The 143,737-nt window shown below is 38.1% G+C and overlaps 10 protein-coding genes across 22 annotated transcripts in view; 4 read left to right on the top strand and 6 right to left on the bottom strand.

Moving 5' to 3' along the window:
• Positions 1 to 2,922, bottom strand: part of LOC116246016 (calnexin homolog) — a 3,474-nt gene extending 552 nt beyond the window's left edge. The window contains exons 1-6 of the mRNA XM_031617687.1: positions 2,770 to 2,922; positions 2,028 to 2,131; positions 1,854 to 1,923; positions 627 to 1,756; positions 469 to 540; positions 44 to 160 (exon numbers count right to left, since the gene is read on the bottom strand). Of these exons, the coding sequence (XP_031473547.1) occupies positions 44 to 160; positions 469 to 540; positions 627 to 1,756; positions 1,854 to 1,923; positions 2,028 to 2,111 (1,473 nt within the window). The 5' untranslated portion in view covers positions 2,112 to 2,131; positions 2,770 to 2,922. The remainder of the gene's footprint in view (positions 1 to 43; positions 161 to 468; positions 541 to 626; positions 1,757 to 1,853; positions 1,924 to 2,027; positions 2,132 to 2,769) is intronic.
• A 9,137-nt stretch (positions 2,923 to 12,059) lies between these two features.
• On the top strand, positions 12,060 to 16,154 carry LOC116245730 (aluminum-activated malate transporter 10-like). The gene is made up of 6 exons (XM_031617243.2): positions 12,060 to 12,380; positions 13,309 to 13,449; positions 13,564 to 13,836; positions 14,891 to 15,009; positions 15,363 to 15,506; positions 15,661 to 16,154. Exons 1-6 carry the CDS (start codon positions 12,188 to 12,190, stop codon positions 16,120 to 16,122), a joined length of 1,332 nt encoding a protein of 443 aa, XP_031473103.1. The 5' UTR covers positions 12,060 to 12,187; the 3' UTR covers positions 16,123 to 16,154.
• Positions 16,155 to 20,076: 3,922 nt separating this feature from the next.
• On the bottom strand, positions 20,077 to 28,013 carry LOC116259581 (uncharacterized). 2 transcript variants are annotated; one of them, XM_031637440.2, is made up of 10 exons: positions 27,412 to 28,013; positions 26,305 to 26,505; positions 25,597 to 25,705; positions 24,767 to 24,808; positions 24,616 to 24,675; positions 22,184 to 24,094; positions 21,784 to 21,885; positions 21,551 to 21,691; positions 21,350 to 21,475; positions 20,077 to 20,697 (listed from the first exon to the last, which is right to left on the bottom strand). In XM_031637440.2, the coding sequence occupies exons 1-10, from the start codon at positions 27,504 to 27,506 to the stop codon at positions 20,530 to 20,532; spliced, it is 2,955 nt and encodes a 984-aa protein (XP_031493300.1). In that variant the 5' UTR covers positions 27,507 to 28,013; the 3' UTR covers positions 20,077 to 20,529. The 2 variants fall into 2 exon arrangements, with proteins under 2 accessions (XP_031493300.1, XP_031493308.1); XM_031637448.2 differs by having other exon boundaries at positions 21,605 to 21,691.
• A 23,406-nt stretch (positions 28,014 to 51,419) lies between these two features.
• Positions 51,420 to 58,424, top strand: LOC116248826 (BEL1-like homeodomain protein 1). Of its 3 annotated transcripts, XM_031621829.2 has the most exons (6): positions 51,425 to 51,487; positions 51,590 to 51,655; positions 52,131 to 53,346; positions 55,139 to 55,518; positions 56,023 to 56,083; positions 57,121 to 58,424. In XM_031621829.2, exons 3-6 carry the CDS (start codon positions 52,471 to 52,473, stop codon positions 58,012 to 58,014), a joined length of 2,211 nt encoding a protein of 736 aa, XP_031477689.1. In that variant the 5' UTR covers positions 51,425 to 51,487; positions 51,590 to 51,655; positions 52,131 to 52,470; the 3' UTR covers positions 58,015 to 58,424. The 3 variants fall into 3 exon arrangements, with proteins under 3 accessions (XP_031477680.1, XP_031477696.1, XP_031477689.1); XM_031621820.2 differs by having other exon boundaries at positions 51,420 to 51,655; XM_031621836.2 differs by having other exon boundaries at positions 51,420 to 51,765.
• Positions 58,425 to 66,134: 7,710 nt separating this feature from the next.
• LOC116250280 (E3 ubiquitin-protein ligase PUB23) lies at positions 66,135 to 67,968 on the top strand. The gene has a single exon (XM_031623901.2). It carries the CDS (start codon positions 66,471 to 66,473, stop codon positions 67,704 to 67,706), a length of 1,236 nt encoding a protein of 411 aa, XP_031479761.1. The 5' UTR covers positions 66,135 to 66,470; the 3' UTR covers positions 67,707 to 67,968.
• A 15,615-nt stretch (positions 67,969 to 83,583) lies between these two features.
• Positions 83,584 to 85,300, bottom strand: LOC116250738 (dof zinc finger protein DOF1.2-like). Of its 2 annotated transcripts, none has more exons than XM_031624629.2 (2): positions 85,144 to 85,300; positions 83,584 to 84,759 (listed from the first exon to the last, which is right to left on the bottom strand). In XM_031624629.2, the coding sequence occupies exons 1-2, from the start codon at positions 85,294 to 85,296 to the stop codon at positions 83,896 to 83,898; spliced, it is 1,017 nt and encodes a 338-aa protein (XP_031480489.2). In that variant the 5' UTR covers positions 85,297 to 85,300; the 3' UTR covers positions 83,584 to 83,895. The 2 variants fall into 2 exon arrangements, with proteins under 2 accessions (XP_031480489.2, XP_031480500.1); XM_031624640.2 differs by having other exon boundaries at positions 85,118 to 85,255.
• Positions 85,301 to 92,836: 7,536 nt separating this feature from the next.
• Positions 92,837 to 95,673, bottom strand: LOC116248542 (histone-lysine N-methyltransferase ATXR6-like). The gene is made up of 6 exons (XM_031621392.2): positions 95,063 to 95,673; positions 94,883 to 94,963; positions 94,539 to 94,768; positions 93,763 to 93,863; positions 93,426 to 93,638; positions 92,837 to 93,210 (listed from the first exon to the last, which is right to left on the bottom strand). Exons 1-6 carry the CDS (start codon positions 95,448 to 95,450, stop codon positions 93,051 to 93,053), a joined length of 1,173 nt encoding a protein of 390 aa, XP_031477252.1. The 5' UTR covers positions 95,451 to 95,673; the 3' UTR covers positions 92,837 to 93,050.
• A 1,178-nt stretch (positions 95,674 to 96,851) lies between these two features.
• On the bottom strand, positions 96,852 to 116,697 carry LOC116245921 (uncharacterized). Of its 8 annotated transcripts, XM_050077472.1 has the most exons (9): positions 116,129 to 116,697; positions 115,554 to 115,617; positions 110,647 to 110,859; positions 110,169 to 110,254; positions 101,332 to 101,415; positions 100,645 to 101,211; positions 99,328 to 99,546; positions 99,046 to 99,170; positions 96,852 to 97,870 (listed from the first exon to the last, which is right to left on the bottom strand). In XM_050077472.1, the coding sequence occupies exons 5-9, from the start codon at positions 101,361 to 101,363 to the stop codon at positions 97,155 to 97,157; spliced, it is 1,659 nt and encodes a 552-aa protein (XP_049933429.1). In that variant the 5' UTR covers positions 101,364 to 101,415; positions 110,169 to 110,254; positions 110,647 to 110,859; positions 115,554 to 115,617; positions 116,129 to 116,697; the 3' UTR covers positions 96,852 to 97,154. The 8 variants fall into 8 exon arrangements, with proteins under 8 accessions (XP_049933429.1, XP_049933430.1, XP_049933428.1 ...); XM_050077473.1 differs by lacking the exon at positions 110,647 to 110,859; XM_050077471.1 differs by lacking the exons at positions 101,332 to 101,415; positions 110,647 to 110,859 and having other exon boundaries at positions 96,852 to 97,022; positions 97,119 to 97,870.
• A 1,184-nt stretch (positions 116,698 to 117,881) lies between these two features.
• On the top strand, positions 117,882 to 121,579 carry LOC116267752 (glycine-rich RNA-binding protein RZ1A-like). 2 transcript variants are annotated; one of them, XR_004175666.2, is made up of 5 exons: positions 117,882 to 118,014; positions 119,047 to 119,196; positions 119,419 to 119,947; positions 120,040 to 120,226; positions 120,848 to 121,579. XR_004175666.2 is itself a non-coding variant. In XM_031649643.2 (4 exons), the coding sequence occupies exons 2-3, from the start codon at positions 119,083 to 119,085 to the stop codon at positions 119,932 to 119,934; spliced, it is 630 nt and encodes a 209-aa protein (XP_031505503.1). In that variant the 5' UTR covers positions 117,882 to 118,014; positions 119,047 to 119,082; the 3' UTR covers positions 119,935 to 119,947; positions 120,040 to 120,302. The 2 variants fall into 2 exon arrangements, 1 of the variants encoding a protein (XP_031505503.1); XM_031649643.2 differs by lacking the exon at positions 120,848 to 121,579 and having other exon boundaries at positions 120,040 to 120,302.
• Positions 121,580 to 138,022: 16,443 nt separating this feature from the next.
• On the bottom strand, positions 138,023 to 139,131 carry LOC116245663 (protein IDA-LIKE 2). The gene has a single exon (XM_031617159.2). The coding sequence runs from the start codon at positions 138,725 to 138,727 to the stop codon at positions 138,512 to 138,514; it is 216 nt and encodes a 71-aa protein (XP_031473019.1). The 5' UTR covers positions 138,728 to 139,131; the 3' UTR covers positions 138,023 to 138,511.
• Positions 139,132 to 143,737: the final 4,606 nt, after the last annotated feature.

The raw sequence follows: 143,737 nt of genomic DNA, 5'->3' as shown, positions 1-143,737 counted from the left end.
ATGCAACAGAAAAAATTGAACAGAAAAAGAACGAAGAACTTACGGATGGTTTATTCCCACCAAACAGAACCCTAAGGAAGAGAGTGATGATAACCACCAAAATAGAAACCAATATTCCAATCGTCAGATTAGGTTGCTTTTCACCTTTCTCAATGACATCCTGCATTTCAACCATTCAGGTTAATATTTCGCTACAACATGAAGATCATTCTTCATGTTTCTTTCACCCATCACAAGAACTGCACTTGGGATCTGCCCTAGTGGTGCCGAAGCAGGCCTGCTAGGCAGGCAGAGCGACTGCTTCCAACATGGGCAAGTCCACTGACGCAGCCCGTGACCATGAGGTCGAGGGTGAGGAGCAAGGTCCTGATGGCCTTGTCATGCTGTCACCCCGTAAATATCAGAAATTTGTCACCACGATATAGACTATGAAAGTAATAATGTTTGAATTGTAATGTGAATACTCACAATGATTTTGGGCTTATATGCTTCCAAGAATGGTATGCCAGCTATCTTGTAAAGGATATCGAACACTTTTTTCTGCAGAAAACGAGAACCAGATCAGCACAAGGCACAGGCACCACGAAAGAACATGAAATATCAAAATCTGGCAGGACGGTAGTCACCTGGAAGCCCGCAAGCCCTGTTGGCAGACCCGCAGCCTCTTCATCAGCCTTCTGCTTTTCTTTCTCGGCGTCATATTTGGGCTTCCATGTTTTCTCACGGTATGTCTCCGCGACTTTCTCATCACTTGCAATCAGAATATTATCAAATAGGATCCCATCCTGCATTGTCCAGATCTCAATGCCAATTGCAACAAGAGGCTCAAAGTTGGGTTTCTCAAGCTCAAAGAAGTCAGGGTTTGGAATTTGTTGCGGCTTCCAGTTGCCTTTGTAGTTGGGGTTATCAACCATGGGGGCATGCCATTTGCCCTTGTAAGCAGGGTTCCTCTTCATGGGCCTCTTCCATTCCCCACAGCCTGGAGCTTCTGAGCACTTGGGATTATCTATTTTTGGGGCCTCCCACTCTCCATCCTCCTCATCATCCCAATCTTCCGGCTTCGTAGCTTCTGGGTCATCAATCTCCTCAGGTTCATCATCCAACCAACTCTCAGGCTTTTCAGCCTCTTCATCTTCAATTTCCATCGGTGCATCTTCATCCCAGTCATCTGGCTTCACAGCATTAGGGTCTGGAATCTTGGCTCGCTCGTCCCAATCCTCCGGTTTCTTGTCATCCGGATCAGGAATTGTAGCAGGCGGCACAAAAGCTGGTTCAAAGTCATCTTGCGACAGAAAGTTCGCCTTCTTCTTCTCCTCCCCATCAACCAGGATCTTCAGTTCATTATCTGGCTTGATGATAGCAGTGTAAACGTGAGTGAGCTTGTCGTAAGGAACTGATGGAGGATACTTGAGGTGGTGCTCAACATATTCGCCAGATTTAGGGTTTTTGTGCTTCACAATGAAATGGACCTTGTTAGTGGAACCGCATTTATCTGGTCCAAACATAATCGAGTATGGCGATTCATTGTCGAACTGCTTGGGTGTCCATCCGGCATCCTGAGGTCGAAGATATTTCAAGTAAGCCCCTCCGCATTCCAGCCCATTCTGCAGCCTGGTTTCAAATTGCAGAATAATGGTTCCATCCTTGAACTCTACTGCATTTTCTAATTCCTTAACTATGCCGTATTTTTTTGCCTTTTCGCTCACAAGAAGACCGTAATCATCATGTCCCTCACTCTTAGCATGCTTCCATACACCTAGATCAAACGATGACAGATAACGGCATAAGCTATGAAAAAAAAAAACATATAAGACAAATTCAGAAGCGTGACGTTTACAAGTCGTGAAACCAACCTGTGTAATCATCCTTCTCAGTGACAATCCACCGACCTTCAAAGGCTTCGTCGAACGACTCATAGAACAACTAAAGAATAAAGGATGAATCAATACAAAACGACCAGAAGCCAAGACTAGATCGGATCTATAAAATCTACAGAGAAAAATCAAATGATTCGGAAAAAAACTCACCTCATCTGAAGCATTAACGGAAAAACATTGAATCAGCAGCAAAATCACAAAGGAAAAAATGCAGATTCGTTTGCGATCCATCATGACACCCTGACTGATTAAACCTGCAGAAAGAGATGATTACGGTCAAAGGAATTCCGTAAAACCATTCGCTAGTGAACCTTCACGGATTCACCTCCTCTAAACCTTAAATCAACCCAAAAAACTCGAAGTCTTCATGCCCGACAAAGAAACAACAAAACAAGTAAAGAAGAACATATAATAAAAACATGGTCCTCAACTCTGAAGACAATGTGTCAACTAGAAACAAGAATAAAGAGATCTAACCCTAGAACTTCACCGTCACCGAAATCTATCGATCAACAAAGAAACAAATGAAACAATGGCACAACTAATTGCAGGCATAGCATACACGCATCGACATTATACTTAACACTTTGGAATGATGTAGAAGTATCATTCCGAAGGGAAACAATCAAACGCACGGAACGAGAGAGGGGGTGCGGAAGGAGAAGAGGGAAAATGGAACAAGAAGAAGGGAAATCGAGTGGGCAGAAGAAAAACCCACTGGCTGATCTATGGCATATATCCACGGATCTGCAGTACCCAAAGCAAAAACCAAAAGAAAAATGGCGCCCACATTCGATTTAGTGAGTCCGATCGCTGTCGAACTCCAAACAGAGAGCAAACATACTCCATGGAACAACACAGGAGGAAAAAGAGAGAGAGAGAGAGAGAGAACCTGGTGATGTCGTCCCCTGGGGTGAACAGGGACCCTGCAAACAAGAAGGCAGCGATGCAGCAGCGTGGTGCCCTAAACGGGCCAAATTTTCCCCACTGGGATTTTAATGACACACCCGCTGTGGCCTGTCGGACTAAAATGTTTGGAAACAAATTCCGGATCCGAGTTTGTTATAGATCTAGGGGGATCCAGATTGGAGGTAGAGATCTTTACAAGCACTGGCATAAGTTTTTATTATCCAATGGCAAGAGAAGAAAGGGAACTGGATTTGGGTTGGATTCTATTATGTCTTGATCAAAACCGAAAATAGCGAACCCAGACCCGATCCTTTATTTTTAAAAAAAAAAAAAAGGAAAGGCTGTGCTCACTGTAATCAAATCAACATTGAGGTGATACTAATTTTAGAGCTCCTTATTTCTTTCCATTGCATGAGAGTACCACAACCAGTTCATTTTCCTAAAATAATGTACTTTAGTAACTCTTTACATGTACAATTGTATACCAAGGGAGAAAAATAACCCCTAGCAGCCTTATGGCCATCGGTCATCTTCCTCCAAAAATTCTAATGTAATTTAATTTGCTAGCATATATCATGTATTTATCTGGCTTTAGGGTTTATTGATGTGTCGTAAGGCTCACATGGTATAGCATAGTTGGTCAAGCCGATAAAAACCAAGAAATCCATTTGTGGCAAGCGCTATCTCAAGTTGGGGATAATCATAAGTTCACTTAGGTCCCGAAAGAATCTTAAACCAGAGGAGCAAGAGCAAAAAAGGAGGAGCTTCGACCTCTTCAAAGTATCCCTAGAATTAGATTAGGAGTCGTGTATGTGTAAGATTAATACAGGTTAAGAAAAAGTCAGCTCTGCTTTCTTTTATTTCTGTTGTCATTTTCTATCAGATTTTGGTCTATTGTGTGTTTTGGCATTTGTTATTTATGCAGTTCAGCCTACATTTTGATTGCTCATTATATAAATTACAATAACAAGTTTTGTGTTACAGCCTCTAGCTGGTGTCATGCATCTACAAGGAAACGTCAGAAGGCGCACAACTTACAGAACTCAAAAGGGTTGGTTAAGGGACTAATTATTATATGTATAATTCCCCAACAAACACATCATACACATATGTGAAAATGCACCCATACAAAGATACGACCTCTATCAAAGGGGTTTGAGAAAATTCAAAATTTTACAAGATATATTAGACGTTTGATGCATGAAGTGGAAACATGGTTGCTCCTTGGCGAGCTCATGACGGGTTTATAACGTAAGTTAAGTTGGTACTTTTTCTTTGTCTTAGTTTGTAATTTCACTTGAAGTTTTTTTGCTCTCTCATCCTTTTAGGGTGTTGCAATTAGCTGTTCCAGAAGAACTTCTACTTGTTCCAAGCTCTCTTGATAGAAAAATAAGCGTACGAGATCTGAGAAGGTACTTCAGTGTATATAGATTTCGTTTGTGCATTTACAGACTCACAAATATGGTTGACCTGCCCTCCTTCTAAATTGAAAGTTTAGCAGTGAACATGGCAGTCAAGGCAGGACAGTATCAAACACTTGCACATTGTACTCAACCTTCATCCCCTGGCAGTGATAGCTTCATGTCAGGTTCCGCTGCAGGTCAGTGTTCTGCTGCTTTTTTCTCATTTCACATTAAACCTACCTTGAAGTATCTGTAGCCTTTCTAATTAAGACTTAAGAGTGATGACAAGCATGATCATGGGATTGATCTTTTCAGCATCTCACACTCATTAAGTGATTGTTTATTCGTGGATTCTGCCATGGAAGATGCTGTTTGCAGAAGCAATGGAAGAAGTGGGACTTGTGGAGGTAAATTAAGGTGGGTCTTGATCATTTATGTGCAGAAGTCATATGCACTATGTGAAGGTTTAAGACGAGTGGGCTGAGTCCTGAACTAGGAGACCAGCATGGTGAACCCGGTGCATGAAGAGCCATAATTGATGAGTGATGTCTAAGAAAATTCACCAATATTAATTGAAAGCCCTGCCCATAACCTTTTTTTGCTGAATTAGTTTGTGCCTTGTGATGTTTGTCTGTTATTTTTAATTTATATTTTATTTTATTGCACCTTATTTTGTTATTATGTCTCTGTTTTTTGATAAAATGAAAGCAGGCTACAGATGTAGATTTGTTGCACCGGTAGACAATGTTTTAGCCGTGATTTCTTTCTCCGATATGTATGTTTACCGGCGACAAAACCCACTTTGTGTGGATATTTCTGGCAGCGGTCCCTTGCTGTAGCCAGTTCCGAGGGCCGGACCAACGGTGAGCATGGCAGCGGGACATCTCACTGCTGGGAAGTTTTACCGGTGACACAATCACCGGTATAGGCCTCTTGTACTATGCGTTCGAGGGCGGCCCAAGGATAGTAATACGTATTGGCCCAAAAAAATACAAAACTACTCCCTTTAGAAAAAACTAAAGAAGAAAACACAATTTTAGGAACTTTTTTCTTATAATTTAAAAGAGAGACTACTCTTCATAATTTTCTTAAATATACCATACCTTTTACGGAAACTGCCAATAAAATCTTGAGTGAATTCTATTCAACCTAAAAAGCTAAAAAACTTGGATAAAAATGTGGTTTAGCTATAGAAGGAAATATTAAAAAAAGGTGCTGGTAACGCTTTCTATTTTTTCAAATTCATGAAAAGCCACTTCAGGCTTTCATTTCATATATAGTTTTCATGACAAGTGTGAGACTAGATTAAAAAATCACATAAGGTGGTCTTCATTTAAAATTTATATAAAAAAATCAGTCTGAATTTCACGAAATTGACCTTTCAGTGAAATTTTACTATAACACATAGTCCCTTGTTAATAATTTTGTAAATTTTACTTTTGCCTTTATCGGGGAAGGATCTTTCAGTTAACTTAGTAGGGCCATTTTGAATTTATCCTGCAACACATAGTCCCTTGTTAAGGGCCATAAAATGTAACTTGCTCCCTCTATGCTCTTCCAGTTCCGATTCAGACGTCTCTCGTCCTCCCCAAAGTATATATAGACTCTTCCTGCCACCAAATTTGAAATGTAGAATGGCAGGCAACACTTCATCTAGGGTAGGGGTAGAGTCAAGAATTTTTAACTGAAGCCGAATTATAATTTTTTCAATCTTTTATATAAGATAAATAATATTTTTTAAATTTTGTATGTAAAATAAAAAAAATTGAGATGAGGTGAGGCCAGGCCTCTCCCGGCCTCCCCTTGGCTCCACCCCTGATGTAGGGCTTTTAACTTTAAGAGTTCCTCAATATCTTAACTTTGTCAAATTATTCCTAGGTCCTTAAATCAACCCTTTCAGAGCTGAGTAGCTATGCTCCATACACTGAGAAGGCGAATCCAACTGGGTTCAGTATGCGAATTTGAAATTTTTTACAAATATCGAAAACGAGAATGTAGGATTTTTGCGTTTATTCGTCTTTAAAAATGTTTTTTTTGGTTACCGAAAATAGATCAATTAAAGTATTGAAAGGTAATAAAAGAACATTAAAATGAATCTCTACATTTAAACTCATATCCGCATATCTGATAGAGATTTTGGGTTGTTGGGTTTATTAGATGTTCAACCCAAATTCAAATCTGTTAGCCAGTTCTGAGAAACAAGAAGATGGCATCTAGTTGCTAACTGTTTCAGATTCTGTATGCTGTTATACATCCAGATATAAAGAATATCGAAAAAAATTACAAAACTATGTCTACCCTTTTCTAACAAAAAAAATATCAATTTTTGATTTAAAATGACCGAAAGTATGCTCTTGCCAAGGCATTACCCTTCCTTCCCTTGACGGACGCAAGGTAGTTTTGTCTTCAAGAGGTACCGTGCCATTTTATGTCAAGAATTAACATTTTTTTTATTCTTTAGGAATTTCTCTCAATAAAAAGGTTGGGCACTCTGTGATATGCTATATGCCCAAATGCTTAAGTTTTTCTTTCTGCAACCAAGAGTTAATCATCCTTTCTAGCTGCATGCTGACATGCCTATAATCAGTTTTCCTTCTTGACGACAAAGTACTATTAGCTTTACATAGTTGGAGAGCAGGTTAAGTCTGACAGGCCATAACAAGCCTCTACCACTGGTTCCTCTGAGTACATTAGCTTTGACCATGTGACGAAAGGCAGTTCCATGTTGTTCCATGTTCATGAAATGCTTTAATCAAACAATAAAAGCAAAATCCTTGGTGATATAATACCATGTACTCAAGACAGCTTTTTCTCTGTCTTCACTTAAGAATTCCCTTCAACAGCTGCACAAAGGTATCAAAAGCCTGCTAAGATACTCTGTTCCCTTGTCATCTCCACACTAATCAAGGTCCAAGGCCCATTACTTGTTTGCTACTTCATATTTTTCCTTATATTTAACATGACAATCTCTTGTAGTTGGTAAGTTGCAAATGAAGAAGCATTTTTTCCTCTGCACATGATTCAAAGAATGAGGTTTCGTTTTTTTTTTTTTTTCCTTGTATCAAGCAATATGGTCGCGTTAGCAATCAGCAACACATCAGTTGCAGGACTAAGAGCCTTTCTGTTCTAAGTATCACCTGTCCTAATTCTCCACCGCCTGTGCATGCATGTGTGCATATGCATGTCTATGCATGTTTTTTGTCACTTAGCAGCCAGTAAGGAACTGGTGGTTGCCAATGATTGTAACAATATTTTTGTGTCAAAGACACTCAGCAGGCATGGAGACCTTCAGAAATTGAAATGGATTCCAGGGCACCAGCCAAAGCACACAGACCACTTCAACTCGAGAATCAAAGGTAAAGCAGCTGCAACTTGTACGACTTCTTTATATGGTTGTTTCGTGTTGATGACACTCATTAGAACTGATGCAGAAGAAATAAAATACGGCTGACTTCAATGTGTGCATCACATGTGCACCATTCACCAAATTTAAAATGGAGTAAGGCTCAGGATCCCATTAACCAGAAGACAGTACTTGTGGATGCAGCACAATCAAATAAAAAGCTTTCACCAAATGGTACCCACTGTCAACCATTCATCACCCTCCAACCCACATTCCTTTGTTTAGTTTGCATGTCTATAGGCTAGAAAGCCTCTTTATGCATGGTTGTGGTTAAGCAGAGTGGCAGTGGCTGTTGTTACACTCCGTCCAAAAGGCACTGAAGGGGAGACTTGATTTCTTGTCTTTATGCCAAAGACCTAGGCATCTAAAAGGATGGACTGATAAAGCAGCAGAATATAGATTTTATGCCAAAATTCCCTTCACCTGTTTTTTCATGCTCAGAAGATTGATGTAGTGTTCATCAATCATCTAAACACTTATAAAAACATGGTTGCTGTTTATTTATTTTATATTCTGATGAGGAATAAATGAGTATTTGGACCAACATCATCCAACTTTACAGTTTTGGTTGTCTAACAACCAAGTAGGGGTATATTGGAATAAAAATCTTCATCCTTCAAGATGCGAATAACCCAGTCCTAGAAATTGAAGATTTGATGTCGTTTCTTGGTCAAGAACTATTCTCTTCTTACTTTTAGGAAGGCCAGTATGGAACTCACAACCAGAAGCTGTTTACTGTCATTATTTTGTACCAGCGAAACTGGAGGGCAGGAGACTTGGACCAATATAATCTTCATTGAAGGCCATTAAAAAATATGAACAGAAACTGCTGAAAAGATCTCCAACAAGTGCTCCATCCAACTGCCAGTGGACTTGGTCTAAAGACTTGCAGAAAGAACAGGATTTGCTTTTGCTTTCGATCATAAACTTCTTTTGTACTCAATCCCATTCAAAATCGTTATTTCCTTTCATGCTTTAGGAGACTTTGAGAATTTCAGAGCCAAGAAAGATCCACTTAAGAATTTGAAACAAGAAGGTGAAAGAAAATTATCTTTCACAGGAGAGTTACTACTGAAGATGAGCTACAACTTCTCCTTCACAGGTTCTTTGGTTTCCATCTGCATCGAGTGCAGTAGAATTTCCAGAGAATTTCCGGCACAATTGATATCACTATGAACGTATCATCACCAATATCATGCTTCATAAATGCACAACAGAAGAATGGATCATTACTTACAAATATTTAGTAAAATACTACTCTTAATGCTCTGAGAATATCAAGCTAGTTAGATTAATCTAGTGGTGAATAGAAAACTATCCAAATGTTCCTTTTGATATAACCTTTTCTGTTCCATTTGCAGGACTATGCTAGAAAATCTGCCACTTCTGTAAACAGTGGATCGTAGCATTACTATGGACAACACCTGTTTAAAGTTTCAGAGAGATATAATGATCATGTCATTATTCAACGACAAACTGAATGGCTTGACAAATAATGTATATGATGGAATTATCCAAAATTTCTCGTCTTCTGCATTAGTCTGATGCTCCTGTGTTAACTAATCACCAATTAGCTTGTAATCATAACTAGTGATCAATCTTTCTATTAGAAAAAGAAATGGCAACAACAACAATCTCTTTTTAATTTTTTTTAAAACATGGGTCTTGAAGAGGAGGGATGGTTATCTCCATACCTTAGGGGAATAAATAGGGAATCGGATGGTTTAGAATATTGCCAACTTCTAGATCTACTTGAAATGACAAAGATTACTAAAAACTCTTTCAGTATAAATTTTTCTGTTGGCACTAAGTTGGCGGTAGTTTTAAAAGTCCTTTTTAACATTTTTTAAATATTTTAAAAAATAATAAACTGCATCTACCACCATTTTGAGGAGGAAACATAAATCTGTTAACAGTTTGCAGATGCCATGTATAAGATCTAAGCACTAGCTCAGCCACCTGGGAGAACCTATTGGGGGCTGATCCAACTTACCACCCAACCGAGTCAACTTCTATTTTTTTTTCATCCAACTTTGACCTCAGTGTCTGCCAACAAGAATACACCTATAGTGCAGTTAAACTGTTTAGCCTAAGGTGAAAAAGCATGTTACACCAGTCCACTTGAATGAAGCCATGGGAATGTCAACCTTGGAAAGTTGATCTAATGGCTTCTAGTCAAGTTGGTGCTTATTTAGTTCCTTTAGCTTAGTTAAAAATGTTGAGGTAGAAAGGAGAAGACATCTCGATATACAGGCTAGTCTACTAAGTGGCATCCCAAATTCTATATGCCAACTGTCGGAGCTATTGAAGCAATTAAAGAAAGCTTGTAGGAAAGCATGAGGGAGAAATAAATGGAAAGCGAAGTACAACCCAATACTCACCACCAAAAGGTAATAAAGGTACTACAATACCTATCTGGTCAAGAACATATATATATCACAAAAGAATATGCGATTTGGAATAGAGGCTGCAAGCCATGAAGAAGGAGGAGAGTTGGGAAATTTTCTGTAGCCACTTTCTGTTGGAGCAATGGGAAAAGAATTGAGACTAAAAAGAAAAGGAAAATGATGGATAACAATGGATGCTTCTAGGAAATGCAACTAATTAATCAAATTCCAAAACGACACGAAAAACAGGAATAGGTCTCCTATGCAGATCTTTAAACAATAATTTACTTAATTAACTTCTAAAGGATGACTGGATGAGAAAAACCATCGAGTCTTTTAGATGCCTCAAACTGGTCGATCCATGAGGACCATTTGTGCTATCCCCTGTTCTGTTCATTGTTGCATTCCAGTAAGAAAATGTCTTGGTACTAGTCCCTTGTCCATCGTCCATTGCTTCTGCCTTATTGTGAACTGTCTGTACTCCAAGATTGAAAGTATGGTTTCATCTTGGTTGCTTTAAGAGGCATTGGTCAAATAACAAAGTATCACCCAACTTTTAAAATTTACAGGGAGATTCTCAAAGACCCGTTTACCAACAAAAAAAAATATTAACTTTTTATATAAAACAGACAAAAACACCTTTCTTGAAGACAAAACTATCTTTTGTCAGCAAGTAAAGAATTGTTGTTTATGGAGGTATATTTTATTTTATATCAAAAAATAATTTTCTTCTCCCTACAGGCGGCTCTTTGGAAACATCTCTTAAAAGTTGAATGACTATTTGCTAACTTTTAAAAAGGTTTGTTATTTGCTTAAATATTCAGCAACTTCTTGTAATTTTTTCATGATCCTGGTTTCATGTTCGTGACCTAAATGTGAAAAAAATGTCTACTTGGTGCCTTCTCTTTATGTTCAAAGTTCAAGAAAATTGATATCAAACTCATCTTCAGTACCCCATACCATGTCAGCATCTATGTTTTTCTTTTAATCTTCAAAGGTGAAACAAGAAAATTATTTCAGGCTCATTTTTAGAATGGCTCGTTTTTGGCACTTTAAGATCATGTCATTCTGTCGATTTCAATTTTCTATATGGTGCGCTGTCTAAATTACCTCAAAAAATGGACTAACCTGGTTAGGGTGATGAGCTTGCCGTTAACGAAGGTAATGCTGAATTTGATAAGTGTATAGCTTCATGGGAACTCAATTTTTCTTTATCTTAGACCAACTTCATAAATAATGCATGGATCATGAATCTCTTGAATATTAGTCCTGCACCTCATCTAAAATTGAATCAATTGGACATTGGTTTTGGATCGTAAAATTGACTTTCCATGTTTCTGAAACAAGTATTCCTGCCTGCAGTTAAATATGAAAAAGCTTAGGTCGCAAGATCCATATGCAGCAGCATCCTTCACAAATTCTCCAGCTGAGTTAATGTCAGTAAGGTTTGAGATACAAGTTTGCTTGGATATATGATATAATACGTCAAAGCTGGGTACTTTTTCTACACTAGAAACTGAATGTATTTCTCAATCAATCCTTGTATTTTATCATCGCTTTGGTGTACAGTATTCAGTTTCATGCTGCAATAAGCCAAGAGAAGAAGAATATATATCTGAAAATGGCTGACTCAAGCTGATTTAATAGTAGAAATGCAGGTTGGTATCTGTAATATTGAAGAACAATACATCTCCCGAATTAACAACAAAGCTAGCTAGAAATTCATAAAGCAGAAAGAACCAGAAGAATTGGGCAACGAAGGGCCTAGATGGACCGCAAGAAGTACTGGAAAAAGTTCCTTGCTCAAAAAACTTTGGATGAGTCATCCCCACTTAAAAGGACTTGAATTTCTGCAAACACCAGTTTTCAAGCCGTACGGTGCATAAGAACACAAGCCAAAAGCATAAAGTATCCACAAAAGCGCTCAACCTTTTCTCCTATGTCCATTCCTTGAATGCACATACACACGTATATATATGGCTACTAGTAATGGCTACCTGCACATTCAGTCTCTTATATCACTTTGGCACCTAGGTGATAGCCAAACAACCTTTAGAGAGAGAGAGAGAGAGAGAGAGAGCCATGGTTTGGGGTGTGCCAATGAATGAAATATTTCCATTGAAGGGCGTTTGAGGGGAACAAAAGGCTGGAATCTTTGCATGCATCTTTAGAGGTGCTGCAAGCGCAAAAGCGACAGTTAGCACAAGTATGAAGACTGTATGGGAGAAGGTGCTGAAATTGGGTAGGGACGATCCTAGAAGGATCTGTCATGCCTTCAAGGTGGGACTCGCACTCACCATTGTCACGATCTTCTATTTCATGAGGCCTCTCTATGAAGGCATGGGAGGAAATGCCATGTGGGCTGTCATAACAGTAGCTGTCGTTTTTGAATATACTGTTGGTAAGCGAGTCCCTACTGCTTGTTTTCTATTACCTTTAATTGCTTGCATAATAGTCTGCTTTTGTAGCTAAGATATATACTTGCAATTCTTTGATCATTAATTTGCCACAACCAGAACAGATATTAACACTGTCAATAAGTAGTGGTTGTTTAGTTTAACAGTAAATTTTTTGTTTCTGATCTTACAAATAAGCTTTAAATTTCTTCGGTTTTTTTATATGGGCTACACTTTTTGTTTGAAATATGGTCAACATTCACCATTCCACATTACTTCTTAAATTGAAATTAAGCCAGATTGATTTGATTGAAATTGGTAGTGTTTTTCTTCTTTTATTAATGAAATGAGCGAGTTGATTTCAACTTGAAAGAACAGCATAAATTTTTATTTATTTTTCGAAATTCGTGGGCTTTTAACATGATTCCCTTTGCTCTACCATAAAGTAAAAATGGAAGGTCACCTAAAACCTTGTCTACGTTATTTCTTGCTGCCTTAGAAGAATAACTTTAAGGATTTTCCAAAATGAATTGGTAAGAATTTTGGGGCCTAACACAATGTCCTTATAATTGTAAGGATGACACATCTGTTGAATTTTTCGGAAAAGAAAATACACCAACAGTGTGCGATGTTGTAAAATGTAGCAATTTTTGTTATTAAGGTTTTGAGCATTACCCTATATGATTGCAGTGTTAAATTACATTTGATGATGCTATAATTCTTATCAAGCTGGTGATGTGTCAAAACTCCTTGTCTTGTGCGTTTCACATGAGCCCAAATGAGAGTGCGTTAATATATTAGGAATATGGAACTATTAATTTCCTTTTAAGATCATATGTACACCCTCTATAATGAACTACATAAACTTTTTGATATTGTTTAAGATTTTTTTTTATATAAATTGCTAATATCAAGCTTCTTTTAATGGCTAAGGTGGAACCTTGAGCAAAGGTCTCAACAGAGCATTTGGAACTCTGGTTGCTGGATCACTGGGTCTTGGCGTCCATTACATAGCCAGCCTTGCTGGGGACAAAGGCGAACCCATAATCCTTGGTGCCTCCATCTTCCTACTTGGTAATCAGAACGAAAAATTAGCAGAAATCACAAACTTGGTCTTTTGAATTTCTTTACATTTTCTTTGCTCTTGACCTGTTTGAATATTGAACATATTAACCAAACTGAGTGCAGCTTCAGCGTCTACATTTTCAAGATTCTTTCCAGGGATTAAAGCTAAATATGACTATGGAGTCTTGATCTTCATGCTGACATTCAGCCTGGTCTCAGTGTCTAGCTACCGAGAGGAGAAACTATTCAAGTTGGCACAAGAACGTGTCTCCACTGTAGCGGTTGGTGGCTCTCTGTGCCTGATTGTATCTATAGTGATATGTCCTGTGTGGGCAGGAGGAGATCTGCACAACTCAATTGTCAAGAACTTGCAGACGCTTGCTGATTCAATGGAAGGTCCATTTTCTGTCCTTCTTTGGGTTAAGTTCTCCTTTTTTTTTTTTCTTACTTGTTTGGCAAACTCATTCCATTTCATTTGATTCCAGTCTTGCGCCAACCAGGCCAATCAATCAATGAGGAGAATTGCTTGGGCTTAGACTCATTTCTTGCCCTGTGAGACTTGGTTTTTGTCCTCCAAGTTTTTAACTTGACCATTCACTCTTCCCAAATTGGCTCATGCATCAATAACTTGTCTTACTCTATGTATTCTTTCTAACAAATACATACCTATATATGTATATATATATATATATATATATATATATATAACTTGACCATTCACTCTTCCCAAATTGGCTCATGCATCAATAACTTGTCTTACTCTATGTATTCTTTCTAACAAATACATACCTATATATATATATATATATATATATATATATATATATATATATATATATATGTGTGTGTGCAGAAAAATGAAACATGTATAAAGAATGATGAAAACATTTTTGGGTACACGACTAAAGTAGATAGTGCAAGAAAATGCATCATAAAGTAAGGTTGAGAATAGAAGTTGTGAACTCAAAATTGTAGCTCTCATCCATCCTTCTGAGATAGTGCTTTACCTACAGCAAATTTGATTAGTTGTCTAATTGTATTAACCAAGTGCCTGATGGTGGTGGCCATATTTTCTTAGTATGCGGATTCCAGGAGTTCTATATGGAGTCTGAGAACATAAGCATTGAGAAATATATTCACCATGCATGCCAACTAAAAATATAAAATCTATATAATGACTTTCCTGTGGCCAACTTCTGAGCACCTTTCTTGGGCAGACAAGCTTGCTAGGAGTAAGCTGGCCTCTACCATATTATGCCGATTTGAGACGATAAAAAATCTGGAAGTTTTTCAATTCAAAAATTTTAAATTTATGCCCCAGACAGGTGGAGAAACTATAAACCGAGAAACCTTTAGGCCTGAACTTGCTTTTTCATCTTTATCTCTGCTTTATAATCAATTTTCAATCGAAGACCTATGAGGCTCTGAAGTATGAAATGTGGAATTTCAGGTTGTGTCGAGGAGTACTTTAATGAAGAGGAAGAAGGGGACGAACTCAAAACTAAAGATACCCCTGGTCTTCAAGGATACAGAACGGTGCTTGATTCGAAGGCCAAAGAGGAATTGCTGGTGAGTAACCAAATACATCAATACAAATGTTTAGATTTCCGGTGGACGTTATCCATTACTCATCCTGCAACTATAAGTAGTTTTTTTTTTTCAATTTGAAAAATTCATCACAGATCACTAAATTAATGGTACACCATCATCCGAGAACGAGCACCGCATAGATGTATCTCTCTTTTGTGTGTGCCAATGTGTGTGCGTGTGCATGCATGTGTATGCAAGTGTATGTTGTCCGTTAACTATACATGCAGGTGTGGCTCATTAGGTGAGAAACGCATTATTTCTATTTATTTGAGCTTTTTCTATGGAGTGAATGAACTTTTTATCTAACTAAAGAATGCCCATGTTTTTTCAAGGCAAACCTTGCTAGATGGGAACCTGCACATGGGCGGTTTAGGTTTCTTCATCCATGGAAGCAATACCTGAAGGTCGGGACAGCCACTCGGGCTTGTGCTTACTGTGTTGAAGCACTCAATGCAGCAACCAACTCAGAATATAAAGTAAAATCTCTCTCTGTCATCTGCGCTTTTGAAATTTATAATAATAAGAGAGGAAGAGGCATGTGCCTGTTGCTGCATATTCTTTGAAGTGACATATGCAGAAGAATAGTAACAACTGAAAATAGCGAGGATGAGTGTTTTTCTCCATATGTAGGCACCCAAAGCTCTTCGTCAACAACTAAAGGAGCCATGCTTAAAGGTAAGCTCATTGTCATCAATGGTCTTGAGGCAGCTCTCAATGGACATAGACAGCATGAACAGACCGTCCTCCATTGAGCCCCTGATCGACTCTGCCAATGATGCCGTCATGGAACTGTATACGGCCCTCAAGTCGCTACCTCAAGCTCATCCCAATTTTCGTACTGCACATGGAGACACTGTTACAGGCCCAGCTCTAATGGACCTACTCCCTCTTGCAAATGTGGCATCTATACTCATAGAGGTTTTGGGCCGAATCGACGCTATCGTCTCGAGTGTCGAAGAATTGTCAGTTCGTGCCACCTTCGAGAACCATATGCCAGCCAATGCCACAGCAAAATCTGAACACCTGGCTAATGTTAATTCAGATTATGGTAGTCAAGGTCCCCATGTTGTGGTAGAAATTAAAGGGTCATAGTTACCTGTCAAACTCATGAAAGAGAGGTACGATTCTAACCATGTAGTTTCATCAATAAGAACATGCTTAGGCATCTTGTTCTGTTAAATAAAAAAAGAAAAAACGAAAAGCAAGCAAAAGGGGGCCATTCTTTTGGAAGCATTTGAAACTGAGTCATGACATCTTTATTCTATTCATCCAAGCTTCTGGTGCATGCCGACCAGTTTAATTATCAATAACAAAAATGGTTAACAAGGAAAAGATAATGAATTTAGGGTTCCAAATGGGTTGGTCATGGTTTCTCCTGATTTCCATATCTTTTCTCTAAATGGAATGATTCTCTACACCCACCTAACCTCTCGTATAGCCTTTCCTGATAAACAAACTCTAGAGACTAGCCTTCACCTCCGGGAGTATGAGTAATGGAAGAACTAGAACATGTGCCATGTAGACCGTTTCAGCCATCGTCTCCATCAAACCATGACACTTATCTAATCCTCGAAAGCTGAGATGAACAATCACCGGACCCATTTGAAAGATCGGCCTTTCCAGCTGACTGAACCAGAGCTGCTAGAATCTCTGCTGCAAGCTCAAAATCCCCCATCTTGGGCAACCAAAAGCGAAGCCCACATTCTGAAACTTGCGGAAATTTGAAAAACACAAACGGGAATTAATTCCCGATCAATGACATGAAGGAAAAAATGGTTATATAATGTACAAGAAGCTTGTGAAACATGTTTTTTCTCTCCTACCCACTTGCCCAAAGGTTGACGCAAGATGACGTTAGAGGGCTAGCTCGGCCTTTCCTCTCTTCATGAAAATGACCATTGGCGATTCCGTTGCTTAATTTGGTACAAATTAATAGTCCAGCAGCAGTCCTCAACGCCTTTCTTTGCTGAAGATGGTGATGAGAAAAAAGCACGGAACATGTTATCAATCGTCTCAAAGGAGCAGCCGCTTGAGTATGGAATTTTCTTCCATTGAAGCTACAGGATCGTCAAACTATTTAAATTGCTCGTCTCCTCCTCTTTTCCCCTGCTTTTGAATAGCAAAGCCACTTTAAGAATGAATCAGTAGAAAGCAAAGCCTTATTGCTCTTCTGGTAACTCGATTCATGTGAGTTAGCTTAAAGCAACTACCAAGCATAAATTCGCCTTACCACCAAATCGATTGTACATAACTTCTTTGGTGGCCTTGGCATGATAAAGCATGAGCAAGTTTGACATATCCAGAAAACTTGGGGCTTCTCTCATCATTCCAAAGCACTAAGAAATATCACTGTGCTTGCTTTTACTATTCATGATTTATAGAGGCAACTAACTTATTCTTTCTTGGGTTTGTTGAAGTGGTATAAATCTTTTCTATCATCACCACGATCCAAACTAGAGCTATTTGTAGTTACTTTATGATTCTCTAGGGGGATCATGTCTAGATATCGATGGCCGCTTTTCTGAAGAGAATAAACATCATGAAAGTGTCTCCACAAAGCCATGTCGACGACTTCACACCACATTGTTAGAAGCATGAAAGGTTGTGAGCCATTCCTTTTGTACCACTTGAAAAAGCTTGCTTTGGAACTATGTGAATAAACAAGTAGAGTGAACGCAGGTTCCTGCTGAATGGATTGTTTTCTTCATTTCAAACAGAGAAGTTGCTTGATGACAAGAACTACCCACCAAAAGACAAAACTATAAAAGAAAAGCTAGCGAAGTGGTGAGTGACAAAAACTTAAGTTCTTTGGTATATCATTCTTGCGGAAAAGAAGCCTTTTTCAGGAGTGGCGACACAGCCGAAAAGCAAAAGTAACATGAATGGAGATTTAGTTGTAGTGACGGAGGTAAGGTTTTGCTGGCCGAGGGGCACTTGAGTCACAAGCCCACATCTGATGTGATATCCTTATATTTTTTTGACTTGTATTATGAGTCCTTTCAATGAAATTTTTTTGGAGACCCACATCAGGCCCCGTTTATCTTTGCCACTGGTATTGTGTTCAGAGTTCAATATTCATGGATTGGACTTCTCTTACGAAAGACTGCATCAATTATCATCCAGATGGGATAGTTGGTGGCAAACCAGTTCTATTTAGTGCTGATTCAAGGGTGCTATATATAATTTTTTAAATATTTTTAGATATATTTAAAGAATTTTCTTATTTTTGATGATTTACGATCGAGTCGACTGAATTGGTGAACCGGCTGATTTGCTGAATCCGTAACCACACCCATTTGATTCAAGAAGCGACTTTCACAATGCTGGACCCGATTTGGTGGAACCATGGAAAAGACCTTTTTTTTGGTCTTTTCCATTTTGTCGTTAGCAGTGGGCAGTTTTCATTCTTGGCCTTTTCTTTTTCACTTTCGTAAAGGGCTCAATCAGGGACCTTTGTTTCTTTTCAAGCGCCTGAATGTCTGTTTTCGGGGCTGAAACAGAAAATCCTACGGTTCTTGAACAGGAAATTAAGAACTGGAAGTGAACTAGACATTCAAAAGGCTGTGAGCTATTTTTTAACCTAAGTTCATGAAATAGGGCAACGTGTATATATATATATATATATATATATGTGTGTGTGTATACGTTGCCCTGTATATATATAAAGTGACCGCTCCTCACCGAAATGAGCAAACGGATCACCGCTCAATTTTTTGAAAATATCAAACTGGCGTTCAACTTTTCCATTTATTCTCAAACAACCGCTCCCCATCAAAACTTTCATCTTCTTTTCTCAGCGAAACTTCCGACATTACTACCAACACCGCCATCTTTGTTGTCAGAATCATCAGCACCAACATCATATGATGAACCAGACCAGCGTCTCGCTTGCCCTGAAACGAATACTAAATTTCATGAATTCTTACCCTTTCGGATTGTTTCTTTTCCTTCACTTTCCCGCTCTCCATTACCTCTCCAACGGATTTCTTCCCGCCAGAACGAGGCTGCAGCTTTGCTATGTTTATCCCACTGTTAAATCTTGAGACCAATCTCTGGCAGCATATAAGAAATGGGCAGCGTCTTCAATGCCTCCGGCATCTTCAGGTGGAAAGACCCATTTATCTCATTTCTTTCAGTGGGCATTCTACGTCTGCTCTTTCCAATTTTTGAGAGTTCCACAAGAGACAGATGGCCGTAGCCCAGCCATACCGCAAAGGTCAACGGCGAGCCTTTTTTCTTCTCACTTTTTAGTTTTGAAAAATAATCCTATTTTGGTTTTAGGAAACAAGTTCGTAATTTGAATGAATGCAAAGCTGTTGTCCAAGAAGGAAAGTTGAGCGCCTGACTGATACTCTGAAAAGGATGTGCAGTCCTTTGTTATTCGCTTATTTCTTGAGCGGGTCAAAAGAATTTTGCCAGTTAAAATTCATTTAGAAAAAATAAATATTTGATGCCATGTTGAGAAAAGGGATCCTGCATCATGTGGCGCCTGTCAGCAGCACTAGCTGGAGCTTTATGCTATCAAAGCGGCAACAGCTGAGTCTGATATCACCGAGCACTCCAAATTTGTGACAGTAAAGATAAAAGGTTTCAGTTGCCCTAAAAGGATCACAATCATGGAAAGAAAGCAATCCACCATACCAAAGTTGTTACCCACATACAGGTTTACAGAGATGCACACTACCGTTGCATAAAAATCATAGGCTTTTCACTATCAGCAAAAGATGGACCATCCACAGGAAGGCAATCTTTGGACTCGGCAAAGTTAAGAACTTTGTATTCAGTTATGATGGTCATTTCGGTAGTCATCTGAACATGACCAGCCATACACTATGCTTAATTTTTAACATATTAGTAGAACCTAAATAAGAGGACCAACATCAAAAAGCACAGAAGATTAGGGACTAATAAATGGCAGACGCTATTCTGGCATCGACCATTTTGCTATTCTGGATATATTCAATGATTCTCATTTTTCAGATCTGTACATTAGTTAATCAGATTTGAGTGTCAAGGTCCTTTTAGTGATAATGAATGAAAATGCAATTTGGAAATATAAAATAAATATGAGTTAGAATATTAAGAATGACAAATTCATGGGACTAAATATAATGGTCACAAGGGGAAATGTGAACAAATTTGACCTTATTAAAGACCTACCTTTTTGCAACTTCAGCATCAGCTCTCGTAATTACACCCTTCTCCCTTCACAAGCTTTCAATCTAGTTCCCACGTCATCAATCCTCACCCCGATAAAAAAAGAAGATTCTCAGAAAAAACATACCCTACCAATGCTTTCAAATATTTCGCACTGATTGCTCCTAAGAACCAACTATCACAGCTTTGATCAACCCGTCGATGGCATGTCTACCAATATCACAGGCCTAATATTCCAATATTGTGTAGCATGCTCTGGACTGGAACCAGAATACTGGTCATAGTAGGCAAACAAAGCAATACCCTACTCTCAGTACTTGTGTATCCAGGCACCCTGACTATTCATTGCAACCTTTCCATAGATCCAGCTGCAGGTATCGAGGATCGATGGTATGAATCAAATGTTGGAAGCCCTCCAGTCATAGTCTTGGGTGGTCTACTGTTGGAAATCTGTTCCAGGAGATGAACAAGTGACATAAAAACCTCCATCCTCGTAATATCTCTGTTTGCCTGCCAACCCAAGAACAGTGATTAGTTGAGGCTAGTCAGACAGCAAAACGTACAAAAGCAACATGCCCACCCACATACAAATAGAGCAGATCCTACTCACTAAAGCATTTTCTAGAAGAAAGCATAGTGTAACAGTAGTTTTCCAATGTCATGAAAACAGAGATGCAACATCTATTTCTCGTATAATAGCATTATTAAGTTTAATTAACAACTGCAATTTGTATTAGCAACCTCAGGCATCTGAAAAAACAAGTGTATGCTACTTTCGACCAAATGGCAAAAGTAAAATTTTTACATGAAGAACCACATAAAGGACTTTATAAACGAAAACTTAGAAAAGAAGAAACAAATGCTCCTCCGAGATCTTTCATTTTGCAAATCAACAGGAACATCACAAAGGTGGAACAATAGAACGTGCATACACAATCACAGGCCAATGGTTACAATAAATAAGATTTTTTTTTTCCTTGTGAGGGGTTGATGAGGGTGTGCCCTGACCACTGAGCCTTACAAGAAAAGCACAGGAAACAGAATGAAAGGGTTTCAACTTGATCCAGTGTATTCAACTTGACACCCTTCATGTTCCCCACTCACCACCTGCTGCCTACCTATGGTGGTGGTACATAAAAAAGTTGGATTAGACAATCTTTACCTCAACAGCAAAGTGTGCCCAAATCTTGTCATCACGGGTTTCCATCACACCCTTGAGGATTGTTAATCCCATTCCTCGAATCATGTCTGCTATCTCCAGGAAGAAACCTCGCTCTTCACAAAGCATCTGAACAAAATGACGGATAAGCGACACAACACTAGTCTAAATGTATATGATAAAAAACTGTACAAATATTGCTACCTCCACAAGCATTTGACGGGGCACATTTAGATCCTCAACTATTATAGGGCATACCATGGATTTTGAGCCAACTTCAAATGCCCATGTAGCCCCACCCTCAAAGTTGTCCTTTAAGAGCAAGCCACCGTCCTTGCTTATCAACTGCATGTACATAGATGTTCAGCCTTAGAGAAGAAATCTGAAATCCAGTAAAAAATAATGGGCCAGAGCAACAAAAAACATCAACTGCCAACCTTTGATTCCCCAGTCTGTTTTAACTTGTCTGCATGCTTGGTCACGCTTTGTAGGAAAAGCATGTGTTTAATTGTACGCTCAAGCAAAGCATCAATGCTGCACTGTTGCACAATGCGATACAATAGTTAATCAGTGCATGATGCCTTAAAGCAATTTGGCCAGGACTCTGAAGGGCCAGCTTGCCATACCATAACAACAAAAAGGCGGTCAGAGAATTAGAGCCTCTCTTTAACCAAAATAATTAGCAAACAAATAGAGCTTAATGTTGCTAAGCTTAAAAGGTAAAATGAACTAGTGCGACTTGGCAAATACAAAAGACAATCTAATCCAAGTTTCACCAGGCCATAGGCCAGTTTGTCTAAAAAATAACTTGGTGAATGAAAGCTATAACAAATGTACCTTGGCTCCATTAGGTACAATTTCCCGCAACTCCTTAACACGATCCTGGATCTGCTGCCGATCTTTTGGTCTTGGCCTTGTGCTCTCTCCTGGCTTAGGCCTTTTCTGCTTCCCTTTTGCAGATTCCTCTGCCCTGCCACTGTGCATGGACAAGGTGTTATCATGTTGCAAGTTTGAGCTCTCCATCTTCATACTGACTTGAGATTTTGAGGCCCCATCTGTTTGGGAGCCTTCTGCTGTTCTGCTCACACTGCACTCAGACAGAGAACAACAATTTGGCATGACCATTTCCGAGTTCAAAAGATGTTGAGCTACACAAGCAGCCTCATGTTTTTTTTCCGAGACAGTCAAAAGTTCAAATGGAGTAGCTTCAGTATGTGAAGAGCCAATTGTGGTCGACACGGCCTTTCCAGATGTATGAAGATTGGAACTTCGATCAGAGTAGGAACGAACACTGGAAACTATAGCATCTAGAAGATTCTCAGATCTATTTTCAGAAAAACTGCTATTGTCAATATGGCCATCACCAAATGCCTTCAAAATAGAAGCAATATTCAAGTCAGATGTACATGAACAAAAGTCAGGTCTAGTGTAAGTGTTCTCAACATGTTTCAGCTGTGAGTCAATACTACTGCATCCACTCTGACATTCATTGTTCTTAAGATCCGAATGCAATTGACCAAGTACATGGTTGCCAGAAGGAAGTTGCAAACTTGCAGATGATGTGTTCAATTTAACCTCGCCTAAGCACCCAAACTTTTCAGGACTGTTCCCACTTCCAGCTACTGTGACCAAGTTATCGTCAAAATCAGTTTTGGCAGGTTGCAAGTTTACCTTTGGTATGAGATCATTCGATGAACCAATTTGCACAAAGTTTGCCACATGGTTAGAAAGCGCTCCATGGCAAGGATAGTGCTTATCCAGACGGGACCCATTATATGGAAGGCCAATGGCTTGAAAAAGATCGTTCTCTACTTTTGCAGGCATTACAGTGCTCACCGCCAGAGGATGGCCATCAATAACAGATACACTACTGCTTGTTCTAGGAACTCCAGGCGGGCTAGAATTAATCTGGAAATCACATAGTTCTTTTGAATCACCGGAAGACAAGGGCACAGAAGCTAAATCAGCATACTGAATGCGAGTACTCTGCGGAAAAGGAGACTGATGGGTGTGAACTAACTTCCACGAAACAGATGGATCTGAATTTATAGGTTCACTAATACCAGTTCTAGAATTAACTATATCACTTCTGTTAGAAACTAAACCAGAGGAAATGTCAGGTAGAAGAAGCATCTTGTTTTCATCAATTTCATGTTTTGGAAAGACTGTACAGTCCAGAAGGGGAATGTTATTTGGCACACTCTGTTGCTGCAACTTATTTACATTGCCACAAGATTTGGCTGATCTTTGTGAGATGTGTTGGTTTAATTGCATGGAAGGGTCTAAAATGGCAGATGTGGTTCCTCCTGTCAATGCAAACTCCAATTGGTCCTTAGGCAACGAGTTGGGCTTCACTGGTAGAAGAGCCTTCTGCTGAAACAAATCCCCAAAAGCTTCTGTAGAAGGAATAACCGAGCAGGAAACTGAGGGAACTGTAGAAGCATTAGAACAGATGGCACCACCAAGGGTTTCAAGTAGAGAACTACAGGTTTGGAGGTCATTAGATAAGAAGCTACCAGGCTGACAGATAGGTTTGCCAGGAATCTCACTAAGAGAGGTTTCAGGTCCTTCCATTTTAACATGACAAATATCAGCTGAACCAATATCACCATAAACATCAGAAAACTTGGGCAGATTTATGTTCTGCCCTGATACCATGGGCATAATTTCTAGCGATGAAGCACTATTGACACCAAACTGCATAAAAATATTTCTCACAAGATTGACAAAGCCCATACTTTCTCCAATCTGCAAAAAGAAAGTGGAAAAGCATGCCATAGTGAAAAAGCAGACACCTATAATTGGTAAACAGGTGAATCTATATATGTCCAAAATGCATCAGAAAGAAGGCCTAGCTTCCCTAATAAAGTAGATTCAAGCATTTTAAAAATGCTTTCACGGCCTAGTTCCTAATTAAATGAAATGCTAGAATTGAAAAAGAATCATAATAGATCACTCTTTTCAAAGAATTTTACTTCTTGACAGGTCATAAAAGAAAAACTGTTTTTCTGGTAAAAAGTGTGATACCTTATTTAGAGGTTTATCTCTTATGATAAATGAGTTGACTGAGGGCCAAATTACAGTTTCAAAATTTTGACAGGGACCAAAATATCATTTTTCAAAATTGCTATATAGGATAAATGAAAATTTTAAAACTTTATATGTAATTTTTTTAAAAAAGAAATTGAGGTGGGGACAGGGCCCTGCCGGGCACCCCTTGACTCCGCCCCTGTCCATGAGGTCAAATTGTTAAAGAAAGTTTAACTCACCCTTTTAACTGAACCACATTGAAGAACACCATGTGATGATACAGAAATAATGGCAACCGTCTGCAAAATAAAAGTCAAAAGATAAGCTTTGTCATCCTCAACAGAAATCAGGTAAGGTACGATATACATGTAAGCATTAATAATTCCACACCTGTATTCCTGCAGAAAACTGATGGTACCATTCAGCAGAGTTCTGTGAAGAAGGACAAGAAGAAAAACGGCCCAACTTACAATTAGTTCCTGCTTGACTATTACTACAAAAATTATGGTTTTACTCTTATTACTATTATATAAACAACTAAAGCATCAACAAGAACATTGTAGAGGGTTCACTTTATTTGACAAGAAAGGATTTTACCAACATTGCAATTTGCAAACCATTATAAGAGCTGCATGAAGACTTAAAGGTCATGGTTAAAAAAAATATCAAATCAATGAAGAAGGGCAAACATCGCACTAAGATAAGGTTAACAAAATAGAGGGTTCCCAAATATAAAATTAGTATCATAGCAGTTCTCTAATTCCATCAAAATTCAACGTGATGAGTGATCATCCGAACCCAGTTACATGCATATTTCCAAGGGAGGTGTTGAAGATACCACTGTATTAGCACACAGCAGCAGCAGTAATCTTACTAAAATCATTTGCATTACCAATGATTTTTCAAATGAGCACAAGAATTTCAGGTAACCAAGTTGCGGACATGTTCACAAGTTCAATGGAGAGGGGTCACGTAAAAATTCCTCCTTTTTCCTGTTGCTGGATGCCTCCAATGTGAGACGGAAAAGGATACAAAGTCAACTTTTTTTAGTGAAGAACGTCCTGAGAAACCCATCCATGTTTGAATGGGGAGAGCACGGAAGAGACATAAAGCCTGTCTCAAACCATTTTCTCCACCACCGTAACAGGCCCTAATTTTCTATCAACACAGGAGCATATATCAATATCAAACAAAACGATGATAAAATTTTTCTAAGTTACCTCAAAACTAGTTCCATAAACAACTGCCTCAGAGGTATATCCTTCATCCATGCAAGTGTCTTGGAAGACCCATCTGTGTGTTCCCGTGAGAAAAACTTTGCCCACAATTCTGGAACAAATAGTACAAAAAATAATGAAACATCAAAATAACAGGTAGACAAGTAGGTAGGTCTACCACAGAAATAATAAATCATAAATGGCATCAAGCTAGAAAGAACTGAAGCTTAACAAAAATAACTACCAATTTTTTTATGTACCTTTATAACAAAGCAGTACACTAGGAGAAAAAAGGAAAAATGACAAAAAAAAGAATTATTTTTCTTTTCCTTCACAATATTAGCAAGTATTGGAGAAGTGAACAAGTTTACATGCCATTTGTCCATTCAATCCAGTAACTGGCTTAGAAAAGTAAAATGAAGTAAGGCTCCTAAAGCTATGGCTTTTAAGCATTGGTAACAACTAACAAGGGATTGAGGGAGCAAAGGTTAATGCAGAACAACCAATTGGGGATTTGCATCAACCTTGCCAAGAATCAATGGACTTCAAAATAATTCATACAACAAAATTATACTTCTTCAAATGAAATTTCATAAAATAGTTGAATAAGAATCTGAGATAGCATGAACAGGAGAACAGATAGACCAGAACAACTTAATCTACAACATGGTACTTCTTAGAATAACAACAACAAGAACTGAAAGGTTATACCCTTTCCCAATCACATGAACCTGGTCCCTCATCTTTGAGAAAAGCACACCCAACCGATCATTTCCAGAAGACTTAGATTCACTGTTTCTTTGGTGACTCAATTCCCATTCTCCCAAAAGCACTGGTCGGCTTCCTGTTGCAGAACCAAATTGCCCTGGATATAATCCCTGCTCAAAATGTCCTTCTTCCCACGCCAAAATCCTACAGCACCAGAAATTTCATTAGGAAGAATGCATAACACCTGGGATAGTAACATTCACACTCTCCAAAAAGAAAACTAGTGAAGAAAACATCTGATATTTTACAAGTAATTTTCAAAAAGAAGTATTAGTGCATTAGATAGGAAACTCGTCAAAAAAGATGAAGATATGAAACACAATTAAGATTAAGAAGAAGAAGCATTTTTATTTTCAAACAAGAAAGTTCCCGTTTAGGATTCTTAGTTATCAAAAAACTCAAGATCGGAAATGTAAATTGCAGACACGACAAACCAATCTGACATAAATCCAATATCTTGGACTCAATAAATAATAATTTTCTAAAGTTTCCAACAGGAAGCCCACAAGTCACAACAATACTACAGCACCTAGCCGCCACAGTCTCTACCACCAACCCAAAGACATAAAAAAGTACAGAAAACAGCAATAAAAAAAGGTTCAAGGAAAAAAAAATTGCGAAAGGGTAGGTGGAAAAGACCACCTTTTTCACGCCATTACACCAAGAAAAGAACTAATGCAGAAATAAATAAATAAATAAATAATCCATTCAAAAAAAGTAAAGTCTTTCGGTCAATATGATCCATACCACCATCTCCTTCAGAACCATTTTCACAAAATCAAGAGACACCACAAAAAGTCACAATCACCATTGGAGGAAAACCAAAAACATCAAATACAGAAAAGTGACAACCGAACAACAGAACGAGAAAGCCACAGGGTAAAGAAAAATCATCAGTATTGTATCAGTTGAAGAGGTAATCACCGACAAAGAAAAGAGGAAACAACATCCAAGCAAATGAACCAAGCAAGAATAAAACGACAAATGCCAAGAACGACTCACTAGAAACAGGAAGCATGCCGGAATAGAGAACAATGCCTGGAAGCTTACATTGGATTTCGCTGCTTGGGCTTCCAGAATACCGCATACGTCCAGCCATTCCCTGAACAGATGCTCTTGAGCACCTCCCTCAACAGCGATCCCATCTCCAGAATCCCCCGAAGCCAAAGAAACTCCCACTACAGGAAAAAACTTCACACTCCCACCCAAAAAAGATTAAGATAGAACAAACAAATCAGAGACCAAAGAGAGGAAAAAAGATCGTCCCCTTCTAGCTTCCTCTGCAGGATCCCCTCCCTGCCTGCTTCGTCCTCACTCCTCCACTCCTCCTCCTCAGCATCTCCAAATTTCTCCCTTTCATGTTCCGGTAATCCATTCCTCTCCAGTAGAGAGAAGAAGAAGAAGAGGAAGAAAGTGGGCGTACTGCAACTAGAGAGAGAGAGAGACAGAGACAGAGAGACCTCAAGCTATCAGGAAGGACACAGCAATGATTGTCATCGCCATTTCCCCTCCCCTAGTCTAAAGAAAGAGAGGGAGAGAATGAAAGGGGGCAAAAGAGGAACAAAGGTTTCAGGTCAGAGACGATTCAGACGAACTGAGGGAAGAACTAAAAACACCACTCTCTGCAACAACACAGACGCTCGCGTGTGCCCTCCTCCCCACTGTCGTCACTCTTGCCTCCATTTATCGCTCTCAATTCCCCAAACTGCCCTCAACATTCCCCTGTCTTTTCCCAAATTTCGCTCTTCTGACTGCCACATCCCAAAATTACCCCTAGACCCCTCCCGCACATGGCAGTCGAAAAGTAGGAGGATGCTCTCCGTAGGGGCAATTTAGTCCAAAAAAATACTCTCTCTCCCCTCACATCTTCAGTCTTTTTTTTTTGTTAAGTTGGTTTTTTTTCCTTGTATGTTTTAGGTCGGGGGATCGAATCTCGTGGGGGCCATGAATCGTGGAAATGGCGCTGATAATAGACCTTCGGCCCTTATTTAAATAATTAATGCGGGGGAAAAGAAAGGCGTAATTGCTCGCTCCCCACTATATTTAAATCTCATTGCGCAAAGATTTTCAGTGGATCATGATTCCCCCAATGTCCAATTTTTAATAATGACGGTTCCGACAAAGATGTGAAGTTTTCAGCAAATGCACCCAAATGCTTCATCGGGTCCGGATCTTGAGCATCTAAATACCCACGATCCGATTCGAATCGAACATGAAATGATCATAATGTTAAAATGTGTATTAGAGTGCACAAATTGCCAAATTATAAAAGTGAATTCAATTTTTATATGTACCTTGGCCCGAACATGAGAAATTCGTATGGTTGTTAATTGGGTCTGATTTCTCTTAAGAAGCCGCATCGAACCGGATATCGAATAATATTATCACCATTGATCTACCTACCCCGTAAACAAGAATTGGTGCATTAAGATCTAGACTAGATTTGAAATGGCTGCCTTTTCTTGGTTCAGTTTTCTTTAAAATGGAAGGTGTTGAACGAACTCTGGTGGGGGATGACTGAAGTTTTAGTTTATTACTTTTCCTACTTTCCTACTTCTGCTTTAAAGCCTTTAGCTGGGATTAGGTTATTGACAAAAGAAGTTGGAAGTTGTTTATGGTTTTGTTTAATATGATATGTTCGTCTTTATGGCTTAATAAAATGTAAGGAATGTAGGGACTAGTGGCCTGTTAGGTCTTCAAAACAAAGTAAAAATCAATTATGCTAATAGTCTTAGACAGTGAAAACTACCATAAACTGTTGTTGCACCGTAAACCAACCGTTTTTTAACAACAAATTTTTAAATTTTAGCCATCTTGCAACATCCAGCATCATTGATTTGTCTTCACAAGTAAATTAAAATAGACCTTTTAATTGACAAGCAAATGAATGAGTGGGTAGTCCAGTCTTCTTGAGGATCTGCAAAGCCAAAGGAAGAGGTAACTCGAAACAATAGTAAAATGTTTCATAAATCCATCTTAAAAAGAGACAAATTCATAAAACACCATGTTATAATGTCCCATGAAATCCGCGTTCCCCCTTACCGCAAGACCTTGCATGGTACATGGTGTACTCAAATTTGAAAAATAATTAGGAATTGTGACAAACCACTCAGGATAAGATCCATAGTTAATCAAATTAAGGATCTTAAGTCATACCTAAATTCCTCATTTAAGATCTTTATTTTATTTCTTTTCAGTGAGAAAAAAACGGATTTAAGAATTTTTTTTCTCTCATCAAATTCGATGCTATCAAAACGCCCTCTTAGGGATCTTAGATTCATGGATTTGAGGTCCGACCTCTCCCTATCAGACCTCAAATTATAGGTTTCGAAGGGGAAAAGTGAATTTAAGATCCACATTTTTCATTCATGTGGAGATCCGCTGTTTGTTTAAACAGTGGACCCACAAAAAGAGGACTTGAGATGGGAGGGGATCTGATATCCAGGGGCAAACAAACGCCCCATAGTAAGCTCTCAGTTACTATTAACTCGACTATTCTAGTTGGTTGTCACATCTTTCAATCAATCAAGCTCTCTTCTGCCTTTCCCTTGTGAAGGCAACTTATTTAATCAAATGATATGATTCCATCAATTGATATGATTCCATTAATGCTGGTGAAATGTTGTATTCAAAATTAAATTGGAATCCGCATTAAATATACGTTGAACCGAGATTAAATAACATGATTTATTCGGTTTTTTTCTTCAAATTAATGATTGAAGCCTGTTTCAGTACCATTTTTAATTAAAAGCTAACTGTATAATTTTAGAAACAAAATGTGCATTTATGTTTAAAAATAGCTGAGAAGGTAGATATGGGCTTCTCATGTAGATATTGGAAAAAGAAACAGAAAAGGGAAAGGAGGCTGCCATTAAACATGAAATAAAAAAAATTGGGGCATGTGACTTGATAATTATAGTCCTTTTGTACATTAATATTATAAAGTTCCTGTTACACATGCATGGAAAAAGTAAATGGGACCCACCCGGGGTCTGGTAGGCCCAGGCTACTGTACGGCCTTCTAGACTCTTGCATATACTCAAACCAGCATATTTTTCCATTTCAGAATTAGGGCGTGATTGATTGTTGAAGACTTTTTGTCTGGGTACACTCTCTACGGGCAATTTATCTCCACTAATCAAACACCTAAAAACATTCTCATTTTTTAAATATAATCTCCAGTATTCTACTCGTGTTTGAATAAGTGATGTGCACAAGCTTCCTGACTGATCTATGATTCAGATCTATGATACGTTGATCAAGCTGCAGATCTCTGGTTCTAAGTTTCATATAAATCCGATTTGTGGTGGCATCAAATCTGAGATCCGAGACTATCAAATGTAGCTAGGAGCCTTATAATTCAGGCAACAATTCGGATATTATCCTCACATATCTAAACTGCAACTGAATGTGATTGGTCCGACTCAATTACAAAATCCGGAATCCAAAATCAACAATTCAATTCCAATTTTTGGTGTGGGATTCTTTTTACACACCCATACCTAATCATCCTTCATGGGTTAAGAATCAATAGGCTGAGCCCCATCCATATCAAATGCTTAGTTAATTTTGGCACTTTTCTCTAGTGCGGTGTCCTTCAAAAGGCCACTCACAATGTTCCACACTTTTAGCTGTTCAAGCAACTTGCCTAGCAAGTGGCACTTAGGTCAAGCTTGGCTGCAAGTGGGTCCGAACTATCCAGTTTCTGCAGCCTTTAAGCTTGGTTCCAAGTGGGTCCGAGCCATGCGTTCAGTCACTGCAGCTTTACTGTACCCATTAAAGGCTCGGCATGCACAATAGGGAGCTTCAAAGACAAGCTACGCACTTTGCGGCTTAGCTTGAGTTGGCTCATAAAATGCTCTTTACACTGTGCTAAAGTCCACATAATAGTGGCTCACAACAAACACATATTCATATAAGTTTTTTTTTTTATGAAAGAGACCCAATTATAGTTTCAAAATTTTGACAGGGTCCAAATATCTTTTTCAAAATTCTTATATAGGATAAATAAATAAAATTTATATGTAATTTTTTTTAGGGAGGGCCAGGGCCCTGCACCCCCTGACTCAGCACCTGATAATAATATATCTCCTCCACATGTTGTTACATTCTACGTCACATATAGTATGGAATTTTCAAAAAAAAAAAAAAAAAAAAAAGCTTACAGTGAACCAGCTTTGTTATAGATATGAATTTGTCTTGCCTAACGATATTTATTCAAATAAACCTATAAATGAAATGCTTGACGTAAATGTGGGGATCTCTCTTTCAAAGTAATCCAAAATCCTGCATAACAGAGTTATGACATAAATGTGTGGATCTCTCTTTCAAAGTAATCCAAAATCCTGCATAACAGAGTTATGACATTGGACTATTTTGCAAAGACAGATTGTCCCCATTGATCAACGCAAACAAGGGACATAAGTGGCACATCACTTTTGTGCGCGAAGAACATGTTGAACACGCTTCGCGAGTTACACCACACCAAATTAAACACCCTCTTAGCGATAGATGTCACGGTCAACCACATAAAACTGATACGTTGATTTCATTCAGTTTTATTATTTCTTTTAGCTACAAAGAAAAGCAGTGGAAATGGCAACCGAATCCCAAGCAATGTTGTCAAAATCGCTCATACCATTCCCTTAAAACATTCATAATACTAGAAAATCGAAAAAAAAATACAAATGAATAAAGTAAACAATGACTTCATGAGTTAAATAAATGGGAGAGTACTTTCTGATTTTTAATTATAAAATGTGAGCCCAAGTGTAAAATAGTTTAAAAGAACTAAAGGTGTAACAACCCAACCCACTTGTAGACTCAGGTTCTTGGTTTGGCAAATCCCAACCATCCCTTAGCAGTTTCACTCTAACTCCCTTAGCAGTTTCACTCTAACTTAAAAACTGATAGAAACCAAAACAATCTTCTATTTAATAATTTTCTTTATAAATCCTTGAAGATCATTCATAATGTTTAATATAACACTAAATTTTTGGGGTATTACAAAAAGGTCTTCATGAATTTTTTTTTAGTCAATGTTCAAATGCATGCACAGGGCTTGAGTTTGATTTTTGAAAACTTTACAACAACTATTTCAAGCACTTTCTTTCCTTGTAAAACTGAGACACATCAATTGCTGCTTTGAAAGAGAAATGTGGCCAAACTTTTTCTCTACTAACTAATTAAAAAGGACTGGAAAGTTGGTTTAGGGTATGGACAAGAATTTTTTCACAATGAAATGACGCATTGGAGGCACACTTGCATAAAGATCCAAACAAGATGACATGGGGAGGGAGGTGTGAGAATCTTGTCTTTTTAAAGACAAAAACTTGTCCTCTCCTCACATTTCTTCTCTCTTTTATCTTTATATGTTTGGGCCCTAACACATAGCTTTAGGGCAACAATCAGTTTCTTCAAAATTTTTGGGTGGCTTGGGGGACCCAACAATCATTTTAGACATGATTGGGAGCCCATAACTCAGATATGCTATGGTTTTTCCTTTTTTATTTGGCTAGGGTTAAGGGTTAGGGTTAGGGTTAGGCTTGTAAAATGTAGATGCGACTTTGGAATATCTTTTTGTTTTGTAGGATGACGCAAAAGTGATGCAGTTCTGATATATCTTTTTGAGTATGAATCCATGATACTTCAAAAATATTTAAAAAAGAAAAAAGAGGAAAAGGCCAAATGCTAGATGTTGATTAGTGTATTAAATTCTCACACACACAGAGAGAGAGAGAGAGGGTATTAGTAAAAAGTACAAATTCTTGGTGGTGCAAATATATTAGAGTATGTACATCTCTCAATTGTATGCGTTAGAGTTGAAAGATTTAAGATTTTCAAGTTGAAAGAAGTCAGTAGTTCAATACTGAGGGTGACCAGTTCTTGGGCATAATTCAAATGGAAAATGGGATCTTAGTAGCTTGCATTCAACATGTTCAACGGCATAATAAAAATGAAGAACAAGTGATTTATATGAACTTGTTCTTGATTGTGATAGAGACATGAACCTCAAGCCGGGAAACCTAAACCCTGCAATATATAAAAATTTTCTAGCTCAAAGCTTTTTCTTTCTATCTGATAAATATTATGGTGTTTTTTGTGGCTTGGTTTCATTTCATACATTCGGAGCTTGGTTCTTCACTTGAACTTCTTGCTCCACACTTTGAAGCAGAAACTTGTAAGGCAACATACTTTCGAAGCTGGGTGTACCTCCGAGGGTCGGGGAACGCAAAGACCGAGTTTTCCTTGTGTCTTGCCGGAAAAAAGATTTCGAGCAACTCGGAAAATTAGGACTTGACTCTTTCGTTGCCTTCCTATTCCCCTGTTGCAGATTGCACCCTTTTCTCCTTTCAATGGCCGGACACACTTTCCCAACAACTGAATAGCTAGTTTCCAGTCATCTCTTTCTACCTCATTCACTCCTATATCTGTTGTTTAATGTGTCTCATAATTTTGGATGGCCTGGCATCTGCTTTTATCTCTGAACTGATCTCAATCGTACTGATTTGATTCTGAAACTACTGTGGTTCTTTGGTTCTAACGATCAGTTGGAACTTTTTCATGTTATTTCACTCTCTCTCTCTCTCTCTATATATATATATATATATATATATATAACACTCATCCTTTCTTGGTTTATAGGATCTGTCAGGAGGATTTCTCCCTACAGAACAGAACACAACACAACACAACACAACTTGTCGCTTTTGAAAAGCGTAGAGAAACTAATCTTGCTTCTAATGGTTGGGCATTTTGTTTACTGCGAAAGAAAAGATTGCCATTTCAGCATGAAACTTATCCAAGATATGATTGAATACTTGCAACCAAAGACACGTTACATTAAGAAATTTAGCTGAAAGCTTCAAAAAATAAAATTTGAATTAAAGACATTTTCGGTCGGTCGTCTGTATAACCTACATTGTCTTTGGAGGAATTCATCGAACAATTGGGATGTATAACTATAGCATTCATAAACGACGTCTATCGCCCTCAACAGCACAAACTGTCATAAAATTCTGATGATCAACGTTCCAAAACCAATTTCACGCAAGAAAAATGGGAACCCAGATTTTTTTCCCGGAGGAAGAGCAAGGAAAACTTCATGCAGAAAACAGCACGTAATAAAATGTAACAAAAGAAAAAAGTGGCAATTTAGCTCATGGAGCAAGAGTTCATGGGGAACCCAAAAAAAGAAAACAAAACTGCAGCTCAATTCAGGCGCAGCAGGGCTAAGGCAATTTGAACATATCGATTATCTTTGATGGTGCGGAAAAGATGCGCTTTCTGATGTTAGATGAGTTTAATTAACTCAAAGATTATTTAAAATATCTCAAACATTACTAGTCTATCTGTGCATACGCCAATTTTAGTTGCTTTTCTATAAATAACTGTCTTCATGATCGGAACTGCACTCCGGACAGCAATCTGGTATAAAATTTCAAACCTCATATCTGGTTCCCCATCGGATAGTATGATAACTGACTCAAACTTTTACAACCAAACAAAATCAGGATCTGATTTGGACGGAAAAACAACCAGAACTGTTTTATATGTAAGCTTAGATCGAACATTTTAATCAAGTTCAACAAACATTGACGATACGGAACTCTAGTAAGTCCCTCAAAAAGCATTTATATGTACAAAATCTTTTACATGTTCAATGCAAGAACAAAACCTTCATGAAGCGTAACATGTTCAAATCCTGCTCTTTTGAGAGGGTGATTTGCAAACATTTTATTTTTCTCTCCAACCTTGGATCCCTGAATTGAACTGTTCATCATGATCTTGAACTTGCCTACCTTTGGCTTGGCTCAGATGAAATAAGTAAAGCTTGAAGGAATTGAGATCAGGTCACCTATATATATATATATCCTAAGTCACAGAAAACATGTTTTTTTTTTAAAAAAATGCAATAAATTAAATGGTCGTTTAAAACGAAAAAACACGTTCTTAACACGTTTTTTCACTTTTGTTCACCTTTTTTCAGTTTTTTTAATGCTAAACAGTTTTTTTATTTTCTATTTTTTATTTATCACAAATCTACTTTCCAGTGATGTTTGTGCTATTAGTTTTTCACTTATTTTATTTTTTTCTATTTTTAGTTTTTTAAAATTTTGAAAAATTTATCATATTTTTTTCATTGTTTTAAGCTCATCGTGTCTAACCCGAGAAAACCTCGCCGTTTAAAACTCTGAGACAAAACTATATATATATATATATATATATATATATATATATATATATGTATAATATCCCCAAATCCAACAGCGCAAGTATTGTCAGCAGTCACTGGTTGACTGTGATAATCTGTTTAACCATGCATCTTTAGTGAATGAACAATGGTTTTTTATGACTCCAAAAATACCGAAAAAGATGTTGGTCACGGGTTCTTGTTTGACTCCAAAAATCATGCTTTTACTAGAAGGATCATGAAGATGTAATCACGTGGTCAAAGTTCCAACAAAGAATCTTGACAAAATGGAAAACAGACGCCCTCTTGAGAATTTTCTGCACCTTCCAGTAAGCAGGAAACAGTAACATCTGCTGCACTTTCTCCTTCAACTGTTCTTCAGAGCCAATAACATGATTTCGCCCATTGACAAACCAAAATGAACCAGCCTTGAAATTTTTGACAAGCATCATCCTCATTGATGAAGTTCCTTACTTGAAAAAACAATTGATACTTTCTCACAGAATTTTCCCAGGGAATCATATGTCTACGAGGTCGAAACCAGTGCTCAATTCATAAAGAATAATAAGCGTCCCTCAACCCCAAGTCTAAATTAAGTGCAGATTTGGGTGCTCACCACCAACTCAATTAATCTCATTCCTTACTACGAGCCCACGGTAATTATTTGTGGGGGGCGTGCACCGTTGTTCTTACAGAATCAGAATTCATGTACTTGGACTAAATAAGAACATTCACATCCAATTAGTAATTATAGTACACAATTTTTCTTACTGAATTACCTGACCAGGTATCTGCTTTTCATAGATATTTAAATCCATTGACATGTAAAATTCAGATATCATTTTCGTTTCTCATATTCAAACTTGAATCTGGTTCAAGTCAATCAAGCAATATCTGAACAGTTTGATATGATAACTTCTTTATCTGATTCAAATTAGAGATTACTACGGCTCGTGCCCCCTCCAATTCATAATCGACACACTGAAACTATGTTAACAGTTAACTTGTTCTCTTCATCTGCAATATGTGTTTAAAACTTTTGGTGCACTTTTCTTCAGAACACGTTGGGTGGATGTGCTGTGTGTGTGTGTAAGATGAGGAAATCATATATACTCCATGATCGATTTTGTTTGGAAATCATGGTTTCCACAAAACTGTACATGAATTAATCAGATGCTGGAATGCAATCCATCTTGGTGTCCAACTTATGTCAGCTATGAAAGCCACAAGGCATGGTTTCTAGATAGTGCGTTAGTTGCATTCTCAATGCCCGATTAATTAGGGCAACATTAGCCATGGGATAAGCAAAATTTTCACATTAGAGTAAGTGGGTATACGGGTCGCAACTACTTGGATATGTGATTAGCATGGGAAAAAGAATCAACCGGAACTTGGAAAACATTTCATGTCGAAAGTATGGAAATTAACTTTTTCCTTTCTTAGGTAGGTTTCCACAGTTTGTGCATGGCACGTTCACGTTATCATGAGGGCCACCAATTTCTACATCCAAGAACACAATGATGCTAACACTTTGGCTTTTAGAACTGTTTTCACATCAGATTTGATCTGGTAGTACAAAGAAAAAGGACTCCGGATTGTGGATTCCTATATCATTCATAGTGGACCTACTGTCGTTTCCCACCATATGTATTCGGGGCCACGAACTACAGTAAATCTAGTAACACAAGAAAACAATCCATTTTGAAGGCCAATTTTAGGTATGAAAAAGAGAAATTCTTGTAGCATTGCACAAATATAATTGATTTTTTCAATTCATGCAGAAAAAAGAGTAAATAAATGAAACAAAAGAACCAAGAAAAAATAATGATATTTTGAGAAAACACCAAAGCGAAAATACTTATATTCTTTATCGCATTGTTGTCGTGTTCTTTCGCATTTCCTCCATTTTGTTCGGGGAAAATGCTCTTAGTAGATTTTATTTCCTTTGATTTTTATTTTAATGTTTTAATAACTGTTTGGACTTCGACCAATCTTTTGTAAGAATGTGAGGAGAAAACACAAATTTTCCATGTTTATTATTTTAACATTTTATAATGATTTGAATTCTTGAACATTTTCCAAGAGAGGAACAAACTCGTCGTTTCAGTACACCCAAGAAAGACTTTGTTGATGGCAATAGCATGAGATGACAATGATTTATAAACCTCTTCTCTAAACACTCAAGAAATTTGTGAGGTCACAGCATGCAGAAGTTCTGTTTACAATAACACGTGAATTTCCAACCAAGAATCTTTTTGTGTGCCTTTCGAACAGCTAACAAGAAAGAGGAATCCGGCCGGCAAGTCAAGTTTCTCATTTCATAATACATATATAATACAATATGTTTAAACATTAACTATTGTGGATAAACGCAATCCGTAGCCAGAAAAAGAACCAACTTTTCCATATGGTCTGGTACATAGAATCTTTGGTCTCCACAGGTCCTCCAGAAGGGGTCAAGAGCAGAGCCACCCATCACCTACCAATCAACTCAACTGCTAATAAATGAATCATATCAAGGAAGGAAAGGGGGAAAGCATATACCAACATTCCCACTAGAGAATTCAGCTGCCAACATCCACTAGATGATAATTATCAGTATTAGTTATCAAATTGGGCACTTGACTGTTCATTTAGTTCCAAAAAAATATGTCCATTTCTTGAAAGATTGCAAAAAATAAAAGAAAAAATGCGCCTGATTTTTTGCTTCGTTAGTTCTGGAAAAAGGACTATTTAAGTGTGCTTAGGTTTGGATCATTTATGATTTTATATCCCTACCTAATCGAGGCTAATCTCAAATCCGTAATGGGCACTGAAATCCACTGCTGAAGGAAAGGACAGATTTCACAACAGTGGATCGATTTGAGACCGGCATTACACTATAAAAACCACGGATTTGTGGTCTAACTGGGTAGTGGTTGGACTAGGGATTAGTTCGAATTAGATATTTGATTGAACCATTCTGACAAATCAGAACTGATTCAGATTAAAAAGTTTACATATGATCGGATTCAAATTCAGATTAGATTTAGTTGTAAATAAATATTGTACGTTGAATGTTCTTGCATTTTGAAAATCAATAAATTTCAGTTCGGAATTTGGATTCGGATTTATATTCAAACATAAAGATTGGATTTGGAATGAAAAGTCAGACTTTGGATTCAAATATGAGTTTTCTTTGTTCGTAACGGAATTCAAATATGTAAATATATATAAAAAAATAGATATAGTTAAGGGTTAATCTGATTCGAATATGATCCATTGACATCCCTATGCTGCATTATAAATCTACGGCTTTAAGATCACTGTGGATTTGTGGTAGCTTCAGAATTCAGATCCAAGGCTATAAAACACAACCTAGATATAAATATTGGACTGGTTTATAATTATCTAGTGGTGAGGGCATGATGTGAATGAGAAAAGGAATAGCTGCACACCTTAAAATATATGGATGTGGTTGTTGAAGTGTGGTTGCCTCTTGGACATTGTTTTTTCCCCAATGGTGGGACATCTAAAGTTTTAACTTTTAGCAGGCCCATTAATTGCTGTGCTATAAAGTCATCCACCCACAACAATTGGTATGGGTGGTAGGCCTGCTTCTTATCCCTATTTTTCCTTTCTTTGGACTTTTGAGCTCTAGCTAAAAATACTCTATCCTGGACTCCTTTTTCTTACTCTCCCAACTTTATCTGCATTCTTACAATATTTTTGCTTTCTTTACATTTCACAGCTACTATATGATTGAATTTATGAACCAAAAAACCAGAGACAAATATTTGTAGTGTCACTTTCAGTTCTTCACAGTATGTATGTATACATTTTGTAAAGATGCCATTGATTAATTTGCAGATAGATGCAACTATAGACTTTATATTTTTTGAAGCCGATGTACCTTGTAACAACGATGTTAAAATTAGATGTAACTGGTTCCGTGGGATGACAAAGTACAGACTTAGATCCGGACTGATGTCGACGGCTCAATTAAATCGTTGGTGGGGTTTCAAAGGAGAAATTATATCCAGTTAAAGGGCCGGGTCAAAATTTGCGACCTCAGACCAACAAACTAAATAGACCTCGCGATATTTCTGAATTTTAAACACTTTGTCGCAATCAATAAAAAAAAAAAAATCGTACCACCATGTTCTGTTTTTCAACTTTAGAGGACAATTATGGTAGCATAGCGGGTTGGGCTGAGTCCGCTACACTCTACCACCTATTAAAAGAGATGAAAGTCTAGTCGTTAGTTTGATTCTATGTTAATACTATTTCTCCGAATTGGTAGCATAGCGGGTTAGGCTGAGTCCGCTACACTCTACCACCTATTAAAAAGGATGAAAGTCTAGTCGTTAGTTTGATTCTATGTTAATACTATTTCTCCGAATTGTAAACAGTAAATATGTAGTACTCTAATTGATGTATGTACTGTAATTCAAACTCTTGATCTTGAACATATGGTCAGGTGAAATTCTGGTCTCTTTCTATAATCAAAGCCTCGTGAAATTTTTTTTTTTTGTTCATTTGAAAAGTTTCGACCGGTAGTGCTAAATTCAGAAAACATCTCAATGCATCAACAACTAGCTTTTATTATTAGATAATTGTTCAACAACTTTGAAACTCTAATTAATGGCGAGACTTCAACACTGAAATGCTCAATTGAAGTGAAAGTCATTGTCAAATATTGCAGTTTTGATTAATGAATGCCTTTCTATTGATTGTTAAGCACTTAACTAATTACAGAAAGTTTCTTGGGGAAGCGCCAGCTGAGCTCTTTAGCAACCCTTTGAAAAACGATGCCTATTTTCAGAAAAATATCGGAGAAAATATCAGACTCTTATTGTTGTAATTATCATTAGTTCATTCGGTAGACGTCAGCCTAACCACAGGACTACCATGTGCGATACTGTTTCACTTACTTTGAATGTTATAACTAAATTGGTTCTTACCAAATAAACAAGCTCAGACTTTTAGTGACTAATGAAAATTATATGATTTTATATGTACATAGATTAAGTTTATCAATCTCTTCACTGAATATTTTTAAGTACGATTAACATAATAATAAAATCTGAAGACAGCTCACTGTTTGGTCAAATTATTTGGATCTAAGATGTAAAATTGGCAAATTGATTGAAAATAAGATTTTGAAGTTGAAATGCCAGCTGCCCCTTTGTATTTTCTGTATCACATATTTCTTAGGCAGATTAGAGAAGCCGCCCACATTTTCTTACCAAAGCATGAACTTTGGAGGTGTACAAAGATTAGTAAGATTAATATTGCTTGATTGTCTCTTTTGTTTTCCCTTTTTCGTTTCTTAAGGTTCTAATATCATTTCGAGCAAATTCTTATAAATCAATGTGAGTTGAACAATTTAGAAAATAAAAAAAATTAAACTTTCGATGGAATCATGTGGTTGGAAGTAGGGAAACAAAGGAATTGGATATATCCGACTGCCCATGATTTCACATCTGTTTAGTCAGATCTGGTAAAAGTAATTTGGATAATATTATCCAGATTCAAGGTCGGCCATATGCGGTTTCGTAACTAAATCGAAAATTGAGTCTACCACTTGATTGACAACTAATTATAAAGATCCGATTCGATTACATGCAAACATCAACATGAACAGTTCTGAAATCATTTTCTCAAGGTAGAGTTTGAACTTGAAATCAGAAGATAGTCCTTGGAAGATAATTAATCATGAACTTGGCATGTCCTTCTTTTCTCTGCATTCCTTCAAACGAATGGATCTGAACTGCATCTGTTGTGGTCATAAGCATGTCATTTTCTTCTTTAGTAGGTAGGGGAGCGACTCTGCACCTCCTCATGTTATGTTACCCAACTCCCCACATAAATTGGACCTAACTAGCCATCTTTTCAATACCTGTCCTCTCTAATTGAAGCTGGACTCAGTTGATTCTTTCAACATAGGAGCCAAATCAGGGCCCAACCGGATCAAATTATGCTGTTGTTGGTTTCTTGATCCATCTGAAATGATCTCCAGTTTACATCAGTTCCCGTCAGCTCGACATCGGGATAGCGACATGTACATGCAATATGTAAATAGTTAGGATATATATGGTTTTTGACGTCTTGATCTTACTTGCTATGCTGAATTCTACCGAGTTCGATTTGGGTGTATTTATCTGAATCTATACAACGTTTACATCCCTAGATATGAAGCTTCAATTGTATTAATCCGATTCATTCAGTACATATAATCATTATCGCATCTTACGGCATATATATATATCGGTTGATACACATCATATCAGCTTATTACGAAAATGATAAGAAACTACATCAGTGGATCGGGGCTCATATTAGCCATTCATTATTAAAATAATAAAAAATAACTTGCATGGTTGCCAATACATGTGGTGGTGAACCCAGATATTTTTGGTTGAGGGACACTAATTCTGATACCCTTAGAAAACACTTTTTTGGGACAACTATGATTGGGAAAAAATGATTTTATTTTTAAATAGTTTTAATAACTGATTTTGGTGTTTAGATTACACGTCAAAAACTCATTGTTATAAAGGGCATCAAATTAAAATAAGGGGAGGGGGCATATTTTCCAGACCCTTTATTAAAAATGAGTTTGAGAAAACTCAGTTTTGAAACTACCCAAACGGGCAGAAAACAGGGTTCAGTTTTGGGCAGTCATCCAAAAAGGCATTAGACCTACTAAATGCATAATAAAATGATTGAAGAGCAATAAACAAATAAATGAAGGGTGCACCAGCATATGAATAAGCAAATGGTTGGAGACAACCAATATGATAAAAAAATAAATTTCGTGCCAAGATGATAAAAAATAAATTTTGTGGAATTACATAGGCAACTGCCCACACAAGTCTATCAATATGTGGCTCGCCCATTGACTAGAGGCCGGTACCAATATGAAATGGAAATCGATGTCCGTAACACTAGAAGCTATCATAAAGCTGCATTAATTGATCATAAGATGTACAAGTTTGGAACAGTTCTTGATCCCAACATGTTTGTTGTCAAGTCCCCTTCTGGTCTGTTTGGCACTTAAACAGCCCATTCAGAAAGGTACACACATATACAAGGGGCCAAGGAGGGGGGAGAGCTGGAGAGAAAGAAAACCAATAAAATGGAAACATAAAAAAAACAAACAAAAGAAGTACTGGCGTCGCCAGAGATACACAAACAAACCAAGTAAAGAAAAATACACGTAGAAAATCAAGACAAAAATGAAAGACTGAGGGAGCCGTTTAGTCCACAGTAGCAGAAGAACGACATCAAAGACGAAGAACTAGCTGAACATCAGTATAACCTAATGGGTGCAAGACGTAAACTTAAATCAGAGAGATTGATATTAAACTTAATTTAGAATAGTGATGTCTACTCATGGCACAAGGAATGCCAAACTCTTAATTTAGGCACTGTCCATGCCTTTTGAAGCATTCCAAAGACCCTTGTCCAAGCTAAAGAAACACCACGCACATACACACAAGAGGGTGAAATCAAACAAGAATGTTCAAGGATGATCAAATCTGAACGAAAGGAAATAGAAAGAATGGGGAAAAAACCAACAAAATGAAGCCAGCCTGCAGAGGAAAAGACATCATCATAACGGAAGGAAAACAAACAAGAAGGTCAATTCTATGGTACAACACATCCAAAAACATTGGCAGATTAGGTCAGCAGCATCTTCAGTAACAGTACCGCCTTACAGATGAGGTCCAAGATAAATAATGCCTGCCCTTGACCTGTTGTTTTGTGGGACACATTATATTAAAACAATGTGAACCAACACATGATCAATGGGGTCGTTGTTAGAGGAAGAATCAACATTGGGGTTCCCAACCAATGCATGTGATGTCACCCCTTGTGCATCAGAATGTTTAAAATTGATGGCATGCTTTATGGAAAAATACACATGCACGGGCACAGACTTCCACGAGATACCGGTTGTCTGTGACTCAGGTATCTACATCACGAGCCGCAGGAGCCTTTCTGCTCTCTGCTCAAAGATTATTGATACTGATGTTTGAACGTCTTAGTCAATAGAATGGCCTGGAAAACACACGCATATTATATATATATGTATATAATATAAAATTGGATTCTTCCCACCATCCATGCTGCCCAATATAATACATCGGATGGTGTATCATGTCATACATATTCACGCATACAATGTGAAATTGTAGATGATACTGTTGTATTGATACATTTTGTTTTGTTGCTTAGGAGATGACTATGCTTATTAGTGCTTCGTATGATTACTTTGCCTTCCATTGGCATATACCCCCTTCTCTCTCGTGCACAAAATTTGGACATTAATCTGACATAAAATTGTTAATAGAGTTACTGCTCTAACTTCAAGTGCAAAGGCAGGAAATCCATTGCCGGGTCGAGAGCCACCCTCACCCTTTTCCCTTGTCCGAGTGTCCATGGCCATAATGAGGCGACATTGTACAACTTGGTGTCACACTCTCCAAGCTTCGCCCAAGAGCCCAGCCAAATCAATTTGGCGGCATAGGTAGAGAAGGAGAGAGGAAGGAGGAGATAAAGAGTGTGCATTATTATTTTAATTACAAACATATGTGCGTGTGGCTATACATGTATACCATCTCATCCATCGTGATGGACAATTGATAGAAAAATAAAAATAAAAAAAGTGTGAAAATCATGATCACGATAAATCAAACTTCTCTCATGAATGAGTTGGATAACTCAAAATAGCTAGATCATATATATAATATATATTCAATACTTATCCGATTTTTTCCCCATAAACTATTTGGTGTAATGATAGCCAGCAGAATATGTCCACAGGGGCACCGGGAGCCCACAAGTCGGTCGGGCCCTGGACGTCAACTTTCATGCACGTTGGCGAGGACCGGGCAGCTCATATCCTGACCTAGCCAGTCCATAATACATGGTGGCCCATGCACCGCCCGTTAATTAATTTGGTTGCGTCACTCTTATCTCCACACGTTGCCCCATCTGATCAATAATGCAGTCTCTCAGTTCTCAAAAAGCAGCAGGCAGAAAGAGGGAGATTGCCGATCGCATGATGACCTTAAAATGCAAAAAGAGAAAAGCAAAACCATGCAGATGCTTACCCCAACAAAAGGAAAATAAAAACAAACAGGAAAAGAAGGACAAAAGAAAGCGAATAAAAAGTAAAAATTATTGTCGCAATTAGATTGTGTGGTCGACATACACACGTCTACAGGCATCGACCAACATGACATAATGTTTTTGGTGAGACCCAAGCTCCCTTCCTTTTCCTTTTCTTTAGAGCTCAGAACTGTATCAGTATCAGCTAACGAGATCTCCAAATGCTTTTAACTTGTATGTTGGACCAACTCCTTTAAGGTTCAGAAACTGCATAGTGCGCCCCAAGTTCTCCCGTTTGAGCTATGCTCCTCGATACAATATCACATGTAAGGTCATTTTTGAAAACCAATATAAAGTTGAAGTTAGTCTTTTTGAGTAAATAATTTTACATGTACTCAACTATGTGCATGTGAAATATTTCTACTTTTGTTATTATTTTCCTATATATTGCCTTTCAACAATAAGCTTCAACATCTTATGTGTAAGATAAACTATGCAGGTAAAGAATCATGTCAAAATGCTTTAACCATTTGTACATTTATTCAAAGGGTTTTAGCGCAGAAAAACGTTGGGGGTACAAAAACCTGTGTCTCACATTTAGTCACTTAAAAGCAGCTTATCTTTTCTATCTTGTGTGCCGACCTTGTCTACCCACTTACTTAAAAGAGGACAATGACATATTCTGAACAGTAGATATTCTAAAACATATATCTATGGTATTATAAACAGTATATTCAAGAAATTTTCCTTCCCTTGAACAAGCAAGAGAAATGGACATGAGTTGACATGGGCAGATGCTGGGGACCGGAATTATGAAGAATATTTCAAGAGCATATTTTTATAAATCAGAGGTAGTTTCGAATTATATTGCTACCAACAATTTCTGTTGCAGCTTGTTCTTTTTTCAAAGTCACCTTCCCTTTCCCCTTTTTTAGTTTCTTTTTAGTAATGAAAAGAAACCAGTCGTAAACTTCTTCAGTCCCATTTTGGTTGCAACCTGAAGTTAATCATTGCCGTGCATCCGCTTGTCTATCTCCTTCAGAAGGCGTGAGTTACTGGACCCGAGTACCACCTTGTTGTTGTTATATATATCTATATATATAATTATTTAAATATCTTTTTTACAATCTAATCTTATAGATATGATCTTAAAGTGATTTAGTGAGAAATACATATCAAGTTAGTCATTCTTTACATAATAATATTTTTTTAATAATAAAAAATTTAGTAGCTCTTATAACATGACAGTAGAAAGATCTTTTACAAAACTAACTTGAACTAAAACATTATTTATGTTAAATTAGTGGCGACAAATATATTAGGATATTCACATTTTGTTTAGAACACTTTTTAATGCAAATTTTAAGAAGTCTGGTTTTTCTTTTTTTTCCTTACTCAAGTGATCTGACATTGACTAATCTCTTTCTCCATCTCTTGATATACATATGAAATTTGCTGTGGATCTTGTCCACGTTAACGGTTGCAAGAAAGAAAATAAAAAATGAAAAGAAAAGTATATTTAGTGATAGCAGAAAATGACAAAACCATCTTACCAAATTGAACCATCTGAGACCTGAGGCAAATCTTATCTGGATCCTTCCAAAGTGTGGTTGGACACTAGTGAATATTAGTGGACGTTATCTCCCATCACCCACTATAGAGATGGATGGTTCAAGACACCTAAGTTCGCTCCACAGAAGTTGTTCCATATGTTTCTCCATTTTGATATAGATCCAATTTATCAAACTGTCACACTTTACGTACGTATAAGGAGATTTGAGTTCTTATGATGTAGAAGTGTCTATGGGTGTCCATTGTTGACCAAGTCAAGTTATATCCTTCTCTGTAGCTCTAAGCTGCCATGAGACTTTCACATCACCTCATACTTCTTATCCTAAAGTTCAGGACCATGTAAGGTCAATTAGATATGGGCCAAGCCTCAACAACCACTTAAATTGGATCTACTTTCCTGGTCAATTTTTTTGCTTCTACCATGAAGCAACAAGAACGCAGAATCAAACACAAGCAGACAATTCCATAACCATGGGAATGAACACGCGAAAATTCATTCGCGTCGAAATTGAGTGGCTTTTGAACTAACAAAGTAGTTGAGTTCATCAGGAGTACTGGATCACAAATGTTTTCCCTTTTGAAAAATCTATTCAGGATCAAGTAACAACTTGATTAGCTCATAACAGAGCAGATATTTGCTTACAAGAATCTAGAAATCAACCTGTGGACCATGGCAGTGCATTCTTTTAGTTGACAAAGAGAGTTGGTGTATACCATCATTCAATAGGGACGCCCTATTTAACCATATGTTGGGAATCTAGTCCCTTTCTTTCTGTATTAATCAAGTTCATACAGTTAGTTTTGTTAGAAGAGAAAAAGTTAATAGTCAGTTAATACAACCATGGTTTTTTGTCATGGGCCGGATTAATTTAGTGAGAGAGAGAGAGAGAGAGAAAGGGAGGGTGGCTTGAGGAGGAAATTGAGGGCTACATAGGTGCTTAGTATACATCTTCTGCTTCATAAAACACAAAGACTTCGCCCTGATAAAGATTGAACCCAGGAATTGGGATTTCGACATTAATGCATGTTCGTCTAGCTACGCCATACCCCTTGAGCAAGAATTGAGTAAGAAAGAAAAAAAAAACATGGAACCGGCAAACTTAATGTTATTATATCGCTAAAGAACATAGTGAATAAACTATGTATGATGTTTTAGAGAGAGAAAGAGGGAAGCATGGATCGAATTGCGTGTTGGAAGTTCGAACTCGGTTGTCTAACAATAATGGAATAATGGCGATAGCGGGCCTGCCCGGCCCTACCGACGGGCAGCGCAAGCGGCTGAAAAGCCCCACCGCCCTTCCCATTGGATGCCGCATTGACTCTCAGCACCAGCAACGGGGACCCACTTCCTACGTTACCGTCTCTGATTGGAGGTCCCAAAGACGCCGCGGGCCCCACTCTTTTTGCTTCTCTCTGATTGTATGTGCGAATCTCTGGGTCCCACCGCAATGAGAGGACTAAAGGCAACTGTGCGGGCGATCGGCTGACGTCTCCACCGTTGATGTTCCGACGCGTGGCTCCGGTGGGGCCTCCGGGACCGTTGATTGCGAGGAAAAGTCCAAGAACGCGGACGGAACACGCTACTTTACGTTATCTTGCACGTCGGTTCAAACGCCAAAAGGTGTGGTCCCCACGGGGTGGAAGTACTCTACCCTTCCCATTTAGTGCGTGCCAGCGTGGCAGGGGGCACCTTCCCTGGGCCCCCCACGCCTGGACAAGAGGAGCCAAAACACCTAACTCATCCTTTTCTCTCTCGCTTTATCTTTCGACCTGTTGTTCTGAACTGTGTTTTTCCAACCGCACATTTTTTACTTTTTTCGAAAGATAATACTTTATATAAAAAAATTGAGCATTAGAGTTTTTAAATTTACTTAATCATACAAATTATTAATCATATTTCAACTATAAATCTGTTTTTTTTATGTTTTTTACCATACAGTTCGACATTTTTCAACTACTTTTATACCATCTAAGAGGTGACACACGCACAGAGACATGTATAAACCTTGTTTTGATTGAAAAATGTCCAATGAAAAGAGTGATAGACACAAGAACACAGTGCGCGTATCACATGGTATTGCAAACAGGATATGAGACACACGCTAAAATATAGCAAGTCAAGAACACCTTGACAGTTTTACTTGACCAGGACGCGAGTGTAAATACCCGGGTTTCCCAGTCAATATAAATTTAAAAAACAAAAAACAACAAGGAATTTTGTCAATAAAAGTTTAAGCGTTCATTGGAATTCTTTTTTTTTTTTTTTGAAAATTTTTAAAACTTGAGACGGCTGCAATAATTTGTTAATTAGTTCCTCTAATGTTTGAAATGACCTCTAATTGCAATATTGTGGAGTGAGAATTTCATCAAGTCCCACAAAGTTCCTTAGCATAGAGGAAAATTGGTTGGAGGTAGCACCAATTTTACTTCCATAATTCCTTTGTCACATGCATGGTAAAACTGCACTCGAGTTGAGAGACTTTGTCGACTGCTAAGCCCTCTGGCCCCAGGTCTATGCCTGGTTAGGTTTGGATAGGATATTTGCGATGCAAATCTGCCGCGAGTGAGACCTCTCCACCTTTATTAGGTGTAGGTTTGGATGGAGTATTACTCCACAAATTTTACTTCACTTCAATCACAAACAAGGTAAAAAAAAAAAAAAAGCTTAGCTTCTTATCCAATGTTGACTTAAAATTTTTTGTTTTTTTGTCTTTATATTAATTAACTTTATAATCAATAATAGCTTTTGCACTTCAACTCTAATTTAAAGATGCCAATACGTGATCTTTATCTCTACCACGACGGTGGTCTCAATATGTGATCTTTTCTGGAAGTCTCCGGTTTATCTGGGCACTTCTACACCATGCATATTGTATATGTTGCGATGTGAGGGAAAAAGTATTTGAACTACTCGATTCAAATAGTGTGACCTTGTAGCAATGACATTAATACTTGGGCTGGTGTACATGTTTACCATGCAGCATTCGTCCCATGTGGGTGGTGCCCACCATGCATGTGAACCACAAACATTGCAAATATCTCTCTCCAGACAAAAATGACGTGTCGTGTTGGCCATGCGCGATCGATCCGACGGCCGAAATTGCTTAATAGAGATCTACGGTCGACATGACGACACATGGCAGTCCTAGGGTGAGACAAGGAAGGGCCACCGTATGAAGGAGGGCATAGGGATAATACAGCATTCAAATGGGACCGTTGAAGAGGAAAAAAAGAAACTTGCAAGATAATAAAGTGAGTTAGGGTTTTGGGTGGAAATGGGTTTTGGGTTCTGTTGAATAGTACCAAGTTGGTGGATCGCTTGCGTCATGGACTTGGATTGCTCAAGGGGGAGAGAGACAAGAGAGGGAAGGTATAACTAAGGAGGGCTTTCAAACTTACATTGACTAAGTATATATATATATATATATATATATATATATAGAGAGAGAGAGAGAGAGAGAGAGAGAATAACCAGAAAAACTTGCTGATCTGAGTCGCGAGTTGTTCGAGTGAGCCACGATGGTCTATTTACTAGGTCACAAGTCGAAGTCCAACATGAACTAATTACATGTTTTTTTTTTTGTTGCACATTGCTGAATACAGAAGTTTATTATTTTTTTAAATTCTGAAACATGACAACTATATATACAGAAATATTTGTATTACATGTTTTTCAGTTTTGGATCATGAAGAAATCAAAAATAAAATCTCAAGACAGAGTTACCTTTTTCATCTATTTATGAAAAATACTCTATAAAATTTATAACCTAACCCAAACGAGTCACTAGGTCAACTTTCTATCCCAATGATCTAGCCTTCAACTAATTTGACGAATTTGAGTCTGAGTCATGGGTTTGCCTACAATGTGTGTTCTAATTCATTATATATTTTAGTTTAACTTAAGTATGAAAGTTGAAGCATAATATGGATGTTACCCAAAACATCGAAAGCATACCCAGTATCCTGATGGTATAAAGAAAAGGGTAGGCTCCAACTACCAACTAGACAGTACAATCAAATACTTTTTCTGTTTACTTGAAACTCATTTCTCCCTTATAAACCGGGCTTCAGTTTGAAACAATATCTACAAAAGCAAAAGGGAAATATTTTGGCATAATATGAACACACTTTTCTTGATTTGCCTAACTAACGTGTCTTCTTTATTGAGTCAATCAAAATATCATACCTATATATATAGTTATGCCCCAATTTTAATATTGATATGTACTCCCTTTCACCGTATATGTTGACAATTACTAGTAAAGGAGTGTGTAGGGCCTGCCTCTCTCTCTCTCTCTCTCTCTCTCTTGGAAAAAAGACAAATTATCCACCAGGGGACCATCGCAAGGAAAAAGGGTGCATTATTTTTTACAATGCAAATTTTTTTACAATATCTAACGAATAATTTATGTCAAGAAAACCTTTGGTTGGTAATAATCTACCAAAGATTGCTAACCGCCTTATTCTCTCTCTCTCTCTCTCTCTCTCTCTCTGTGGCTCTCTCTCTCTCTCTCTCTGCAATTATATGTCATAAGGCATAACTAAGTTATCATGTCTGTGAAGAAAGTGCTTGGTTCGGCAGGAACTTACCAATAGCTGCAACGAAACCAAGGTAAATGGCTCTTTCTCTCACTCTCACTCTCTCTATAGCTATGCGATTGGAACCTTAGCTTTTCCCCTTCTCCTTTTTATTGTCAACTTCCAGCAGAGTGTGCAGACGTACGCTAGGGACCATTTCTAATAACTGGAAATGGAGTCTCCACTGTCATCTCTGGATGGTCACTTTCACGTGATAACATAGGGGAGAGAGAGAGAGAGGGAGAAGAGGAGAGAGAGATGGCTTTCTGCTATATCATGTTAAAAGAATCAGAAATTTGTAAGTTTTCTAATATCTTTCTTTGCCTTACATTGAGGTTTTGCCTTTTCTATTTTTTCTGCTTTCGTTTCCCATAATTCAGCAAGAAGGGAAAAAGAAAAAAACGCGCAACCTCTATCAAGCATTGTGGTGGTAGTTGTGAGTGTTTCTTCAACTTCAATTCATCCCACCAGGAAATACCCAACAGGTAGAGGCAATTAAATATATGCCCCATATAATTGCATAAACTGAAAAGCTTTGATTTTGATGGCAACGACAACGAGTGGTTTCCGCCATTTTCTATATATCAAAAGAGAAAAATCACCTCATTTGTTTCATAGAAATGGACGTTTCCTCGTCCCCTTTGAGAGTTGAGACCCTCTCTGACACCAGGAGTGAACTTTTAGGTTCTCCATCTCACGCTTTCTTCTTCCTTCCCCTGCTCTCCATATATATATTCCTCTCTCTCTCTCTCTCTCTCTCTCTGATCAATCTTCTTCTATAAACAGACCTGCCATCGTGACGGCCTGCAGCTAATGATGAGAGAGGAGGTCAAATCGTAGAACTCCAATCAGGTTGGTGCTCGATCCCATCTTTTTGATCCCTGTGCTCCATCAAGGGACAAGGACTAAATTAGATCGGATTTCAAATTAAACAATACCAACCTGACGATTGATGAAGATGGGTATACATTTCTCTGCCCGTTTATTTTATTGGAAACATACTCTTAGTTTATTGGTACAATACCCAGGAACCTTTTCCATTTCACAAGTCCTCGTCTTGCTCTTTTTGTTCTGGTTGTGGATATCCCTTCTGACATCCCTTGTTGTGTCAGTCAAGATTCAAACCCACCATTATTTTTTCCTTGTTTTTTCTCATTATTTCGGTTTGGGGTCGCTATAATAGGCATCCTCTGAACGGAAGAACATGTTTGTGATGTAAAATTCTAGAAGAAAAGAGCAGAAGGAAAGAGTCAGGTTTCTTACATCTTTTCCCTGCCCTCTTGTCATTGAGCGCTTGTTCAGCTCTTCCTTTCTCCCTCTTTTTCAGGCAGGCTAGTGCCAAACTGGTGGTGCTGCTCCATATTCGCTAGCTAGACAACAGATTGATCTGATACTTTTGGTACTCGAGCTCAGAGAAATCACCAATCCTTTTCTAACATGTGTGTCAAGGGAAAAGGAGTGTCCCAAATCCATGGCGGCCTGATCTGCTGACAACTTCCACAGCATCTGGCCTTTGATTTGCCAAGCATAAAAAGCTGATCCCGAGCAGCAGAGTTCCACCTGCTTCTTCAGATTGCACAGTTTCGGTTCTCCCAACATGACGCGTCCGTTTCTATGAAAGGCTACACCTGCATCCTTTGAGCTTCTTCTTCCTGATTTCAGAGATCATGGCTACATACTTCTCGACCAACATGCCGGGAATTCAGGCTGCGGACAATATGCAGACACTGTACTTGATGAACCCAGGTTTTGTTGGATTCCCTGACGCGCCGGCACAGGGAAACATATTTATGTTCGGCCAACATGCCGGAAATCAGTTGCCGGGAAACGAACAGCAATTTATCAGCATCCCCATGATGGCTCAACCACCGGCTATGGGCAGCCACCCAAGTGAGTTGAGTCCTGCCATCAACGCCGCCTCCAATCTCAGGCAGCACAACCTGTGGAGGAACAATCCAAGTGAATTCTCGTTTGTCCAATCGATCAACCAGACCAGCCCCACCACCACCAACGCCAGTTCCTCCGGGAACCAACATCATATTCCGGGAATTGTCGCCGATTCCGGCCATCAATCCGTCGGCGAAGTCCCATCGCAGGTCGGCCTGCGGAGGGAGCAGCAGGGTGGGCTGTCACTGAGCCTGTCTTCCTCGCCGGTGCAATTCATGGCCTCAACCAATTCTTTCAGGTCGGACGCACCGGCAGCAGCGGCGGTGCTTCCATCTTCGGCAGGAGGCGGCGGCAGCGGCGGGGAGGAAACTGGAGAGGAGAGGACCGTGAAATGGGAAGGTGGACTGCAGAGCGTTTTAATGGGGTCCAAGTATCTGAAAGCTGCGCAGCAACTTCTGGATGAGGTTGTGAATGTGGGGAGGGGGATGAAGAGCCAGGGGGATGCTAAATCGACGGAAAAGGAAGGCAAGACCAAGAAGGAACCGACGGCTGAAGATAGAGGAGATGTGGGGAGCAACCAAGGGAGTGAATTGAGTGCTGCAGACAGGCAAGAGCTTCAGATGAAGAAAGCTAAGCTGATCACCATGATGGAAGAGGTAAGTTTGGCTTCTCTCTCTCTCTCTCTTCTGTTTTTTTTTTTTTCTGTTCCCTGCTCCTTTTCCTTATCTTACTGTTCCTACTGTCTCTTTTCCACTTTCTGGTTTGGTTATTTCATTATTTGAGGAAGAAATCCGTGTTTGTTCATTTCTTCTCCCTTTGGAAGAAGAAACACGGAACTATTAACTTGGCTTCTTCTTCTTCTTCTATGGTACGGGAAAGGAGAATGTCTTCATTGTTTAATTAGTCTATTGCCTAGAATATATTGGGTGGTTGAAGCTAAAAACTAAAAAAAAAAAATTCCGATCCATATACTGCTGTTCTTTTTATGAAGCAAAAACCATTTGAAGAATGAATATGACTAACAGGGAAAAGATGGAGAAGCACCTTATGTATTACCTAGTTTAGAATCAAGGAACTATTAAAAAATAAAAGAATACAAAAATTGTAAGGAAAAAGACGCGTATAATAAAAAAGTGACCTTTAAATACTTTCTTTTCCCATCTTTAAAGAGAAGTTGGAGGATCGGATACTTTTAAGACCGAAAGATGGCAGAGGAAACATGGACTCCTTTTCCTCTTTTTGTTTTTTGGATCAAATGATTCGAAAGTTCATAACTTACAGAACAGTTTATGGGAGTTCAGAGGAAACATGAACTTTATTATTATCATTATAAAAAAAAGGCTCATAGTTCAGTGAATTTCATTCGAAGAGGAGTTCCGATATTTTCTGGAAAACGAGGCCCAAAAGGATGAAGAAAATAAAGGCGGGCAGGATGGAATTAAACGAGTAATATTTTCGATGATCGTTATTTTTCTTCTCCTCAGGGAAGATGGGCTCCAGTGCCTTCCACATTAAACACCACGTACTATGCAATGAGTACGAAGGTAGAGCCAGAAATTCAAAAAGTTTCCTGCCGTGCCTCTGTTTTCAAACTTTATGAAATTCTTGTTTTGTTGTCCCTTACTTTTGTAAATTTGTCCTGAAAAATAGTTAGAGAAACACAATTATTGAAGCTATGAACACTGCAGCCAGAAAAACTATAAGGCGAAAATATATATATATATATATATTTATGTATATCATATGTATGTAATATATAATATGTATGTATAGTCTGAAATATTCTCTGGAAATACATGAAAGAACAACTTTTGCATGAAAAGTGCTCATGAATCCGATTTACCTGGCTTTTTGCCCTATTTTCTGGCAATAGTTTAAATTCAACTGGAATTAACTTAACCAAGATTTTTTGTCAATTATTGCTTCATAACTCCCCACTTCACTTTTATTTTTCCGAATGTCTCCTTTAGTTTACTTATTTCTTATCATCATTCGCTTTCGATGATTCGCAACGCAACATCGGGAATTTCGCCCATGAATATGCGGATTTCATGGTTCTTCTTTTCATGTGTTCCAATCTATGAAAACGCATAACTTTTGTTGAACATGCAATTCTTTTGTTTCTGGGAAAGATACCCTCCCGTCCATAAGTAGTAACAAATATTGCCTTCTCTCTGCAACGGACTGCAGAAAACCCACGAGATATTTGTCTTAGTGTTCAAAGTTAACTCTCAATGGAGATTGAACTTCTTTTTACTGTTCTAAAATTCACCAAGTCTTTTATTATACATACCAACTGGAATCCAAATGCGAATACTATTTCCAGAAAAGAAAAGGAACAACAGTAATGATCAGAGTTAGATTTCGCTAAATTTTTTACTGTCAAAGTTTTAGGATTTTCTGAATTTGATCACGTAATCTCTCTTGATGGTCTATGAAAAATCTCAGGTGGACCAGAGGTACAAACAGTACCGCCATCAAATGCAGGTGGTGGTCTCATCCTTTGAGGCTGCAGCCGGTGCTGGCGCCGCGAGGGCTTACACTGCCCTCGCCCTGCAGACCATCTCCAAGCAGTTCAGGTGCCTGCGTGACGCCATTTCCGGGCAGATCAGGCTAACAAACAGGAGCTTGGGAGAAGAAGACGGACTCGGCGGCAGCGGCAAGGCCGATGTCTCGAGGCTTAGGTACATCGATCACCAGCTGAGGCAGCAGAGGGCATTTCAGCAGCTGGGCATGGTGCAGAACAATGCCTGGAGGCCGCAGAGGGGACTTCCGGAAAGATCAGTCTCGGTGCTTAGGGCTTGGCTCTTTGAACACTTCCTTCACCCGTAAGCCCCTTCGTTCTTTTCGAGACACAGAACTGCATACAGGCACGCTTGCATGCATGCACGTTCAAGTGGATACGCATGCGCGCACGCACACAACATGCATATACACTATCTATTTGTAGTTAGAAAGTAGGCGTATGTTGATATGGTTAATTATAAGAGAGTTGCAGGTTAAATCTAAGGATGCATAAGTGTGTGTCAGTTCTTACATATAGAGTCTCTTAAGAGCGTAACCATGGACGTATATAGGCACTTTAGGCAATAAAAAGAAGGGTGTACAAGAGTTTCTTTTAGGAACTCCCGGACTAATATAATAGGTCTTTATCCTCTCCCTTCCTCTCTCTCTCTCTCTCTCTCTAACATTTTCTCGTGACTAGTAGCATTTCTTGAATATTCATGAAGTTACCCTAAAGGTCACCTGGTACTAACTTAATCTGTTAATCATCAGCCAGCTGACTGTCTCCTCCTCTTTTTTTTTTTTTTTGTTCGATTTGTGGGGAGCAGATACCCTAAAGATGCAGACAAGGTGATGCTTGCCAAACAAACAGGCCTAACTAGAAGTCAGGTGACTCTCTCTCTCTCTCTCTCCCCCTCTGTGTGCCAGGTAGTGTCCAGAAACATGGTCAGCGAGTTGTGTTTTTTTTCTCTATAAATGAGAGTCAGATGATAACGAAGAACACCATTAGTGGAGGTAATTTTCGGTTGCTCACCATCCATCCTGGGGGATGGAGGGTCGATCCATGTCTGTTCCCAATTTCAAAACCATCTGCAGAGATTTGAGACTCAGTTCAACAATGATTGGAAATCATTGTAGGTGGTGATTTTTAGTATGATCAATTCCGAGGTGCCTCCGGAATATTGCTTATGGGATAGGGGACAAGAACTCCTATAAACTTTAATGAATTGCATTTTCTGAACTTGGAGAATAGCCTTCGCAACCTGAACTGGACAAGAGACCATTTGTGCTGAGCTTCATTAATGATAAAACTATCTTCTTAATGAAACCTAGAGCTCAGAATACTTGGCTTCCAATTATTGGTTAGGAATAGGAATCCAACGGCCGCAGCTCTATAACAATGAGTTGTAGGGGTCCAAATGCTAGACTTCCAAATAATGGCTTGGGAATTAAACTCTATTTGTATAAACACCGGGATGGGATGGAGCTTGGCCGATGGATTCAAACTAAACTCTATTAAGAGCCAGCCCAGCCTATGTACTCAGGATGCCCATGAGCTCTAGCTTGGCTCACTTGAGAGTATCCCATGAATTTGCTCTAAATATTTTGGCAGGTTTATAAAATACTAATATATAACTATTATTTCAAGAATCAATTCCAATTTTTGAGATAAACTAATGGGACACTCACAAAGTATCCCTACTGCCAAACTACTCATTAATTTTACAGGGGGCAGGCATGCTCTGCCCTGCAAGGGGCATAAAGAGGTTTATTTAAACTTCTCACCACCCATTTACGTCTGCTTCCTGGATCCTTCTCCAGTTATTCTGACCCCTTGTCACTTTACATGGTGCTATAAATGAATGCTTACTTGAGAACCTTTCTTGAGAACCCTTTTTCTTCCGTGGATGTTTTCATGAATGCAGGTGTCAAACTGGTTCATAAATGCACGAGTTAGGCTGTGGAAGCCAATGGTTGAAGAGATGTACATGGAAGAGATAAAGGAGCAAGAAAACGAGGGCAAGTCGGAGGAAATTAAACCAAGCAAGAGTGCAGAGGCCAACGAGGACTCAGCTGAAATGAACCCTGCAGAGACAGAGAGCCCTCCCGCTGCAACTCAAGCCATCAACAAGAGCACCAAAAGCCAAAACGAAGAGACAACTGGGAAAAGATCTTCACCACCATCCCTTTCCACAGCAACTACTGCCATCTCAAGCCTCGGAAACCTTAGAAACCTGACCGGGCTTGGCCTCATTATGTCCCCCTCCTCATCTGATCATGCACCAAGCATCCTTGACAATGATTCTCTCAACCAATTCACACCAAAAAAGATCAGAAACAACGGTTTCCATAACTTAAGTCCACTTCCATCTGTGAACACCAACACCAGCATCACTGCAGAGGCACCAAACGCAGGAGGATTCGTCAATCGGCAAGGCTATGACCTTGCAGCAGCAGTTGCTGCCGCTGCTGCAGCAGCAACTGAAAATGGAGGAAGTTATGGTTCTTACCAAATGGGTGATATTGGGAGATACAGCCATGATTCTTTTGCACCTAGAGGAAGTGGGGTCTCCCTCACTTTAGGCCTTCCTCATTGTGATTCACTGTCTCTGTCTGGTTCACAGCATGCCTGTCTCTCTAGCCCAACCATGGCAATGGGGAGGAGGCATGATTTGGGGAGTGAATCTTCAAATGGTTTCTGCATTCAGAACCCTAGTGCAGCAGCAGCTGCAAGTCACCCAGGCAATGCCTATGACACCATCACCATGCAAGGCAGGAAGCGATTTGCTGCTCAACTGTTACCAGACTTTGTTATTTGAGAATCTATCAAAGTTCTGTTCCCCATAGAAACATTTCCAATGACAGAACATCAGATTAGCAATAGAAGAGATAGTTAGGTGAAGATTTTAGAGCCCAAATGCCATTTGGCTGCAGTCATACTTATACAGATAGTTGTAGCTTCACATCCTCAACCATATTAGCCTTGTAAGTTAATGCTTTTCCTTTTTCGGGATGAAGGGAAAATTTTAGTAGTTTAGTGTAAAACTTGAAAAATAGGATGGATGTGTACAATATCGGGGTCTATGTAGGTGATATATTTTATGTCATTAAGGAATGTATACTATTTTGTTTCTTGATTGGAGATAGTTTATTCATCAAGAAATTGAAGACACTGTGATCTTAAAGCAGCAATCATGCTTCGATAATATATTTGTGTATTGGTAGCTCATTGTTTCTTCAGTTCAAGATGGGAAGGGCATTGGCCTTATTATTCATTTATTCATCCAGCTTATCTAAATCATGTGATCACTTAAATCGGTCATTTATTGTCCTCATTCAAGGTTGATTTGTTTGTAATTTATTTCGTTTGTCAACGATGTGGTTGGAGAGGTGGTTAAAGCAGAACTACATTATTGATTTGAAAGCTATTCATAAAGAGATTCTGTGATCATGATCACATTTATTATAAGGTTATTGCTTGTTGAACCGATTGCATATAATAATTTCGAGGTATACATACCAGCTTGGCTATAAAACATGAACACAGCATTTTGCGTTTATCATGCATGGTAGCAACCTGTTGAACAGCATGATTATTTTAGTCTGTGAAATGTATTTTCAGCTAAAGAAAAATCTCTCTCTCTCTCTCTCTCTTTCTGTGTGTGTGTGTGCATGCGTGTGTGTTGTCTGTATACATTTTTCTCCTTGTCTCTCTTTCAACCATCCATCACAATAGCTTTGAAGACCATCATGAGTGAGCTTAGCGGCTCTGCATAGCTAGAGCCACCATTCATTTATGTATATACAAACGCCAAATTGTTAAGTTAAACATCATAGCAGCTGATACACTTTTGGATCTTGCAGAAAAGTGAATCAATGTGCAAACTTTTCAATGAGAAAAATGCAGTCATAATTTCTTGCAACAAACCATATGCAATTATATTTTAGGGTTCGTATAAGTGGTGGAGCCAAAAAAATTTTCTAAAGGGGCATCCTTCATAGATTTTTGTATCCGAAGGGGCACTACTTAAAAATATTATTTGAAAATAAAGAAACCATAAGGGGATGGAGATATATATATATATATATATATATATAAGTAATGAGAACTTATCCACAAGGAAACTTTCAACGAGAAAATTGCAGTCATAATTTCTTGCAAAACAAGTAGCTACGGACCGGACCCTCATATCATATGCCAGATGAGATGGGATTTCTTTATACTATTGATTTCAGGGGGATCCAGTAGTGGAGATTAAGTTAAAAAATGGAAAGCCATTTATATTTTCAAGATATCAAAATACCCCTCAATGGATGAAACAAATGAGTATGAGAGGAAAAGAGAGAGAGATGGTTGGGTGCTAGCTCATCGAAGCACCTACATCCACTTGAAAAAAGTTTGTTTTCTAAGGGTGATATGGAATTCATCCAACCTAGAAATGTAATAAGCAAACCCTTTTTTAGTATAAAGTAAGTTATTGATCATGTAAGTTTAGCGCAAACCTGAGTACCTCAATAACTTAAACACTTAAGGGAGCCGCAACATGCCAAGTTTAAAAATTGGAAATTCTTATTCATCTGTTCAAACAATTGCATTACATAACATATCATTTCATTAAATAAATCATGTTGATTATATGCATAAGCATCCGTTTGCAACACTACTATAACCAAAGACATAGGTGTAAGTGCTCTGGGAGAAAATCTTTTGCTGGACTATGCCAAAAGACATGCTTGGGGCATCAAACTCTTAAGTTGAACCTTCCTAACCAGAAGAGAATCGATGATGAAATTGCATGAACGAACCGTAAACCAATCGCAGAGCTTGTGAAGTCGGTACTTCTTGGGTCCTAAATTACGTGAGATTTAGGTGGAATATGGTAGACTCATCAACTAGAGTGTCACGATCATGCCTTTCACAGTTTAGATGAATAGCATCCACGAGAAGCTGCTTTAGTCGCGTATAATGAACTCAATCAATCGTTAGAAGCAACAATGGATCGGATCTTCCTCAAAAGCATTAAAACGTTCTTCTATGAAAATCTCGGTTGGGTCAACTTCCATCCGGTCCCTCAAACAATCCCTCAGATTGAAACTCTTCCAATTCCAACTTAGAACGTATTGGATTCTCTCACCAACGCACTAGACGACGGCAATCAACAGTAACACAAAAGAGACATTCGCCAATCCACACATTTAGATTGTGGCTCAGACCAAGCCATGGAATTCTCAGGTCATCTGTGGTGATTTTAGGTCTGCGAGTAGCCTCCTCACACTTTCTAGCGTAACTGAAGACATTAGTGGAAAAGAGGCCTGAGGTGGGGCAGAGGGAAGGCCTCCTCATAGTCAAAAGTTGTGGAGATTCATGTGGAGATGTCAATAAATCCCATTTAGATTTCATGTTCGACTTAATCACCTCAAAAAGAAGATTAGATATGAAAAAAAAGGTTGGGTATTGTTTTTATTGAGAAATTTGATCGGAATCGAGTTTAAACAATATCAGAGCGACCTATTAATCTATATCTATGTATCTCCATTCAAGTATTCAATTTTCTTGTTCAACATATTAAATTTTTGGCTGAAAGGATGCCAATGAATCCTGAAATTCTTGAAAATCAGATATCCATTGGATCGGACAAGAAAAAAATCGTATTCCTTAGGTGTGCCCAACAAATTACTTGAACCAAATTTTCTTATGGGATCCAACCACTTGGGCTCAGATTCCAATCCAATATCAAGTTGCATCCATAAACTGATGAACTACAACCCCAGTTTTAACCCAAAGGAGATCGGGAGCCCACGTTTCCTTTGTCGATGCGGGTTCATGTTCTTTGTCATATTTTCATTTTGGGGCTTCAATTTTCCATTTACTCATGCAAAAACTATCAATTTTCGTAATTTTCTGTACTTTTCAAAAAAAGTATCGAATAAAGAATTGAAGTGATCTTTCTTTGACTTTTTACACAGAAAACGTCAGCTAGATTACATTAATTGTTACTATTTTATTTATGATTTGGTGGAAAAAGCAACTTTCATGAAATAAATTACAAAAAAGCGGATGGCTTTTTTAAGTTTTAGGTGGAAGGTGAGGCGGAAAACATAGAAACTCCCACTTCTTTCGAAAAACAAAGTCCACGCTTCTTTGAAGTTGATGTTACCGTGAGATTTCGAAGACCCCTTTTGGCATATGTTATTTTTCTCACGTTTTCCTTGTGGAGGCACACTTTTCTCCAGCGTTTCAAAAAGCCACCTGAAGCGGTTTCTTGGACCCGCTCCGGTCCGGCTTTATTGGGTTCCCACCTGATTGGGTTCGGGTTCGGGTTCATAAGCTAATCTGAACCTTCTCAGATCAGAACCTGGACCTTTATACCTTTACCTGATTTTGGATCTAAACTCATACCTAACATGGGAACTGAAAATAACAAAAATTATCCGATTTTATAACTCTCACTCTTAAAGGAAGAACGCGCTCCATCTAGTTCAACAGAACTGATTTGATTTGTTTCCTTCTCTCTCTCTCTCTCTTTCTTCTTCTTTAGAACCGGACCCTTTAAAGTTTTGCTAAAAATATATTTTAAACAAAATAAAAACATCTTAGTATGTTTTATAAAAAATTAATTTTATCAAGCATACTTTGGTTTTAGTTATTTCTACGAAAAAAAAAAGGATGTCACCATGATGAAAAGTTTGATATTATATAAGTCGTCTCATTTTTCATCTTATTAGGATACCACTAAATTGAAAAGATAATTAACTTAAATTCGAAAAATAATTAACTTAACTTCATATATGTTTCCCATCAACTTATTTTTCACACAAAAAATACACACACATGCACACACATTAATCATTGCATTTAAACAGTTTGGTTTTTATCCTTGACCTGGTGCGAGGTTTAGGACTTCTCTCTCTCTCTCTCTTTATATATATATATGTATATATATATATATATAGGCACTAGACATTTACATTATAAATCAATGAGAAACAACATCAGTCCTTGATTTTTTTAAACATCAATAATGAAGCGAAGAAAACAAATAGAAAATGGTGATGAGGCAAAATGTCTCTGCCTCATTATCTTTTTGTCCATGCTTTTCTATCAACTATTTATCTATTAAAAAAATTTAGGGATGAGCTTGTTCATTATACATTTTATCTGACTAGCATCTAAATGTTCAGTGGCCAGTATTAATTCTTAGCATGAAAATAATGAAATTACATTATTTATTTATTCTTGTATTATCTACGATACATTGGTGTTTTCAAGAAAAGATCTTAGTCTTTTTTTTTTTTTTCCTTTTTTGGGAATTGAAATATACAATTATTGGGAGGAAAAATAAATGCGAGCTCAACTACATAAATGAGGGCACAGCAAAACCGAGTAATGGAAGGCATGCGGAAGCAGAAGCCCATGCCCACCCAATGACGGTTGACGAACTCCAATTCATAAATCTATAAATAAACAAATAAGAAGTTGACGACGACTGAAAGCGGTTGCGACTCCTGGCCCAAAGCATTTATCAAAAGACACCAGCGACCTTCTTTCTTTCTTTGTTGCTGATCATAAACCAACGGATTAAAATTTTGCCGGCCAAGTACACCCAGCGTTGACCGGACAGTAAGCAGAGACTCCAGTCATCGACAGAAAAGTCAGACTCAATGAATCCAGATCGAGCGAGCCCGGCCGCCTAATTGGACTCCATTTGCTTCATCCTCATCCACAGGACGCTCGCTCAGCCATGAAACTGACTGTGAATTCTTTGGCTGTAGAGATGCTCCAGGGCCAATTAACTGTCAATTCAGTTGAAAGAGAAACAGCTTAATCCGCGTAACGCGAACCAATAAAGAGGCATAACTACAAGGTGGCTGGTGTCGGCCAGCCTCACAAAATTAGCTTAATATATATGTTAATGTTTTGATATATTTGATTCTTATACATGTAAGTGCCCTAAAGAAATTAAAGGTATTGAATGAATGCTCTCATAAAAAAAAAACTTTTGGCTCCGCTAGTAATTGCACAAGCAAAGTTTCATAAAAGGATGGAAGTTTTTTTTTCTTTTCAACCGCGGAGTGATACTGCTTTCAGAATTCTTGGTTGCAATATTGGTGCACCTCATTCTTGATTGGGATGCTGACACATTTTTTATTAGTGATGTCAGTGGATCCGATTGAAATAGAATGTAACATTTACCATAACTGAGGTTCTCATAATGTAATTCAAAATTGCATTTGGATACAAGTGAAGAAAGTACATAAAAAAAAAAAATTAAAATCTATAGCCTGAATCTGACTTTATGTTCAGATCTGAACATTTTATATGTACAATCAAATCCAAGTTGCATTATGTTAGGTTAATATCCAACTTTCACAATATATAGACGTTGGATATATAATATTTATTTGAAACTGAACCCGACTTCATCTCCAAATTTTAGGTCGAACAGAAGACCAAATGTGGATGCCATCGTATGTTACTTTCTAAATTCAAATTTGATCTGATTTTTTAATCAGATGCTATTTTTAAATTTAAAGCCGTAAGCTCACTGAATATATATATATATATATATATATATAGAGAGAGAGAGAGAGAGAGTCAATATGAAGCTGTCATCGTTCCATCATACATTGTTCCGGTGAGATGAAAAGAGAAGGAACAAGGTATAATAGTCTAGTTTCTTACATTTTAATGACATAATTTAAAATTCCAAATCCAAACAACCGAGAGGAAGGCGGGTCGTATCCAACAGCATTAACCTTTTAAACAATTAAAAATTAGTTGACCTTTTTTCTGCGTCGCCTGGTTTGTTGCAAAATCATTTAATTAATTTATAGAGTTGTTTTCTAAGTTCTTCACTTAAGCTATGTTTGATATCATTGGATTTGAGGTTCGAGACTGATCACAAATCCACGTTACATAAATCTCACCCACTGTTGAAGCAAAAAAACGGATAACGGATTTCAGAACTGTGGGTTGGGATTTGCATTGACAAAAGATTCTGGGGTTAAGACAAAAGTTTTCATCTTCCTCTTTTATTGTTGAAAATTCCCAATGTATTTTGTTTATTGAAAATTACGAACATAGTTTGACTCAGCCCAGTCGAAGTTTCCGCCCAACCTCTCATGCACGGCCTCGGCCTGCTCTGAGTGCGAGCAGCTCAAAAGCACTAGATATTATTTTATTCGCAATATAAAATAAAGGAAGGAACCATTTAATTCGAATGCTGAGGGAAAAACGAGTGAACAGCAACAGAGCAGCTGTAGAATCCGAGTAGAGGAAGATAAGGTGAAGCTCCTCTCTGTCATTGAAAATTGAAAAAAAAATTAAACGAATTATTCAACTTTTATTTAAATTAATTGAAGACGACTGAATCCAGTCCCTCTCGGAAGACAATGTGGACCCGATCTGTTCCCGCCGACGCGGAAAAAAGAAAGGGACTCTTACTGCTTGTCTGGGTTGCAAAATAGACCCAAGATAGAACTCCGAAATGCATGAGAAGTCCGATCCAAACCGTATCGAGCAGAGCACACAAAAAGATGGCCAGTTCTTCAAAGGGCGGCCGCAAAGATGGACTTGGCATGGGTCAAGGCACGGCTCTGTCCGACCAAAGGAGAATGCGTCGCGATCAAGTGCGATTCACAACGTTCTAGTGGTCTTGGAACTTGATCGGTTCGCGCTTGGCTCCTGAGTCGCTCGAGGGCCGCCCGACCGAGCTCGTAGTGCGTGTGGTTTGAGCGGGTCAGCTCGATGTGCCAAAAACTGGGTCAAGTCGATCATATCTTTTTTCTATTAGGCCAATTTGAGCTCAAACGGGCCGAGATCAAGTCAAGAGATACATGCAATAAATTAGTGCATGATGAGCTAAGTAGTAGCCGTCATGCCAAACTCGAAAGTTAGCTCATTTCATTGCGTATAAAAGTAAAGCAGGTCGATATCCACTTTCCTGAAGTCAATAAGTCAAAATGAAATACTGGCATGTTTTGTCCACTTTCAGACCCAAAAACGAAGTCTACATAAACCTAAGCCTAAAAGTTTTCAAGGATTTTTTGCACTAATAAGACCTATTGAAAAACAATTCTTTAGGAGAAGTTTAGAATGAAGAACACCGAACCAATCTGCTATAAATATTGAGGCAAATTCATGGTACACTTATTCAAGTAATCTATCAAACGACCACTTAAAACCTGTTTGACAGATCGAAGAATTTCATATTTGTGACGAACGTAAGATCTATCTAAGACTATCAAACACGTAAATTTCATATTTGTGACGAATGTAAGATCCGAGACTATCAAACACGCTTCAAAGTAAAAGTGATGCACGTAATTGGAGAAACAGAAACAAATATAATGATGGTTATATAATAAAGTCGCGATTTGAAATCGTATTCGAATTCTCTTGATACGTGAAAACGACGGTAGTATAAGCGAGCGGCCACGAACCAGCCAAAGTTGGCGATCTTCGAGATGACGGTCCAAGTCAACGGCCTCCCTTCGAATAGAAAATTTCCAAGGGTTGGGAGGGCAGCTTCGGGATTTGACCAATTTCGCATGTTTTTGTACTGCTGGATATTAATAAAACCGAGAAGTAAAGTTGACCACCAAACAAGAGGTTTAGCCTTTTTATCAAATTTGAGTCGAATCTCAAATCCGGACTTTATTTTTAAAACCGATCCAGATCTTACATTTATTAACGGTAAAACTGCAAATTTGAATCTGAATATATTAATAATCGGATCTGAATTAAATATACCAATTCCCTATTTGGAGCATACCATCTAGTTCAATGCGAGCAAATATTAAAGGTGTTATTATATACGCTCGCCGTCCCTTTGATGGGACAGGTGATGGCCGGGTCCAGGACCGAAACTTTTGAACCCGACCCGGTCCATTTCATATACTCGACGGCGAGATTGAGAACTAGAAGGGAGGGAGCCGGAGGAGGCCAATTTGGAAAATTCAAAAGTCTAGATGGTGGCCGGTCAAAGGCAGCACTCTCTACTGGAGCCCGGCTAAACCTTCTTCCTACCGATTTCTCCCCTCGCTACATCGTGGGCAAGCCGTATCTGGTTTGACTTTCCCCTCTCTCTCTCTCTGCTATTGACTTCCACCCTCCTTCCTCCATATAAATCACTCCGCCCTCCACTGCCATTCTCCATTAGCTGTTGCCACCAACAGATCTCAAGATTTCTCAACCTTCCAAGTGAGCGAGCGAGCGATCGATCGATCGAGTAGGAAGAAGATAAACCTGTAATCGGCTGGTTCAAGATCAGAGATGGAAGGCGTTGAGGTGCCACCCTACTTCACGTGCCCCATCTCCCTGCAGATCATGAGGGACCCCGTCACCATTTCCTCCGGCATCACCTACGACCGCGAGAGCATGGAGAAGTGGGTCTTCTCCTACAAGAACAGGGCCTGCCCCGTCACCAAGCTCCCCATCTCCGACCTCACCATGACCCCCAACCACACCCTCCGCCGCCTCATCCAGCATTGGTGCACCGAGAACGCCGCCCTCGGCGTCGAGCGCATCCCAACCCCGAAGCCCCCCCTCGACGCCGCCACCGTCCTCTCCCTCCTCAACCAAGCCGACCTCCCATCCTTGATAAGGCTGCGGGAGCTCGCCTCCCTCAGCGACCGCAACAAGGTCTGCATCCGCTCCGCCGGCGCCGTCAAGCGCCTCGCTTCCTTCATCCACTTCCTCACCCAGGACGCTCCCTCCACGCCCTCCGGTTCCGGTGCCAGTACCGACGGAGACCGCCTCCCCGTGATTCGCGAGGCCTTGAACCTTCTCTGTGCCGTCGAGGTCACGGAGGACGAAGTCAAGGACCTCGCCGCCGCCAACGTCGACCTGATCGCGTCTCTCGCGTGGGTGCTCGACAAGGGCGACTGCCAATCCAGGGTGCAGGCCTGCTTTTTGCTCAAGACCGCCTTCAACGGCCTCCACCCCATGTTCTTGATGAACGTCCGGTCCGACCTCCTCGCCGGGATCGTCCGCGTCCTCCGCGACCAGATCTCGCTGCCGGCCACCAAGTGCGCGGCGCAACTCCTGATCGAGGCGTCCAAGTGGGGGAGGAACAGGATCAAGGTGGTCGACTGCGGCGCAGTCCCGGCGCTGGTCGAGATGCTCATCGAGACCACCGAGCGGAGAATGAGCGAGATCTTGATGTGGCTCCTGGACATGCTCTGCGGCTGCGCCGAGGGAAGGGCGGAGCTCTTGGGCCACGCCGCGGGGATCGCCGTCGTCTCGAGGAAGATGATGAGAGTGTCGCAAACCACCAACGATAGGGCAGTGAGGATACTCTACTCGCTCTGCAGATACTCTGCGAATCCTGCTCTCGCTCAAGAGATGCTCAACATTGGAGCCGTCTCGAAGCTGTGCCTGGTCCTTCAGGTAGAAGGCAACAATAAGACGAAGGAGAAGGCAGTGGAGATGCTGAAGATGAATGCCAGGACCTGGAGGAATTCTTCATGTGTCCCCCACCATTTACTGTCTGGATATCCCTCCAACTGAGATGACATTATTAATCCTTTCTAGGACACCCTCTTTAGGCAAAAGGAAAGCGAGGGTTGATTTGTATATAAGTGGAGATCAACTATAATCAAGTGTCTCCAATATTTCTTCCTCGGAGCAGAGATTATTGAAGGTTTTCTGTACTTCTTGTCCAACCAAATTGAGACATGTATTCAAGAAATTACCATCATCCAATTCGAGGCATAAAGATGAACAATGGGTAGAAGAAATTTCCTGGGTAGTAAATTCTCTTGATTGATTACTTGAAATGTTAATATGAAGTGGAATGCAAAAAACCATTAAACCAGAAGTCAACCCAATTGGTGGATTCATTAAAAAGCATTCATCTTGCCATTAAACCATCAGTTTGCATATTTGATGTACCCATTAATCGTTGTCAGAAGAATGAACAGTTTTGCAATTATGTGATAAATTCAAACTATTTCATCTATGACCCCAATTTCTGCATATCTGAGATCTTCAGTTGCCGTCCAACCGCTCCTTATCCTTTTCATGGATCAGAGTTTTTTCTGGTCTAAAACTAGGCAAGTGTAAATTTCTAGATCGGCAGACTCTAGGTTTAACATAAAATTCTTGGTTTGGTAAATCTTGATTAACTCTGTGGAGTTCCAGGCATATGGCTGCAAGTCCATGGCACATCAGATCCGGATTTAAGTTCTTGTCCAACTTGAGAAGCTACCTGTTTCTTTTTTTCATTTTCCATATTTACCTGTGGAAACAACACTGGGGCCGAGAGACTTGGTTGCTCACTCAAGGCATAAAACCATTAGAACCGATGAACCCCAGGGGCTGGCGCCTTTGAGATTTGAACCAGCAATTGGCTGCCTACCAGTCGCTAACCCAATCAGGTATGTGCCAAACCCTTCTTGGGGCAGCTTGAGAACCAACTTAATTAGTTTGCAAATTTTCAAACTCAAAATGACTCAAATTACAAATTACACATGTTGCTTGAGGTGCATATGGAATCCAAAAATTTCAAATCCATGAGAAACCTGCACCAAGCTGCTCTCTCTCTTTCTCTCTCTCTCTAACTCAAACATACACACATCTTCATTGATGATTAGAAAATGATCTATTCACCTGCTGAAGTCATAAATGAACATTATAAGTTCTAGTTGTGAAAGGTGGTATATAGTAGGCTGACTTTAGTGGGCAATTGTCTCCATCATAGACAAACCCCTTCTATATGTAAGGTACATGCAAAAGGTAGACTTTCCTTGTTCTTAATTTGCTATGAGAACTCTGAATCAGCCCACCTCAAGGGCTCTCACTCATAAAATGAAACTCTCTGTGGACTAAAAACCAACAGCACAGACCCTCGTTTTATGCTATAATCTACTTCCAACCACTACCATTTAAATTACCACTAAACAGGCATCGCAATTAAGGACTGGACTATCCATGTGCATTAGTTGAATGCCAGAGAGAAAATTAAGGGCATCTCCTTCCCTTTCAATTCTTTCACACCTGGAATTCACAAAAATTAATCGTTTATAAGCTTCACTCATAGTGGTGAGTCGAATCACCGGCATCAAGATTATCTGGAGTAGATCCCAACCTCCAGATCTTTCTCTAGCTAGCTTCTATTTGACAACTTGAAAGAGTTATGAAGAGCTAATGTAAGATTGATATTAATACTTTCCAAGTAGCTAGTCATACTCACAAGACACCAATATCATACTCGAAATATTACAATCTAGATAATCAGCAAGATACATTCTTATTTATTTATTCTTAGGTTCATCAGTTGAACATGAATATGACGTCAATCACGATGACTGATCCCAAAACTGGCCAAGCATTCACAATGAGGACCATAAACCTTCTCCAGTTTCAATTCAAGTATCTAGAGATCTAGCTATGAACCTTGTCAGAGTCAAAGAACAATAATCACACACAAACACAAGCATTTGCACACACACACACACACATATACAGTCATCAAGCTTTCTGATCAGTATCTTAAATGTGAGATTGCTTGTTTCAAAGTCATTTTCCACCCGGAGAACTGCCTCCTCACATCACATCCTGCTTATTTGCAGTTAAGTTAGCTTGTGTTAGAATATTGGACAACATGATGAAGTTCGTGAAATCTAGTGTTTCTGGCAGCAGAAACTTTTTGACCAATAAACTTGCTCGCAAGCACGATTCTGTCCAAGGTAAATATAAGGCAATTAATACGGTTTTACTGCACCAAGAGTTTAACCGCAATGGTGGGTAGTCATTTTTTCCCCGGCCACGTTCAGTACTCCATGCGGTGTACTCTAAGTTGACGCAACGATCTGAAAAGTGTTAAAATCTGCAAATTTATTCTGCATTTGTGGGTCTTGTGTGATGTTTCTATGTGTACGCTTTCTCCTTTTAGTTAGTTCCATAGAAATGTTTTAACATCATTGGTATTATGGATTTTTATCAAGAAACAATTCTCTCTCTCTCTGCTCTGAGAAATTCAGACTTTTCATCATCTGGTCTTTATCATTGTTTCTCTGAACCATTCGCGTCGGAATAAGAGGGGCGAGCATAAACATGAGGTCCACTTTGACCAACTTTTCTATCTTTTTTTTCCCTATATTTATTTATTTTATATCCAAATTTTGTTACAAATTCTTCTCTTGGAAACACATGAACTCTGGGTCTGTTGTATTCTCTTAAAGTCTTGCCTTCGTGTCTTTTATCATGTAATAGTTCTCTTCTTGCCTTGCTATGATCTTCGATAGCTCAGTCCGGGACTCAAAATTTCGGCCACCGCTAAATGCTGTCATGCATGTTCCATGTTCATACCTTCATTCTTGAAGCCACCTCTTTGTTTAATGTCGACTGTTGACCAATTAACTGGAACCGTCTGTTTTCAATATTTAGAAATACAAATCCATCTAGATTATTAACTAGAACAGACCGCAACCGTTATCAGGAGAAAATTTTGAATCCAAACTAAAGCGTAGTTTGAGGACGTCAGTCTGAACTTTCGTCTCCAACCCAATTCTTTGAGCATTTTTCCGTGTCATGTCTGTAACATGGGAGGTCGTGTTCACACGGTTTAACCAGGAAGCCAGCCATTTTTGTCAACTTACGGGCGGTAATTTTTCTCATTTCACTTTTGCGCCTATGCTGGAGGAGTTTTTCTTTTTTGACGAAGGACATTTTGGTCATTTATATTTTCAAACAGTGCCAATGTTATATATATATATATATATATATATATATATATATATATATATAAGAGTTATCTCATCAATTATGATGGATGGTGAACAATAACAAGAATAAAAAATAATGCATATTTTCTCTTTTTTTAATTATTTGTTACTTTGAAACGGACAATTTTCATTAGTAAGTGATACTGGATAACTAAAATTACCATTCCCTCACTATATATATATATATATATATATATATATATATATATATATATATATATATATATATATATATATATATATATATATAGGGTCCTTGACCGACCGACTATTCACTACATGGGCCAGCTTGAGCTGGGTATGGAGGGCTTGACTTGACCTAATGTATACCTTTAAACTTTTATATATATATATATATATGAACTTTCTCTCTCCATATTCTCTCTCTCTTACATAATAGACTCTCAATAAGGTTGGGATCGGGCAGAGCTGCTCCCGGGTACTTGGGCCTAGGAAAGAGGTATTCGGCAGGCTTGATAAGTCCGATTATATATATATATATTATATTTATGTATTATTTTATATTAAAATATATTTTTAAATTTAATCGGCCAGACCCAAACCTCCCAAACCTGGTTTTTGGATGTCAGGCTAGCCAGGTGGACCCCATGCCCAGGCGCGAGTGTTATTGATATATTAGAAAACGAAGTATCGAGATATATCAGTTACGATTTGAATAATTTTTCCCAATTATTATATGCGCTTGACTACGATGGAACTGTAGCACCGTCACTCATTCTGACAGACCGTCATTTTAAAAAACCTTAATTACTGGTAATTACGGGAAGGTTCCAAGTATTTTTTAGATATGATTACTTGTGATGCCATTAATTTATTTATCTCCGCATGTTCCTTCACGTCATTGATTGCTTCCGGCATCAATGAATCTTTGAACTTGACTGAACATGATAACTTATTATCACCTGCAAAAGGCATTTATATTATTTGATTTAGCTTTGCCTTATTTTACTCTACACAAGGAGTATATATATACCGCATATATATTCGTTGATTTTAAGAATAACGGATGATAGAAATTAAGACAAAAAAAAGTGAAAGCCTAATTGTATTTTTAAGATATTGAAAGATCCCTCAAAAAAGGCAAGGATCTTTAGTAAGGAAACTCATTTGTTTCCTCATTTGAGAGGTGTTTAGATCTCCTAAAAATGAGGGTTTGATTTTTTAATTTTTTCAATTTATTATCCACTTTGTGATCTTATTAAAACTGACAGCCCAACCATCTAATTAGGTTTGTTTCATCCAACATGATAAATATTTAAAAAAACAAAAGAAAAGTTGATGAGTATTTTCATAATTTAGTATTACTTTATACTTTTTTTTTGTTTTTCTTTCAACTTTTTATTTATTTTAAATGAACATCATTTGTTAGATGGTTGAGTCATTCTAAATACTACTCTCTCTCTTTCTCATGTATATATATATATATATCCAACTGTATTATTAGAAAATGACTGTAGGCAACGTGACTGAGGCAACTGCGGCAGCCAACAAGGAATGACAGCCTCCATTTATGGAGGTGCATGACTTTTTGGGCTGTTTTTGGTTCCGCATCGTTAACTTATTTAAAGGACGCTTAGTCATGAAGTCAGTTTCATTATAAAGATGATGATTCTCTTCCATTGATCAAAGACAGCTTCTTCTCCTTCTGTAAATCTGCTGTAGCTGTTTGAATTGGAATAAGTCCTGTCCTGCTGCTGCCGCAGCAAATGTAAGGCGGCAGTTTTTGACCACTTCTGTTCAAATCCTTTTTCCATTCTTCTTGGCCATTACTGGCTTCTGTAATTGATTTATTCTTCTGCACCATCCTCCTCGACTTCCAAGTCGTCGATTGAGGCTTCTTCCGCACGCTCACGATGGCTAAAGGAGACGGTGACAAAGCTCTTGATGAAGATGAGAATTTGTCTGGACTGAAAGCCGAGTCGTCCCTCACATCTTGACGAATCCAGTTGACTCAGAAACTCTCTCTCTCTATATATCAGAAAGGAAAGAGTCCCTCCATGACAGGCATTGGTTTGTATGCAGAAATGGCGTATCGTTGATCACAGTGTCAAGTATAGAGTTGGATTAATAACTAAGTCTTCCACCAAGATCGCCTTAAATGACGCTGGCCTCTTAATGGAGGAGTCCTTCTATATCCATTCGCTCAATCTAACAAGTGACGGGTAGCGCAACAGGTTGGGTTGAATGGCGTGTTATAGCCACGTTTTCATATCTAAAATCTTAGAAGGTAATACCCCCACATCCACATTTCAAATTTTAGAGGGTGTTATCTTGATCGTATTGAATAATATTAAGCTTGAAATTATGGGTGACATTATGAAGGCTAAGTTGGTATTTGGCCTTTATATATATATATATATATATATATATATGAAGAGAGAGAGAAAGAGAGAGGCTTTATAGTCTTAATTTCAATATCATTTTGTTGTTTAGCATTGGCTCTTCTACTCGTGATTTTCTTTCTCCCACTTGAAATCATGTGCTTCTTATTTATCGAATAACCTATGTATATATTTTATCCAACGAAGTGACTCCTTCAAACTGTCTTAAAAAAAAAAAAAACAAAACACATAAAGTTAAGGCATGTATTTTGAACTACCTATACAATAAAATCATGTGCCAAGTAAATGTGATAATAATGCAAACTGGTTTCTGAAGTAATATTCGATCAACCTAATAGGTTTCTGAAGTAAGGGGAATGGGAACCGAGCCGTTGATTCTAAACAAATAAGATTGTTAGAGATTAAGTTGTTAATATACAAAACCTTGCTATTTTTAAGAGATCAAAATACCCTTCAAAAGTACTTACATAACTTGGTAAATTATTATTCTGATAAAAAACATCTAGCAATATATATTTCTTTTTCGAGCACCCACCATTTAAATAATTTGTGAAACAAATGAAGTCAACTGATTGTGGAAATGTTAAAGGGACAACTTGCAAAGCCTGAATGTAACTCTAAATTCCTTTCACCTTTCCCTTCGGTCTTCGGGTTTAGGGCTACTACTTAAAGACCTATAATTTATATTCAATTTTCAGAGGAATCTAAAGAAAATAACTTGGATTTGCACTGTTGATTGAACACATCCAGCCCATTAATTTGCATCCTTATGCAAATGCATGCTGCACAGATGTTAACGAATTGGATTCAGCTTAAATATTGCTCTGCAATATTTGAATACTCGACGATTATTCTTATGTGCATATACTTTCTTAACAAACGCAATATGGACTGGAATTTAATTAATTTGAATCAAATATCAAATAACAATGTCAGAACCCGTGATAATTCTATCGTTAAACTACATGGGTACTGATGATGTCTTTGTTTCTAGCAATGTTGAGATATCGGTTTCCACATCTCATATTAGAAATCTGGAAAAGCAATATGTATCACCATTAATATGCGTTTGGCCATATCGAATAATCTTTTATTTTTTCACTTAATAAAAATTAATTGGCACATATTTTAAAATATTAATGAACTGAAAATGCCTATCCATTCAATATGGTCTACTGCGCGCTGGTTCTGTCAATACTAGTTCTCTAGAAAAGCAATATTCAAGTAGAGGTCGGGTCCAAGGGAATGGCAGCAGGATGGGTTAACTGGTCGCACTTTTTGAATCATATATATATATATATATATATATATATATATATATATATATATATATATATATATATATATATATATATATATATATATATATATATATATATATATATATATATAGTTACCTAATCATGTAACTAAGGTCATTAATCAGATGCAATTAAATGGTTGAGAAAAAAACATAGATTAAAAGGTAGGAATTGACGTTAAATTATCAAAATGCACATCACCTTTTTTCTTCTTGTTTTGCTTTTATTCGGCCATTATGATGTATCAGACAACCCTAATTAAATATCAGTGCGTCTCTAAAAAGCTAAAGTCACCATTCAAATTTTCAATATATGTATCTTTAAGGTCCAATTAGAGGCTTGAAAATTTTTCGAACAATTTTAAGGAAAAAAAAAATATCCATAATAGTCCTAAACTATTGCCCGTCTTTCATTCTCATCTTTTATTATTTTAACTTGGTCAAGTTGATCCTTTATGCCCATGTCAAATTGAATAATACAAATTCCCACACCTAACCAAAGTGATAAAGGATGATTATGAACGCAAACAAAAAGACAAGGACGATCTGGAAATTAAACTATGAAAAGTTTCGTATATTTTTCACTAAAGCTAACTAAATATTGTTTTTATTATTGAAAAACCTTGTAACAACCAACTTGAATCTAATAAAGATATAATAATGAATGGTTCAACATTGCCGGCCCGTGAAATTCCATTTACACATGTGAATATGATTTGTGTCATGTTGTGTATCTTTGGTCGTGAAATCACACCTCTACTGTTTGTTTGTCAGTAAAGAAAGAAAACTCTCATAATGAGAATCTCGTTTTCTTATGTTTGAAAGTCACATCTTATCTTGCTCTTTCCCCGGGTGCATACAACTAGTATTTTATTTTACTGCTCGAGCTGGAGATCACATCCTTTTCTTCATTTTTTAGAGGAACTAAACATGTTTTTGATGTTTAATAGCTCTTTTACTTGTATATCGGTATCTCCGAGAGTTCTACAGACCAAGAATTCGAAAAAAAAAAATGATCGCTTATCAACCCTTGACCTTTGTTTTGTCTATTATGCCAACCCTGATTATGTTAGACATGATCAAATAGTTTTAAAATAATAAAAGAAAAAACACCAAAACACAAAATGTTAAGACACGTACTTTTGAACTATATATACAAGAAATCATGTGACTAAGTGAATGTGATAATAATGACTGGACCAACTTGGCATGCATCTACAGACCATGCAGCAATGACGTCCCTTGGGTTTTGAATTCGTGACGTTATTAACAAAATTGTACGTCCGAAATCAATAGCAATCAAAGACGTCCAATCTTTGCTTTTGGTTCACATCAGGTGTTTGCCAGAGTGGAGAGGGAGTGTCCCGGAGACAACCTCCCAGTGACAGAATGTCGTGGATGAGCTGTCTCAGGGCACGTGATAGAGACCTAAATATTAAATATACCCTTTACCGGTTTTTCCGAAGACGGATCCGTTCTGATCTAAAGTCTCATGTTCGGAAGCAAAAAAATGTAACGCCGGATAAATACATGCGGACAAGAGACAGAGCTCCATAATTGGGGTGCTCTTCCGCGGCTGAAAGAATCCTGCCTAACCCTAACTTTTTCGATCGTTTCAATGGTCCATAAAATCTGCGCTACTTTTATTTGTATGCATACATATTTCTTGTAGTCCAAAATCTAAAATTTTGAAAAAAGAAATAATGAAAGTTTGATGTCTATATGTTAGATTTTATGAGCCCCCCCCCCCCCCCCCCAAAAAAAAAAAATAAAAAAAATAAAAAATTTTCATTTATTCTATATAAAAATTTTAAAAAATGATGTTTCGGCCCTAGTCAAAGTTTTGAAACTATATTTCAGCCCCTTCATGAAAAATTCTTGGCTCCGTCCGCCCCCCATACAATTTGGTTGACCCTTTAGATGTCACGTCTGGGTCTGGTTCCAGATGAATTCAGGATTGGAGCCAGGCAGGTCCCTAGCCCTAAATTGGAGATAGTCCTGAGCCCAATTGGCCCTGCTGGCTAAATCATGTTTAGTTGACAAGAACCTCTTACTAAATCTCTATCAGTCATCCACGACTAGAACTGGTACACTTAGCGTTGGCTTGTTCAAGGAATGATGTCCGTGAGATTTGAACCATAAATATTAACCTCAAAGGCATGATTCTATCACTATATGCCTGTGTGTGTGTGTGAAAACAGGTAGCTAGCAAACGCTCATATACTAAACTTTGATGTGAATTACCTAGGTCATTGATTTCAATGAGATCATATAATGGAAATTAATTAAGTTGCAAATATGAAACTTAAATTATCTTTTCAAGACTATAAACTACCCTTCAAAGGAGGGGGGAGAAAGAGAGAGAGACATAAGAAACAAATGAGTTTCTTAAATAAAACTCATTGTCTCATTTGATGAGTATTTTGGACTCTTTGAAAAACAATTTAGCTTTTATATTTGAAACTTAATCTCCACCTTATGATCTCCTTGAAATCAATGCGTAGCTGATTCCATCAAGTGATCTGTTACATGACAGTTTATATGCATATATATAACGAAGGGGACCGATGATTATGATGTAAACCATGTTGTTCGGTTGAAGATGTAATGGCTCGGCCCAAAATTGACCTAAATGTCCGGTATGGTGGATCTTACCCTGCCCTTGCTTTATCTTGTTTCCTCAAAAAGAATATGAATTGGGACAAAAGATTTTGAGGAATTAGACACTATTGTTTAAGCCCATTAAGAATTATCGATATGTATATATATATGTGTGTGTGAAAAAATGAGGTAGTAGAATCCTTCTATACTTTCTAGAGAAGTTACCAATTTCTCTCTGGAGGCTTATTTACTCCAAACAAATGCCAAAAACATTCAAAATACAAAGGTTTGATCATCCATTTCAATGAAGTAAAATTTTCTACTTAGATGGAATGGTAGAACAACAGGATCAGGCATCAAATTGGTTCGGGATGTGGTATTCGGTCTCACCACCTGAGCCAAACCCAGAAACTTGATCTAATTGATAAGAACATAACTTCTTTTTTTTTTTTATGTAAAGTCAAACTGAACCTGAATATTCAATGCCTGCATCCATGTCAAACTCTGGATGTCAGGTCTTAGTTTAGAAAATTGAATTCGCTGTTTGGGTCTTGAGGTCATTCGTGAGTCTCGGGTTCCATGATTTTGGTCCAGTCTGGAATCTTCTATCTTTATTCTAGATTAATCAATGGCATTAATAGTTCCCGATCCAACCACTAGCTGCCCACCAGTATTGCTGGATCCAAATATCGGATACGACCATGTCAGACTGTCGTCGATGCATATTTGCAACCAAATCAAATTACTGGTCCAAGTGTTACACTTATTAGTTCAATTGAATATTGGATATGAATTCAATTCATGATTGGCATTCCTGCTAGAGAATGGTCCCTGGTAATCTTTCGCCTGTTCCTACTGTTTTTAGACGTTTAACTTGCTTAAGCTTTCTTTTTTCCCAAAAAAAAAATGATATGCGTTATTAAAGTGAATATGTCAATATTATGCACATAACAAAAAAAAGATATACGTGCTTATGCAGATATGTGTGCAACTACGCATCCGTGTTGTATGAGTAAAATTCCTAGCAGGAAGACATATAGATTAACCGGCTTACATAAAATTGTAGCCTCAATACAACCAATATCTCAGTTTAACCAAAGCTCATTTTGCAAAAAATTAAGTTCCACCAAGATAGCTTGTCTTTATTTTGGAGTAAAATAGCCGCAAGTTAACTCATAGAGCAGTGTCCATGGCATACCAGGTGTCACATGTCACAAGTTGTTCATTTCTTATTATTTTTCAACTACTTTATTATTTTCTTTTTAAATTTTTACGTTCACATATATATTTAGTTTCCAAAAAAGTAAATGTACCAATATTTTTGTCGTTTCACAACTATTTCACAGGCTTTTTGTGACTAATTTTAGATATATACTATATTATATTTTGGGTGAACGGGGTTTTCCACCACTTGGCAGAAGCCGAAACCTCTAGCAAACCTCATATCCCAAAAGGCAAAAGGGTACAATGTCTGCTTCCAGCACCTCAGGGTGTCGTTCCCGCAGTGCTTAAGCTTGCACATGGGTGGCCTCCTTTTTGTAGCACAGAGAGGATTGATGTCACTGAAATTTGAAATGAAAACCAGCTACCTACTGACCCCCGCCCCAACCATTATACCAACCCCCTTAGAATTATACTTTGGATATATTCTAGGCCTAGGTAAAGAAAAGGAACTCAAAAGAGGGGAGTTGAGACTAGCTCCTCAAAGTTAAAGTGAATTAATGTGGATCAATGTTCTTTTGCTTATATTCAACTTGTATGCATCGATAAGTGTGCCCAAACCAGCTTGTTCATGCTTTTCTAGATAAACATCAACCCGACTTTCGTGAGCCATGCGGCAATCTACTTGGTTCTATTGCCTACCCTAATTGAATCTTGAACATTTAACATCAAAGAAAGTGGAGGGGGCCATTAATCAACCATATGTAAGCACAATGGCACTAGCCATGGACTATAATCCCCTAAATAGTTAGTACAGCCCATGGTGAGGTGAACATTCTCTTGGATCATGTGCCCTTTCCTCTGTGAGAGGCCAATGGGGACCTCCCACTTGGAGGAGCATTCATGGACAAGAAATGCCAGGATGGCAGAGCTCCGCCCACCCCCGGCCGACACATGGCTGTGTCAGACAAGAAATAATGTCCCATACATAGGTGGGGCTATCAAGATTTCGGCGGCCTGAACTGCAACCTTCTTTCTTTTTTTCTTTTTTTTTAGGCTTAATCTTGATATGATCTCTACTTTGTGTTTTCCACCATCAAAGAAAATATTGAATATAATTGTTGTAAAAAAAAATGGTAAATTTTGATGCCTTTGTTGGACCTCAGATATGATGTTTTCATCAACCATGTGCAAAGATTTTTAGAAGTTATTTCATTTATTGCAACATCTAACTTATTCCTTTTACGGTTACAATTTAATAGTCATATGACTTGCTAATATGACTCATAAACATGTCTAAATTTTTACAATTAGCTTAACTTATATCTATGCTAACTTTTTCATGTAGTATAGACAGAGATTGACAAACGGGCCAATCCATCCCAATTCATATTAGTAGTAGCCACGAGCGGACACTGATATTTGCAACGTTGGCGTTAAAAATTGAATTGCAATGTGAATGCCACCTACCGTCTTGACTAAATTTGAAGTTCGATTTGATTACATAGATTGTGCTGAGATCAAGGACGGTGCAGCTAGGTAGATCCTCTCAAGCAGGGGGACCTCAAGATTTAATACCAACTGCAAACCAATAGGAGAACAGATGAAGATGAATGTGTTGCTCAATGAAAATCGTATCTTACCATTAATTTCCACTTCTATAACAAGAAATAAATGTTCTTTCACCCATTGTATGGGTGCAATGTCATTTGGCTCCGTGTGATATTATCTGTCAGCAACTATAGAAAGGTGCATTTAAAGAAGGGCAATCAATACAGCTGTTGTGTCCATTCATGTAGTAATAATGCAATGCAGATAGTTAATTAGATCCTTACGCTCGTCCTGTTATAAACTCCAGTTCCTAATAAAACTGGTTTCTCTTCCATGGAGAAAGAGAAAAGAATTGCAGGTGAAAGTGCTGGATAGCCTTCTCGGCAGATTTCAGTTGGTGGTATTTCTTTCTTGTTGAACTGGTTTCTTTCAACCTCTGGGAGCCTCGTCTTTTTTGCTGTTCGAAACCAGCTAGCTAAGGCGGGTTTTGGAGCCATCTATTTTCTGTCACTTTCTCCATAATTTGGTCCAAATGGTTGAGCAGTGGACTGTTGCTTTCTGAATGGTTGATGATCCTCAATAAAACTCATTGATGCAATGAAACTTGAATCTCTGCTGATATGTTGTATACTTGTACTGGAGTAAAAGATATTTTCTGTACTTTTTTACTCAGAAACAGGTTTTGGTTGGTGCAAACTACAGACAGGAGTTGGGTCCTCGATGATATGAAAAATCAAATGAACAGTGTGAAATTTTCAGAGTTATTTTCACAGCTCCCACTTTTATTTTTTTCATGTAAAAGAACATAAACAGAGATACGTTTTCCCTACCAAACTGTGAATGCCCACGAAGTCAAAATCAGTCGATTCTGTTCACTCCTACCAATATCCATGGCCCTTTGTATGAGTGTGTGTGTGTGTGTGTGTGTGAGAGAGAGAGAGAGAGAGAAGAGGGTGACAATCAATAGCCCCAAACCAAAACTACTGAATAATGCTCATCTGCCCAACTTTCAAAGAGAGGGGAAGATATTGGGATCGTTTGGCGATTGAATGTTTTATAAATCTACTCCAAAAATTGCAGAAGATCATGAAATATTATGGCATCGCATTTTGTGAACTTGCCCCAACCATTGGGACGACTATATATAACAGTAACAAACGGTTACTATTGCCAAACGACCCCTTTGAACAACAAGATCCTCCTTTTCAACTATGCTTTTATATCTGAAAGTTACGGCTTGGAAGTTATCTGTAATATTGAGTAGATTGAAATGGACATTAGTTTCCGGACGAAGATGAAACTTTGTGATCAGTAATGAAACATCAATTTTCCTGTTTGGACCTTATTCCATCTTCATAAATGTGTGAAGAGATATCCTTGGAATTTGATTATGACATTGACAATCGCATTCAGTTAGGTGAGTAGGCCTGCAAATGGGTTTACTAGGAGGTTTTTCTTTGGTTTTACTGACAAGAACTTCAATTTAAGTAAGAGATATTGCCGTTTGGTAATAGGAATAGATTCATGGAACATTGCATCCCAAAGAATACACATTCCTGTTATAAAATGCTCCCTTAGGTGCGTAAAACCAAGTAGCCACTTCTTCTCACTTCCAAACGAAGGAGTCATCGCCTTGGAACTACGACTGCCCGCTCCACCAGCCCGCGTCTCTTGGGTTACATTAGTATGAGTTCCTCAATTCTCCAGATGGTCCTATAAGAGGTGAAAATCTCAGCTTCCGTGACAATCAATTTTGTTGTTCTAATCATTCATCCACACATCCTTTACTAAAGAAGGAACCTTCCCATTGTCACTGATCAAGCCTATGTCAGTACAAATTGAGGAAAGAAATAGGAGTTTCACGGATCAAGCTGGTCCTGTCCAGAACGTCTCTTCTTGTCCATTTTCTTGTCACCTCAAATGTCTTGTTTGTGTATAATTGTAGGTACTGCATGTATGTCTGTCTGTTTTTCACCTGAAAACGACGGTTCGTCCCTTCAACTCTTTATCTCAATTAACCAGTCTGATAGCATCATGTATATTCATGCAATTGTTTTGTGATCTCAGAAAGAAATCCATGGTAAAAAAATGAATCTTGTTTGCATCTTTTCAAGTTTTACCACTTTCTATTGACCATGTGGTCACACCTGCTGCGGATATAAATGGGTCTTATCTCGATCTGCTAAATATACGAAATCTTGAGCGAATTGATGAAATATTTAAAACCATATGGGACCATTTTGCATTACCTAACAACTAGTGTAGCCCCTATTCCTTTTTCATGGTTCCGAAGAGTGGCAAATTTGAGGATGGTCCTGATCTTCTTCTCTTTTATAGCAAAGAGCACTAGAAATGACCTAAAGAGCCACTGATGTCCATTTCCCCAGACTTGCTATCACCAGCTGAGGCCAACATCAGTTGATGTCCCATCTTCTCTCTCTTGCTAAAACAAGCTTGATTTTGTGGACATGGCGCTTCAGGTACCAATCCTTGATTTTGGATAAGAATCAGAACTTCGAAATATTTCACCGACGAAAACTAACTTCCTGCAGCAATTTTCTCGAGTGGTAAGGAACTTACGTGCGGTAATAAAGAATACCATTTGGTTGGTAACAATAGGTATTTCTTTTCACCACAGAAGATCATCACAGACACAAATTGGGGACTATTACAGTTATTAGATGGGGTGCATCAGATCAGGAAGATGAAGGCGAGTTTTCTTCATAATCAGGATGATCTAAAAAAGTTTGAGCATCTTGAGTTCAAATTCGTGACAAGATCGAGTTGAAAAAGCTGAAAAAGGCGCATGCTTTTCTTTTTTCATTTTACATCTGTTGAGGTGGGATGAGATTGGTCAGTCACAGTGAAATGCTGAAGTAAACAGGAGTTGAATATTTGAATCAATTGGTTCCCAAAATGGTCCATGAATTTCTGTAAACGTAACCGATGAGGGTCACCAAGTTAATAAGTTCAAAGCTAAATAACAATTATTCCTTGCCACTAAGTCAAAGCTGCTGAATGTGATCCGCGGTAAAGAGCAGGCGCTTCAAGGATTTTATTACTCAGAAGCATGCAATGTGTGGCTGATCACGAGGAGAGTCTTGGTATGGCCAATGAAATAAATAAATAAATCTATCTGCTGCAAGTCAAATACTTAAACCATTCATCCTGTGCTATAACATGTGATGCAGAATATACCTACATTTTTTTATCCTTTATATAACAAGCCCATTGTGCAGAACCAAGCTAAACCACCTGTAATCGATTCGCCTTCAGCATTTCCCAGCTTGTTTACAAATCTTACTGAGTTTTTTATGAGTCGACCACGCGTCAAGCCATGAAACAATTTGTTTCACGTTCATTACATTTTATTACGATGAGCGAAAAGGTACATGTTTTCCATGCCTTGTCCTGTTCATCCTTTGAGCAACTAGTAGATACTCCTTGTTTCTGCAACAAGAAACTATTCTTTTTACTGCGGCCTTATAAAATGATGCACCTGATTTTTAGACTAAAAATTTCTTAGTTTGATAGCTATAAACGAATGATGAAGCTTGGTTGGTTTCTTTGCCACTTGTGAAAATTCCTTTTCTTTTTTTTTTTTTTAACGGTGGGAGCTGACCTGTATTGCCGGCAGATAAAGAACTGGTACAAAAAAAGATGAACCACCCAAACTACCGAAAGGAGGAAACACGAAACTCATGACTATATGTGTGTGTGTACATTCATCAATCCTTACATTCTAAAACAGGCACACGAGCGTTTGCAGACTTGGAGGCAGTAAAAAAATTGGTAAAACGGAAAAAAAAAAAAGGAATGATGAAGGCATCATACAACAAATCCCTCATGAATGCAAGTGCCATGCTCATAAGCAAGCGCCTTTTCTATAAATTCATGCATTATATTTATTGTTGTGAAAATGCAAATCAAGACTATAATTTTTTACAGACGTTTATTTGTCTTGCTTCTTGATTATTATTCTATAGTTTTCAGATCTAATACAAAGACCCATAACTCTGCAGATCAGTGGAGCTCCAGCAGTTGGGCACAAAATAATCTGGGCAGAAATTAAAATGTTCTGCTCTTGGAGGCTCTTCCACGATTTGCTGCTGCCAACTAGAACTTGGAATTGCTGGATCAACAATTTCTTGAAGACCCAAATCACACTCGAACCCCGTAGAACCATAGAATTCTTCCTCTCTGAATTCGTGAAACACATCACCCAGCTCCCTCACTGCATCCTGACCACAGAACCTCTGGAATTGTGCACCCACCTCACTGTTGGCCTGAGCTGCACCAAAATTGGACATATTGCGATCGATTCCGATCTCAAAACTCGAACCAAACTGCGGAGAAACATCTGGCAGCAATATTGCTGAACTGGTTTGTGATTGTCCAGGCTGAGTCTGATCAAAATTGAGAGCCTCTGGTTGCTGCGACATGAATTTCTCATAGACAACGGCTAGATCAATATCTGGTGCTCCGTCGCTGCTGGCCTCGCCTTGGGGACGGCCGCAGTTCCTGGAGGGATCAGAATCGGATGATAAACTGCTCGAATCTAAGGAATTCAGATCACGATCACTGGAACCCCTTGTGGACTTTCCCCTCCTGTTCTTCCTGCAGCCACCACCAACGGGGACATTCCTCAGGGAACCTCCCTTGGTCCAGTACCTTCGGCAGGTCTTACAGAAGTAGCGGGGCTGGGTGAGGCTGTAGTTGTTATAGTAGCAGAATTTCGTGTTGGTGGACTCACACCTCGGGCAGTTCGGAGCCACCTCTGTGTTGGGTCTCCATACTTTCTCCGTCAACGGCCTTTGGAAATATGGTGCTGTCTTCTGCCCTGAGCCGAACATCGTTAACTAAAAGGACGAAAAATTCATGTCTCAAGTCAGTCACAGGGCGGCGTATCATCTATTGCCGCACCAAAAAAGATTGAGCGAAATTTAGAAAGGAAAGCAGAAATTTCTTATGGAACACCACCTCAACCATCGACACGGAAAAACTTGGCATGACAGCAAAAGTCAGGAAATTGAGGCAGAAACTTGGAACAAGAAGGATCATGCACGACACGTTTACAAAAGCATTAAAAAGCAATGATCAATGGCTTAGAAATACTGCGGACAATCGGGGCATGCGATTAGCCGAAATCAGGACAAAGTGAAAACGAAAATTCAACCAACAGAACAGCAACGCAACAATTCGCTACTTTGAGCTCACCCAGAAGAAAGAAAAATCAATGGTACCTCACTGCATCTATTAGGATCAACCTCCTGTGATTTCAGGAAAGGTGGCAGGAAGAGGAACAGGTGAGCGATGATCACCAACGGATGGAAATAAAAGTATTTTAGAGAGAGAGAGAGGGGTTTGCTTTGGAGGAGTGTGCATGCAAATGACATAGGGATGGGAGAGGGACGTTGATAGCGAGGGAAGGGTGGGGGAAGCCCTCGGGACACGTGTTAAGTCGCAATTGGCTAGGGGTAGGGAAGGGGGTGCGGTTGCCGCTCAGGGTGGGAATGGAGTGAGAACGGCGTAACCGCCCGAAGGCGTCGTGGGGCGGGTCAACTCAATTACCCAAATAACCTTGGCCATCCCTTTCGCTGACTAACCTGTCCCCTGGCCCGACGGCTGACTGGGCTCGGCGCCGCTTGACCCATCAACCTGGCCGGGCTCGGTTCTCCACTTGACCCAGTCACGAGTCCACTTGGGAGCGGCAAGGCAAATAGAGTTGCAAGTTGCTTCAACAATTAAGATGGCCTGGGAGATTTGACTACGGGATGTAACTTAGCTTAACCTATCTTATCAAGCAACGCAAGACGTATGAAAGCCCGGCAGAAGCTTCATTCTCACAAGTTTTAGCTACGACTAGCGAAAAATATAATACGTAGTTGTCTTAAAAATGCAATGAACAACAATGAACAATTGAGTTTGATATATAGGAACCGTCTTTGCCATAGCCCCTAGACCTTCCTCTCACGAGAGGGCAGTGCCGATATATTTAAGAGCACTTAAATAAGGAGGACCCAGGTCGTTTGACCCAGCTCAATCCACCCACGTCACCTCTTTCCACCAAGGTTGGTTAGCAAATTGAATAAGGTAGGTAGCGGCTGCACTTACCATGCCTCAGGAAAGCGCCTACCCACGGTCAGTTCATCAAAGTATGCTTTATTTATATATATATAAAGAAAAAAAATATAGTGAAAAATCCAATTGAATGTTAAATTATATTGAAAATGTTGAATTATATTCCTTAAAAGATAAAAATATAAAACGTAGATGTGCTTCCCTCGATTTTTCCTTTTTTTTTTTTTTCTTATTTAACTCCGGCACCGGTGCTTCAAGGGGCACCGTGCGTTTAAGTCGAACCGACTGGGTCAGAACGTCAATTCCCTTTCATGTAGGGGTATTAGAGGAACCTAAAAGTGAGGGGGCGTGACTTGCACGTGCAAGCCTACGTGGCTGACGTGGGAAACCCACACGGCCGGAGCGGCGTGTCGTCCGATCCACACGTGCGACGGCGAGGATTTCGGGACACGATTCCCCACGGAGCCGTCCCTTGACATCCCCTGAAAAGACCAAAAGGTCCCCTACACTCTCAGATGCCTATTTCTGTCCACTTTCTGTGGTCAATAAAGTCAACTCCTTCGTTGACCTTAACGGCTCTGACATGAGACTTTGCTGGAGGGGGGCACTCGGGGAGAAGCGGGAAGGGTGGGTCGGGTAAATGAGCCTGGATCTGTGACGTTAACGGTTTTGGATATTGGATTCGTTGGATCTGAATTTGATTTACCTGGCTTGATGATAATGGAGAAATTATTTTAGTCAATTATCATTTAAGATGTGCATGAACTGTTTGGGGTAGCCTTAAAGGGGTGTTTGATAAGAAAAACATTGTTTTATATTCCTCAAAAACCTTATTCTAACATCAATATGTTCTTGTTTCTAAAAAAATGTATTGTGATTATATCTACCATTTAGTTATTAGATTTTTGGACAACATACATAATGTTTCCTTGAATAAAAATATGATATTCTTGAAATAATCATTCTGGGAAGATGTGCTTAGAGAACATGGCGTTTTCCTAACCATACTTTACCCAAGTGGGCAATGGGAACAGTGTTAAAGTAACAAACTGTTCATCAATTTGCCCCAGTGTTCTCTTCTTTACCAGAAATGTCCAATATTGAATTACACCTTATTTAACAATCCGGGATTCTCTAAGACAAGCATGACTAAGCAAGAAGCTTGATTAAGTGCATTAAAGCCCAATCAATTTAACTAGTTATAGGCATACAAACAATATTTGTTCAATTAAGGGTGAGTTCGGTAAATTGAACAATTTGTAATTGTTTTAGACGAAGTTTCATAGAACCCCTTTTAAGGTGTTCTATGATCCTGCCTCAATTATTTTTTTTGTCATGTTCATGAAACAGTTACATATTGTTCTGTTTGTCAAATTGGTTCTAAGAAAATGGTTCAAACTAGATCCATGACTAGATTTGCACTTCTTTATGCAAAACTGGGTTCGAGTCGGAATGCAAATGGGTTGGATCTGTGTGAGGGTTTTCCATTTTTTTCTTAATAAACCAGATCTGCTTCTGACCCAATCTTCGACGTGTTGTAGCTGTAGTACTGGACCTTGTTGCCATCCCTATGTCCATGCCCATGTGAGCTGCCTGAGCTCAATAATTTTGACAAGCTGTATTTGGATCAGGTCAAACTAAATCAGGATCCATATCATGATTACGTGGGCATGCTCATCATGTGGAGTAGATGAGCCTTTGAAGTGGACTTCTTATCTCCGAAGATCTGGAACAGATTGATCCCCACACATTATTACATTTCCTTATGTGGGCCGGTTCTCATATGAGTCCCCCACTATATACACTTCTTCTTCTTCTTCTTCTTCTTTCTGTTTTTTTTTTCTTGAAGTAAACTGCAAACTTCTACCAGTTTGCAGGAAGAGAATTCGAGACTTTTACGTCCCCAGAAGTCGAATTTTTCGGCCGCAAATCTTCAACTTCAACTTGAAGGTCTTAAGTCAAACCCCGCTTGGCCGCGTTGGTAGAGTACACATCTATCAAATCGATGGATTTTGAGTCCAATGAACAGAAAATGATGGTGCTGATAACTGGTGCTGCAAGCCACATGAGAAACTATGCTGCTGCAATCATCAAGCTCCTTTGAAGTTTACATGAAGATGAAGGCACGCTTACTTGCCATGGGAGGAAGATGAGTTCACAAGTTATGTGCATATGCTTGTTCAGTAGGTCATCACATGGGGTGGTCTTGTGGGTGTATCATTGCATCATGTGCAGCAATCTCATGATCATCACACATGGGTAGAGAGAGAGAGAGAGAGAGAGAGATTTTACTTGGATTTGAAGTAACAAGCAAACAGGGTATGTGCCTCTGAGAAATTCACCAACATGGCTAAGTGGGTCAACTTCAAAGTCGTTCAAGTTGAAGGACGTACGCGCTTCGAGGCGAGCTGGTGAACGAAAACCAAACATATAAATTCTATACATGCGTATCAAAACAAGGTCACCGTCTTTCAAGAATCGAAAATCGAATAGAATCACTGAATCAGCTGTTAGAAAACATTTAGTATGTTCATTTTCTGAAAAAAAAAAATAAATGAAGTATATAGGAACTTAAATGTTCTTAGAATACAAAAACCGAATAGTGTATTACATGTTGCTCCCATGAATCAACTGACAAATCAAGTTGGTTGAGTTTACGAGCACAAAGTCCATGTACAGAAGGTTGTATGTTAAGCCTTAACACGAGATAGTGTGTTAGGGGCCTGAAATGGTGAAAATACCTTTGATGGTGAAATAGTGAAGAACCCCTATATAACGCAGAAAACAGCCTCATAATCCATGAGGTCGGTTACTTTGTTAATCTTGAAACAACTTCAAGGGCCACATATCAATCAACCTTGTTATATTGTCATTAATCAAAAGTAAGTAATGAAATTAATCACATTTAGGTCATTCATTTGTTCAATTGTAGTTTATCCAATGAGTTTAACTTGAAATTATATTTATGGAGATTCGTTTTAATAATTGTAGTCACAAATATGCTATGATATGAACATGATTTGGGTCCTTCATTTGCTTTATTGTGGTTCACCAATAAGTTTATCTTGTAATTACATGTATAAAGATTCATTTACTTGATTCTAACGGCAAAATACAAAACTATATAAATGAGATTTAGGTCATTCATTTGCTTAATTGTAGTTCGCCATCAAAACTGTCTATCACCTTATGGTGCTTTCTCTTAAACAATAATTAAGAGTCTTATATCATCCATATAAGAAGAACAAATAGTTCACATCCAGGATTGGGGGTTACTGTCAAGCAACTTTGTCAAAACTTAGTTTGGCCTTAAATTAAAACATTATGGGCCAAACAATAAAGGTCTAGTGACCACATTGGCCACAAAGCTTACTGCTTTAGTGAAAGATCTGAGTGCGAGTTAATATTGTTTTTATTGAAGATGTAAGCGTGAGCAACACTGTAAAATTGTCAACGCAAATGAATTCCACTCCGACCAGTTGTCCAAATAAACACAAATTTGATGACAAATTTGTTTTCCTTCAAGCAAGATGACACAGAAGCTTTAAAAGGGGAGAGAAGCGCGGCCAGTTTGAATGGTGATGACAACATAAGCCATTTTAAGCTGCTAACCATGGTTAAGCAAAACCCAATATGGGTTTTGTCCCAGCTTAAATATCAGGTAACTTTGTCAGCAAATATTAGGCAAAGGTGGACTTATGAATTGCTTGTAGGTTAGGGATATATATTTTTTATTCCCCTGAAAATATGTAACTTCATAAATGGATCATTGTTTCAAATGCAACAATTAGAAGAGGCTACCGTTTTCTTGTAAAATATGCTAAATTGGACAGCTTCGTGTGTGTGTGTGTGTGTATATATATATATATATATATGAGACTCTTTGATTTTACATTATTGATAATGCTTCGGTGGCCATGGAAGTGATCTTGGTATCATACAGTAAAATAGTTTTGACATTCTAATAGGGTTTCAAACAAATGAGAAGAAATCATATCATTGACCAACAAAACACAAAATTTTTTTTATAAGATTTTGCATTAAATGCGTGGTGAATATGACCCTAGGCGTGATCTCTTTATCTGCATTGTTTTTTTCTCTATTGGAAGCATGTGAGTTGCATATAATTTTTTTCTAATGTGTTACTCCAGTTATGGGTGAAGACTTGTATCTGCCGTTTACTAAAATATCGCATGTTTATTTGGAAAATATTTCGTGACATCAAAATTGCAGAAGTATCTGGCGAAATTGTGTGAAACTTGCGTCAACTCAAATCAAGTAGCAATGCATTCGATAGAGTTTATTCAGTAATTCGGATACTTGGATTCCTTTTGTATGTTAAAAACATGATTTTATGAATATCAAGCTTTATATCTCATGGGTGGATCATTCCAAGACCACTTAAATAACCTAGTTGCATGAATATCAAGTAGATCCTTTAGGGGCATTTGGATAATTAAATGGCAGCATATCATTCTATGAGTATCGATGTTTCATGAATGTACTCCAATTTTTTTTGGTTTGGTTCATAGAATGGTATGTTCTATGAATCTAACAACATCATATTATCATCCTATTATCCAAATGACCACTCAAAATGATACAGATTTACTGTGCAAAGACAAACAGATTTAGATCACTGAGTATGCAACTATGAATGGCGCCATATGTGTTAGTTTTGCCTTTTCTTATTTACCTTCTTAGTGTCATCAATGAAAAGTACCCACGTATTTGAGCACATCCAAGAATAAAGATTGAATTACTACGTGTGATAGAATTGCTAGTTGACATCATCCAAGAACTTACATTGATATTAGGCAAGTTTTAAACCTCTCTCTCTCTCTCTCTCTCTCTCTCTGTTTTTCTTTATGTTCTAGATAAATTAAAAATCAAACCATGTCACGTCCATGCCAGGCTCACCAGAACAATATTGGGACTAAGCTTCTCCCTCATTGAAAGAAACGCAAAAGATGAACTCACAATAGGCGGGTATTGACCAGTAACCATGTCCTTTTCCAAGTGAGAAAACTATGTGCCAATCATCAGCTTTTCGAACAAACAAGACAACTTGATGACTTGATAGGAGTTTTCAAACAGGACAGGATGGTAGGAATTTGAATATGTCAATCATCAACTGTAAGCAAAGGAATGTTTAATAAACTTATGGTGCATACTTCCAGCATGGTGGCTTTGCAGGAAAAGTTCCCAAGATTTCACATGATTTGATCAACAAACTAATGGGATACTGTGAAGGGCATGAAATAAAAGTGAAATGCTGCATCCAAAATTCCTACTTAAATGACACAATTTGCAGCATCTTTGTTAATTTTGTGAATTATGTGAATTATGCAGTAACTTGGCAAGCCCTGAGGTGCTTCCTCTTCATAAATCATTGTCAAAGCATTTCGGGCATAAATTAACTATTAAAACATGGCAGGATTGGAGATCCAATACCCTTAAAACTTCAAAGTGTAGGAGCCCTGGACTCTGCACAGAAACTTACCCTATGCATAGATGCCAGCTTTCGCATAATATCAAACTTTACCTTTCACGAAATTGTAAAGCTTAATTTGCTAAATTATGAATTATTGGTAGAATATTACCTAGAAACCAAAACCCAGGAGTAAAATACTAGTACAGTTCACAACCATAACAGAACTACGCACCCACTTCAATTTAGCTGTAGAACGGGTGGTTAAAATGATTGAGATTTAGCATCTAAAACTTTAGGACCTGACACCAAATATGCATGTCAAACGCTAATCAAGCCTGCTTTAAGATACTTTAAATCAGTTAATGTTTCCAACGGCAACAGACGCTTGATGGTTCCATAATGTAAATTTCCATTTTTGCAGAATAGCGTCTGAATTCACAATTTGAACCAGAAAGGTCTCTAGGTAATGTGCTTTAGAAATCCTAATTCCTTAGTGTTTCTTCTTGCTATTTCTCGATCAAACTTATCCTAAAACATATACTATGACGGCAAAAATTTTGAGTTAGAAAGTATGAAACCATGATAGAAGCATGCAGATAAACTTCCTTGGTGGACCACTGTCTGTGGGACTGAATGCACTGCAAGTCTGAGAAGACCAACACAATATTAGCAGAGAACAGACAACATCATTCAAAAAGGGGATTCATGCAGCATTCATAGCTAATAATCTCCAACACAACCTAAATTTTGTTTAGCATGCAACCTGATAGCTAAAGAGAACCTTGGCGGGCATTATCAAGTCTGTGTTGTCCTCAATAACGTTGATAACCACACGGAACTTTCCTGTCTAAAAATTCCTACCAGGTAGAGGTACATGCTAAAACAGCAGACAGATCCTCCTCTTCCTAAAGGGCAAGAATTCAAAAGCATCACTCCCAAGGAAAAGCTCATGGTGCATGGTTTAAAATGTAAAATCGAAATAGAAAGTTAGAAAAACTACAGGTTGACACTTGACACCAATTGCCTTTAACAGGGATTTTGAGATTTCATCAAGTAGGCCTATACCCAGTCTCCTCCAAAAGCAAGAAAATTCATCAGTACTCTTGAACACCTTTAAATAAGTCAGCCATAGAATGTTCATGACACAACAATGCTTCCAACAGAAACATTCACGACACAACTACAGTTTAGAGCAAATGGCAATGTCATAAAACCTGACGGCAAAAAGAATCTTTACCAGCTTAGGAATCACATTAATAGCGAACTCTATCAAGGGGCACAAAAACTCAATCAAAAACCAGTTGTGAATTAATCTGAAACAAAAAGTGGAAAATTGGGGGTGAATGGTAACAATCCCCAGATTTACTTGCAACATCCAACAACATTTATACAAAGTGCCAGTGTCCTTGAGAAGAGAAAGATTGTAGATAAGCATTTGCTTCAGTTTTCAGAAGCATCTTCATTGAATGAGACGTGCTTTACATCAGTTTAATCAACAAAATTTTTGATCCCATCTCTTTTCATGGCTAATTAGGGGCCATGTTGACAAAGAGGTTAAACAATGGCTAAAGGAATCGATGTCAAAAAGAAAAATAATTTGTGAGATTTAATTTTCCAATTAGTCCTTGAGCTTGCTCAGACGAAATGCTCAGTTGGGTACTCATGCTCATATCCGTTGTAGTCATAATATAGCCTTTCACCCTTAGCAATGTCCCTGTTAGCAACAATGAGAACCCGGCATTCACCATTTACACTATATCTGACACATTTCAAATTTTGCTTCTTCCTACCCTCCCTGCGTAAAAGAAAGTGTAAAACGTAAGTTATCAAATAAAACGCACACATCATAACAAGGTTAACTCAATATGAAGACTCGTACAAAAAGTCAATAAGTTTACAGAACATTACAGGACACTTCATGCCATCAAATCATGCATGGATCTTATTATGTTGACTAAGTGCTGAACATGACAAGAAAAACAAAAACCATCAAAGTAGGCATCCACTTACGAGGTGTAATTGTTGATTCCATTGATGAACCGTGCAATATTTCCACGTTTATCAGGACAGATGACAAGACTATCCGATGGATTTTCAGCTGAAAGGAGTGTCATCATGCTATCACAGTCATCATTTTCACGATTTGTCAAATAATCAACATCCCCAACGTACTCGGTGATTATTGTCAGATCCTTTATAAGTGCATCTGCTTCCACTGTAAAGCTGCATGAAACCACAAGTTTTTTCTGATTACAAACATGCACACGCACATAGATACACACACACACACACAGAGAGAGAGAGAGAGAGAGAGAGAGAGAGAGAGAGAGAGAGAGATGGTAATTACCCTTCAAAGGGGTCAAAAGTAACAAGAAGAGGAGGCCCTTCTCCACGTTTGTACATTGCCTTGCATTGATCTAGGGTTTGCGTATCTTCTTTAGATAAAACCTGTTGAAAACAAAATAGATAAATTTGTTAGAAGATTGAATCTTAGTTTCCACAGTAACTCTTCACAAATTTTAATGGCGAAAGGCAAACTTAAAACCGCATTTAAATATATTGGGACTGATGAAGTGTTAAAAGAGAAACCGAAATCAGGGATATATGAAAGGCTAGTGTACGGTGTATGCACTATGCCAAGAAACAAAACGAACGATAGACACAACCTGAACCAAGGTAGATGATGATGCAAGGCCTACTGATCATGAGAACGAAGGACGAGATATCACCCTAAGTAATTCAGTGCACAGCTGGCCAAACCCCAGCAATGCAACTTCAATACCCTTTTTCTTGGCCCATGCAACCAGTTCATCCACCTACATGAACGAAGAAATCCGTCCAACAATCTAAAGACACCTGTCTAACTTGACTCCAGATGCTCGTTCTGTCTGAGTTCACACACTTCGGCTTGACAAAACATCAAACAAGTCAAATGTTTTATAGTATTGTAGTGCATTTCGTGTTTCTTGTGCATAGCACCACACCATGATAATAGAAAGAGGAAAGCTAGGATTTCGCCTTGTACTTCCAAAGGAGAAAATTATCACAGTGTTATTCATAGGATATCGAACGTCTGTGGAAAAGCAACCTCGATCCTAAAATAAAACAAGAAAATATAAGCACCTGCATTCCACCCTTCTCCAATTTCGCTGCATTGGCCGACCTGGGCGCCATTCCAGGTACATAGGTCAGGTCATCGTAGAATTGCATCTTCAATGCCTTCAAACCTGCAGCAAGCGAACGCATCTGTTCCAATCTTCTCTCTGGTTCCACACTCGGAACGAACGGCAGCAATCTCCTCTTCTTCTTTGAAATCACCAATTGCCCTGATCGCCTCCTCCGTTTCCGAGCATCTACCGAGACCACAATTACAATTCAATGCCAGTAAATAACACATGCAGAAGAGTACCGTCCCTTAGATTTATTCACGGGATAAGAGATATGAGGAACGAAGACAGAAGGCATACCGATTGAAAATTTCTCGACTGGGTTATCTGGTTTCTGTATGCCGAAGAAATCGATTATCTTCGTTTGACTAAGCCGTAAGACTACGCGACATCACCAGGGAAGCCAGATCAGAATACCATCTATTAGGAAATAGCAGAAAAGAAGCCCTAAATCATCTGCAAAGAGGGATTCGCAATTACCTCGCGAGGTTTTCTGGCTAGAGCAGCTAGGGCAGAACCAAGGACCAGTCGGAACCCTAACAATGATCGGCCGGAGGCAAAAAATATGGAACCCACGGTCGCACTTGTCGCAGAGGAGCATCTCGCCACCGCATTCACCGGAGCGGCACTCCTCGCACTTGACACCCGAATAATCGTCGCGGTCGTCGTCGTCGTCGTCGCTGTCATCGTATGGGGCAGAGGTCAACGCGACATGGGGAGCCGTATTGGCGATGATTTCCGACATGGAGCGGTATTTCTGGGTGGGAAGATCCGGCGAGGGTCCGTGCAGGAGGAGGTGGCGGGGCGCCTCCGTCCGCTTCCGGTGATGGGCTTCCCACGGGCAAATCAGACGGATTGACGGCGTCATGGCCGGAAGATCCACCGGCAGCAATCAAAACATAACACGCATGCAGATGGGGAGGGAGGGAGTTAAACGGCAACCCTTCTCTCTCTCTCTCTCTCGCACTCTCGCGCGCGCGCTCGCTCTCGCCTCTCTTCCTCCTTTTCTCTGTGAGGTGAGCGGCGGCGCCAACGGTTTTTGCCGGGAAAAGAGGGCGGGGAATGGCGGAGGAATTGCCTTTTTCCCTTTCCCGCGAAATATTGCGCGGGTAATGACGTGGCAAAAAGGGCTGACGTGGTAGGATTCACTTCACCTGAACAGTACTGCCACCTTGTTGTAGCTCAATAACACCCTTTCCCTTCTTCTATCTTATTTACCATCAGGTTTGAACTATGCAGATTCAAATCCAGATCCAGTGTAGAACCAAATATTTTGAACTCAAGCGAGGTTTTTACTGATAGGAATCCAAATAAATCAGTTTCAGAACGAGGATTTACAATTGCTGTACTTATTCCAAGATCCAACCGTTCAAAAAAAAAAGAAAGAAAGAAAGAAAAAAGATTAGACAAAGCTACTGCCCCGGCCGGCTGCTGAACAGTAGATGCTTCTTTTAACGTGTGCATGTAATAACCTACTGATTAAATTTAGTCATGTATTAAATTAAATCACTAACCGACTTAAAAAAGACTTGGTTAAGTGATTAGTTATCCTAGTTAATATTCTTATTTAGATCATAAATAAAACCGTTAGATGATGATGTACTCAAGCAGTATAGTATGCTACCTTGGAGAGTCCCACATGCGGATGAGCATGTTTGGAAGGATGTGGGTTGTTTAATCTCATTACTTTCAAGGACTTATAAATGATCGATTGAACTAGTTTATAACTTTTTGGAACTAAAACTAACTTTTTGGAACTAAAACCAAAACTGCTAACCGGCCATACAAAAAAATTGAGCTTAGCATTTGGAGTAGGTTGGATTGCTACAATGAGAGGGATCAGGGATCCCAAGAATCGAACGGACGTACCTGCCTTCTCCCACTTACTTGAAGAAGCATTCCAGAACAAGTGGAGGAACTAAAATTCATATATGCTAAATCAAATGCCTAGATAACACCTAGAAGGTTCAATTACAGGGACAGATCAATCGGTCAACATTGGCACATCGGATATTGAACGGTAGACAAAAGTCTCACGGTTGCTTGGAAGGTTCCTTGTCATCATAAAAGGGCAGGCAATTATATTGTTAATACGCTTTTTTAGAACCAATCATTTGCACAAGCACAATCCAAATCCAAATTGAATTCCTTCCCCCGCAATGTAAACGGACCCTACTGCCCACCCATCATCAATCATACACGTGGAAGCCTTCGATAGATGATCCGTTAGACAAGGTTTGGCAGTTTGGAAAAAGTCACTGCAAAAGTCTACGCGATCGTCCCTAAATTTGTATGCTCCAGGCTACTAGATGCAAATATCTTCACAAACTGTACAACAATAGTCATATAACAAATGCAACCTGCTTCTGCACCTCAATTTGGCCAAATACTTTACACTATCTGGATCTCTTTGGCTCTTCTAGTGAAACGCGGAAGCGGGCTGTGTTAATACAAATGAAAATTGAGTGAGAAGGCAGAAACTCGGATCGAGCAGAAGCCAAAAATGATTCTTGACTCGAGTCAAGACATTCGTCACCTCAAAAGCTCAACCGGAATCGTGGGAATCATGAAATCAGCATAGTAAACTTCTTCCAGGTTCCAGAGGCTTTGTATTCTTATAACTACCACCCCGCTTCGCAGTCATCCGACTGAGCCCCAGTTCAAGACTAATCCCACTATTGTCCCCCATTCTAACCATTACAGCAAGATCCTCACCTGCAAGTGGGAAAAGATTCAAACAGTTGGATGTATCATCTTGCACCTCACCAAGTTCAGGTTGACGATTCCCTACTATAGGGACGCCATCCTCTGCATTTGAAAAAACAGGAAACTCAAAGCTAGAATTACAGTCTTGCTGGCACAATCCGCTCCTTTTCAGCACGGAGTTGCAGGTCTTCATATCCAAAGGAAGAAGCACGTTCTCAGTCACCTCATCCCTTTGAAGCTTTTTTATTTCACAATGGCTAGGCTCCAATTGTTGAGGATGTGATAAGCATGCGTGTGGAAGCACCATTTTGCACATAACAGAATCCTTGCTTCCGCTCCTAAGTTTGATTTTGACTGAATCCACCATTCCATGCGGCTGTATATCATCAGGTGTAGGTGAACATAAAGATGGAGAGGAGATTATGGAAGGCAAAGAATCAACTGAATCGATTATTCTTCCGGGCAAGTGATCCGATGAGTGCAAGCTGGCTCTTCCTTTTCGCAAACTTCCATCAATATGAGGCAATCCATCGCTTGACTTATTTTTGAAAACCCCCCATATGTAATATCTTTGATGAAAACCTGTGACATACAGAACACGTAATGCCCATAACTAATCAAAAACAGTCCACTCCAGAAAATAATTTGATCGACCTTTCCTTCTTACTCCCTATAGGTACCATATACGAAACAAGACCAACATATGTCAACATTAACCCAGCTTCATTTTGCTGCATAATTTGAGCTTGAATCATATTCCTAGGGTTCGATAAGTGTAGGTGACATTATAAAGTTGGGGATAAAAGCAATCAAACACTTCAAGAATGAACGACTACTACAATTGTCTAGGTAACATTATAAAGTTAGATAACTAGAAAGAACATCCAAATTGAAGCACCATCAAAAGGAAGACTTTGACATGAAAGAGATAGCACATGAGATAATTCCTCACGACTACATCCTGAGCATAGCCATGAATATTGTTAACAAGTTTTTAATGGTTAGGCTCTTTTCGGGAAGTTTTTTCACAAAGTTGAAAATTGCGGGAAAAAATAGACAACCTTTTCAGAAATTTAAAAAAAAAAATCCTAAAATTTAAGAAGTAAAATAAATGAAAAACTAACAAGAAAACATAGTTTTACTAACAACGTAAATGAAGATAAATAAATTTAACTTGTTTTAAAATTTAAAGCAAAATAACATAAAAATAATAATAAAAACATGATCAAAAAGAAAAAAATGTAAAAAAAATAACATTTTGGAGTTTAAGGCAGTTCTTATTGGGGTTTTTTTTAAAAAAAAGTGACTATGGTCCTTAGATAATCCCAACAAGGAGTCACATCTGGACAGCAGCTGAAATTGTAAACTCATATTAAATGAGACGGTAAACCAATAATCACCATGGAAAACTAGATACAAGGAGAGTATGAAATTAAACAAAAGGAATCAACATAATGAAAAGGACCTCAAGACAGTTGTCTTGTATTAGGTGACAAAAAATAATAAGTTTTGTGTACTACGGACCAAACCCCAGCCAAAAATTACCTGATGAAAGCTATATGATTCTTTTAGGTGACAAAAATAAATAAATATGTTTGTACCAGGTACTTAACGAAAGAAAAGAAACACCTGATGACAGTTAACTAACAGGCTTCCTTTTTATGAGCCAGCTCATGTTCACATTACAGATGGTTCCACAAGCTGATCACAAGATACTCAAACAACAGAAATCTTGAACAAGAAGTTCGGATACGTACGGTGGTATGGTTCTGGCAACTGAAGGGAAGGGAACACCAGCAGCTCCGAATCATCAAAACAGACCTTTAAAGCGAGATCAGAAGTGATTAAATCATCCAAAAGCATCTCAAATGAATGCTCATCCCTTCAAAATACACACAGGCAGTGAAACCAATCAGGTCCTTAAACTACTGATGAAAAACAGTATGTGTCGTCCATGAAGAAGAATCTAACCACCCCTCCGCTCTGATAACAACACGACTCCCTACCCACAAAAACAAAATGGAAAAAAAAAAACTTACTTTCCAGAGTTGGAGTTGGGGAAAAAATATAAAGCAATATGTCCACCATGGGGAGGAGATTTCTGAAAGCTTTTAGGCCAAACATCAGATCTTTGATGGACGTGTATAGAAAGCCTTGTAGGCATACTTCTTGCCACAAGAAAAACTTTTTCACATGCTGTGTTTGACAAGTGAGCTCTCATTTCACCATACCGGTAGCCGCGAATACAAAAGCTTCCACTGCAAATAGTAGGAAGACAAGATTTTCAGAACAAAAAGAACTTCACCTTTATATTCAAGTACCCCAAAAATATCAAGAACAAATAGCATTGCCATCTACTCCTGAGAAAAGAATTTAAACAAGGACTTTCTTAAAGAAAAATCTAAACAGCAAGTTTTCATCGAAGAGAGTTAAAAATTAATCACCACCTGAATTATTACAGCTCTGCGAAACAAGTCTCAGAGGTAGCATTTTCTAGGAGCCTAAATGGCCGTTGGATTTCAGCGAGGCTTGGGCTTCATTTGCATGTTTTGCTCCTATAACTTTTGGGAGCTGAAATACATGACTATCATGTAACTTCCCATTGTACTAAATCGTATAACTTTTTCCTTGGCCTCGACAGCTCAAGGCTATATTGCAAGTTATACGTCAATAAACTACACTTATTTTTCTAGTCTAGTATTCCAACTTAGGCACTAACAAAGCAGACAACTATCCAACTATTAGAACATCAAATTTAATGAAGCTAACCAACTAAAGCTGAAACTTACTATATGTAACATAGCAATCAGGTTCTGTGATACACCCATGTTGCAAGGTATGAGGGTGTAGGACACCCATGTTGCATCGTTTTGTACAATGCAACCTCTGTAAAACCTTAAGGGAACCCAAAACTGTTTTTTTTTTTTTTTAAAAAAAAGGGGGTTTATAACACCTTTCACTAAATCGATCCACTTTCTTGGTTGGAACTTCTTTCAAATTTGCTCTATTTATTTTTTCAACTGTTCATCATAACCTCACCTTAACCGTACAACTGGTTCACTAAATTCAGTAAAAAGAATAGTGTAAATCTCCATGAACCTGAACTTGATTATAATGGTTTGAGAGATATAAATACACAAAGTAAATCTCTCTCTCTCTCTCTCTCTCTCTCTCTCTCACACACACACACACACATACACATATTTTGAGAGATCCTTAGTTCAAGATTGCATTTAACAGTGTATTCATTTCTTAATTTAATGGAAAATAGTGAATTAATACTCACATTCCCAAATTTCCCAAAAAAAAAATGAAGACTCCAAAGAAGAGATATTATGATAAAGACATTTATGTACCTCCACACTGGCTCAAACAATGGCCAGCCTTCCATGTAGTTAGAAGCTTCATCCAACGTTGGGTTGCATGAAATATTCTCGCATACATTACCTTCCAAGCCCAGACTTTGACCCAAATCATTGTTAACATCTCTAGATGATGACTCAGGAAATGTGCAACCTCTCATGTCAAGTTTCTTAACACCATTTGCATAATCCACATCAGGCTCCAGATTCACCAAATTTTGATAATTCCTATCAGTTTCAACTTCAGGATTTTTATTCTCATCCACATTCAAACCAGCCTCTCGTGGCACCACATCCTCATCTACATCCTCATCCTCCAAAATTAATCTCCTTCGTCTCCTTTTGCTGCCAACTTTTCTAACCATATTCATATTTGCAACAGAAGTTTGTTTCACATTAGCCAGTAGTCTGGAAGTGCCCATGGCATTGTCCTCTTTCACTTCATTAGCAACAAGATCTTGCTTGTCGATTGAAGGAGTAATTTCAGAGCACTTCAAACAGCAACTTTCACAATGCCAATTGACTTCTATACCACTCCATTTCACTTCACCAAGACAATAACTGCAATTGAGGGTGGGAAAAGAACAAAAGTGAAAAGGAGAACACTTCTAATGGCAGTTCTCAAATTCCAATAAACTTCTGCACAACCCAACTTTAAAACAAAAGAAAAGAGGAAATTACTGGCAAATTGACGCAGTGTGGTTTAGTGACATCCCAGATTCGGATCCAGTTAGAGTAGACCTTTATATTTCATCATCAATTAGCCTAAAACAAAAGAAAAGAGAAAAGATTTTCTGATTCTAATCCCCGCTAGAAAAGCACCAAAAAGCAAAGAATGAAAGGGAAAACACTAAGAAAAGAGAATTCAATAACAAAAGGGAATTAGGTTTTTTTTCAACATCAGTTAGTCTAAAACAAAAGAAAAAAAGGCTTTTGAAGAGGCCTGAACCCTCAATTCGAATTGGATATCAGATCCACCAAACAAAGGGGGTCCAAATCCAAAATAATATCAATGCTAAATAAGACCAAATCTAGAGTCTAACTGGATCTAAATCTGAGATCTGATCTTCTTAAACCACACTGCATCACAAATAAGAAAAGTCTAAGGTAATAAAGATAGTCGACAAATGACAAATAATTGACAAAGTCCAACATAGTTGCCACTATAGTAAAACTAGAACAAGTAATGTATTTTCTACTCAAATAACAAAAAGAAAAAGACTTAAATCAAATCATAATAAAAAGGCATCAAGGGCCATCATGCTTGCCAACGAACATATCAATATAAGTAACACAGACCCTTCAAAAAGGTTGCTACACCCTAGTCAAGTCGACTTAGGTGCGGGTGCAGATTGGCCACTGCTAGGGCACTGATTGTGTGTGGCTACAAATACGTTGTGTACTATTTTGGATAAATCATGAAACTAGAGCTCGTCAATTGTTCATAGCTATTATCACCATTCGTGGACAACTTAAACGTCAGTCTGAAACATAGCCACAAATAATGTTCTCAGGTTTTTAGCAGCGAAGTTTCTCGAGTATTTTTTGGCAAAATTGTGTTTCTTGAGAAAATTTTGGAAAATCTCAACAAATGTTTCAGAAATAAAAAAATCCAAAAAAATAGGTAAAAATAATGTTTAAACATAGCCACAAAGATCGTTCTCAGGTTTTCTTTTTTGACAAAGTTCTCTTTTTTGGAAAATCGGAGTATTTCAAAAAAATAAAAAATTCAAACATTAGGTAAAGATACATGAAAACCTAAAACAAGAGGAAATAAAATAACAAAACAAAAGTTGGAAAAAGTAAAAACAAATTTTTCAACGTCTTTTTTCAAAATATTGCAATATTTTACTGTTTTTTCTATCTCCTTTTTTTGTTAATATCATAATCACAAATAATGTTTCGGAGCAATGTTATTTGTATCGTACGATATGAGCGCGTATCGTACGATACGTATCGTATAGGTCAAGAAAACTTATACGATACGTGTTTGAAACACGATACGCGTCCGTATCGTACGATACGGAAGAAAACATATATTTCTTTATTTTTTAAAAGTTTAAACACTCCTCCCCCTCTCTCTTCTTGTATTTAAAGACTCCAATAGACGTAGGAGGGATAGATTTTGCCCGTTTTCATCAAAAATAACCAAGGATTCATCAATTTGGAAGATATTATCATTGAATCAGGAAAGATGATAACTATATGTTTTGAACTTATAAAATTGTGATGTAATCTAAGTCCTAAAACTCCAATTCCTAAGACTCTAAGTCCTAATATTCTATAAAATTTTCAAGTTTAAAATCGTGATGGATGCTTATATGTTATTCTTGAAAATTTGATTTCTTACTTTTGAATGTGTAGTTAATACACATGAATGTTCCTTATGTATGATGATCTTTTTTATATTTGAATACATTTTTCTTATTTTCTTATTTTTTGTTCATTTTTTTCAGATTTTTAATGATTTTTTTCTATTTTTATGATTTTAAAATATTTTTTAAAATTAAAAAATTAATTTTACGATACGCTACGCAACGTTTGCGATACGTTACGATACGGCGTATAAGTCGGCCCGACCGATACGCGATACGCTACGCCTTTTATAACATTGTTTCGGAGTTTTAAACAGTGAGGTTTTTCTCGAGTATAATACGGCGAGCTTGAAAAAAAGGAGGAAAATATGGTAAATTTTTAAAAATATAAAAAAACTAAAAATGGGGGAAAATAAGTGAGAAGTTAATAACACAAACATAAGAAGATAAGTAGATTTGTAACAAATAAAAAAATGAAAATGAAAAAAAAAACTGTTTAGCATTAAAAAATTGAACAAAATGAAAGAAGTGAAAAAATAAAAAAAAAAGGAAAAATGCATTTTTTAGTTTTAAACAGCAATTTAATTTATCATTTTTTTTTCAAAAAAAAGGGTTTTTTGTGACTATGGTTAATATAACGATATTTTCAAAAATATCACCACATGTGCAGCTATGTGTTTACGCTAAGAATGATAATAAATAAATTCATTTAAGCTCAAAGGTGAATCCATGATGTCACTAACCTTAAAAAAGAGAAAAACAAACAAAAATCAAGAGAAAGATGAGCAAAAAGGCCATAAATATATTACAAACTTTTTTTCCAAAAAAGGCATGTTTTTCAAATTTTTTGTTTTTATCTTTACTTTCTTTTAACCTATGTCACATAGGTACGGGTACGGGTATGGGTGCGGGTGTGGGTACGGACCATTTTTAAAAAACTTTGGTGCGAGGGTACGACCGTACACACACATGCACATATATATATGTCAAAAAATTTCAAACATAATAACATATTCACACATATATATATCAAAAACTTACAAACAAAATAACATATTCATAAATCATGATCCAAAATTTATAGATACTATCATACTACTAGAGATCCTTTTGAAAATCAGCAGTCTCTGTCACCTATAAAGAGGAAAAACCAATTGAAAGCCACATAAACAACGAAGAGCAGGCATTTCCCAAGAATAACAACAGAACCACGTACTTACACCAACATAATGAGGTCAAGAAAGTCATGACTATTGACTACGAACACGAACATCATAGTCAACAAATTTCTAGTTCAAAGTAGCAACTGTAAACCAACCTAGGGATAAGAACGATAGATTGCGACAATCAAGCATGTAAAATCAGCATAGAAGATAGAACAAGGATTAAGAACTAAGAATCACCAAGCAATAAAACAAAAGAGGAAAAAAGTGAAGAAAGAATCGAGACAGAAATCAAACAAAGAATCGGGAAAAAAGGGTCAAACGTATTCCTCAGACGAGAGAAACAAAAGTCATCCAACAGAGAGAGAGAGCATTGTTCCTCGAAGTCGGCATCTGGTCCACCGGCACCGGAGATGATGGAAGGCTCAACACACGAGTAGATGATGAAAGCAAGCAAATACCAAGAAGATTGGCTCGCCGCTCGCCGCCTGCTGTCGCCACTCACCATTTGCCGCATGCCGTCGCCACTCGCCGTTCACCTGCCATCGTTGGTTTTCGGTGAAGCATCGTCGGTCTTCGATGAAGAGGAAGAAACGTAGTCGACGAAACGAAAATATGTCTAAAGGTTTCGAAGATTTTAACATGAAAATTGTTTAAAACGTTAAAATTTAAAAAAAAAACGTTAAAATTCAAAACCAGACAAATTTGGACTTGGTCAAAGTTGACCAAGTCTGAAAATGGTTAAAAATTACCCCAGGTACGTTGACCGTACTCAGTGTTGTGTTGACCACACCTGCGCCGCACCCGCACTGGTACCGCTAATGGGTGTGAGTGGCGGAGTATGAATCGCTAATGGGTGAGACGAGTCCTTCCATGCCAACTTGTGCTGCATTTCCCATCTACATGTTGTAAATGCAACTGCCAAGATAATGTGTCTCATGACAATATGTGTGAAGAAGTATGTTGTTCTACAATTGCCCAAGCATGCATCTTCCTTGAAGGCCTGCAATTTAACCCACTGATCGGCACCACAATGCATTCTTGGATGCTCCTTTTTACACGTAATCAAGTGAGTGTACTTACTATAGTGAGCAGCCATTCCTTGGATTTCAGCAAGTCGGCATAATGGGGTTGTCACTTGAGGATGGAAAAACCAAAGTGTGTGATCCAAATAAGGTGTTGGTTCTGACCAGCTGAACTGCTCAAGACCCTTAACGCCCTCCCTTTCTCCTTGCACCATGGATTGTATAGTTTCTTCATAAGGCATGTCTTCAAATTCATGCTCAGGGAAACTACAGGCTCCACAATAAGTAGTCTCTCGTGTCCACCCTTTCCTAACCAGATGCAATGATAACAAAATAATTATAGGGCATGTTTTTATCTTCCATCCCACAAGACTGGGAAATCACTCTTCCCCCACCAGCATGTTCCATAACATGCATTAAGGCATGTGCCAGAGTTGGATAGGTAAGCATCGATCAGTGAAACTGCTCGGCTTCAACTAATCTCACTTTTGAGTAAGTCAAAGATGATATGGACTATATAAATGATATTTTGGCTTTAGGTGAAGAGAGTGAACTATCACCCAAGATAGAGTAGAACTCCATTTCCAAAAAATGAGTTTTTTTCTCAAGAGGTCCATGGTCAAAGCAATCTGTGATTGAAACTTGCAAAATCGATGTATCATCGTAACACTTACCTGTCACACGAACCTTCACATGAGAAGGGTCAATGGAATGCATGGCTAACGTTCTTCCCTCTGATCCAGTCACACTCACAATCCATTCCCACTTTGAGCTTCCTTGCAATCGCTCGTACCCCCTCGTAACTTGTTCGTGGAAAACCAGCCCATGCAACTCAACATTTTCACTTACCAATTTGGGGCATCTACTAATGTCGATAGTGACCCAAACTTCAGAGGTAATGTCGGAATTTATTAACTATTCTAAGCCCACTGCCTGGTTCACCATAGCTTTCTGTGTGTCTAGACCGCTGCTTGGTTCAGGACAACAAGATAGAAAGATGATCTCCCTCCAACTCTCAAGATCCCTTCCAAGACCCTCCCCAACAGCATATGCCCAAACCTTTAAGAGTGGCCCTCCATATCGGTATATATGCATTCTTTACCATCAAAGGTGTGCTCTCCTTGCACCGTCTTGCATTAGGAATGGCCACTAGGACCTTCTCAATATCAATTTTTGAGTAAGGAAATCCCACACCAACCATGATTTTATCCTTCTCCTCCAAGTAGTCTTGTTGGCCTTGTGAAAGCTGCCACACTGCAAGATTATTCTTGTGAAAGAAATGAAAGAATGCATCGAGGAGAATCCACGCCAAAGAGTGTCAGCGTCGTCAAGGTGCTTCCCTGACTTTTCCTCATACAGCAAAGGAATTATTATCAAACGTGTAATGACAATCCTGTCAAGGTTGGGAGTGACAATTTCTGGCTTCAAGAACTGGAACACTGGTATAGTTAGCCTTATTCTTCTAAGGCGAACACTTCTCTGACTTTGGGTGGTTTCCCTAGCCTTGCCTGGTTTAGGATTTTCTATAGCTTGCGCCTCAATAGCATCATCAATTGGCAAATCTAATGGCTCCTTTTGTTGCTTGCAGTAAAACAGATTGCGGCAGGTCATCTGGACCAGCAACCACTCCCCCTCTCCTTGTAATCGCCAATCGGCCTATGATTTCATCCCCAATAGTCTGATATCCCTCAAAAGCCTTGCAATCGGATCTCAAAGGGCCTTTCTGATCTTTATGAGGTTTTTCCCTGATTCGCATAGACTTGCCATTGGTAAGAGAATGTCCGACGTTGAACGCATTTTTGGAACCTGATTGCAATTCACCTAGGGAAAAAGGTCACCAACTGTAATATCAAATAATGGTGCCTGAGATCTTCGTTCCTTGAGCCTCCCTGCATCTTGCTTTGAGTCGCCATCCTCATTGACCCACGGTGGTTTCCATGGCTGCTTTGCATTCCTTCCAATCACATGTGAGGCCTCCAGAAAAGCAACTTGGCGCCCTGCCGATAACTCCACATAAACATAAAAAGAATTATGTGTACCTTGCCTTTTGACTATTGGCGATAGGACATTGGTGCCTTTCTTGGGTGATCGAACGAATGTGCCCCCATGGCATAAATGGTGCTTCCCAATCCCAACTATTTCTCTTTCCAACTTGAATCGGCATAAACAAACATCCAAGATTTCATCGACACCCTGTAAAAACTAGCTCGTGCCTTTTTCATCAACATCAACAATTTTCTGGCCATTTTCTTGTAGGTTCTCTTCACTTCCTACAATCTCTTGCTTCATGATCTCAACACGACGGAAATTATTGTCGCTACCATAAAAATCGAGTTGATGTGACAGACCTTCTTAACCGCCTCTGCATCTTGAGAGGTGGACACTATCTTTTCTACTTGTTCTCCATCCTTGTATGACGACTCTAGAATGTTCTTGGCTCTGATCACCCTAACATCTATGCTGTTAAGCAACTGTTCCACCAGGTCTTTGAAAACCTTTTGCTAGGCCATTATAATTCCCAACCTCTTAGCCATGGATTCTCAGTTTCCATCGCCTCCATGAACTTGTCCATCATTTGGTGCTCTTCCTCCAATTGCTTGTAGAAGGATTCAAGAGTTGTGGGATCCTCATCCTCACAAGCATTCTCACAAGCAAACAACGTGAAGAGGTGATTTGGTTTGGTGAAGCAGACGACCAGCTCTGATATGATTGTAAGCCACCGCTAACCTCGATGAACCCTTACAAAAGGAAACCCCAAATTCCACGCGCACACTCAACCCTAATCTCTAGATTAGGCTTTCTACTCCCAGAGGAACACCCACTAATTTCTGCAATGATCTCTATTCTGATCTACTAAAACCCCTTTTTATATAGGTTAATGGGTCAGACTAATGGACCCGACCCGAGATCCCCTATCCGGTGTCTAACACTCATCTTGGAACCTTAATCCAAGTCGTTCAGCCATTGTCATAGATATCGTGATATTTTCGAAAGTATCACAATATTAACAAGCAAAATAAGAAAATTAAAAAAAATGAAAAAAAATCATAGCTTTTTTTAAATGAGAATAAATTTATCATGTTATCTTCACGACTTTTCCTGTTTTTTCATTTTTCTCTTTTCTTAACATTAATATTGTCATGGATTCATATTTACACCTAAATGGAATTATTTGGCTTTATTTTTATATCATTGAAACCTTACTTTTAACATTTTTTAGGTTGAGCTAATGTCCTTAGCTTCTCATTCGTTGTGTTTTTACTTAATTTTATTTTTTCATTTTCCAAGGCTTTCCTAACAAAAACAATATTACCGAAAAATACTTGAGAAAAACACCACCATTGGAAACTCAAGAACGATATTTGTGGCAATGGTTTAATTATCGCTTCCAGCCAAAGGAGACATTCCATTTGAACAACACAAAATGAAATGTGTATGTACACTTCTCCCCGCTCACATGCTATGGGAGCAAGGTGTTGGTGCTGGTGTAGGTGCAGATACAGCAATTTTTCAATAAAATTTAGATGTGGGTGTGGTGATTAAGTGTATATATATAGTTACTTAACTATTTACGAGCTTCATTTATCTATATTTATATATAAACTTTTTGTATTGTCCAAATTTTAGTCTGTTGTACATTTCAAATGGCCAGTTTTGCCCCGACTCAGCTACTTGCATGGGACGCACTGTCTCAAAAAAGCACCAAAACCAATACCAACATCAACATGGGTCCAGCAGTTTAGGAGTACCCATACGCAATGTTGTAAAAAGCGTAACATAAGCCGTATCGGTTTGGCTTTAAGATACGTTGTATCGTAAAATATTGTAATGTATCGTAACAATATTGTTTTTAAAAAAAATCAGAAAAAATATAAAAATTTCTAAAAAATACAAAAATAATAATAAAAAATCAATAAAAATTACCGTATCATACCTGTATCGTGTCGTATCGTAACTGTATCGTAACGTATCGTGTCGTATCGTAATTGTATCGTAACGTATCGTGCCGTATCGTAACTGTATCGTTGTCATATCGTAAATGTACAATACGAGGGGTGTATCGTATAGTATTTTACGTTCGATATGATACGTATCGTACGATACGGCTCCATATCGTACGATACATACAACACTGCCCCTACGACATAGTGATACATAACTACATACTGGTCTCAATTTCATCCATCCAACTGTTGTCTTCTCAATGTACCTTCATCATTTCCACCATTAGAGTTAAGAGAGAAGGATATAACATGGGCAATGCAGTACCATCTAAATAATTAAAAAATTAAAAGTGTGCCTAAGTGCTGGACTAAGCACCGCAAATAACATAGATGCCATGTTGAACAACATCGACATCAAGTTTCCAAAATATTTTTGTTTGTTTTATTTCCTAATATATTGACCAGTGTTCAGCTTTACCTAAAACCCCTGATTTGGACCTTCTCTCCTCTCTTTTCTTTCCCCTTTATTGTTTTCTTTTATTGAGTAGCAACAAAGAACCTTTAAATTTCCAGCCTACGTCTATCTAGTGCTTCAATTACACATGTGGTCATTGCACATTGAAAATAACCATCAAGTTATCATGAAATGGCATTCTAATTTTGTGTCTCCAAATTGTTCCTCAGCTTGATTAGAAGATATGTCACTATAAAAATGTTAAATGTCACAGTTATAATTTCACAATGGTTTCATTCCAAAAAGAAACGTCTATCAAACCTCAGCATACCTCCACAAAAAATAGTAAAGGATTTCGCATGGGAAGGAAGTAGCAAGCAAAAATACATGAACACAGCATTCAAAAGAACTAAGCAAAAATAGTTGAAACTTGAAATCAAGGCCCCACAACAACATAAAGTAGTGCTTGCAAATTAACATTATCAGACAACAATCAAGATAAAATACAATTGACTTATCCAAAGGATAATGCTCAAAAAAGCATAAAGAAGTTCATGAAATACTTTCGCAAAAAAGAAAGATATATTAATAATGTAGTAACCACAAAGTTTAAATACCGATGCACTGCATAAGAACTACACTTCTGACAAATGATAAAACAATCAGAGAAGCGCGATCCACCACAAGTTTCACAAACAAGTTCCTGCATTACAATTTAATGATTAAAATGTATCATTCAACAATATTAACAAAAAAATTATATTAACATTATATGCAAAGACAAATTTCAAATAAAAAATGTAATGACTTCAAGGAAGAAACCTATTATCAAATGTAGCAATAAAAAAAATCGATGTGTCCATAGTCATAAAAGATACATTTTAAAAAAAACAATAAATAAGTCGGTCATTTGAAACTATAAAAAAAGTCAAATTCGTGTTTTATTGGTGTTACCATAAGCAATGTTATCTGTATCACAGATAAAGGAAAGACATAATGCATAAAGGTGGTTATTAAGCTTCAGCGAGAAAGAGAAGACGTGCAGGTGCAAGTACAAGTATAACTTAAGATACGTGGAAGGAGCAGTGGTCATACCACTTGTACTGATGGTAAAGTACCAACTAGGAGGTCGAATATTGGATTCTACTTGATCAAGAATTTCTTCCCCATTTATACTACTGCATGAGCGTGAAATTCGTATAGCCATGTGTACGAGGGACATTATCAACGCAGCAAATGATACCATAGGAAGGTGGTTCTGTGATGCATCCATTCTCTTTAATACAACTAACTCTTATCATTTTCAACCTACAACAAATGTGATCACTTTTTGTATGCCAAGGGTATAAAATACCTTCTTATCATAAATTGCAAGGTAAAACTTTTAATGATGCAATTAGAGATATCAAAGCATATTGTGTGGACTGAACTGAAGAGCTGGAAACACACGATAAAGTGTAATGGCAAATGGGTGCACAAATATCAAGTACAGAACATTCATAAACTTCCTTGTATATTTCCCCTTAGGTACAATGAACATAACATTGATAAGCAACGCCTTCAAGGAAGCATCAAACTCATTTGATCCCATCAGCCTTGGCAATTTTGATGTATTAGATCCCTGTATTGAAAAACAACCATGAACCATCTATGATCCTTGATGAGGACGACCTTGATTTTCTAAACATTGAATAAGCAATATAGTTTTTTGAAAGAAAGAGAGGCTGGAGAGCAATGAAATGTTGGTGAGATTTCAACAAAATAGATTAAAACATATAATGAAAAAAATGAAAATGAGGATGAAGATCATGACGCAAATGACGAGGAATATGATTATCGTTGAATCGTGAAAGATGATAATTATATGTTTTGAACTTATAAATAGTGATGTAATACTTTAATATATTGTGATGGATGTTTAACTTTATTATGTTATTTTGAATGTGTTGTTGATATATTATAATAACCTATGAATGATGCATTATGAATGTTCTTTATGTATGATGATTTTTTATATTGATTACATTTTTATAGATTTTTTTATTTTATTTATCTTTTCAAATTTTCTTTATTTTATAGAATTTTTTTATATTTTTAAAATTTCAAAAACTAATTATACAATACCCAACGATACATTGGCGATACCGATACGTTATGATACGCCAAATAGGTCAATCCAACCAATATACGTTAAGATATGTCTTTTACAAAATTGACTAAAAGCATTAAATGAAGGAACAAAGTTAGTGCAAAAATATCAACTTTGTTTGGATAACAAAAAAAACTAGGGACCCTTCATGACTTAATCTAATTAACAAAACAAAACAAACTAAGTGTTGCGGACCGACTATGTCTGGCCCAGCTTCGGCATTGTTTGGGAAGCATGTGGGATCCAATCAAACGTTAAGTCAAGCAGAAAGCAATGCATTTGGAATGCGCAGCGTGGCGGTGCAAAGACAAATCATATAAGTGAGTCTTGGTCATCAATCTCTTGAAACGTGCAAGTCCGTCGTTGGGGAATCGATAGGTTCCCCACGCGTATTGCTTGAATACGCACGGGGTCACACGTGGGTTAGGGGCAATTCCCTCGGTAGACGCATATGTTGTGTCCAAAAAGGCGTAGAGTCACGCAAGGGCGAGCAAGTGAAAGCTCGACGACTAGTAGCGATGGTCGGCCGCATTACTTAATGACATATAGTCGACAACTGGCTTCGGTCAGGGACTTCCTCCCAATTGATGTCTACCTCCACCCAGATTTCGTATGAAAGTAGATAGGCACTTGGAGGAATTACAGTGTTCTGATAGGGCCTCATGGCCACGGTTTGCCAATGGTCTACTGTGTAATAATCCTGAGTGATGTTGTGCCGAGTGTCTAAGACTCCTCGTCCACTCCATAATCCCAGAAGATTGATGAAAGCTTCCGCTACACTAAAATTGAGTTAAGGTTGGCTGAAAGCTTGGGAAACCTTCAGTGCCATACGGGCCAAATAGGCTTGAAAAAGTCAGCCCATGAAAAAATAGTATCAGAGTAGGACAATTTCTCGGAAAGAACTTAAAAGATGAGAACGATGCAAAAGATACAATCAACAAGTTGTTCTAAATAAGATTGGCTTGTTGCTAGTGCCCTATAATTTGGGTATGTTCGTTGGACACTGGTTCAAGTGGCTGTGTTGGTGTTGACCAAATGGAAATCACACGTTCCGAAGATAGTATCTAGGTATCAAGACCAGAAAGACCATGAGGAACCGTTTGTTAATGCAAATAGGGTGAGAGGCCCAACCTGAAAAAAGATTGTCCAAGAGAGCATGGGCCCTTAGCGTTGTTATGGCTTGAAGAAGCAAGAATGTTGGTTGGCAACACATCTTAGAAATTTGATAGTTAGTGGTCGTCGGATATGTTTCAAACTTTACTAAAGAAAATGCAGAAAGTGACAAAAAAGTGAGAAGAACCGAAAATAGACTAGAGGCAAAACACCCGATAAAATAAGTAGCCGAGACGTGACAAATGCGTCAAGCAAACGGATGGTGGCTCAATTGAATGAAATAAAGGGGATGGTTGCGGAGTTTCTCTCACTCGAGACAGGTCGCTGAGGGCATCGACGATTTTGTGGTGGGAGAATGTTGCAGACCGACTATGTTTGGCCCCGCCAAGCCAACAATATGAGATGCTGCTTGGCCAGCTTCGGCATTGCTCGGGAAGCATGTGAGATCCAATCAAACTCTAAGTCAAGCAAAAAGCAATGCACTTGGAATGTGCAGCGCGGTGGTGCAAAGACAAAGCGTATAAGTGCATCTTGGTCATCAATCCCTTGAAACGTGCAAGTCTGTAGTTCGAAATCGATGGATTCCCCACGCGTAGTGTTTGGTTGTGCACGGGAGTGCACGTGGGTTAGGAGCAATTCCCTCGATGGACGCATATGCTACATTGACAATCGCATAGAGTAACGCGGGGCGAGCAAGTGAAAGCTCGACGACGAGTAGCGATGGTCGGCCGCTTTACTTAATAACATACAGTCAACAACCGACTTCAATTGGAGGCTTCCAATGAAAGTCTACCCATACCCAGATTTCGTATAAAAGTAGACAGGCGCTTGGAGGAGTGGGTGTTCTGACATGGCCTCATGGCCACGGCTTGTAGATGGTCTACTATGGGATAATGTAGGGTGATGTTGTGCCAAGTGCCTAGCACTCACTCGTCTAGTCCATGGTCCCAAAAGATTGATGAAAGTTTCCGCTACACTAAGATTGAGATAAGACTGGCCAAAAGCTTGGGAAACATTCAGCGCTGCGTGGGCCAAATAAGCTTGAAAAAGTCAACCCATGACACTAAGAATCACTTTGCTAAAACAAAAACAACCAATAACCTAAGAAGACAATCAAAATAAAGCCAACCCCAAATATCATACATGACCTTATTAACCTAATTCTAACAACTATGATCTCAAATAAAAGGAAACATCTTTGTATTTCTTCATAAATGTTGACCAATGAGCATTAATGAAAATTGAAATCACTTGCATTATATCAATAATAGATTATAAAGATTTAGATATTGCAATGTGCTATGACATACAATGTTGCCTATATCATATGATACAAGCTCTTATTATACAATACTTATCATATAAGTTTACAAAATATATTTTCATGTTTATGACCACATTTTTCATGTGTAACACAAGCGTATCGGTGAACATTGTAAAAGGCATATTGTAAAGCGTATCGATCAAACTAACCTTTACACTAATTGTAGCATATAGAAAATGTATCAAAATGTACCTTAAAATTATTTAAAATTTTATAAAAAATATTTAAAAAAATATGAAAAAAAGAAAGAAAAAAGCCAAAAAAAACTTGAAATTTCAAGAAAACGTGTTTGATAAACAGAACTCATCACAAACATAATAAACATTCATGAATTATAATTCATAAACAACAAAAACTTCAAAATCATTTACATAAAAACACATAATTCATAAAATTCTCTGCCAAATACAAATTGAAATTATGTTTATGATTCAGTAACATCATGATCATTATCAATCAATACGATAATCATTAATTTTTATTTTTCTTCATTATCCCTCAAACTAGTGATTTTACCATAAAATAGATGATTTCTTGTGATTTTTTTTTTAAATAGCAAAAACTTGGCCTCCAAAGCTTCTTAAAAACCGTTGAAAAAAAAAAAAGAACTTGTATCAACTGATATGGAAGCCATACCATAAAATATGGCCAATACAAGCACGAGGTATGATGCTTTCAACCATAGTCACAAATCAGGTTTCAGAGTTTTAAACGGTGAGGTTTTTCTCGAATATAATACGGCGAGCTTGAAAAAATGGGAAAAATAATATAAATTTTTAAAAAATTTCAAAAACTAAAAATGAAGAAAAGTAAAATAAGTGAGAAACTAATAACATAAACATCAAAAAATAAGATAAGTAGATTTGCAACAAATAAAAAATAAATAAATTGTTTGGCATTAAAAAATTAAAAAAGTGAAAAAAAAACGTGCTAAAAAGCGCCTTTTTGCTATTTAATGTTTTTTTTTAACACATTTTTTTATGTTTTAAACAGCCATCGAATTTATCACATTTTTTCACTTTTGTTCACTTTTTTTAATAAAAAAAGACATTTTCTGTGACTTTGCAGTTTCAGGCTTTCAGCCAATCCACATCTATATTTGTGTGGCATAAACTGAAAGCAAACGAGAGCTCAGTCTCCAAATCTGGATCAAAACATTTTGGCTCCTTGACAACACAAGCAAGATTATGTATTGGATCATGACAACCATAGGGACATGTGAAACCAATAAAATTGAAGATATTATAGGACAAACATACAATAAACACAAAAACAACTATTTCATTTTGCAAACTAAAATATCACAAAAAATCTACCAGAAATATATCATAATAAAGCTTTCGTCTTAAAGTAAATGCAACATCACAAGGAAAAACTCAATGAAAGAGTGATAAGAAGAAAGAGAATGACACTAACCATGAAGAAACGACGTTGAACCCCACAACAAAGAATGCGTTGCGCAAAGGTAAACCCTTCCAACCTAGAAGGGAAAGGAAAACAACCCAAATCCATTCAATAAGCAGAAGATTTAATGAGCAGAAGAGCAACCACAGAAGAAAGAAAAAGACCCACACACAACTAGGGCAGAAGGAAAAAAGGAAAACAAAGACAAGAAAGCAACCCAACACCCAATGTCCTTAAGCGGAAAAGTAACCAACGCTGCTTAACCAGAAGAAAGCAGCAGACCATGAAAAAGTACAATCCGCTGCTTCGTTTGAAGGAAGTGGCTGTGGTAGTTTCTGTTTAACCGCAAGGGTAGTACATAGTTTTCTCATAAGAAAATGATGTATAATGTAGCTGGGCAGATTTTCAAAAAATGAAGGTATAGAAACACACTCATAACCAATAGAGAACGAGAGAAGGAACAAAAAGAACCCACAATCAAGAACGCCCAAACAGAACAGAAACTCTCAAACCAGGGAAGGAAGAGAAAAAGGAATGCAAGATGAAAAAGACAAAAGACCAAGAAAAAACTTATCTATCTCACTCACTCTCTACGGACTTCCCCGTGAAGAGACAGTTAGAAGAAAGAGAACGACGAAAGAGGGAAAGCCCTGACCACCAGTACCACCCCTCTCCCAAGTTAGGCTCCGCCCCTCCGACGTCTATTTACAGAGAGAAAATCAAATGCCGCCCTCGCTCTTCCCATCAGCGCGAAAGAAAGGCCGGCGCTATATACTAGCTTCACCCTCTCCGACGGGAAACCCACATTCGCCCCTCTTAAGGCCGACCTCCGTCGCCAGTATGAGCCCCATAACGTCGCACCCTTCTGCGCTAACCGCTTAGACGCTGGACCTTCCTTCTTTGGTGACAGAGACCGATCACGCTGCAGGTTCGCCGATTGAAAGGGCTTTCGGCGGGGGTCCCAAACTACCTGAAAAATGATAACATTTCAAATTTTAATGGAAACGAAAACTATGGTGAAAATATTTATTTTGATTCCGCTTGTCATCACAAGTTGTTGAAGCCCGATCCATTTAAACTTCGTAGAAGTAACATTTTCCATCTTTTGCATTTTATTTGAAAATAAATGGTCATCGATTTTCCATCGCTTTCCTTCTAGATTAGAAATCTGGAAATTCTACGTCTTTATGGAGGTTTGCAAACAAGGAAATATTGGGAAAAGGAATCGCCTTTTACTATTTTGGTGCTAACTTTATTGTACCTTCGTCTGTTGGAATTTTAATTTTTAGTAGCATGTTTCTATTGATACAAACCCGAGCGCGCTCCACGTTTCCAAAAGTAATGGACTCCCGCGCCACTTTTGGAATGATGTTCAAATTTGAACTTCGCTTTCCCGATAAGTTTTTTAGTAATGCTATTAATTGACTTGACGTTTCGTAAATCAAATGTTTGTTGGAGGAATTTGCTGAACCGTGGCAGAGTTAAAAACTTTGAAGGCTTAATTATAGTTTTAAATGTTTTTAATACTAAATGAAATATAATTTTTCAAAAAAAAAATCCGAAATAGGCTAAGGGATTATATGAGCCATACAACTTATAAAATAAATTACACATGTATCTGGGTGAATTTAAATGGAAAAAATGGTTGTAAAAAAGAAAATGCAAAAGAGTTAGGAATAAAACAGAACGGTAGTTGGAAAAACTTATCCCTACGGATTTGTTGAACCCACGTTTTGAGGGGAAAAAGAAGTACTGTTCATTATTTTAGTTATTATAAATAATTTCAACAACCTTAATTGTAAAACATGCTATGTGCAATCAAAAACTATTTTTTATTATCAAATTAATGCACGTATGTGATTTTTTTTTTCTTTTAACCATTTAATACTTCTGATGGTTTTATATGTGTCTCGCATCATTTAGACTAGTATATAATATATAGTGGCTTTCAAAGTGACAAACATCACTATGACACTTTTCAGTTAATTTCATCTCTTTTATTTTTAAATAACAATAATAACAACAATAAGTACTTGTAGATAATATTAACGAAAGTTTGGCATAGTTTCCAACCAAACAAAAACCAAGTTTCAAAAAGTGAAAGCGTGGCTTTTGACAAGTCATCCAAAATCATAAACTTAGTTTGCAAAGCTCAATAAAAAAAAAAAAGGTTTTCAGAAAACCGAAATTTTCAAAGTATTATCCGTTTACTTTCCTGTGTTAAAGTCTTGGTCGTGAAAGGCCATGCTTTTATTAGTGCTTTTGTCATGTATAGGTTAAATGAAATATCTCAATAAGTGAGCATGTTTTCGTTATTTCAGTAAAGCTTGGGCTGAGTTCGTAAAGTTAGGGAATGGATGTATAGCGGAGAGGGTATGAGGTTGACGGCTAGGGCACCGGATCCCTTCTCTCTCTCTCTCTCTCTCTGCAACTCTCGAGCTCCACCCGCCACCGTTTCCATTCTACCCGCTAGGTCTCTCTCTCTCTCACTCACTCTCTTCTCTCTGTTTATCTACTCCCCTGTGTGGCACCAGCGGTTGGATAAAAGAATCAGGGAAAACGACAGCTATTGTTGATCTTGGAGCGGAGAGGCCTAATTTTGCTATCTTTCTGTTGATATGTATTATTTTCTTTTTGACTCCATGGCTGCACATCATGTTGTTGCTTCTTTTCTGTAATTTAGCATTCCACGTTACATCGCACAACTTCATAATCATTTTTATCGTTTTGATTGTTCATGTGGGTTGATATATTTTTCTCTTCGCTGTTCTATCCGAGTAATCACAAACTTCCAACCCCCTTCCAAACGCGTCAAATTCATCATCCGAAATTGATTATTTACCTCAGATTATTTGTTTATAACTAATTTTCGTTTGTAGCGTCTGCGTCTGCCTTCTTGTGTTTGTTGATTACTAGTAGCCAATGAATTTTGCGTTGCTTGTTGTGGTGTAAACCTTTTCTAGTTTTGTTTCTGAATTATATTGATTCGAGTCTTGTCCCCACCCTTCTGTGGGGTATTACACTTTAGCATGCCTCAGCTTCTTTGATCCACTGGATTCTACACATACTTGTTTGTTTCAACTTCTTTAAGCTTTTCTTCCTTCGCCTTTTCAATGTTTGATTGATTCAATTAACGATTCCGTCCGTTCCGAATATTACTGATGTGCCGTGGAATGGTTAGAGATGTAATCGTCGTTTGGGTCTTGTAACCTTTTTCTTCCATATAGTTGCTTTATATAAGTGTTTTGTTTTTTGACCCTTGTGATCATGCTCTCTTTCATTGCGAATTTAGTACCGAGTGCAATTTCCCATGCTTGTCTATGAACTCTTGTGATGACGTGTTTGTTTATATGTCTGGCGGTACTAACTGTTACTATTATCGTTGTTGTTATTGATGATGTTGCTGTTGTGGGACATCGGTTCTTGTTAAGAGATGTTCCGCTGATAGTTCCACTTATATATCTTACTTACTTTCGCATACTGAGTTGCCTTTTGTTGATCGTAGTTTCTGGAACTGATCTACTGTGAGAACTTTAAGACAATGTCTGAATCACTAGAAGAATTTCGATGCTTCATTGGGGGCCTGTCATGGTCAACATCTGACAGCTCTTTGAAGGAAGCATTTGAAAAATTTGGCCATCTTGTGGATGCAAAGGTAATTTTAGTTCTTCACCCTGATTAGTTATTGCATCACCATAGAGTGGTGTGATTTATTCTATTATCTATAAAAACATCTTGTTCTTGGGAGCATGGTATGCATGTGTGCATGGATGGTCCTCTTGTTGGCCAATGAGTTTCAATTGATGGATTGCAGTATGGTTGATTAAAGTTTGGTTCTTTAGTTTACATTGATAGCTTGATGTTTCTCTTGGTACAGGTGGTTGTTGATCGGTTCTCTGGTCGTTCTCGTGGCTTTGGTTTTGTTACCTTTGATGATGAGAAGGCTATGGAAGATGCAATACGAGCAATGGATGGCATGAGTCTCGACGGTCGATCTATTACCGTTGATAAGGCTCAACCATCTGGTAGGGATCGTGATGGTGGCTCTTACCGCGATCGTGACCGTGGTGGTCGTGATCGCGGCCGCGATCGTGACTATGGTGGCAGAAGGGGACCTGACAACCGGGGAGGGTGCTTTAAATGTGGTCAGCAGGGGCATTTTGCTAGGGAATGTCCATCTGGTGAAGGGGCTTCTGATGACAAATATGACAGTGGCAGGGAATATGGTCGGGGTAGTGGAGGTGGCAATCATTATGGTCCTGATCGCAATGGTGATCGTTATGGTGGGCGCAACAGGGATGGAGGTAATGGTGGCGGGAATGGAACTGACCGTTATGGTCGTGATCGTTCTGGCCCATATAAACGACCTGGTGCAGGGGGCTATCGTTCTTAGCTGTTTACACATGGTATGTATTCATAGTAGGATGTCAGATACTGCCTTCTACTAGGTTGTCTATTGATCTTTTAAAATAATACTTTTCTTTTTGTCTTTCTGCAGCTTTGTGGAACTCATGGTGTTTTTGCTGCTGGCAACTGCAAGGAACTTTTGTTTTCTATAACTGGAAATTACAGATTATCCTTGTGCCAATGTGTGAGATGATCTAGTTTGCATGCTTTTTTGCTGTTATGTGGCTGGAAAGGAAACTGCACTGCTTTGTATGGTTGATTATATGGTGCTTCCTCAGGTGCATTCTTTTGCTTGTGTGCATCACAAATATTTCGTTAAAATCTGAATGTTATCACTGCTGTCAGTACCCACAATGCTGCTACATCCTATTATTTCCACATTTGGTCTTTGATTTTTATTCCACTGGATGTTTAGCAGTCTCCCCATTAATTAAGCAGTCCCCATAGTCAGTCCTACATAAGTAAGGGGCAGATAAACAATGTCAGAAGCAGCATTGGACATGGATACTGTGCTTTCTCTGCCTTTGTCAGACATAGTTCTAATCAAATTGTCCAAGGTAGGGACTATGTCACATGATTGCTCCTAAATGATTGCCACACCCTTGTTGGATAATCCGTGTTGATGCTGGTGCTGGTGCTTTTTCAATACATGTCCAGTGCGGTCAGCCAAATCGGCAAAAAATGACCATTTTAAATATGCACTTGACTAAACTAACTCTTTGCACCCGCAGTTTTTTTTTTTGTTTTGAAAATTGTCGCATCCACACCCGCAGTCCACACTGATGTGACATAGGATAAGGAGCAATGGTAAAATTTTGTGCTTTTATTTTACTTTTGTCGAAGCAATCTTTCTTAGTTGGTCATCAAAATGATTTTAATTTATGTTGATGTTTTTGCAGGCTTGATGCATTTTCCAGTGTTTTTGGATACATGCTTTAGGCTTGGGTTTCTAATCACATTGGAAATGTTATTCTGATGCGTGCATTGGTTTTTTTGAAACAAAAGTTCTAAAAGTTGTGCTGTGGGCAACCTGGGCAGTGTCTATTACCAAAGGTTTATCACCTTTATTAGATTCTTCTTGTGGCTATCCTGCTTTGATATAGTTGAAAGGTGAGGTTGGTCACTGCGATATTCTGGAGGTAGCATAGTTGCCCACTGCTTCAAAACGACCTCAAATTATTCCCCTCCTGCATTACACTATTGTCGAGATTGCCCCCCTGGCTGCAATGGATCAGCTGTCAACCAAATATTTGTGTTCGGTACTAGTTTGAAGGAGAATTTTGAAAAGCCTTTATGCCCATGGTAGTTACAAAAGATTGTCTCCAGGTCTCTTGTTCTTTGAGCATCTCGTTCACCGGTCAGCTTTCTTGGGCAAGGATTCTTTGGTCAGCTTCCCTGGTGCATGGTTTCTTTCACTGTTTATGGGTTGCGAGCGGACAAACAAATCTGTTTAAAACTTGTTCTGTGGATGTGTATTTATTGCCAAAGAAGAATTCCAGAGTCATACTACCGGTGCCTCAGCCTTGAGATGGTCTACCTTTCTCAGACTGGTGGCCAGTGATGCTGTTTGTGATGTTTCAGAACAGGTACATTTATTCTATATAAAATTGCTCTGCGACTTGACTGTTTAATTCATTGTTCACACTGCTTCTTGAGTGCCCCTTTATGAACTAATCTAATTTAGATGTCGTGGGTATTCCACTTTCATTGTTCAGATTCCAAAGCAATTGTCTATGTTGTGTTTTGCATCTCTCTCTTTCGTGTGTGTTGTGTGTCTGTGTTCGTGTCATGTGATGGTTGGTGATTACAGTGCTTTATCTAGTTTGCACAATTTTAGCCAAAAAATTAAGATTAGAGTACTGATTGTTTGAGAGGCTCATTGCCCTACCACTAACAGTTCGAGCGGTGGTAAACATTACTAGGAAAATTTTACTGGCCTTCCCAGTAAAATTAAAGAATTGTGACAAATAACTGGTGCAAAAATTTAGATAAATTTGAGGCGATTCAAAACCTCATAAGTGGGAGGTTTTGGGAAATTCATGTCATCATCTTTTGTCACATTGCTGAATTTTCTGAAAGACCTTCGAATGGCCGATCAATTATCTCTATGGGTTGTCAACTTTTCATTTTTATGCAAGTCTGACAGCCCCGTAGTTTTCCGCAGTGTTTGCAGAAAACCGACTTGAGTAGGCCAAGCGGACTTGGATCGAAAGCAAGTTGCCAAGGGCTTTGCGTGTCATATACAACTTATTTTTAACATTTAAATACTTTTAAAGTTTTCGTATTTTAATAACAATAATTTTCCCTAATTCATAACTGGTTCAGTTGAGGTACTGAATCTGCGATTCACTGAATTGGCAGCCCGGTGAATTTGATTAAGTTTTAAATTTTTTGCGACAATGGGTTTTAGGAACGATTTCTATCCCTTTCTGGCTGTTTACAGGAAAAGCCTTGTCTTCAGTTTGAAAGAACTTGAGAGTTCCTGTCATGGTTAGAATCTTGCAGATTCGTATGGACAATTGTTCAAGTTGGCTCTCTCCGAGCAGATTCGCTGGTTCATCGTAATGTTTTGTTTGTCGTCGGTCCAAATCCAGACAATGATCAGTTGAACCATTTAGGCCTTTGGTGTTCCTAGTCTGCGCCATTTTCCTTGTTCGGACTCAAACCCTGCTGTAGTTTTCAACACCTTCGTCTCTTTTGACTAAAGAATTTCAAAGCAAAGAGATGACAATGAAAACCGATTTATTGAATATCTTAGAACTGGTCTCCAGTCGTCTGGAAGATTGCCTGATTGGGTATCATCGGAATCATGAGCAGGAAGATAACTTCACGTCAAGGAAATGACATCGATATCGTGATGTTTGCTTTGCCGCGGAGGACGGGAATTGCCGTCGAAGCACCTTCAACTATAAGCTCCTTTTGGCTGAAAGAGGGCTAGTAGTCAGGACGTCAGCTTCTTTCGCCATACAGTGATTTTAACTTTTATTCCGTTCCCGCCGATTGGAGCTTCCAGTGGTGCCTTTGTTGAGCCTATTTTCTGAGCAGATATTTAATTGACACGCAGCGTCCCTGCACGAAGAGTGTGGTTTTGGAGCTGCCATACTTTTCATACGACTAAGAGGAAACAAAAGTCTTCATCATCTTCTTGGCCAACCTCTCTTCAAAGAGATTGCCTACCACCATCTCAGTATCTCCCTCACTGATGATGGCTGCGTCCATCTTTCATTTTCATACCAAACTCGAATCCAACGAAATGTTGCAGTTATATATATATATATATATATATATATATATATATATATATATATATATATATATATATATATATATATATATATATATATATATATATATATATATATATATATATGCGTCGGTGACCCTTAATTAAAAGATTTTAAAGTTTTATTATCAATGCCCTTTAACCATAATTTTTTAACTTCGCCCCCCTGGAGAGGATGAAAGTAAAAAAGGCGGGGCTTCAACTCTTGCTCAACGGTGGGATGCTCCTCATGCTCCGCTAACGAAGACTTTACTTGGAAGTGTTGCACTTTTTGAGGAGATCGTCATAAGTGTGGCAGATCAAGCCATCCGAGATTAATAAGAATATGAGCTTAGTACCCTAATCTCAAATAGCGGTCAAACTAATTGTACATGATTTGTTATTGTTGCCTGATCATAAGCCCAAGTGAATTGGTGTTTTCGGTGGTACTGGAAGTATTGTACTGTCTTTGAAAGGATTAATTAGTTTTTTTGAAAGGTCGAAATTTGAGTTACTACATAGTAGCGCCTTTCAGTAAAAACTTTAACTTTTTGTCCCCCCGGCCCATAATTCATTCCCCGGCTACTGGGTAGTCCAATGCGTGGACCAGTGGCAAAGCTACATATAGGCAAGTATCGGCAATTGTCCACCCCAGCCCCACAAAATCTCATCATTTTCATATTGCTAGTTTAAAATTTTGCTCATTTACATGTAACACTACCCCTTAAGGTGTTAGCATGTTTTAACTGATGCCCCTTAGTCCAAAATTCCTGGTTCCGCTGCTGGCGTGGACCCAATCTGACTAGAACTAGCCATAGGTTCGGATCAAGTGGCCCCAACCTATCAGCATTTGTATTTCTTAATCCTCCCTCCTGATGGATTCCTCCGTCCTAAGTCCTCCACCGTCATGCACTGTGTTTACTCAAAAGGATCGCCCACACCAGATCTGCTCCTCAAATCCTTGTTTCACTTACCTTTCCTGCTTGGTGAAGCTGAAGGCCAGAACCTATGGATTCGAGGTAACTTGTTGACTCATGTGCTGAAAATCTCTCTCGCACCAAGTGATGGGTAGTGCAACCTGTTGGGTTGGGTGACATGTTATAGTCATGTCCTTAGTTCCAATCTTGAAGGGTGCTATCATGATGGTATTAAAGAATGTTGAACTTGGGATTTGGGGTGCCATTATGGAGGTTAAGTGGATTGGTTATTGTCCCTCTCCCTTTCCCTGGTTGAAAAAGAATATAAAAGAACCACAGTAAACAAAGAAAATGCAATGAAAACTTATTTTCATTATCCCTTTCCCTGGTTGAAAGAGAATATAAAAGAACCAAAGTAAACAAAGAAAATGCAATGAAAACTTATTTTCATTAAACAAGCATGATTCTTTTCTTGAATCTCTTTAGAAACGGTTATCTTTCAACCTTATCGTTTACAACCTCGATCTCCACCCTCTGTGTCTCATGTTTGAGACCCAAGCCCCCCTCATGATGTCTAGCCCAATGGCAAACAACTGAGCCAACACCAATGCAGGGATTAAATGCGTCACACAAGATATCTAACGCTATCAAACAAGACCTTCACAACAAAGGAAATGTTGTTATTGCTAATGATAACATTGTTGCTCATAAGGAAATGATATCTGTGGAGGTAAAGATGCCAACGAAAATAATAATGACATTGTTAACAAAAAGGGTCATTGACTGGCAATGCAAAAAAGTTAGGAGAAGTATCTCGAAATTTTTATAAAAAGAGACTATAAATATTAAATCTCAAACCACGTTGAATCTCACGCTTTTATCATTTTTATATTTTTTAAATGTGGTATCAGAGGAGGAAGATTCCGACATTGCGCATGCAAAGCAGATTAATCCAAACCCTTAAGCGATGCTCAAGTTACGGTGAAAAATACAAGGATGGACAATGATGAACACTACTTAATCAAGAAGATTTATGCTTCAATGAAGGTCTCCAGATGACCAAAAGATCGCTAGATTCTTCAACATGGTGATGACTCAATCCATCTTCACAAAACAGTTATGGCAAACTTGGACTTTCTGAATATATCATCCAATTTGAAGGAGGATGAAAATAAAAGGATTACCCAAAGTATCTAATGTTATCAAATATGATCTTCATAACAAAATGGATGTTATTTTTTTTTAAAGACAATATGTGAACCATAAAGGAATGATATGTGGAGATAAAAAAAATCAATGAAAAATAATAATGACATTGTTATCAACAAGGAGTTATCGACCTTCTATTGCAAAAAAAAAAGTTGAAATATCTCTTGGACTTTCCAAATCCATCTTCAAGTTTAATAGAGGATGAAACTGAAAAAACATACCCAAATTCTCTAGCATTGTCATACATTATTTTTCAATAAAAGGAATGTTATTATTGTTAAAGATATGTTGTGACTCATAAGGGAATGATATCTATGGTGAAAACGATGCCAACAAAAATAATAATGAGATTGTTATCAACTTCAAAGATTATCGACCAGGCATTACAAAAAAATCATGAGAAATATTTAGAGATTGTTGTAAACAGAGACTATAAATACCAAACCTCACACCAATCAATCCTTAAGGTCGAGGTGGCCTTCTGTAGTGGAAAGGCATCTCAAGTCTCTTACTTTCCTTATTTTTTATGGTCACGTCCTTTCATATTGCTGTTCCTAAAGCACTCTCCTATCTTCTCACGCTTGATCAGCCGAAAGAGTTTATACTCCTGAGTTTTAAATATACATTTCTTAAATTAGATCTACATATTGATAATGTATGTTTATGTCGATTTCTAAAATTTTTTACATGAAAAAACATCTTAACGTAGTTTTCCCAAGAGATTAATGATGGTGAGACATCCAGTTCCGGTTCACTTTACTCGATCGTACATGGTAATTTGTCGTATGCATATAACTTTTTTCTTAATGAACTTTTGTTGATTTGATCTTGTGATCTGTGATTTAATATTCGCTTACTGGGGACCTTTCCATATCTCTTCTTATGATTGGTTTAGTAGGGAAGATGATATTTTAACATGAATCAAAATTCATCAGATCATATTATAACCAGAAAAACTTGGTAAAAATGTAGAGAGTTTAAATTAAAAAACCCGTGGTTTATCACAAAGAAGAAACGCTGCCAACCCCATCAGTTCGTCGGTACGTTGGCCTTAACCATGGCGTCCTCGATGAGAAAAATGGTTGCAGGAATGGCCCAGGTAAGTCTGATCATAATTAACCTCCATGTGGGCTGAGCGCCTGAGCCTCGTGAAGGAGCCAGGCTGCTTGAAGAAAGGAATGTGATGAAGTGGAGAAGATTGCTGCAGAAAGGCAACAATCATATTTTGAGATACGTAGACTCGGTGCAAATTCAAAAAGAAGCAACAAGGTGATGAATGCAAACTTCCTAGATTTCATGACTATAGTCTATAGTCCACAAATACTCTCCCATTAATTAGAACTGTAACAGAACAAAATGTTCATCTGAACAAATATAGCACTGGCTTTCACAATAACAAACAACGCTGTTTATGAGCTTAAACACAAAGCATGTCTACCGCGGAACTCTCAGTTTTCACCTACTTTTATTGTATTCTTGAGCGTAGAACGTGGTTGCCCGGGGAACTGTTGTGCGACGTGAATGTTCAGATCGGGCCAGGGAAACTTCCTACCGCAGCAATCATCTCCACTTCATCACCTTCCTTTCTTCAATCAGCTTGGCCCCTTAAAGTGGCTCAGCCCACATGCAGCTTATGATCAGACTTACCAGGGCGCTAAATGTGATTTGGAAAGAAACATATATCAGAGCTGTTGTTTTCTTATTTAAATAATGTTTTTTAATAGCAAAAAAACGAACAATTCTTCTAACATCAAAATTGTGATAGCAATATCAATTTTTTTTTTTACAAAAATGATTTGAAATAAACATTATTTATATTAGAAGGTTCATATTTTGTTCAAAAATGCATGCGACCCACTGCTTAATGAAAAAAAAAAGAAAAAAGAAAAAAGAAAAATAGTTATACCAAACTCAATCCCCATTTAATCGATGTGCAGCGAGTCAAATGGGCATGACTAATCTGAATCCAAATCCAAATCCAAATCATTAACTTGGCTTGAGTACAGATTTGAGGTCTTTAATTTCTCGATCCCCATGAGGGCCTGAGGCCCTGAACCATACTAATTGGTTGTTGTTTCCTTGATGTTGAGACTGACTCCTTGTGTCACTAAGGACTCGTCATAGAACTCTTTGGAATTGAAATCGCTACCACCTAATTGGTTGATGTCTATAACTAAGCGACAAGGAAAAAATTGATTCAACCAAGATCCTAACTTTTCTAACAGCCAGAAACTCGGAGAACCAAGAATTTCAAGAAGTGACAGAAACTGTTACTCCTCAACCATCAAGGGAAGATCTTCTTATGAATAACAAGATGCAAATCATAAAAACAAGCCGAGAACTCATACGAAGTACCGGCGTTTCAGATAAAGCTAAAGCAAAAGAAGAAATGGCAACTGGGCGATAGTGGTGGACGACAGAGCCAAAACCAGCAGATAATTGTTTACTTTCCAATCAACAACTTCTTCCTCAATAATTCGATTGCTTTACAAGAAATGGGAAGCAGGGAGCACGATGGACGTGGATTCCTTAACTTTGCTTGGTTGTTCTTGTATGAATTGGAGGAGAAGACTGTTGTTTGCTTTGCTCCTCTTGGTTTTCTGCTGCTGCCTTCCTCTATTGTTGGTAAGGAAACCGCCTGCATCCATTTCCCTGCTTCCCGTTTCTGGTAATCCAATGAAGGAAGAATCGTTAAATAAAAAGTTAACCGATTATTCGTTGGTTTCATGTGAATTCTCCGCATGCTTTTATGAGTTGCATCTTATTAATGATAAGAAGATCGATCTGTTATCCAAATCCAATTGAGGCTTTAATATCTAAACATTTTAGTGAAAGGAAAAACAAATAGGGTTTCAGAATCTCAAATAATTTCAGTAAACTTGGCAGTGATGAGTGATCCACCTAATCGAATACGAACGTCTCAAACAATAACCAAATAAAACAAGCTCACAAAGCGATCACTAGATAAAAACTAATAATAGTAAGAGCAAGATATTCGTTTAGAAAATTACAAAGCTCACACAGTGAGCCTGAGCTGCTTGCCCTTCACATTAACAACACCTCATATGCAGCTCTTAGCAACATACAATTGATGCACACGACAATAGCCGAGAGAAAAAGTCTGAGGTGAAAATCTCAACCATTTTCAAGAAATAACTTTTTTATTTTTTTATCTTCGCTTTTTAGCCCATAGTTTTAATTAAGAATTACGGGGGTGATTGATGATGGCCTCCGAATTGAGATCCATTGATTTTGAGATCTTTGGAAATCTCAAATCCATAAATTTAGAGGGTGTTTGATAACTTCGGACTTAAGATTCTCATGAATAATATTTGAGAATCGTTGATTTATGGGTAGGCTTTCCCTCATTCGATCTTAAATCATACATTTTTTTAATGCAAGGAAATAAGGTCGGGGTTGATTTTTGCGGATCTCAGATCCACCTTAGGGTCAGACCCCCTCTCATTCCGAGGTTGTTGCCATAAACTAAACATCTCAAATCCTCTAAAATCTTATGTTTGTTTACACTATGGGTAGAAATATGAGTTTAAAGGCTATCAAACACACCAAAAGTAACTCAACTGTATTGGATTCCGCTAAAATCGATTCACGCTTAAAAATATGACAAAAAATAATATCTTTTAAAAAAATAATTGAAAAAAATATATGAAAACTACTAAAATAAAAAAAATAATTATAATAAAAAGTAGCTGAAATATGACACGTGGCACCCTGGAGTCGGCCACGAAATTGAGCTGCTTTACCGCCAACTCTATTCAATGAGGCCGATTTAGACCGCATCGGGCGGATTCTGATCACACAGTCATTATGGTGCCTTCTTGAGAGTCGGCGATGACTACAGGAACGAGTGGATTAATTGAGGACATGGCCCTCGTAGAAAACGGTACCATCTTTTGAGTCCAAAATTAATGCTTTGTCTGCTGTTGATTCGACGCGACAAGGACTTCACTTAGCTTCAATTCGATGCAACCCCACGAATTAAAAGTAAAAGAACTTCTGAATAATGTGACTCATCAGGATCACATCTGCGACGCATTAAGTTTCCTAACATTAGAACTCGATGATATATAAAACTGGTATCATACATTGTAGAAGTCAATCTTGCATTAATTTGTAGACTTCCATTTTTTTTTTTCCTTGCAACTCCTTGGTTCGTTTCATATCCTAGTATCCTGTCTTTCTTCTTCGCCGTGTTCGCAACATTACATGCACGAGGTTCCGATCTCAGATGCAAGGTGACTTGAGATCCTGGGATTTCTGGTTCATGGATTTCAACATTGGTCGTGGGTCTCTTGCTTGAAGCATGCACGAGGAGAGTTTTCACCACCAATTAATCATTTAAAACCAAGCATTTAGGTACTAACTACAAGCACCTGTTCATGAGACCCCGAAATTTTGGCAATTTTCCAACATACTTTCAGAAGGATACGACATCCTCCGTCCTTACTCTTAATAACATTGTGGCATGGTCCTGTTTAGGTTCGTTCCTGATCTGCTTTTCCTTTCAGGGATCACGTTTGCAACGTAGCGGTGGAGGAGTAGGAGGCAGAACCGCAGATGTACAAGAAGCGTGTTCGGTTTGAACTGTTGTATCGTCATCCGCCACCCAACGTTACTAGGGAGATGGATGTCCGTATATATGTTTATATATATATATATATATAGCCTCACGCGGTTTCCCTTTTGTTCCTTTCTCTTGGGTTGGCAGGCCGGTGCTCATCCTTCACCGTCGTCTTCTCCAAATTCTTCTTCTTCTTCTTCTTCTTCTTCTTCTTCTTGTGATGACAGCGAAACATCGGATTCCTTCTTTGTTCAGCTGTTGCCAACCGCTGTCCTTCCATTTCTATTTATTTTATTTTAAATTGTTGTATCCATAACATGATCTCTCGCTCTTGCACTCTCTGTCTCATTGGATGGCTGGCCTCAAACTCACCCTATATATATATATATATATATATATATATATATATATATATATATATATATATATATATATATATATATTTTTGAACGATGACTCTTTAAAGTCACCCTATTCGCTCACAAGGGCTGTCAACAAGAACAAAAACCGGATATGAGCTTTTGACACAAAGGAAGAGATCTCATGCGATGTTTTAAAGGGCACGATCGTTAAAAAAGTGTCAAAGGCAACAGTTTATTATAAGAGAAGTGGTTCACGCCGCTCTTGATCATGTTCCATATTGTTCGGGCCCAGCAAAGAACAATATAGTTTCTGTCATAATCCAACTCCGAATATATATATATATATATTATATGTGTGTGTTTTGTAATATTTGTTTATTTATTATTAACATCCCATCAAACAGATTAATTTATTTGAAAAGTCCGAACTTTTTATCGTCGAGCTTAAGTTAAGCCAAAACCTGCACCTCGAAAAGACGTATATGCGTCAAAACCACATAAAATACTATAAGGGTGTTTTGCTAAATAAAACTTGATCGATGCATCTACTGTTAAAATCTGAACATATATATTTAATAGAACTCTTCTCTTAGAGAGAGAGAGAGAGAGAGTGAGTGTTTGACTTATAAGAAAATACCTCACGGTTATGTAGTTTATTTTATATTGAACTTATAACAATGTATATTTAAATGAAAAGAAAGACAAACTCAATAGGCATAATTGTTAAAGTTGATGGAAGACAAACTTCCAAGATATATTAGTTTAAGCCTTCGGCTAACCTAAAACTTAAATTGTGTAAATGTAAACCCATATTAATTGAGCCTTAGACAGATGACCTTTTCACATGCACATGCAACCAAATGCACATATATAGATACTAGACTTGTTGGTTCTGCACGCACATAAACACATACGCGTGCAAGCACACACACACACATAGACAGATATTGTAGTAAGCTTAGGTAGGATATCTGCCTAAGTGCTTTGGAGAGAAGCAGCTAACTGGACGTTAGGCAGTACCTAAATTCCCACCTTGTCGAGGCTAGCTAGTGTGCAACAGCAGGGCGGCAGCTCACCACTGCTTAGCTTGCATTCCCACGACAGAAGCATTTCTGTACGTCCATACCAAACCCTCTCTGCTTCTCCATCTCAACTGGCACATAGAACAGACGAAATTAAGCTTTCAAACTCACATGCAATCCGCTCCTGCTGTCTCCTAAAACCCGTGTTTGCAAACACGACTGAAGAAAGAGAAAAGGAAAAAGAGCATATACACATATAATGATTCTTTTAATTCTTCAACTGTACACCTCCGGTTCTTTAATTATATCTCGATATTAATTGTCGTAGAAGCAAGGGGATGCTGCGGCTCTAATAATCGATGGATCATCTCTTTTTGGCCTCCCTTGACCATCCTTTATCGGCTAGGCGTGAATCAAGTAGTAGTAGTACATGATATTCCTTAAGGAGAAAGAGAGGAGGAGGAGGCTTCGAATGCATGCCTGTCCAACCACAAGGATCATAAGGGATCGAGTACCTTCTTCATTCATGGTTCCTGTAACGAAGGTTTTAGTTGTTCAAAAAGAGCAGTTTGACTGGAAAGGAGAAAAGCAATACAAGCCATCGGTGTGACAAACGTTCAATGCTCGAGCATCTTTTCTTGCTTTCTGTCTTCAAGTTCCTCAGCAGTATAAATCAACAACGAAGCAAATTAATGTTCTACACTCGAGCACCTTTCTTCCTTTCTACTTTCCTGTCTCACCATGAAAGCACGCACCCGCACATACATACGTGCATATACATAAAAGGGATTGGTTTTAACAAAACATACCGCGATCACTACCCCTGTATGAGTCAAATTTGATTGGGCAGCTGATAAATTTCCATATTTTTTATCGGAATTTTCAGAAAACTCATGTTGGTAGTCATAATAGTGTGTGTGTGTTTAAATAAGTCAGTTGCTTCAAACTTTAAGAAAACCCGTTTTTTGAAAAAAAAAAAAAAAGAGGCAAAAACAAAAAAAAACACGTTTGTTTTTTACATTTTTTCCTTTTAGGCATTTTTTCCCCTGTTTTTAATGTCAAACGGGTTGTTTTCATTTTTTTAAATTTATATATTTGGCTCAATTACTTATTTTGTGAAGTTTGTGCTACTGGTTTTCTGCATTTATTTTATTTTTTTCTATTTTTGTGGACCTTTTAAAAAAAATTACGGTATTTTTGCCTTTCACCGAGTGTACCCTACAAATGTTTTTTGTGACTTTATACGCGCATAATATATATGTGCAGAAAGAGATTCTAAACGACGTAGAAATTAAGAAAAAGATAAAATAAACATCTGCGAGTGTTAAAACAATAACTACTAGAGAGCCTTGTGAATAGAAGCAAATAAATTAAAAACTTTTGTCAAGGCCTATTTTTTTTTGTGCAAGTTTTAAGGAAACAACACTCTCAATGCTTTCAGGAAACTCTACACTGAAGTTTTAATTTTTGAATTTTAGGGCAACATTGCGATCGAAGCGCTATATTAATTTCCAGTAGAGATGCTTCAAAAATTTTATAAAAATATGCTCGATTTTTGAACTGTTCATGGGGCGCTTAAATGCATTAAGACAAAAACCATGTCTGTGTGTTACCAACAAAAAAACAAAGTGGCTTTTTTCTTTTTAATAATTTCTTGACTACTGATAAGACAACCTTGGTAGCTTACAATTTGGCAGAAGTAGGTGGACAAAGGGGAAGAAGGAGGACGCCTGTACAGACTGAAAGAAAAGAAATCCACTCAGCCATTCTTTTTCAGTGATTCTTAGCAGAAAACAGGCTGGACATTTCCTCCATTTTCATTGAATTAATTACTACCAAAATTAAAGAAAATAACAAAAATTGGGCACCCCATTCTCTGCGGCTTCCCAAGGGACAGAGAACTTTGGCATAGCACCTTCCTGAGATCATGATTCCATGTCTGAGAACTATGTTTGTCTTTTTTTTATGATTCCCTCATACACGGCCATCCATGGCCAACCAACAGCGCAAAAGAATGAATGGTGTTCCCTAAGTTTTGATGTGCCGTTGATGACATTGTTAGTTTTTAATTATAAATATAAATTAAAAATTCCAGTGTTTTTTATTTATAAATCACGCTTCTAATAACTTTTTCTTTTTTAAAAAAATAAACTCATGAATATGATTTTTGACGCATCAATTTTCAATGCATAGTGATAATATATTGTTTAGATGAAAATACCATTATGCCCCTGGTCCTTTTTCCTTTCTTCCTTCCCGTTGGCTTCCTCATTGATACCATTCACTAACTAGCTACCAAGAATGATAAACTTCACTCTAATGTGAAGCTTGACACCTTATTTTTCTTATTTTTTTTAAAAAAAAGAAAATTAAGAGTGATGGGTACAGTATCTCAACCTGGGGTTGTAGATGCGCAAGGCGAGGCACTTTTAAAAGGATTTGGGTTCAAATCTTGATACAGGCGCTGTCATGGAGTGCACTTTTTTTTCTTTTATCATATGGGCCTGAAAAAAAGCTCTGTGAAGCAAAGCGGCTGTGGCTTCTCTTAGTGACTGTGGAATAAACCACTCACCCTTAAATATAAAGAAAAACAAAGAATAATGAGTAGTCTTTTATACGCATAAACATTTGATCCTCTCAAGTGATCAAGTTTTATGGCATGCATGACCTTACCTACCTATGATCATTTTTCCTAATTAGGCAGATGCAATATGTAACGGTACCTAATAATGTCCCAAAATCAGATCCATTCTAATTTAACATACCAACACTGAAATTTCATAACTGTAGATAACTTATGAATTTACATACAGCAACCCATCTGGACTCATATATATCTGAACCCAACCAACCCTTTCATCGGCGAACCTAGCTTGGCTTGGTGAAGTGGAAGTGGAAGTGCACATCTACATACAAGAACATGGTCCAGCTAAGCTCTGAACTTGACCGGACCGAGCTCGGACCCAGCTGGACCAGGCAAGGTCGCACTAGGCCACCAAGCCGATCGATAATGGTGACCAGGGTTTGACATGAAATATACAGATATTGAAAAGGTCATATGCGACATTACAATTGTTGAAAATAAATCCGAGAGATGACTGAAAGTATATGGCATTGAATAGATATTCCTGCTGCCGACAAGAGTTGGGTGGGGGAGGCCGTTTGCCTTGCCCCCTCTCAAGTTTGGACAAAATGGGCGGCATTAATGCGGCCCTGGTTTAATGCCCACCCCCCTCTCTTCCAACTCGTCTGTTTTTTCTTTATTTGTTTGTCTTCTACATGCCTACATGCCTCTGCATCACACCTTTTCCCTTCTATTCCCAAAACCTGAAATTTAATCACATACTGCATTGCATGCATGCAAATTTGCATGCCGTTAAAATATGTGAATTGAGTAAGTAGAAACATGTACTTGCCGAGTCGAGTCTTGTTGAGCTCGAGCTCAACATGTAACTGTTGGGTCGAGCTCGAACTGCTTCCACCGAGCTATTCTCGAACTTGAGCCGAGTCGACCTCGAGGTTTCATTAGTCAAGCCGAGCTCGAGCTGACTGAACTCGGGCTCACCGCTATGGGAAAGGTGGTTCATCAATATGCAAGTTGGAAGTGTATTGAGAACGACACCCTAAAGCACTAAAAACAAACTTAATACCTTTTCTATATGAGAGAGTGAGGTTTTGGCTAGTAGAATAAAATATTCCTCCTATTCAAGCAAAAGTTAGTAAATAGAATAATTATCTAATTTTATTTATACACCTAAAAGGTCCATAAAATAAGTGAAATGAATAACGTTAAGACTACATGGACACAATGTATGTCATTTATGAACCATCAATGAAGTCGATCTGACAACTTATTAAATCAATTCACATAGTTCTCATTAATTATTTCCGCTCAATTTGAATTCATATATTCACCGAATTTAAGCAATTTTTTATGACATTAACTATACCGATGTGATCTTCTTGTTTGAAAATTCAGGGACTGACACGAAGATCGCGTTTCTGAACAAGTCAAGAGTGTACAGGATATTCTTTTTTGAACTCTTATCCAATTTTACATACACTCAACAAACGTGCATGACTTGCTGTTGATTTCGAGGCTGCTAAATATGAAGATAATCTTACAAAATGCGGAAACGAATATGAATTTAAAAACATGGATGAGCTGACCCACCTAAAATCGATCGGAGCTGGTCCATCGCGTTAGAGTAGATATTTATTGTTGACAAAAAATTTTGAATCCTATGCTGCATTAAAGGTAATCATTGAACCTGCTAACGGTACCAAATAACTACTTAGGTACTATATCTATTTGGTGCACAATATTAAATCATACAAGAACACACACACATATATATATATATATATATATATATATTCTACATATTACCTACATATTTTCTTATTTTTCACATACATTTAACGTTACATGCACTGGTAACATGTCCTTATCAAACACAAAATTGTAGGCCAGCAAAAACCAGCACGATCCTTTATATTTTACTTCTTACGTACGGGAGAGAGAGAAAGAGAGAGAGAGAGAGGTCAAATCATGTCCATTCAGAATCACCAAAAGCGTTTGGGATCACTGAGTGTGGTTCAACTCAAAATAGTTAACCCGATGTTAGCTCCATGACCAGGCTTGCGCAGATTGAACCTTCCGTCTTCAAGCTTCATTTGCATGCCCTTTTCATTTTTTCATGATCATGCAAATCCAACTCCATGTATACATTGAATGTTCTTTCCCAAGTTTTAGTTTAACTGGTTTGCCCAGGCTATAAGAGAACAATTTCACTTGATTTGACATAAAAATAGATTGAAAGTATTTTTCTTGGTATAATTTTTTTCTGAGAGAATATCTTTTAAATAAAGTGATGAATTTTTTTTTTTTTTACTCATGTCCAATCTTGATGCAATTTGAAGTGTGAATTTATTTTATCTTCCCTAAGATGATCTGAGTAAAAAAATCTCGATTTGCGTTGACCATATTCAATAAATTATTTGGCCATTCGATTACTTCATTGACTGATCAATTTTACAGAAAAAACAATGAAGATATTATTCAGTTAATCTCTCTCTCTCTCCCTCACACACACACAGAAAAGGAACACCATTTTGGGTGTATCTGTGACCGTGTGTACATGTGTGTATGCATCCACCAAATGAAGAGAGAGAAGCCAGACCTCGATAAACAATTATTTAGCCAACCAATTGGATTGTTGAGTATCTCTCTCTCTCTCTCTCTCTCTATATATATATATATATATATATATATATATATATATATATATATATATATATATATAATGAGTGATTGGTGCAACCAAAGCCTTTTGTGCTTTTGTAATTTTGTCTTAAATTCATTTCACGATGGTGACTAAATATTCGAAACAATTTGTTGGATATGAGCTATGAAGAACTTATTCCACAAACAAGAACATTTGAAGATCACCATTTTAATGTATAAAAGGACAAGATCAAAAAAAAAAAAAAAACAGTGCATCGCAGATTCATAATACGTCAAAATTTCTCAGGTCAACTGTTATATATCATTTCTATTTTCAAGAAAGTATGATCCGAGGCATGATTTAAAATAAGAAAAGTATCTTCAATCTATCTATATGTAACTAAATCAAGTAAAATCACTGGTCTTTCACCTGGAGTGCGTGCGGGAAGTCACACTGAAACCTGAAGAACGCCACTAATTTATGGACTTAGTTGCAGAAAATGACCGGTCTTCATTTTCCGACGGATTCCATGATTCACAATCTCAATCAAGGCTTTAATTAGTGTAACAGATGCCGCAAGATTCTAAGCAAAAGGAGAGGTGTTAAGCGATTACAAAACTTTAGGGGATGCCAAGGATCACGAAGTTTCTCATTTTTTTAATTTGTTGAGAACACAAGTAAGAACAGTAAATGTAATTTAAGGCGCGCCATATTCAATATAGTATAAAGTAAAAAATTAATTAAAACATGTTCAAGCATGTCTTAGACAATATGGGGAAGCTACAGGCCAAGAAGCATCATACTTTTAATTTGGTAAACCATTAACATAATAATATTCAATAAAGGAACAATATAAAAAAGAAAATGGAATAAGCGGATCACATTCCCCCTCTTAATTAAGGAATGAATGCTGTCTCATAGGCGCCTCGGTAGGACAAGAAATCGAGATACCAAGGATAAAAAAGATTCTTACTTCGCAAATTCCATTATCAGTAATGCTTAGTTAGATCCAAGAAAAACCAAGCGCAAAGAATTCTCTTGATCTTTAATTTGCCAAGCAATATCATTGTCCACGAAGAGAAAGGAAAAGCAAAAGGAATAAGGAGAGCACATTCTCCTCATATGAAGGAAATAAGAGCTGTGGGCTAATGAATCATAATCGCTAATGTTAGGTGCATTTTAAACCACGAATATAATATAATTATATATGCTGTGAATTTGCATCCCTTTTTTCTTTTGAACCAAAAGTATTGGAATTGGTATTCATGCACAGTGATCTTGCATCAGAGGAGTGAAGAAAGGGAGACATTCAGGCCATCATGTTGCTTGATAAAGCAAATGAAAGGAATCACCCCGGAAACAGCCAAGGAGGCTCTGCATTGTCATCTTCAATCAGAAGATCTCAAGGAACACTGAACAAATCAAACAAGTTATGCTCCATATAGAGCGACGAAACCCAGAAACAGAATCTTCAGACCATGAAAATATGGATATTTCTCTTGACTTATAATTTTACATTGTACAAGAAAGAAAAATATGTAATCAACAGCAGCACCAACGTTATTGCTTGGTGCTAGAGAGTTTTACATCAGAGATGCAAAAACAAGTTCATCACCCTTTTCCCTCACATCAGAAGGCTTTCACACTGCCATTCTTTAGTGAACTGCAGAGAAAAAGGTCATGGCAACTCGAGAATCTCGCCCCCATCCCAAAACATATCTTTTGGTCAGTCTGATACTCAAAATTCCTATTCCTAATCATGATAGAAAAGAAAATAGAATAAAGAACACATAATAACCCAAGAAAAATCTATATACAGTGGATGAAGTTTCAGTCACCGCAACTCCTTCGGACGCTGTTAATTGATCTCTTCTTCATCACGAAGCCAATCCATGAGCTCCTCTCCCAGCACCCACAAAAACAAAAACCAATAAAAGGAACACGACGACCTCGGCGCTCTGGCTGCTCTTTTGGTCTTCCTTCAAGGAGAACTCCTGCTCTGCAACCCCACACCATTGTGCTGTCTCGAAGGACCAGAGGGAGGGATTGGAGTTGCTTTGGGCAGGTACCCGAGGAAGGAACCGACTCTTCCTGACTTGGGTTTTGCAGAAAACGACTGCATTGGTCTTGAACCATGGCAGCAGACCAAGAAACCCAATAACAAAACCAGCAGAATTGCATTCTTGTCGTTGCCCATTTCCCAAAAGGCACTGAAGACGGCAAGGGAGGCAGCAATATCAGCAGCAACGGCAATATGGCAAGAGAAGAGAGGACGACGTTGAATTCAAAAGAGGGAGGAGCAGGAGCAGAAATATTTAGTGCACGGAGAAGGGAAAAAAGATCGCAGAAAGGAAGGGTGGTGGTTATATGTTCTGGAATAACTTCTCTCTCAAGCCTTAAAAGCACAGAGATGCTGGGATATGGAAGTGTGCTTGGATTCAGAGGCGTGGGGGATCAAGACGGGGGGGGGGTGGTGGTTTTCTGTGCACATTAAATGAGAGAGAGGCGGCAAGCACTCAGAGTTTTTCACCTGCTTTTGTGACAAAGGAGTGGAGGAGGCAGCGTTAGAAAGGGACCAGGAGCAGGCAGGAGGGGAAGGGGGGGATGAAATAATGGGAAGCAAATTGAGAAAAAGTCAAGTCAGGGGGTGAAGAAAAAGGAGTGTTGTGTCCTTAGATTAGGTGAGTGAAGGGTCCCGCAGATTTAATGGCCGACTCGGAGCAGAAGTGTCTTATGTTATATTAAATTCCCCTCCCATATCTTCCTTCCATATTAAAAAAGGAATTCTCTGCAACAGTTACACATGATCATGGGGAGATGTTTGTCCTTTTTTTTTCCTGCAATTTTTTTTTTATGATGTTTTAAATGCCAGAGAAAGGCAAAGTACTCGCGCAGAAAGGCACTGAAAGTGGTCGACTATTTAATGTCCCATAATTCAGAAATTAAGATGGTGAGTTCTTAATTGTTTAGTATCTTGTACGAGAGAGAGAAGCAAACTGTTGGAAAAAGCAGCAACTGATAACCAAAAGTGCTCTCTTTTATATATATATATATGTGTGTGTAAAGAGAGTGAAAGAGAAGAGAGAGCAAAAAGAGCAGCACGCTTGTGCAAAGAAGCAGTTTTATAGCTTAAAGATCTGTTCTTAATCTCCTAGAAGAAAACATCGATCGCCTTAACTTTTCTTCTCCCGTTTCACTCACATACGCGTATGTTAGATGCTGAACCTACAGCAGTTACATGATGTGCAGAATTTTGTTTCTGAGAAAATCATACAACATCTGCTAAACCAATCGAAAGAACAGATCTCCAATAAGACAACACTGAGATCAGATCAACAGGATTCCACTCAGAAAGTGTACAACTCTTTCTTCTGTTCAAACTGTCTTGATATGTACATATAACATAGATACGGGGGGGAGGACATGAAAGTTAGGAAGCGAGGAAACTGAGAAGGGAGTGTTTATTGATGTGGGGGAGTGGCTGTCCATATCTACAGTGAAAGGAATAAATGAGGGAACTTCCCTCGTCAAAGGACGACGGGTGACATTTAAGATGGTCAGAATCGTCCTGATTTTCTGGGATGACATTGACCGGCGGAGTGTTTGACTTCGGTGAAATGACGATACGGTCCCTACCCATCTCCCTTTTTGCCAAAGGCAAAGAAGGGGGTGATTATCTCCTCTGACATTCCAAGGCAGAAAAGAAAATGACCCACAAAGTGGGGAGAGGAAATCAGATCTTGGAAAACTTTGGGGGGAACATGTGGGCCACTGCTTAAATGAAGCTTGTCTGCCCCAACGACTCCAAAAGGAGAAAAAAAAATCCCTAACTCTGTGTTTGCTTCTATGGTGTTGGGTGGTGTGAAATGAGATGCAATGTATTGATCATATGTTTGAAACTTGAAACAACACGCCAATTCAGTCTCTAATTACTCGTCAATAAGCACAAAAATACATTTAGGAACATGTCCCAGCATTGCTGGTTCGACCGGGTCCGCCCCGGTCTCAAACACGGGATGGTTCCATTTATGCTCGGCTGGTGGCAGCTTTGAAAGCAAACAGGGATTGAACTCTCTCTCTCTGTAATTAGGGTTTGATTTATCTATACGAGTCAAGTCAGACAAAGCCTGGTTGAACTTGAACTTGACTTCTTGTGTCGTAGTCTGTAGTCACCCCGTCTTTGATTAGATGGAGGTTCATTAAATAAATTAACGAAGACTTTATTGTGTCATGAGTCAAAACGAGTGCAGCAAATTAAACAAACACGACTGAGTCTCCTACTTTAAGGCGGGGCGTAGCCACCTGTGGGCGTGACATGCCCATGTGTGGGCATTAGCCCATACAGTCACACAAATTTTAGTTATTTTCATATTGATCGTTCCTGACAATTAATTTATTCATATATTAATCATCTTATTATGTTTAAGACTTTTTGAATAAGTGCCCATTCACAAATAATTTCTAGTTTCACCCCTGATTTGAAGAAAGAATTGGTAAAATGAAGCTATCGTCTTCCACAAACCACTTCATTATCAAAGCCTTGGCCCCCATAAATTTTTGAAAATTTTAAAAATTATCAGCACAAATTCTAAAAATTCTGATTTGGCTTTAGTAAAATTTTGAAAATTATATAATGGTTTTTCCATGAAAAAATATTCATGATGCCTCTACAAGAATGTCAATGTATTCAACTTGGATCAGATGTCCAACCAATTCGTGAAAGAAAAAAAACAGATATGAAAGAGAAGTTGATTCATAATGAAAACTGAAATGCAATCGGATTTAGATTTAGATACAAATAAAATATGATTGTTTTCAAATTCAAAACCGATTTAGTTTAAATAATTATCACATATTATATTTTGAAAATCAGTCAAATTCGGCTTAAGATTCAGACATAAACTTAGAAATTGGATTCGAAAGTTGGAATTGCCATCCAAAAGTCCAAGATAAGAAAACTACTTCCTATGAAAGGATGGCAGTGCATGAATTTCATGGGTAGTTGTTTACTTGAAGGGTTGCATGTGAAGGTCAAGCCATTCGTTTTGATTTGAGGATCCGTGATGGTGTCTCCCTCTAATTGGCCAACTTGTCAAAATTTGTTCTTGTGAGATAAAAAAAACAATAGAAATTCCGTAGAGTAGAGCAAAAGGCATCTTAGAAAGTGGACAAGTCATTGGTTGAAGTGTTCATCTTGGATCCTGAATCTCTCTAATGTCAACTTCAAAGAACCTTTGAGAAATTTTTATGCTCGTTACCAACTTCTCCAAATTACAGAAAGGGGCACTTCCATCGATCCGATTACAAATTAAGAGAGCCTCTGATTGACATGACCTTAGATTCTCTCAATGATGAAACCTACGGAATTAAGATCGACCCTTCCTGCTTCAATCCTAAATCAGAAATTTTTTAAGTGCCAAATGAAAATCTCAAGAGCGATATTTTCCCACAAAATTATGCTACATCAAACCCATAGATTTAACATTCTAAGTTATGACAAGTAGTGGCTCTAGAAATTTTTTGATAAGTTGCAACTTGTTAAATCTTAAAGGCACCCACATATAAAAAAAATAACCAAGCATCAATGTGTAAATATAGTATGATTCATGAGCTTGCATGAATAATTAACATAGAAAGTTGATACCCATAGAAATCCAATCAGTGAGTAGCTTTATACCAGCCTTGCACAGGCTTTATAGGACACAAATGCTAATTTTAATGCAAATTAATCTATGCTTAAGCTTCATATAAAGAAAAACTAAAGAAAGTAACGCTAAAATGAGAATGCATAACAAAATTTAAAGACAAGAAGTTTTCTAAATACAAAAACAAAAAAAAAGAAAAAAAAAATTATACTTTTAAAAAGAATGAACATGATGCAGTTAGAAAAGAGAAAATAACGTTATATTAGAACATTTAGATGTGATCGGGAGGGATATCACAGGTCAAACAGAGTTCTCCTTTCGACAATTTTAAAAGAAAATAAGTCTGGATGAGGAAATCAGCAAAATGCAGTACGTTTTCTTGAAACATAGAAAGAAGTGCCTTCAAATGAATATCTTCTTTTCATCTCTTTTTCCGAGAACCACAAAATCGTGGATTTGAATTTTTGATGTGCATATATTCCTTTCTGGAATCAATCTCTTGTACTTATTTCCCGTCCCCGAAGAACACCAACCTCACAAGTACATGTTTTTTATTCAACTGGAATTGTTACTTCCCAGGCCCATTTAGTTAATTCTACCGAAGAGATGGCAACAAAAACCTTTAGTCGGGATGCAACGAATCAGATTCAGATCCTTGTGAACGTAATACTGAGTTCACCGAATCAGATATTACTTAAAGCTAGATTGTATGTTTTCATTAATGATTTATGACGTTTTAAGCAATGATTTTTTAGCCATTCCGGCAATATCAAGATGTTATATATATATATATATATATTTCCAAGATAAGAGCTACGTTTATTACAATTATTTATTAAAATATTTTTGTAATCTAACCTTATAGATATGCAATAATTTCCTGAGAAATATACACTAAAGCAGACATTTTTTTACTTCAATAATACATTCTTAATAAATGAAAAATTAATAGATCTTATAACATCAAAATTATGATAGTGGAAGATTAATTTTTTACGAAAAATAATTTGAATTGAAACATGATTTTTATTAAATTGTTTTTTATAAACATTTTAGGAGGTTAACACTTTGTTTAAAATACTTTTTAGTAAAAATTTAAGAGGTCTCGTTTTTGTTCCTTACCCAAATAGTCTGGTATCTACCAATCACTCTATGTACCCTATCAACATATATATGAATTTATACATGTGAGAGAGAAAGGGCCAATAACATGCCGGATTCAGTAAGAAAATTTATCAAATTAAAATTCAATAATCAATTAGAGCTGGGCTCTCTCATCAACATCCACAATCTTTACCAAGTGGAATCTGATTATCCGAATCGGAAAAAGTTGGGGATATCCGGTTTTCAGTGTATTTAGATTATCCAGGTTTTTTGGAAAAACCAAAGCTGCCAAGAAACAAAGAAGAATAATACCGAACTTGAAGTAAGTTGGGAGATTGAAGAACATTGTCGAGGACAGATATTCTGATCCCTTCCATCGTCGCCTGCAATTAAAAATTTGCCATCAAAAAACAACGTTGCTTTCATACATCCAAGAACTATTCACAAACCTCTTATCT

This window comes from Nymphaea colorata, chromosome 1 (assembly GCF_008831285.2).
Source record: "Nymphaea colorata isolate Beijing-Zhang1983 chromosome 1, ASM883128v2, whole genome shotgun sequence".
Taxonomy (NCBI): Eukaryota; Viridiplantae; Streptophyta; class Magnoliopsida; order Nymphaeales; family Nymphaeaceae; genus Nymphaea; species Nymphaea colorata.
This window is presented reverse-complemented; position numbering and strand designations above follow the sequence as displayed.

Bases quoted from the DNA above. Each gene is read 5' to 3' on its own strand.
- LOC116245921 (XM_050077471.1), bottom strand. The intron at 101,212-110,168 runs GTATTTAAACTT...CCTCAATTGCAG, and splicing joins AGTTCTTATGCAGTGCATCG to TTATTGTCTTGGTGAAGTGA. The intron at 99,547-100,644 runs GTACATAAATGT...TACTATTTGCAG, and splicing joins TTGTTTGAGCCAGTGTGGAG to TGGAAGCTTTTGTATTCGCG.
- LOC116245663 (XM_031617159.2), bottom strand. From the start codon at position 138,727: ATGGGCAACGACAAGAATGCAATTCTGCTGGTTTTGTTATTGGGTTTC.
- LOC116245730 (XM_031617243.2), top strand. From the start codon at position 12,188: ATGAAGACTGTATGGGAGAAGGTGCTGAAATTGGGTAGGGACGATCCT. The intron at 12,381-13,308 runs GTAAGCGAGTCC...TTAATGGCTAAG, and splicing joins CGTTTTTGAATATACTGTTG to GTGGAACCTTGAGCAAAGGT. The intron at 15,010-15,362 runs GTGAGTAACCAA...TGTTTTTTCAAG, and splicing joins AGGCCAAAGAGGAATTGCTG to GCAAACCTTGCTAGATGGGA.
- LOC116248826 (XM_031621820.2), top strand. From the start codon at position 52,471: ATGGCTACATACTTCTCGACCAACATGCCGGGAATTCAGGCTGCGGAC. The intron at 55,519-56,022 runs GTAAGCCCCTTC...TGTGGGGAGCAG, and splicing joins TTTGAACACTTCCTTCACCC to ATACCCTAAAGATGCAGACA. The intron at 56,084-57,120 runs GTGACTCTCTCT...TCATGAATGCAG, and splicing joins CAGGCCTAACTAGAAGTCAG to GTGTCAAACTGGTTCATAAA.
- LOC116248542 (XM_031621392.2), bottom strand. From the start codon at position 95,450: ATGACGCCGTCAATCCGTCTGATTTGCCCGTGGGAAGCCCATCACCGG. The intron at 94,769-94,882 runs GTATGCCTTCTG...TGGTCTCGGTAG, and splicing joins AGTCGAGAAATTTTCAATCG to ATGCTCGGAAACGGAGGAGG. The intron at 93,864-94,538 runs GTGCTTATATTT...TGTTTTCAACAG, and splicing joins TGGAGAAGGGTGGAATGCAG to GTTTTATCTAAAGAAGATAC.
- LOC116250280 (XM_031623901.2), top strand. From the start codon at position 66,471: ATGGAAGGCGTTGAGGTGCCACCCTACTTCACGTGCCCCATCTCCCTG.
- LOC116259581 (XM_031637440.2), bottom strand. From the start codon at position 27,506: ATGGGATCGCTGTTGAGGGAGGTGCTCAAGAGCATCTGTTCAGGGAAT. The intron at 26,506-27,411 runs GTAAGCTTCCAG...CTGGTGCTGTAG, and splicing joins CCCAAGCAGCGAAATCCAAT to GATTTTGGCGTGGGAAGAAG. The intron at 24,676-24,766 runs GTGTGGAATTAT...TTTATTTTGCAG, and splicing joins AGTTTTCTGCAGGAATACAG to ACGGTTGCCATTATTTCTGT.
- LOC116267752 (XM_031649643.2), top strand. From the start codon at position 119,083: ATGTCTGAATCACTAGAAGAATTTCGATGCTTCATTGGGGGCCTGTCA. The intron at 119,197-119,418 runs GTAATTTTAGTT...CTCTTGGTACAG, and splicing joins GCCATCTTGTGGATGCAAAG to GTGGTTGTTGATCGGTTCTC.
- LOC116250738 (XM_031624629.2), bottom strand. From the start codon at position 85,296: ATGTCATTTGCATGCACACTCCTCCAAAGCAAACCCCTCTCTCTCTCT. The intron at 84,760-85,143 runs GTACCATTGATT...TCGTCCTTTTAG, and splicing joins ATCCTAATAGATGCAGTGAG to TTAACGATGTTCGGCTCAGG.